This window comes from Indicator indicator, chromosome 6, assembly GCF_027791375.1.
Source record: "Indicator indicator isolate 239-I01 chromosome 6, UM_Iind_1.1, whole genome shotgun sequence".
Lineage (NCBI taxonomy): Eukaryota > Metazoa > Chordata > Aves > Piciformes > Indicatoridae > Indicator > Indicator indicator.
In genome coordinates, this window is record NC_072015.1 from 38,643,295 (window position 1) to 38,787,473 (window position 144,179).

The window sequence follows — 144,179 nt, forward strand, 5'->3', positions numbered from 1 at the left end:
GCTAACCTGATAGAGGTCTCATAGAGCTGCTACAGCTCAAATCCCAGCAAGTTTTACAGGTTAAATCTTGTATCTTGAACCCACCTGGGAAACAAAATCACAGCTACTTCATGCTACTAAACACATGGTTTATGGGCTGATGGCTCCCAGATACTTAATCCCTTGTGCAGTGGACTTTCAAAAAGCGAAGGTTAGAAGCAAGTGATGTTATCATTTACCTTAAAGTCATTCATCTGGAGGATCTAGATCTGTCCTGAGATAAAAAGTTGAAGGCTTTGTTGTTAAGCCTAGTTAAAAAATTATGCTAACAACTGCAGCTGTCACTTGACCTTTCAAAGAGCTCAGAATCTATCAGAACTCCTAGAGTAATAATAGATATTTTATTTGTATGCATAGTGATCTTAATTTTTATATTTACTTCAATTTCAGGGGTGGCAAGTTTGATAATTACCCAGTTCTAAAAGGTAGGATATCTCTTCCTTGCACATCTGGAGAAATGTTAAAATTGGCAATAGATTTCTGTAAAGCCTTACCTTGTTAGAGATCAAAACAGAGCCACCATTTTTGACCAGAGCAGCAGGCTTGGGGAGAAATCAACACCTCACCTGGAGTGGCTCATGAGCAAAAGTTTGCAGGACTCAGTCCTGCAAGGCACTAACATTATCTGCTACCACATTTTGCTGCTTGAGGGTGCAGTGGTCAGCCACTGCAAGGATACACCCAGGAGTTATGTCTGTATACACCTATATGCTTACAAGAGTGGACCATGCCATTTTGGGGTCTGCTGCTGATTGAGGAACTCTGGGTGGCTACCCGAGGATGAAATTTGCCTTGGGTTTGAGGGATCTGCTAGTTATTCAAATCCTAGCAAAGTATCTAGAAGCTTTGCTGCCTCAGTCTTCCTCACTTCTGAGGCAGGACATACATACATGCATGCTTATAGCCATAGCTAAACCTCTGGTTATGTCTTGGTATAATTTTCAGAAAACAGGCTGCAAGCTGCACTGAAACCTTTACCATTTCAGAGGTGATGATTTTGGTATGATCACATTTTCACCTGGGTAAATTTTCCCAGCCTGTTCTTTTCTCCTTCTCTGTTGTCCATGCATGCATGCCCATACCAACCTTTCCTCTCTCTACTAATTTTTTTCAAATGGCTTCCCTTTGATTTTTTTTCCCCAGGGTTTGAATATTATGAGCATTCCCTAAGCAAAAGAATATTTGCAAAGGTTGAGAAAACTGGTGAGGAAAGTGGTTTATATTTTAAGCAAAAGAAATAAGCAAACCTGAAAAAAATTATTAAAATATTAACACCACCAAATGATTCTGACAGCCTGGTACGTGTTACCACTCCTACAATGTTTCCTAGCTGCAATGACATGTTTTGGTAAACAATAATGATCTGTATTTTCACTGTTCTTTTTCTTCAAAACACAAAATGCTCCAGGAATAATATTTAAATCATTAAAGTAGCTGTTGAAATAAGCAGAACCAAATTCTGTTGGAATTATCAGGTTGGGAGGGATCTTTGGGACTCGTCTGGGCCCACTTGAGCAAGATCAGCTTTAAAGTCATATCCCAGTTCAAGGCTTTGTCATGGACTTGCACAGTCAGCTCTGTCATATCTCCAGGAATGAAGGTGCCACAGAATCTCTGGGTATCTGTGCCAGTATTTGGCCCCTCCTCAAGGCAGGAAAGATTTTTTTTTTTTTTGATACTCAGACAAAATTTCCCATGGTGTGTCTTATCTCTGCTGCCTCTTGTCCTATTATGGTGCACTGCCTAGAAGAGCCTAACTTCCATCAGGCTTCCCTGGACGTTGCCAGTGGGTAGTTTAAAACAATTAGGTTCCCCCTTTATTTTCATCTTCAGGCTGAACAAACACAGGTAGAGACTTCTAGAAGACTCAACTTCTCCTTGTGTATGCTGTGCTGTAGCCACTTGGTGCTCCGAGGGACTCCTTCATGTCAATGTCCATCTTGCACAGAGGAATGTGAAACAGGACACAGTCTTCCAGGTGGGATCTCAGAGGGCAGCATGAATCACTTCCCTCAGCTAAACCATTGTTAGCCTGAGAAGCCCTCCTTGCTCCTCTTCTTAAACACTAGAGACCAGGCTGGAGCACCCTGCCTGTCTGTTGTGCCTGTTGTGTCTGTTGTGCTCAGCCTGGTCTGTAGGCTGGGCTGAGCCCAGGTGTGGGGAGGTTGTTCTCAGACAGCAGCATCTTCTCTGGGTCCCATTTGCTTCAGGGCAGTCTCCCATGGAAACCCACAAAACAGTCCCAAGAATGAGCTGCTGAACTCTCTATTTTAAGTTCCTTTTATCATTCTGACAGCTTCCCAGTTTTACTCAAAGTATTTGTTAATTTCAGACAAAAGATCTGCAGAAAAGGAAGTTTAAGAATAAAACCCCTCCTTTTCCTCTATTAAAGTCAACTGAGATGCATCTGAACAAAAGTTCAGCCACAGTCACTAAATTGTATTCACTGACTAGGCTGAAATAAAAAGTAAAGGAGTAGGGATTCTTAATGATTATTGACTATAAATAAAGTATGTTATTTGTAATTTTAAGTGTTGATTTGTAAATAGTGATCCATGGCTAAGTCTGGTAATGTGGCTGGAAAATAAAACCAAGAGAGATTGCAAAAAAAATCCCACTCAGCTCAGCATCTCATAAATTTTCTTTGCTACCTGTCAACAGCTGTTTTACTTTTAAGCAACCTAGTTTCAGCTCCTTTACAACTCACAGTGCTGCCTAATTTAAACATTCCATAATATATATAATTTTTTTTAAGTCCTAAATCACGAGCCTGTGAGATCACAAGATCACAGGATCACAAGATGTCAGGAGCTGGAAGGGACCCAAATAGATCATCGAGTCCAACACCCCCCCTGCCAGAGCAGGACCATACAATCTAGCTCAGGTAACAGAGGATGTCCAATTACTTCTGGTTTTTCTTTTATTCACAAAAGAAAAACAAGAGGGAGAACACAGGTTTTGTTATTCCCACCTATTATGTTAAGAGAAACTGAGTGAGTGTTTGACAGGTAAAGATATCAAGGATGAACCCCCAAATTAAAACACTATTGGAATTAAATTCACATACATTTATGAGAGTTTGGGTGAACTCCAGAAACTGACAGCATTTTGCTTTCTCTTTGACATGTATAGTATGTTCACAAAGCCTCCATTAAAATGCCATGTAATTAGCTTAGGATACAAGGGATAAAATGGTGGAAAGAACAACAATTTGTCATCAGGATTTTAATTAAAACCCCCAGTGTTATAGGAATTCATTTCAGCAGTGCTTTGCCCTGATTACTGCCTGTCAGGTAGCATAGAAGGACCCAGAAGGATATTTGAGTGGGGAACCTTTGCAGTATCTCATCCTACATCAATATTATCAAGGTGAGCTATTTACCTACACTGACTGTAATTAATAATGTAAGTTATTAATAGAGTCATAGAATGGTGGTGGTTGGAAAGGACCTTAAATATCGTCTAGTTCAACACACCTCCCCTGCTATGGGCAAGGACACCTTCCACTGCACCAGGTCGCCTTGGACACCTCCAGGGAAGGGGCAATCACAACCTCCCCGGGCAACCTGTTCCAGTGGCTCCCCATGCTCACTCTAAAGACTTTTTTCCTAGTATCTAGTCTAAATCTACCCTCCTCAAGCCTAAAGCTGGTCCCTCTAGTCCTACCACTACAAGCCCTTGTAAAAAGTCCCTTCCCGTCTTTCTTGTAGGCCCCCTCCAGGTACTGGAAGGCTGCTATAAGGTCTCCCTGGAGCCTTCTTTTCTCCATGCTGAACAGCCCTAACTCTTGCAGTCTGTCACCACAGGGGAGGTTCTCCAGTCCTCTGATCACCTTTGTAGCCCTCCTCTGGACCCACTCCAGCAGTTCAGTGTCCCTCTTATGCTGGGAGCACCAGAACTGGACACAGTACTCCAGGTGGGGTCTCACAAGAGCAGCATAGAGGGGCAGAATCACCTCCCTCATCTTGCTGGTCACACTTCTTTTGATGCAGTCCAGGACACAACTGGCCTTTTGGGCTGCAAGCAACCATTGCTGGCTCCTGTGGAGTTTTTCTTCAGCTGACACCCCCAAGTCCTTCTCCTCAAGACTGCTCTTGAGCCATTCCTTGCTCAGCTTATATTTGTCCTTGCATTGCCCCAGCCTAGGTGTTTGACCTTGCACTTGGCCTTTCTCATAGAATCACAGAATCAAGCAGGTTGGAAGAGACCTCCAAGACCATCCAGTCCAACCTATCACCCAGCCCTATCCAATCAACTAGACCGTGGCACTGAGTGCCTCATCCAGGCTTCTCTTGAACATCTCCAGGGATGGTGACTCCACCACCTCCCTGGGCAGCACATTCCAATGGGCAATCTCTCTCTGTGAAGAACTTCCTCCTAACATCCAGCCTATACCTCCCCTGGCACAACTTGAGACTGTGTCCCCTCCTTCTGCCGCTGGTTGCCTGGGAGAAAAGACCAACCCCCACCTGGCTACAACCTCCCTTCAGGTAGTTGTAGACAGCAATGAGGTCTGCCCTGAGCCTCCTCTTCTCCAGGCTAAACACCCCCAGCTCCCTCAGCCTCTCCTCATAGGGTTTGTGTTCCAGGCCCCTCCCCAGCTTCGTTGCCCTTCTCTGGACACGTTCCAGTCCCTCAACATCTCTCTTGAATTGAGGAGCCCAGAACTGGACACAGGACTCAAGGTGTGGCCTGACCAGTGCTGAGTCCAGGGGAAGAATAACCTCCCTTGTCCTGCTGGCCACACTATTCCTGATCCAGGCCAGGATGCCATTGGCTCTCCTGGCCACCTGGGCACACTGCTGGCTCATGTTCAGAACTTCATGAGGTTGGAGAACCAACTCTGATCTTAGGTTCTGAATTATCTTACCACCTGTACAGCATCTAAGCAGTGTTTTTAATTTTAATTTTTTTAAAAACGCTTCCCCTGTTAAGGTTAAGACCCACTTCAGAGTCTGCAGCACATTTGAAAGTAATAACACCAATCCACTTCCAAGCTGAAGTGTCACTTGAGAATCTGACAGTATTGCTTTAATGTCTCTCTAAGTATCTTCTGTTTCCACACAGAGCTGGTGAATGAAATTCCTTGAACTAATCAATTCCTGTTCTTCACCCCACACAGTGATTTTTTTCATGAAAAACAAATGATGCAACATGTATGGAGTACAGAAAAGAAACCTCTGGAGCAAAAAATGAAAATTTCAGCTTCTATAAAGTTTTTTTATTTCCCCTTCAAGTTATCTAGAAGTATTTTTATAAACAATCTCACTTTAAATCTGAGAGTGCCACTGTGGACTGTATTACAGAAATGACTTTGGTCACTTTGGCCCAAAGCAATGCAGGAGTTTAATGTCACATATGGGGGCAGGGAGGGGATAGCAGATGGAGAAATCAAATTTACCTGTACAATAAATAGGAGATATGCAATATTACTGAGGAACAACAAGCTGCAACACTACTGAGGAACAACAACAAGCTGCAATATTACACAGTCCCTTAAAAAAATCCTGCTAAGTGAGCACAGAGGTAAGAGGATGTTGCTCTTTTCTTTCCTGCTCATTAGCTTGAATTTATGATTTATTCTCTGCAAAAACTTGACCAAATAATGTCTATGTTGCTCACAGCACATAGACAAACTATCTTTTATGTCTCATAAATTTTTGGGGAAGCAAGGTCTTTCTAGCTCTTTAAGCTGGATTAGGGCTAAGCCCAAAGTACTAAGCTGATCCTCCCTCTTTGAGTGGGGAAAATGAAGATGGGGCTTGTCCTGATCCTCAAGCAGGATTTCAAATTAAAAAAAAACAAACAATCATTGTGCTTTAAAAGTGTCGGTTCACTGATTTTCCATCAGTTCCCAGCTTTCCTAAGAGCTGTCTCAATATGCTACAGGTTCAAACATGCTTTGCTTGCATCTTCTGTCATAATCACTTTATGAGATGGCACATACATTCATTTGGCTGTATGGAAACATTCAGAGATTTCAAGTGAAGAAGATGACTTAGTTTCCTTATTTAGACAAAATATTCTGAGGACCTGGCACACAGAATCATAGAATCAGCTAGATTCTATGATCATCCAGTCCAACCTATCACCCAGCCCTATCCAATCAACTAGGCCATGGCACTAAGTGCCTCATCCAGGCTTCTCTTGAACACTTCCAGGGATGGTGACTCCACCACCTCCCTGGGCAGCCCATTCCAATGGGCAATCTCTCTCTCTGTGAAGAACTTCTTCTAACTATCCAGCCTATACCTCCCCTGGCACAACTTGAGACTTTGTCCCCTCATTCTGCTGCTGGTTGCCTGGGAGAAGAGACCAACCCCCTCCTGGCTACAACCTCCCTTCAGGCAGTTGTAGACAGCAATGAGGTCTCCCCTGAGCCTCCTCTTCTCCAGGCTAAACACCCCCAGCTCCCTCAGCCTCTCCTCATAGGGTTTGTGTTCCAAGCCCCTCACCAGCTTCGCTGCCCTTTTTTGGACACAAGAATCCATTTATTAGATAACAAAATGTGCCTTCTCCCTTTTCTTCTCTCTCTTGTCATTTTTGCATTCCCAGTTTCCTGATCCTTCTGTCATTGCATGCTGCTTTCTCACAGTCTGTTGATCTCTTTTATTTTCTTTGCTTCTCCTGTACTTGCTCTTCCACCCATGCTTCTTCATTCCTCTGTAAAGTCTCTGCTATCCTATTTCTACATAACACTACCAGTCATTCCCAGCTTCTTTTATTCACATCCAGCCTCCTTTCTATTTATGCTGTTTATTTTCCTGGGGCATACATACATGGCAGGAAACCAGCAGCTTTCTCATTTTCCAGTAGTTGATGTAGGGAAAAATCTGTGCTATTACGTAGAATCTCAAGCTAGTCTACAGCAGTGCCCAACTTACCAAGTGCCCCAGAAGCACAGGACCACCATTTCTTTTGAATGTCCTGCTGACTACAGAGCTATTCTAGGCAAGAGCAGTTCCTGTAAGTGATATGCTTGACAGTGGCTCCAAGACAAACTGTAGGTCTTGCTCCTCTTTGAATCTCTTCAAGACTGTTGGACGCATAAAACAAGTTACGTTGGGTCAAACTTCATGAAAAGTGATTTTCTCCTCCTCTTCCAGTGCTAGGTGTTCCTTTTAAAGTATTAAAGGTACTCATCAGAGCTAGTTCTCTGGGCAAGGCCTGGGGCTTCTGGATACAATGATAACACAGGCATAAAAGCGTTTCTTTTGTGCCACAATGGAGCCATATAATGGAACGTAAAATAAAAAAAAGTAGAAAATCTAGAGAGAGAACATTAGAATGTTTCTCTTTGATTTTTCTTCTTTAGATGTTAAACCCATTAAACAGGTCAGTATGTAGGCAACCTCTTATTGAAGTAGAATTATGGCAATTGTATCCACTCACACATGGAAACATAGTGAGTAGCAACAGCTAATTATTTAATTTGGCCTTTTATCTTTTTTTTTTTCTTTTTTTTTCCTCCCAATCAATCATTATAACTCCTAGATATTAATTATGACCCATATCTTTAAAAATATAATCAATGATTGCCAAAAGGCTGTGTAGCTGCTTATAGTAGAAAACATGCACATTAAGACAGAGGAATTATTCAAAATGACATGCATTATGCAACACATAAGATCTATTAGCACACACAAATTAACAATCTTCAAACACCTATGGGGCTTCCCATAGGTGGGATTATGGAACATTAGTTATCTACTGCCAGGTTTAGGTCTGTGAGCTTCTGGGAGCATCACCTAATCAACCCATACGTTTCTAACTGGTTTATTTAGAGACTATATTGTAGTCTAAAAGAAATGTTTGTCTCTCATGTAGCAAAGTTTTGGCACATTCTCATTGATCTCTGTTTGCTTAAATAAATTAACAACCACTTAATGTGAAGTAAATTGACTTCAAAATGCTAGCATAGGCCAGTTTTAGTCTTTAGAAGGGGAAAAAAGTGAATGAAAATTTAGATACCAGTGTGAGCAGCAACAAAAAAGCATAGGGGTTTGCATCATGCCTGAATGCCAGTCTGTTGGACACAACTCTGCCAGTCACTTCTGCTGCCTTCTCCCACATTCAGCGTGCTGAAAACTTGGAGTACAGCAAACACTCACTCTGCACACAGTGTTATGCTGGTCTGACAGCATTACCACTCTCTGTTTGCCAGAGTCTGCCCCAGAGCTGTGCCAGTGGAGAGAGTCATGTGAACTCCCTCTAAAACGCCCAAGGCGAAATGAGGCAGTTTATTTTCAGTGCTGGGAACCCTGGATCCCTGGGACTGGTTTGGCTGAGTTTGCAAGTGTCAGGGTAAGGAGCAATCACCCCAGCCACTCAGCTAGCAAAACTGCAGGGGCAGCACTGCCAGCTGGTGGGTGGCAACGACAGTGAGAAGCAGGAATGTCTTCAAGCAACAGCTAAGGACTGGAAGATGTCATCCCTTTGCAGTTATAGAACTCCTACCTCTCTGCTCTGCCCTGCTGAGGCCACACCTGGAATATTGCATCCAGTTTTGGGCTCCCCAGTTCAAGAGAGACAGAGAACTGCTGGAGAGAATCCAAGGGAGAGCCACGAGGATGCTTAGGGGACTTGAGCATCTCCCCTGTGAAGAGAGACTGAGAGCCCTGGGGCTGTTTAGTCTGGAGAAGAGAAGACTGAGAGGGATCTGATCAATGTCTATCAATATCTGAGGGGTGGGTGTCAAGTGGAGGGGGCCAGGCTCTTTTGGGTGGTTTCCAGTGATAAGACAAGGAACAATGGCTTCAAACTTGAACATAGAAGATTTCAGCTCAACAGGAGGAGAAACTTCTTTCCAGTGAGGATGACAGAGCACTGGAACAAGCTGCCAAGGGGGGTTGTGGAGTCTCCTTCTCTGGAGACTTTCCAAACCCACCTGGATGCATTCCTGTGCAGACTACCCTAAGTGATCCTGCTCTGGCAGGGGGGTTGGACCTGATGATCTCTTGAGGTCCCTTCCAGCCTCTGATATACTGTGAGACTGTGAACTTCTGCCTCAGTGTCCCTTAGGTGTGGAAAGACCAATCCCAAAAGGAAATAGACATGGCAGGGAAAGTTTCTGTTAGTATCTGGGGGAAAAAAGTTACAGTAAGCTACTTCTATCCACTTGTTATAGGCTATCCTTGAAAATAAATCAAAACCTGACTGGTAAATCAGCAAGCTCTTGTATGTAAAGGAAGTAAAACTTTTTTATACTTAAGCTGCAAATAAAACCCCAACAATTTCCTGTGGTATAAATAGACCTACTTAGACTTTTTCCTAGCTTCTGACATTGAAAGAATTCCAAACTCATAAAACCTTCAAATATCAAAAGCTAAATCTATCTGTAAGTGTCATAAGAAAAGATCAATAGGAAGCAAAAAAAAAAAAAAAAAAAGCTGAAAATCTCAGAAGTCTACTTTTGAAGGCCTGCCTCTGACCCCAGGCACAACCATGAGCAGAGAAACTGCACTTACCTTACATACACAGAATACAGACTGCAAACAGGGGCTGTTATTTTAACACATTTTAATACATATTTAATGAGGATAAAGTAACAGAGCACTGGAGAATATGAGGTAGCACACTTCTCAGGATTACTCATACAAGACATCATCCTTTTGTGTACACACACAAACATGCAGTGCCAGCCAAGAACCCTGATAATCTAACCTTGAATTAAAAGCACTTTAACTTCTGGACTTCATATCCTGTGCTGTGGGTGGGTCTCCCTCATCCCAGTGCTATGCCAGAGCTTGGAGCAGAGAGCCAGATTAGGAGCACTTGGAGTTTTCTAGTCTGCACCACAGCTGGGGTTTCTATATTAAAAGCATATTGCACCACTTCTGGGGGTATAGGTGGCATATTGGAGCATAAAGGTCAAGATACAAACTGGGAGTGATCACCCCAAGGGCCAGCTCCCCTCAAAGGTGGCACAGTGTGGTGAAAAATGATGTTCTAAAGAACAGTCTGGCTCACCATCAGCCTAATGCCTGCCATAGGGGTAGCAATTGTGAATGCTGTGCTTTAGATGTGATTGCAATGCTTTAGCTGTGATTGCTTAAAGACACCCAATCCTGACACCCAAGAACTTTCATGCTTGAAACTTGCCTGCTTTACCCAAATATTCTGGCCAGTACAAGAAAAGACAAACCAACCTTGCTCACCTCACAGGCATTTAAAATCAAAACCTACAGTTTGAAGCCAGGAATAATCTATTCATGTATCAAAGGAAAAATTACACACAAGCTTGTTCAAAACACTGAGTTATGAGTGACCAGGAGAAGACTATGAATTGTAGTTAAAATTGCATATATTAATATTTTCCAGAGTAAAACATAAATTAGTTGAAGGGCTATATACCATAGAATCATAGAATTGTTAGGGTTGGAAGGGACCTCAAGGATCATCTAGTTCCAAGCTCCCTGCCATGGAGGGACACCTCATACTAAATCAGGTTGCTCAGAGCCACATCCAACCTGGCCTTAAAAACCTCCAGGGATGAGGCTTCTACCACTTCCCTGGGCAACCTGTTCCAATGTCTCACTATCCTCACGGTGAAAAACTTCTTCCTAACATCCAATCTGAATCTACCAACTTCTAGTTTTGCTCCATTCCCCCTACTTCTATCCCTACCTGACATCCAAAAAGTCCCTCCCCAGCTTTCTTGTAGCTCCCTTCAGATACTGGCAGGCCACAAGAAAGTCTCCTTAGAGCCTTCTTTTCTCCAGACTGAACAGCCCCAACTCTCTCAGTCTGTCCTCATAGGAGAGGAGCTCCAGCCCTCTGATCATCCTGGTGGCCCTTCTCTGGACACCTTCCAGCACCTCCAGATCCTTCCTGTAATAGAGGCTCCAGAACTGGATGCAGTACTCCAGGTGGGGTCTCATCAGAGCAGATGGGGAGAATCATCTCCCTTGACTTGCTGGCTATGCTTCTGTTGATGCAGTCCAGGGTGTGATTGGCTCTCTGGGCTGCAAGCATATTGAGCTTCTCATTCCCCAGCACCCCCAAGTCCTTTTCCTCAGGGCTGTTTTCAAGCCAGTCACTGCCTAGCCTTTTAAGCAAAGCTGTAGGACTGTATCTCAGCTTTAATCAGTGAAACACTACATTCTGCAGGGGTTAAAAGGTACATGAAGTTGCTGTTATATTGCACAAATACTGATCTGGCTTGACTTTGTGAAGAAGTGATTGGAATACAGGTGCAAGAGGCTGAGATGCTGTCTTACACCACTCAGTGGGCAGTATTGAAGAATAATGCAGGAGATGGGGTGTGTTCCAATCATCTGTAGAAAAGCTTTTCTGCTCATTTTAGAGACATTTGGACAAAGAAGCAGTAACTGGAACAACAGCAGGCATTATTATCTGTGAGAATACGTTGTGGAAGTTTTTGTAGCTTTTGCTTTAGCAAAGAACAGTTTAACAAAGAAGCTTTGTAATTTTTTCTTTTCTTTTTTTCCCTCCCCCACAAATGTTTAATGAGAAGCACAACACCAGAAGATATCTCTTATCCTTCTGGATGCTGATTTCTCAGGTTGGATGAGTCTATTGAGGTTTCAATATTAAATAGTTTACTCACAGCACTTTCATTCAGATCCACATACTAGTTTTCCTCCATCATAAAAAAAGGTATTTTGGGATACATGGCTGAAGAGCCATTGCACAAAGTCTCCTTGCAAATGCAGCAGCTGAGTGTAAGACACAGATCCCAGTTATGCCTCTTGATATGGTCAGAGGAATACATAGGTAACACTCTGCACCTTGTTCTGAGCATAATGGGAAATGCCATCCAACCCAGCAAAGCTGGAAAAACCTTTTTTTTTTCCTGATTGGCTGCTTATCCCAAACTGCCTGGCAGAGGTTGGAAACATGCAATGCAAGGGAATGATTTCCTGTGGCATTCATTCAATTTACCTGCACTACACTCCAGGGAGCCATGCTATTAAACAACAGCTCCAGCGGGTCAATAAAGTTAACTTAATTAAATTGCCTTCCCTCCCACTCTTCCAACTAGCAAGATTTAGGGCACAGGGACACAACACTGCTTGTAAATAAAAGGATGATTTAGCTAATCATTTCCTGAAGAAAGACATTTCCCCCCCCCGCCCCCCCAATAATTCCTTATGCAAAGCAGAGAGAGAGTTTAAATTCAAACAGTCACGCAGGATAAGTGCAGAGACAAAACTGTGTTTAGGGTTTTTTTTTTGTTGTTTGGGTTTTCTTTTCTTTTCTTTTCTTTTCTTTTCTTTTCTTTTCTTTTCTTTTCTTTTCTTTTCTTTTCTTTTCTTTTCTTTTCTTTTCTTTTCTTTTCTTTTCTTTTCTTTTCTTTTCTTTTCTTTTCTTTTCTTTTCCTTTCTTTTCCTTTCTTTTCTCTTTTCTTTTCTTTTCTACAGTTCAAATTCATATGGCAGCATAATTCAGTATTGTAGTAATTATATTCACATATTTTCTTCTGCTTTTCCTCCCCAATTCCCCAAGCCTGATGAAGCTGACTGGTCAGGAGTCAGGTGCTCTGCACTTCTATTGTGGTATATAAATCTTGGTGATGACTAAGAAAATTGCAACCCTTAGACAAAGAAAACCAAACCAAACCAAAACCAAAAAACAAAAGAGAGAAAAAACCTGAGGAAGAGAGTTTTCCTAGGATAATTAAATGGTTTATTTCCTTCCTAATGAACTGTGCTTCTGGACCTTTACTCATTTATACCCTGACAAGACAGGCAAAGACTGTTTTGGTATCTGCCTAATTACAGAATCACAGAAACATTCAGGTTGGAAAAGACCCTCAGGATCACCAAGTCTAACCATTAACCCTGCTCTACAAGGGTCACCCCTAAACTATATCCCCACCACATCCAAACCACCTTTAAACACATCCAGGCTTGGGGACTCAACCACCTCCCTGGGCAGCACATCCCAATGCCTGACCACTCTTGCTGGGAAATTTTTTTCAACTCATATCCAGTCTAAACCTACTCAGTCACAGCTTGAGGCCATTCCCTCTTGTTCTATCACTAATTACCTGTGAGAAGAGACCAGCACCAACCTCTCCATAATGTCCTTTCAGGTGTTTGTAGAGAGCAATGAGGTCTCCTCTCAGCCTCCTCTTTTCCAAACTAACCATCCCAAGCTCCCCCAGTCACTCCTCATCAGATTTATTCCCCAGGCCCTTCCCCAGCTTTGTTGCTCTCCTCTGCACTGGCTCCAGCACCTCCACATCTCTCTTGCAATGAAGTGCCCAAAACAGGACACAACACTCGAGGTGTGGCCTTACCAGAGCTGAGTCCAAGGGGACAATCACCTCCTTACTCCTGCTGGACACAGCATTGCTGATACAGGCCAGGATGCCTTTGGCCACCTGGGCACACTGCTTGCTCATATTCAGCTGCTTGTCTATTAGAACCCTCAGGTCCCTTTCTGCCAGACAGCTTTCCAGCCACACTTCCCCAAGCCTGTAGGGTTGCTTGGGGTTGTTGTGACCCAAATGCAGGACCTGGCATTTGGCTTTGCTGAAGCTAACAAGCATTGTTATCTTTTAACTGGTTATTAGGACTACAATACTAAAATAATATTCATGTTGAGCTGCATAGGACTGCACTTAGCCAGACTTTCTCCTAAGCTGGACTGGGTCTGTCCCATCATATCAGGATGGGAGAGTCATGTTTGGAAGTGGCACTCCTTAAAAAGACACTAAACACATTGCTCCCTGACCCAAATTCTTTGGGTTGTCAGGAATTTGCAGCCCTTTGCCAGAGTCCCAGGAGGAGCTGCTGGAAGCAGGGTGTTACAGACATACACCACACCGCCATGGATCACAGCTGCAGTAACATCAGTTTATTCTATTTTTAATGGTTTGGGTGATGCAGCACCAGCCTGGTCTGCAGCCAGAGGGTCAAGATAGGGCGTGATGACCCCGCAGACTCTCCCAGGCCAGGCTCCTTTACTCACTCCAAGGAGTGCTGCTGATCATCCATGATTTGTGCCTGTGGAAGGAGACTGGAGGGACCCAAATCTCAAAGACTCAGGTCCCTTTGCTGCTGGAGAGCAGGAGTGGAGCAGCAGGAGCAGCAGCCTGTCTGTGCACTGTAAGGAGCAGAGACCATTTTCTTCACTTACAGGAACGAGGATGGAAGATCACAGTGATCCTGCTTGCCTTTAGGCACTTAGGCAAAGCTCTTAATTCAGGGGAACAGTTGCCTTTGGCTGACAATGGATAGAAACAAACACTTCTGAAAGCCCACTCAGGCCTTAAATGCAGCAGGGTTCTTCAAGGTCTTGCCTTGGCAGTATTCCTTCTCTGTGTTACCTGGAAGAGCCTGAGGAGATGGTACCTCTAAACTTAGCATCCTCACTTGGATGCCAGCAATTAGATAGTAGTGAGTCCCTGAGATCTTTGAGGAACAAGAGAGACTGTGAGGATGAGAGCAGTGACTATGGCACCTGACACCCCAGCAGGACCTGCCCACTCATCTCTTCCCTGAGCACCCCTACAAAGGGTTCCCTTTTCAAGGAACATTGTTGTATCTGCAGCTAAGGCTTTTCACTTGCCTCTGCTACCAGGTACAGGAAGCACTTGATCCTCTGCACCCACGTTCTACCTGGCCACAGCAGAAATGCTGTCGGCCTGGGGCCACAGGCTTTTCTGGAGAGGAAGGCAGAGATGTGAAGAGCTTTCCTCTATTGCAGGGGGGGTGGTGCTGCCTGGGGTTCAGCATTGAGCAGAGAGGCAGGCAGGCAGTACCCACTCCAGCTCAAAGACTCTGAGGGGAAAAGCAACCCTTGAATACAATTTTAACAGACCAGAACTGGGATGGATTTCTGTCTTTTTTTTTTTGTGCCCAATGACCCTGGCATTTCTTGCCTGATTAGAGGTTTCCTAGGACTGGATTCCTCATTCAGCAGTCCCCTCTCCCTGCCCCCAGTCAGATGACTGTGACCCTTCATTTTCACTCATTCATTCACCTGAAAAAACTCTGAATTAACAGAGACAGGTGTCATAGCTGCTCAGCATCTCCAGGGGCAAAGATCTTTATTTGTTATCCCTGTCAGCCCCGTCAGTGAGTGCTCCTTCACACCATGGGCAAGGATCTTACTTCCTGACAATGTCAAAATCATATCTGGCTATTCACAGACTCATCACAGAATTTCAGGGGCTTCAAGAGACCTTGAAAGATCATCCAGTCCAACCTCTCCTGCCAGAGCAGGATCACCTACACCAGATAACACAGGAATGCATCCAGGTGTGTTTGGAAAGTCTCCAGAGAAGGAGACTCCACAACCCTCCTGGGCAGCCTGTTCCAGTGCTCTGTCACCCTCACTGGAAAGAAGTTTCTCCTCCTGTTGAGCTGAAATCTTCTATGTTCAAGTTTGAACCTATTGTTCCTTGTCTTATCACTGGGAACCACCCAAAAGAGCCTGGCCCCTCCACTTGACACCCACCCCTCAGATACTTATAGACATTGATCAGATCCTGTGATGGTTTTAAGACTGTCTTTTTAATTTTTCTTCACAAAGTTCGAGCAGAGAAAGCAAAAGAATGTAAATAAGTCACTATTGGGTGTAAGAAAGCAAAATGATGATTATTCTAAACACTTCCATTGGAGAGAGAGAAATGGTTAAGAATCTCTACTCAAAACAAAGTTGGGGAGTTGGGGCAGTCTCAGCTTGCTCAGCTTCTGTCTGCTGCTTCTTTTCTGGCTGAAGATAACAGATTGACCTTGACAAGCTAAGTCTAACAGCCTCTCTGCTTCTTGACTCTCTGCCTTCTGCCAGGGGAGTCTGGGGGGAGTCTTTCTGGCTGGAGGGGGAGACCCCTTGGGGAAGGCCCCTTGGGGGAAGCAAAGGGAGCTTGGTTGTGCTTTTCTGTTGGTTGTACCTATTTGTAAATGTTGTGAATAGTGTCTGTTTGTACATATTCATTGCATTTCATCATAGATTGTAGGTTTGCTTGTAAATACAGCTTTCATTTGCTTCCAGACTGAGCTAGCCTGGTCATTGTTGGTGTGGGATGAGGATTTCAGCTCTCACACTGTTTAGTCTTGAGAAGAGAAGACTGGAAGGGGATCTGATCAATGTGTATAAATATCTGAGGGGTGGGTGTCAAGTGGAGGGGGCCAGGCTCTTTTCAGTGGTTCACAGTGATAAGACAAGGAACAATGGGTTCAGATCCCCTTCCAGTCTTCTCAAGACTAAACAGCCCCAGGGATCTCAGTCTTCACAGGGGAGTAGATCCCAAGCAATGCTTTGCTGGTGGAGCACAGTACAGCCACATTTCTGAGTCATTTAGGAAAGCTCTCCCAGTATGGGTGTGACCACAACAGCCTACAGTGACTCAATTGCTTTTATAGGATTTTACCACTTTGTATCCCAGGGCACATGTGAAGGACTGAACATAACAGTGTAGAAAAGATTCCAAGTCCACTCGAACCCCTGTGGAGACAATGAAGCAATTCAAGGTTACCTGCAAACTATATCTTTAGTCTACCTGCCGTGCTAGCCTCTCCCCATGTTAATCTCACTCACCAGCCTACACCTAACCTCAGCAAGAAAGTAACTCTCTGCTGTAGTTTGCACCAGATCTACAGATGATAAAAGCCATAGTAAGCCTCCAGGGCTTCCCCTGCTGGCACAAGAATTGACATTAAACCTTCTGCTAGCTCAGTAGCACTGCAACAAGAACACCTCAGACAATGTTGTGCTAACAGCACGTTTTATAGTCCTGGCCTTATTTTTCAATGGGAAAGAGGAGTTATCAAAGCAACAGTGAAATAAATAGGAATAAGTAAAAGGGACTTTTATTTTTATCCCTAATAGGGTGACTATTTGCATTGGGTGTAAGTGTCGAGGTGTTGGCAGTGGAGGGGCTGCAGAAGTGACCTCTTTGAGAAGCTGCTGGCATCTCTGGGAAACATATTTAAGAAACAGCAGCAAATGCCAGAAAGAGCAGAGTAGGGAAAAAAATGAGTGAGCAACTGCAGAGGGAGCACCAAAGTCAGAGGTAGAGGAGGTGCTTCAGGCATTGAAGGAGATATCCTGGAGGACCCCAGGCCAGAGCAAACAGATATTTCCTGAAGGACTGTGGCCCACACCACTGCAGCAGGAAAGGAGTTGTGTGAAAGAACGAGAAAGGGGAGAAGAAAAGTGTTGTTTCATTTAATGTCTGCTTTCTTGTTTCTCACTTCCTGAATCTACTTTAATTGGCACTAAATTAAATTAATTTTTCACATGTTGAGTCTGGTTTGCCCATGAAAGCAACTTTCAGGTGATCTTCTTGTCTTTGTTGTGATTCATGAGCTTTTTCATCCTGTTTTATCCCTTTGTCCTTCTGAGAAGGACAATTGAGAGAGTAACTAGATGCCTAGCCACTGGCCAAGATCAACTCATTACATCCTTGGAGCAGCCAACATATTTATGCCATGAAATTGTCCATACTGGGTTTATTTCACCTCAGTTACATGTATGAAACCCATGTCTTCAGTTAACATGATCTGAACTGCTCTGAGCAATCCTTAAAGAATCATAGAATCAACCAGGTTGGAAGAGACCTCCAAGATCATCAAGTCCAACCGATCACTCAGCCCTAACTAATCAACTAGAACATGGCACTAAGTGCCTCATCCACTCTCTTCCTAAACACTTCCAGGGATGTTGACCCCACCACCACCCTGGGCAGCCCATTCCAAAGGGCAATCTTTCTTTCTGTAAAGAACTTTTTTCTAAGAGCAAGCCTAAACTTCCCCCTGCACAGCTTGAGACTGTGTTCTCTTGTTCTGTTGCTGGTTGCCTGAGAGAAGAGACCAACTCCCACATGGCAATACTGCTGTCTCCCCTGAGCCTCCTCTTCTCCAGGCTAAACACACCCCCAGCTCCCTCAGCCTTTCCTCATAGGGCTTGTGCTCCAGAACCCCTCACCAACCTCATTGCCCTTCTTATGCGTATTAGAAGTGGTATTGTGTACACTGCACAAAGAAGCTGAGATCAGGCCTTGAAATGAAAATGGTAGAACTGGAAGTAAAATGAATGTTGGCTATTCTAGATGCTGTGCAAGTTCCATCACTGCAGCCTTACACAGATGACACATCCTTAACAGATAAGGGCAAAGAAACAACAGGAATTTCCCCATGTCACATACTTGATGCTTACTTAACCTTCATGGTGTTGTATTACCTGCAAAACTGCTCTACCTCTGAAATCAGCTGTGGCTAATGAAATCATGATGATGTTCAACATGAGCCAGCAGTGCACCCAGGTAGACAAGAAGGCCAATGGCATCCTGGCCTGGATCAGGAATAGCGTGGCCAGCAGGACTAGGGAAGTCATTCTTTCCCTATACTCAGCACTGGTTAGACCACACCTTGAGTGCTGTTCTGGGCTCCTCAATATAAGAAGGATATTGAGATATATGAATGTGTCCAGAGAAGGGCAACAAAGCTGGGGCGGGGTCTGTAGCACAAGGAGTGGCTATGGGAGCTGGGGGTGTTTAGACTGGAGAAGAGGAGGCTCAGGAGAGACCTCATTGCTGTCTACAACTCCCTGAAAGAAGGGTGTAGCCAGGTGGGGGTTTGGTCTCTTCTCCCAGGCAACCAGCAGCAGAAGGAGAAGACACCGTCTCAAGCTGTGCCAGGGGAAGTTTAGGCTTGAGGTGAGGAGAAAGTTCTTCCCAGAAAGAGTAATTGGCCATTGGAATGTGCTGCCCAGGGAGGTGGTGGAGTCACCATCCCTGGAGGTGTTCAAAAAAAGCTTGGATGTGGCACTTGGAGCCATGTTTTAGTTGTCAGGAGGTGTTAGGTCTTAGGTAATAGGTTGGACTTGATGATCTCTGAGATCTTTTCCAGTCTGATTGATTCTGTGATTCTGTGATCTTGTGTCTCAGAAGGCAACTGAGAAGAAAAATTTCACCCTGAATTGCTGAAAGTTGTTCCTTACATCACAAAAATGACACCCATTTGAATACCACTCCAGCACAGAGAAACCAACCAACCATTACACAACAATTTGTAGAGAGAACTAACTGTGCAGGGAAATAGAAGTGTGCTAGGAAGAAAACTTGTTATCACAGTATCAATTTAATCAACTCTTTTATTCCAGGACTAAAATCCTGGGACACACTCCATATTATAAGAATCCATGGGCACAATCCGATTTCACTTATCTATGTGAAATCAGTGGCCTTACATTAAAGAATCTCATTCAGAGACATCCTTGAAACCATTCATGGTTAAGATGGGCAGGTTTTCACTTGATATGCTCAGCTGACATCCCTGATATATATCACACATCACCAATCACACTGTTAAGTTATTCTTACTCAGTGCTGCAATACTTGAAGTGTCATTTCATCCATTCAAGCATCAATATTGATCTCTGGCCACATTAAGTATTTCCAGTTAAATGGTGTGAAAAATCCCACCTTTTCAGCTGTGATTTTAGTTAAATAACTCAGCTGGAAAACTATAAGATTCATTCTTATGAAGTTTCCTCATTCCACCTATGAGAACAATTGGCATGCATTTACTTCATTCAAAGGGTGATCTCCAACACTTTTCCAACAAGATATAAATGGAAACAAATAATTTTGATCAGTCTACAGCTTATGCACACAATAAATAGCATATTGCAATCAGTAAGCAAATCTGTAAGGGTACAATTTAGAGCAGCAGGTCATTTGCTAAGACTGCAATTTAGGTTTCAGTTTTCTCACATCTGCTTAACAATTTTACCTGCTATGTTTCCAAGAAAACTCTGCTGTATCCTATTGTTGTAGGCAGCTCAGCCATGGAGAAGCACAGTGATGCTCCCAAGAAGTCTGCTTTACCCTTCCTCATGCCAAAGGCAAATCCCAGGTTCTTTCCACTGGTTACAGATCACCTTCTTATGCAAATATCAGTGAGTCCTCTTTGATCACTAAGTGTGACCTTGCACAGAATATGTGGTGCAGAATCCCACTTGGCTTGTAAGTGTCTGGCTATAAGTCTAAACTACTTCCTTCCCATCTGTATCCCACCTTTCAATAACTAAGCTGTTGTTATGGTGTTGATGGACAAAAATGGAATTCCTTTTAAAAATTATGCTCCACTCCCCTTCCATAGCTGTCTCTAACTCCTCTAAAGAGAAATGAGATGATAAAGAAAAAGTGACAGACAGAAAAATCGCTCTGCAGAAGGAAAGGTGGTCAGAGGTAGCAAACTGTGGTATTACTGCTGGTCAACTCCTGCCAGGGAAGGTTTGTCTGTAAGACAAGGAATCACGGAATCACAGAGTCACAGAATCACAGAATCACAGACTGTTAGGGGCTGGAAGGGACCTCGACAGATCATCCAGTCCAACCTCCCTGCCAAAGCAGGATCATCTATACCAGGTCACACAGGAATCCATCCAGGTGGGTCTTAAATATCTCCAGAGAGGGAGACTCCACAACCCCCCTGGGCAGCCTGTTCCAGTGTTCTGTCACCCTCACAGTGAAATAAATCTTCCTCCTGTTTCCATGGAACTTCCTATGCCCCTTGTCTTGTCATTGGGCATCATCGAGCAGAGCCTGGCTCCATCCTTCTGGCACTCACCCTTTACATATTTATAAACATGAATGAGGTCACCCCTTAGTTTCTTCCTCTCCAAGCTGAAGAGCCCCAGCTCCTTCACTCACTCCTCATAAGGAGATGTTCCACTCCCTTAATCATTTTTGTGGCTCTGTGTTGGACTCTTTCAAGCAGTTCCCTGAGGTCCTTCTTGAACTGAGGGGCCCAGAACTGGACACAATACTCCAGATGTCGCCTCACCAGAGAAGAGTAGAGAGAGAAGAGAACCTCTCTCAACCTACTGACCACAGATTCAGTCTATTCCACCAGCCAGGTCACTACCAAACCCACTCAATAGTCCTGCTGATTTCAAGCACTGGCCCTCCCAGGAGAATCTGCAAGACAGGCAGGGCTACAGCAGAAGGACAGCAGCCTCCATGAGGCACAAGAACCAAGAAACTCTATCCCTTGGTGGAAGCATAATCCTTCAGGAGAGCAGTGTGTGACTCTGGCACAACACATGCTGATGCAGGCAGAAGGTTAAGCCCATGGATCAAATATTTCTTTGTTCCCTTAGCTGTGCAGTTTGCATCAACTGAAGTTAGCAGGACCTTGCTTATGTTGAGCAGACATAGCAATAGTTTGCTTGTTCTACTTTTCAAGGAGAGACAATGAGGCCTAAGGGAAATCTGACCCTTTCTGCTCAGATCTGCTACCATGAAGGCTGACATCCTTGTACTTAGAGATGCAATAGCATCAGCATCTCTGGACTGAGACAGATGCTGAACATTTTTTATGGGCAATTACAGTACAAGCAAAAACTCTTCAGAAACACAAAAGTTCTTTGAATCACTGCAGTATTTATACTGAAAAGAGAAATCACTCCAAATATTTTAAGTGTCTTAAATAATGATTGAGAGTTAGGCAAGGAAGCTGCTTTTTCTTTTTAAACAATACATTTTTTAGTTGTGAAGTATGCTTTAGTAACAAATTGAGGCTTAATGGAGATTTAAAAAGCGAAATCTGAAGATCAGGGATAAAGAGATGCCTGCATATACCTCTGCACCTTGAACATTGTATTATTCCTGAACTAATAATGCAAAAATTATCAAAGATATTATTTGAATAAAAGGGTGAGATCTGTTAAAGCACATACTGTTAATTTTATTGGCATGGATTTGTGTTCATATGCAAGAGTATCCCTTAAAATAATATAAATTGCAAATATCTACTTCTATTTTTTTTTCCTGTGGCCAACATATCTTTGATTAGGAAAGCAGGGACCAAACAGAAAGAGGCCACTTGGAAATGATGAAAACATTAAATTTGAACTACATGGAAGAAGTTAGATTTATAGAGAATGAACATAAGCTTCAGTTTTCCAGTGAACAGGTAATAAATAACATTATCAGTCATAAATAACATTATCAGTCATATGAAGACAGATGCAGGTATTTCACCTGTGATGTCATGGCCTGTTTTAAGGTGTTCCCTACTTATTTGAAGAGAAATGTAATTCCTCTCTGTTTGTTTAGGAGAAACAGAAACCAGAAAGGCATCACAAGTTCAATTATTCTCTGCTACACAGAGAACCTGGAAAAAATGGCTTTGGAATGCATGGTCAAGGCATATATCAGTTTTGTTTTACCATAGCACCTTGGCTTGTTGATTCACACATCCCCTGATGATTTATTTATTTATGAAAGTGCACACCTAGAACTTCACATGTAAGTTAGGATGCTGCTCTCCATCCAGGTTCACAATGCTCAGTCTTGAGCAGTAGGTATTAAACTGAAAAAGTAGCACTTTATAGACACCAGGCATCAAATGGGAGTTAATTCCTGCAATATTAGTTTCATAAAGGCAATTCTGAGATGCAATTTTATAATTGGATAAGCAGAATTGTAAGAAAAAAAATGTAATCAAACTTCTAGAAGAATCTTATCTCAGCTGAAACCTCTTGATACAAAAGACATGGATCAGGCTGAAACCATGCAGTCTCCCTTCTTAAAAGTGTGGTCTCCTAGCACACATAGATGAAGTATCTTCCCTACATTCTTGCTTGCCCTTTGCACATTCAGAGCTAAGAACATAGAAAAATAAAGGGCCAGAGAAAACATCATAGAGTTTCCCTCAGTTACTCTCCTGGTGGGATGTTCAGCAGAAAAGAGGCTTCTTAATTTATTCTCCATTGATTGTATTTCCTAGGTGCCAGCTTCCAAACCTATCTCAGGCCACCTGCAGTAGGAGATTACTACGATTTTTGGGTACCAACCAGCCTCCACTACCTCTTTCTGTATTTACAGTGGTGCTCTGCCTGCTTGACTTTCAGCCACATGTTGGCAAGCTGAAACTGAGCAATGAACATGAGCAAGGGTGACAGGTTTTGGTTTTGGCAGCTTTTCAGTCTCATTTAAACTGCAAATGTCTTATTATTTTGGGGACTGAAGTTTTTAACCAGAAACACAGCAACAGCAGAGAATATTTATTTTCCTGGTATTAGCAGAGCAGAAACCATTACAGTTAGTATAAACTGTTAACTTTCCACAGTGCATTTGTGTCAGCTTCCCTTTTCCCCATGCACCCAAGCACTGGTATTTCTTATGCTAAAAACAGAATATTAGGAATATCCTCTATTCCCTACTATCCCATGGCTGTGGGAGGAACCAGCCTCCTTCTCTGCAGACATAAAAAATTCCTAGTGAACTCTAAAGCAGATTATTGAGGTGATGCACTGAAGTGAGAGTCAAACCCATAAAAAACTGGGGAGTTAAGCAGAAGAGATTTTTGAACTGCATTCTCAAGACATATCTGAACACACTGGGTCACATCCTCAATTAGTGTAAATAACCTCAAGACTATTAACCTCAGAGCTACATTGGTTCTCCCTTTCCTAGTGAGATAGCACAAGTCAAAAATAATCCAGTGCTGGACTCTCACCCTGCTAAGATTTGGTGGTTTGCATATTGTATAAAACAAGTTCAGAAAGCAACCACGAGGGGTTGCCAGCGTTTTGCAAGCTGTCCCTGTAGGCACCCGGAGAAACTGAACTGGCTCGAAGCCTCGGAGCTGCTCTGCCTTTCCACAGGGTGGCCTAAGCATGCTGGCAGGACAATCACGGGTGTCCACAACATAGAATTGCTAGGGTTGGAAGGGACCTCAAGGATCATATCTAGTTCCAACCCCACTGCCATGGGCAGGGACACCTCACACTACAGCAGGTTGCTCACAGCCACATCCAGCCTGGCTGCAAAAACCTCCAAGGATGAGGCTTCCACCACCTCCCTGGGCAACCTGTTCCAGTGTCTCACCACCCTCATGGGGAAGAATTCTCCCTAATGTCCAATCTGAATTTCCCCATTTCTAGTTTTTTTTCCATTCTCCCTAGTCCTGTCACTCCATGACACCCTAAAAAGTCCCTCCCCAGCTTTTTTGTAGTCCCCCTTCAGATACTGGAAGGCCACAAGAAGGTCTCCTCAGAGCTTTCTCTTCTCCAGACTGATTAGCCCCAGCTCTCCCAGTTGTTTGTATGCTGTGAATCAAAACATGCCTTGAGTCTCATTATTTACTGAAATGGCTTTCTGAACATCAAAGGACAGCCTTCCCTGATGAAAACAGAAAATCTCAATATTTCTAGGCAATATAGAGAAATACAGGAGAAAACCAGAATTTTATTTTTTTTAACAAATCTGAGTACTGGTTGTATATATACTCATAGGTATATATCAGTCTATGATGTATATATACTCATAGGTATATAACAGTCTGGAGAAAAGAAGGCTTCAAGGTGACCTTCTTGTGGCCTTCCAGTACCTGAAGGGGGCTACAAGAAAGCTGGGGAGGGACTTTTTAGGGTGTCAGGTAGTGACAGGACTAGGGGGAATGGAACAAAGCTGGAAGTGGGGAGATTCAGGCTGGCCGTGAGGAAGAAGTTCTTCCCCATGAGAGTGGTGAGAGCCTGGAATGGGTTGTCCAGGGAGGTGGTTGTGGCCCCATCCCTGGAAGTGTTTAAGGCCAGGCTGGATGAGGCTCTGGCCAGCCTGATGTAGTGTGAGGTGTCCCTGGCCATGGCAGGGGGGTTGGAACTGGATGATCCTTGTGGTCCCTTCCAACCCTGACTGATTCTATGGTTCTATGATAATGAGGAGCAAACATTTTCAAGTGCTTCTTCACCTGTAATGACCTTTCCTTTAAACCTTGTCAATTTAAAAAGTTCATGTTCTGTGATTAGGGCTACCTCTCACCATCTAGAAATTGGCTTACACACAGCATAGGCTGTATGGTCTTGGAATGGACCAAAGAGAAACAAATCCAATTGAGTTTGACATCGTTTGTGAAATGAAGTTCTAGTTTACTGTGATCATTTTACTTCACTCTCATATATCTCTGTGTTGGTTTTTGTTTTTTTTTTTTTTTCATAACTAGCATTTGAAGAAGCTTACTTTCCTCAGTATTGTGTAGGTGTGAGTTTTTGCTAGAAATTATATTTTAGGGATGCTTAATACAATGAGAAATTAGTATTAGTGGCACTGGTAATTGGATCAAAATATTTATTGATTATAATAAGAGTGTACTCTGTTTAGCTTGATCAAGATCAAGAAAGAGGGATCAGAAATGCATTTACACCACACCAGCTTCAGAAATACGTGCCAGTGGTGGCAAATAAAACCACAACACATTTCAACATTATCCACAAACTTTGTTTTGTTTTTACCTACTAGAGTGATTTCATACTGTCATAACTTCATTTATTGCAAAAGATCTATAAATTATGGGCTATAAATATCTATAAACATATATTATACATTTTTACATATATATTTATGTATAGAAATTATTTTCTACTGAGGATTCCCTACAAAAATCCATAATTATGTAAAATCATATCAGTCCAGATGAATGCATAACTGGGTCCCACACATGTTTTGACCACAGCTGTGGTATTCCCCTTGCCCCCACAAGCCCTAGTCACTAACTGACATTTCCAGGGATGTCAATTAGTGATCCAATCTGGCTAATAGATATCCAACTTTTCACTTGTGATTTGGCTATAGCACAAATGAAACAAGCATGTCCCTTATAATTCATCTTTTCCTATCATTTGAACAATTAATGTCTCAAAGTACTGCTGTAAACAGAGTGAGAATGCTACTGCTGTGCAACAGAAGTAAAACAAATAAGACAAGGCAGTGAAAAAAAAAGCTGTTTTCTTGCTGAAACAGACCAAATCACAGCATGGAACTTCATTACAGAATCTGACAGCAAAGCACTAATTTGCTTCTTTGAGTGATGCAGATTCAATCAATAAATTTCCAGCTATCAGAGTAAACCTTCAGGAAGATAAACCAAACCAGAAAATCAGAATTCACCCAATTTCCCACAGAACACTTGAAATATTTAACTTTTTCTCTGCAGTACCTTATCTCTAAAGTATTGAGTCCATACCAAACTCATCCTTTATTTTTACTCTATATAAATGCTCTCATGCTTACACTCCTTCTAAGAAAACTTTACTAAAATCCAAAGATAAGAAAGCTTCAGGGAAACAGGGAACTATTTCTGCACAGCTGTCATTCTGTCAGATACTTCAGTATGTGTCTTGTTCATTAAAGTCAAATCTGAGCTGAATATATATGCTAAAAACTGGACAGCAAGTTCTCCATGGAACAACAATGTGCTCTTGTGGCCAAGAGAGCCAATGGGATCCTGGGATGCAGCAAGAAAGGTGTGTCCAGCAGGGCTAGGGAAGTTCTTCTACCTCTCTACTCTGCCCTGCTGAGACCACACCTGCAATCCTGTGTCCAGTTTGGGGCTCCCCAGTTCAAGAGAGACAGAGACCTGCTGGAGGGAATCCAAGGGAGAGCCACAAGGATGCTTAGGGGACTTGAGCATCTCCCCTGTGAAGAGAGACTGAGAGCCCTGGGGCTGTTTAGTCTGGAGAAGAGAAGACTGAGAAGGGATCTGATCAATGTCTATAAATATGTGAGGGGTGGGTGTCAAGTGGAGGGGGCCAGGCTCTTTTCAGTGGTTCACAGTGATAAGACAAGGAACAATGGCTTCAAACTTGAACATAGAAGATTTCAGCTCAACATGAGGAGGAACTTCTTTCCAGTGAGGGTGACAGAGCACTGGAACAAGGAGGGTTGTGGAGTCTCCTTCTCTGGAGACTTTCCAACCCCACCTGGATGCCTTCCTGTGCAGACTCCCCTAAGTGATCCTACTCTGACAAGGGGGTTGGACCTGATGATCTCTTGAGGTCCTTTCCAGCCTCTGATATACTGTGAGTCTGTGAAAACTGTGGGAAATCAGGGATCAAAGTCTGTATCCTCTATTCACAGCCCTACTCATTCTGTGGCTTGTGTAATATAAATTTTCTGAGGTCTCTTATTTTATTGGAAGAGAAATGCAGCTATGTTCTACTCTCTGGAACTTTGACATTTTCTTGGTAGCTGAAGATGCCTCTAAACTCAAAGGTTGTTATATAATTGTCAATTTAATAAAGGAACACCAGCAGAAAGACCTTACAGGTCTTCTTTCTTTTGAGAGGGGATTCAGGCTTCATGTTCCATGTTCTCAGTATGTTCAATATTGAGAGGATGGATGCCACTAAGAAAAAGGAACAGAAGAATGAGTAAAAAATGAATTTAAAAAGCAGTATTCTATCATGGCAGTGAGAAACAGAGTACCCCTAAGGAGATACCCAGTCACCTCCATTTTCTGAAGCTCCTACTCTGCACAGCACTCTGAATCACTAGCTGTAGCCCATGGCAGGGGGGTTGCAACTGGATAATCCTTGAGGTCCCTTCCAACCCTAACAATTCTATGATTCTATGATCATGAAAACATGGCAAGCATGCTTTCCATTCTGTTATGTACATCACTGGTGAAAATATTGGGCAACAAGTGAATACAGGATCCCTGGATAATCATCGTTGGATATTTCAGTAAATCTAGTGCTTTGTTAAGTAATCTGATAAACTCAGTCATATTTATATCTATTGTATGAACATTTCATTCGTCTCTTGTTTTTCTCACATTACTTGTAAGACTAGTTTATGAGACAGTGTCAAAATCTAAGCAGCTAACACTTCTCTTCTGAAAAACCTGTTATCATGTTGTAGAAGGAGATTAGATTGGTTTTGCAATATTCTTGGCAAACCCAAGATGTCTGCTAACCATTTGCTTAACCCATATCCATTATATTTATTATTCTCTGAAATAATTAGTAGAAGTTTATGGTTTTCTCATCTTTTAATAAATATAATATTTTATTTTTTTCCTCATAGATCTACCTCTATCTCTATCGATCTCTATCTCTATCTCTATCTCTATCTCTATCTCTATCTCTATCTCTATCTCTATCTCTATCTCTATCTCTATCTCTATCATCTCTATCTCTATCTCATCTCTCTCATCTCTCTCTCTCTCTCTCTCTCTCTCTATCTCTATCTCTCCCTCTGTCTCATCTCTCTCTCTATCTCTCTCTCTCCCTCTCTCTCTCTCTCTCTTTTATCTCCCTTGCCTGTTTTCTCATATTTTACTTAGGCAGTAAACACTTAATGCTAGTGACCAACCTTTTGCTCTGGGTATGCCTAGATGGTGGTATCTTTACACATATTTAAGGATATTGAGTTGCTTGAATGTGTCCAGAGAAGGGCAATGAAGCTGGGGAGGGGGCTGGAGCACAGCCCTATGAGGAGAGGCTGAGGGAGCTGGGGATGTTTAGACTGGAGAAGAGGAGGCTCAGGGGTGACCTCATTGCTGTCTACAACTACCTGAAGGGAGGTTGTAGCCAGGAGGGGGTTGGTCTCTTCTCCCAGGCAACCAGTAACAGAACAAGAGGACACAGTCTCAAGCTGTGCAGGGGGAAGTTTAGGCTTGATCTTAGAAGTTCTTCACAGAAAGAGAGATTGCCCACTGGAATGTGCTGCCCAGGGAGGTGGTGGGGTCAACATCCCTGGAGGTGTTTAAGAAGAGACTGGAGGAGGCACTCCTCTTGGTGGTTCCTCCAGCAGAATTTTGCATAGTTAAGACGTCTGCAAATAATCAACACAGATTGTTCCTGCAGAAATGGGCACATAGGACAGTCTCTTATGTACAGTTATGATAATCAAGAGATATTATGCATGTAGTTAAGATACATAAATAGCAATAAATTACTAAAGTGCTGCCTGATGACTCTGGAACATGGCCTGCTGGATTATAAGGAGAGGGCAGAGCAGTGCTTCAAGTCACCATTCCACCTATCTGAAGATTCTTGCTGCAAAAGCCCTTATAGTGGAGACTCCTGCCAGCATCTGACAGAAACCAGACATTCTGTTCAGGAGGTGTGATCCCCTCTGTGTGTATTACCCAATGCTAAGATCTTGACAATTTATATTTTCCTTAACCAAATACTCTTCTTAGTGCTTATGCAACAGCAGGATGGGAGAAAAAGCATCTGTGCAACAGTATTATGGAAAAAGGATTTAAGAACCACAGAGGATTACTGTGTGATTTTCACTGGTCTGTAAGAAAGGAAAATTCTTCTTGGGGATGCTTAACAGAAGCACAACCAGCAAGAGAAATGAAATGAGCCTTGTGCTGCTCCCAATACAGGAACACTCAGATGAGGTCTAAAACTGAATCTATTCATATCCTCAACAGTCAGGACAGGAAATAACGAAGCATACACCACAGCAGGAAGGATTCAGTGAAATGAAGAAAAACTTTCTTTGCAGGAAAGAACCTGAAGCTCTTGGAAAGACTGTTGTGGTAACAACATTTCTCTTGCTGCCTAAACTGTCCTTAAAGTTTTCAACCCTCTGCTAAGGACAAGCCTGCCACAGGATGAGGAAATTGTCCAGGTAACTTCTTGTGGTCCTTTTCTGTGCATGACTATAACATAATGTAGAAAGTGAAGGAAAAAAAAACCCACCCTATGTTTATTTGATACAATTAGTTTAGAATTGGATAAATACAGCACAGTGGATTAGTCTATCAAAAAATATCACCAAATAATCTACAATAAACATGTGCTCCTTGATAATCTGAGTACCTTTACCTGGTGAAAAATCTCTGTTCAGTCTTAGCCCCAATTAATTCAATGATACATAAAAGGAAACAAGGATTTAACCTGGGTGTTTCTGTGTTACTAGTAGATTCTGTAAGTGAAACAGTAGTAGAATTATACTAGTAGATTCCATTAAGTTCATTCTGACTGAAATATGCTGTTACAGGGACTTTACTACCTCAAGTCATCATCTAAGTAAACAGCCATTTTAGCTTCTAGACACATTAGCAGATGAATAACCACCTCATAAAAGTGTAATGAATAAATAACTCATTCCAGTCCCTGGAGGTAACACACAGACTAGATACTGTAATTTTCTGCTGAAGAATTGCCTGTTTCAAGGACAAGTCTATGAATTTCTTGTATTATGAACTGGTACTATCACAGTGTGCTTGGGTCTGATTGCAGCAGGAATCCCCCCCTCCCCCCCCCCCCCCCCCCCTTTTTTGTTTAAACTGAGAGACCTGCCAGATATTATGTCTCTCATACAACATTCAAACAGCCTGCATTCCAACCACACTGTGGTGAGTTGAAAATTTCCCCCCAACATTAAATTTGCCAGGCCAGCTCAGTTGGAAGCAAATGAAAGCTGTATTTACAAGCAAAACTACAATCTACAACGGAATGCAATGAAGATGTACAAAATGTGCAATATTTACAATATTTACAGGCATTTACAATTAATAAACAGCACAAGGACTCCTCTGGCCAAAGACCAGGGGAGCTGCAACAGCTTCTCCCTTCCTTGCCTCCCCCTTACCCCCCTGTACACAAAGGGACAAGTGGAAGAGCAGAGAGCTGTTAGAACTTAGCCAAAACAATGCAGCCAAGGTCAAGCAGAAGCCAGCAGAAGCACAAAGTTAGTCTTTCCCAGAGTGAAGAGAAGAGAGTGAGATTGTTTTGGTACAACTAGTTTAAGTCCCTTATCTCTCCAATAGGATTGTTTAGAACTATCATTGCTTTCCTTTTTACACCCAGTAGTGATTTATTTGCATTCCACTACTTTCTGAGATCTGTGAAAAATTCTAAAGGCATAGCCTAAAAGTAGTACACACACAGAAGAAGCTGAAATAAATTTCTTACTGCATGGCCCCTAATCTGGCAATAAGGAACTATCTCTATCCTGTCCTCTTGCCTCCAGCTCATGGGGGTACACTCTGCTAGAAAAGAGATGTGGGTCAAAGCTGACTTCCTTGGCTCTGTTCCCAAGGGAAACAGGAGCAGAAGAAAAATAGTTGCCAAAAGGAGAATAATTTGTCAGCAGAGAAGATGACAGACAAGTGCAGTATTCCCTATTCCCAGGAAGGCTATAGCAAAACAGAAGGTGAAATGGTACCTTTAAACATACCCTTTAATCAACACAGCCTGCTTGCCAATGACACAGTAGTTGCTGTCATTAATAAAGACAGAGGAACACAAGCCTCTAAATGAGACACACCATGAAGGTGAAGGTCCAGAGAAGGTCTGTGAAGTATAGGCTGCTGCCTGTGGAGCCACAGACTTACTGCTTTTCATGCCTGAGAAATTCTATGGCCCTAATTGCACTGGCTGCACAGCCTGAGTCTCAGAAACCATCTCATACCACTGTGAGCTCTCTCCCCTTGAAAATTAGTCCCTGTTGAGCTCTTCTTTACCCTTCAGTTTACTGTAAGAAGATTCAACAACATCTCTGGCAACATGTTCCCTTTCACCTGCACCACATATTTTACTATGTCCAGTATCTCCCTCCTTCAGACTTCTCCAAACTCATGTGAACAACATTTAAGTCCCTTCCTAGAGGTAAGCCTCAACTTTTCCCACACTGTTTGGAGGAATATTGCAAGCAGTTTATCTTTCTGAACACAGATTAAGCTACTGAATTCTTGCTGAACAATTAACACTAAAAGATACACATGACTTGTAGAAACCTAAATGAGAGAAATTAATTGAATCTTGGGAAGCTACAATAATTTTGAGGGGCTTGGTGCTCATTTGTTTCTAAGAAGAGACTTTCATATATATTAAGATGCAACATGTAGAACTGTCAGGTTTTGAGAAAAATCCCAGCATTGAATAAAGAAAAAGAGAACTACATCTTCAGCAACTGTAACTACAAACCAATTAGTAGAACTTCAGAAACATTTTACTAACAGCAGTTCTAATTTATTTATGACTTAAATGCTTTTGCTGATGAGAAACATTGCACCTACTATATAAACACAATAGAAAATAACACCCATCAGCTGCTGCATTTTCTGTAGTGGTGTCTGCCCACTTTGCTGAGGGAAATCACAGATGAACCTCTGAGAGAAGGAAAGTGCTGTGTGTGTGTGTATTGACACAGAGCCCAGTGGAGTCAGTGCTCTAATGGCACATGAGAGACTGAACATTCAGAATCATAGAATCATTTTGGTTGCAAAAGACCTTTAAGATCACTGAGTCCAGCCATTAACTACCTAACTGAATCAAGTCTGGTGCTAAGCTGTGTCCTGTAGTACCACATCTATGTGCAGAGATCATGTTGGGGGAGGAAATGGTGTTGGCTTGTTTTTGCAGGGTTTTGTGAGCTTCCTTTTTTTGCCTCTTGATCCTTCTGTGTTTTCTCCAATCAAAAGAGATCACTTTTCTGAAAGCAGAATTTTTCATAAAAGAAAAGGGAAAGGAAAAAGGGAAAGGGAAAGGGAAAAGGGGAAGGGAAAGGGAAAAGGGGAAGGGAAAGGGAAAAGGGGAAGGGAAAAGGGAAGGGAAAAGGCAAAGGGAAAGGGGAAGGGCAAAGGGAAAGGCAAAGGGAAAGGGAAAGGGAGAGGGGAGAGGGGAAGGGGAGAGGGAGAGGGGAGAGGGGAGAGGGGAAGGGGAGAGGGGAAGGGAGAGGGGAGAGGGAGAGGGGAGAGGGGAGAGGGGAGAGGGGAGAGGGGAGAGGGGAAGGGAGAGGGAGAGGGAGAGGGAAAGGGAAAGGGAAGGGAGAGGGAAGGGGAAGGGAGAGGGAGAGGGAAGGGAAGGGAAAGGGAGAGGGAGAGGGAAGAGGGAAGGGAGAGGAAAGGGAAGGGAGAGGAGAGGGAAGGGAGAGGAGAGGGAGAGGAGAGGAGAGGAGAGGGGAAGGGAAGGAGAGGAGAGGAGAGGAGAGGAGAGGAGAGGAGAGGGAGAGGAGAGGAGAGGAGAGGGAGAGGAGAGGGAGAGAGGAGAGGGAGAGGGAGAGGGAGAGGAGAGGAGAGGAGAGGGAGAGGGAGAGGGAGAGGGAGAGGGAGAGGGAGAGGGAGAGGGAGAGGAGAGGAGAGGAGAGGAGAGGAGAGGAGAGGAGAGGAGAGGAGAGGAGAGGAGAGGAGAGGAGAGGAGAGGAGAGGAGAGGAGAGGAAAAAGAAAAGAAAAGGGAAGAAAAAAAGAAAAAGAAAAGGGAAAGGAAAGGAAAAGAGGAAAAGGAAAAGGAAAAGGAAAAGGACATGGAAAAGGAAAAGGAAAAGGAAAAGGAAAAGGAAAAGGAAAAGGAAAAGGAAAAGGAAAAGGAAAAGGAAAAGGAAAAGGAAAAGGAAAAGGAAAAGGAAAAGGAAAAAGGAATGCTTTGTTGTCCATTTCTTCACTGACCCGTGTCACTCACTACTTGTTTTGTCAGAGCACAGCATCAACATCAATTTCTGATTCAGCATGGCCACATTCCTATCACTCAATCTTGTCTTCTTAGGAGAAAAATACATTTATCTAGTGTAACTGCTACCTACACTGGTTCTTCTTATTACAGGCAGATGACAAAACACAGCAGCTGGGTCTGTGTGATGTAATCTGACTGACCTACATTTCACTACGCATCAGCTTCCACAGGCTTAAAGTGCATTGCAGCATTCAAACTAATTATTTCCAAAAGTCTCTCTACTTCATTTAATAATCTCTGCAGTCAGATAGAGCCATGGCTTCCTAGGCATATTTACAGTATGTTATCTATTTGAATCAAATGTCAACTAGCAACTGGAACACATCCCCTTTTCTACACTTAAATCCCAAAAAAACTACCCCAAACAACACACACACCACACATGCAATTAGCTTCCTGTGACTAGATCCTGTTGAAGGGGATGAAGTTACTCATGTTTGGTATTTTACAGGCCTGAGGGAATGAAATGGATCAAATATAACAAAGATCCACTATTTCTGATCAGTCTTGTAATCAAATATTATTGTCCCATATCTGCATTGCTGAAGTGCATTCAAAAACATTAAATGAAATGCCATCCAGAGTGGAATTCCATTCATCTTACATTACAGTACCTGAGGCACAAATAAATTATTATACAACAGCTACTTTGGTTAGAGGATAGGCAGATAGGTGTACATATGCACAAGCCAACATAGTAATGGTTCTAAGGCTACTCAATTAAACTCTTTTCAGTACAATAATTTTTTATAAGGATCTGCTAAAAAGGTTGTAACAGTGCACTAGCTACAAGGACACTACTTAGTTGATGTTTCTATCTACTGATCTACCTTTGTAATAGCTTGCTGTTAAGATAGAAAAATATTTCACTCCTCTGCTAAGAGGGCTGTCCAGATTGCAGGAGACAAAAAAACACCTCGTGGAGTCTGGCTTTTTTATTCACAGAAGGATAATATTAGAAGAGTTCACAGAGAACTTTAGGCACATCTAGTGTATTTGCAATTTACAAGGTCACTGGAAAATATGACAACAGTGGTGCTAGAGAGTATGTGCCTTGGTTACAAAACAAGTCTGGCTGACCTGATTCAAAGTGAGAGAGGTATGATGGCATCTTTTATAGAATAGTAGCCAGCAACGAAGTCTTTGCTGGTGTGCTAACTCCACAGCTACCAATAGTAAGACAAAAGTGGAGGAAATTTGAATTTTTTCCAATTTTCCTTCTTGTAAGGATATCACAGGTAATGCAGAGTAGAAAGATAACCTCACACGCACACTGGAAGTGGAATGGATCATCACCCAAAGGTTAAGCAACGTTTCATAGCTCAAATTGTACTCCCAGCAAAGCAATGTGCTGATTGGTGCTAAATCAGATCTGCACCTGTACAGCTGACAAAAGCTCAGCTCTGAATATGTAAGACCAGCATAGAATCATAGAATCAACCAGGTTGGTAGAGACCTCCAAGATCATCCAGTCCAACCTATCACCCAGCCCTATCCAATCAACTAGACCATGGCACTAAGTGCCTCATCCAGGCTTCTCTTGAACATCTCCAGTGATGGTGACTCCACCACCTCCCTGGGCAGCCCATTCCAAGGTGCAATCTCTCTCTCTGTGAAGAACTTCTTCCTAACATCCAGCCTATACCTCCCCTGGCACAACTTGAGACTGTGTCCTCTTGTTCTGGTGCTGGTTGCCTGGGAGAAGAGACCAACCCCCACCTGGCTACAACCTCCCTTCAGGTAGTTGTAGACAGCAATGAGGTCACCCCTGAGCCTCCCCTTTCCAGGCTAAACAACCCCTCCGGATTCTCCTCCAGACTACACAGTGGGCTGTTTGGTGGGTTGAAAATTCCCCCCCAACATTAAATTTGCCAGACCAGCTCAGCTGGAAGCAAATGAAGCTGTATTTACAAGCAAAGCTACAATCTACAATGAAATGCAAGGAATACGTACAAAATACACAATATTTACAAATATTTGCAGGTATTTACAGTTGATAAACAGCACAAGAACCTCTTGTGGCAAAAGACCAGGGGAGCTGCAACAGCTTCTCCCTTTCCTACCTGCCCTGTGCACAAAAGGGACAAGAGAAAATAGCAGAGAAGTTGTTGTTAACACCAGCCACAACAAAAGCAATGCAGTCAAGGTCAGCAAAGCCAGTCAGTCTCTCCCAAACAGAAGAAGCAAAAAGAGAGAAAGATTGTTTCCATTACTAGCTTAAATGCCTTATCTTTCCAATGGGACTGTTTAGAATTATCATTATTTTCCTTCTTTTTTACACCCAATAGTGATTTATTTACATTCTACCACCTTCTGATCAAGATCTGTGAAAATTTTTAAAGGCATAGCCTAAAACTAGCACAGCTGGCATGAAGGTGCTCCCCTAGCACTGTGGGCATCTGGGTGCAAGCCTTGGATTACCAGCTTGTGGCATGGACCCACAGCCAAGAACTGCATTCCCCATCCTCTTGTCAGATGCATTTATGCACCTGCATTTTAATTTGCTCATGGACACTGTAAATGTTAAAGCTTAGGGAAACCCAGGCCACTAAGCACACACCTCTAGCAGTCTTCTGTACTGACTCTCATCATTGCTTCTCTTTGTAATTGAAATGCTGTTCTCCAGTGATGTTTGGGGTTTTTTTTTAAGCAGTATATTTTTATAGCTCCTTAAAACAGATTATTTTCACGAACCCTCTATATCAGAAATTGACTTTCTTTCTTTTGTATGCAGGTAACAATAATGTAGATTTACCACACTCTTAATTCAAAAAAAGGAAAAAAAAAACAACCAACCAAATCATGCTACACAGTACTGTTACCTTTCTTTAAATTGGACCTGCTCTTATTTTAACTGATAACATTACTACTGTAGTGAAGTGATGCAGTTCTGTATGTGAAAGCATCTTAGTCTGGAAAATATTTATGTATATACTTGATAATAAACACAAAAATCTCTGTCTTCTCAAAAATAGTTATTCTTTCTCAGAACTTGGGTGCCCACAATGCTGTTCCAGAGCTGCTTCTGTGGGCATGTATCAAGGTAAGAAAGCAAAATCAGAAGATGACATTACTACTGTGCCAATTACTCTTGCCACCATGCAAGGCTGCAGAAGAGGAGAATAACATGCTGAAAATCCTCAGAAGGCATCACCTGTCCACTTGATCCAAACAGCTGATGAAAACACACTTTATGAGCATTAATTGATAACAATACATTTCATCCTTCTGGTTATAACTCTATACAATACTGCCATCCAGGCAGGCTGTCTGAGACTGAGAGCCCTGGGGCTTTTGAGTCTTGAGAAGACTGAGAGGGGATCTGATCAATGTCTATCAATATGTGAGGGGTGGATGTCAAGTGGAGGGGGCCAGGCTCTTTTGGGTGGTTCCCAGTGATAAGACAAGGAACAATGGGTTCATAGTTGAACATAGAAGATTTCAGCTCAACAGGAGGAGAAACTTCTTTCCAGTGAGGGTGACAGAGCACTGGAACAGGCTGCCCAGGGGGGTTGTGGAGTCTCCTTCTCTGGAGATTTTCCAAACCCACCTGGATGCATTCCTGTGCAGAGTACCCTAAGTGATCCTGCTTTGGCAAGGGGGTTGGACCTGATGATCTCTTGAGGTCCCTTTCAACCTCTGATATACTGTGAGACTGTGAACTTACACAATGGGAGTAAAAATCAGCTTCTGGAATAATTTTGTTAGTGAACCCCTCCTGCCCTCATGGCTTGTGCTATGACACATCTTTTTGTAGGTATTGCCAGCCCAAGGCCCCTTCTGCTGCTCTTGCATTCTTCTTCTGTGTAGGCTAAATTCTGCTATTCATCAAGCCTTATTTTTTCACCTTGCCTTTGACAAGCCAAATGGTAATATTCATTTGGTCTGCCCTGCCACCACAATCTGATTTGTAACCTAACTGCTCAGCTGTCAGCTCCACTGCAGGTTGTGCTTTATTTTAATAAAGCTGTGGGAGTGAGACAACTTCTTGTAAAGCACAGCAAAAGCCTAAGTAAATCCATTAAGGCTTTATTACTAACTGATCTGCTACTAGAAAGGGCCTTTACCCATTACTGATGGCAGAAGATGTTACAAATATAACATACCATCACTCAGGACTAAACCCCAACCTCTTGAAAACATTTATTAAAACCTAAGCCTTGTGAAGCACTTAATTCAAACAGCTGAAGTATAATCATAGAATCATAGAATTGGTAGGGTTAGGAGGGACCTCAAGGATCAGTCAGTTCCAACCCCCCTGCCATGGGCAGGGACACCTCACACTACAGCAGGTTTCTCACAGCCACATCCAACCTGGCTGCAAAAACCTCCAGGGGTGAGGCTTCTACCACCTCCCTGGGCAACCTGTTCCAGTCTCTCACCACCCTCATAAGGAAGAATTTCTTCCTAACATCCAATCTGAATCTACCCATTTCTAATTTTTTTCCCACTCCCCCTAGTCCTATCATTACCTGACACCCTAAAAAGTCCCTCCCCAGCTTTCTTGTAGTCCTCCTTCACATACTGGAAGGCCACAATAAGGTCTCCTCAGAGCCTTCTCTTCTCCAGACTCCTAACTCTCTCAGTCTGTCCTCATAGGAAAGCAGCTCCAGCCCTCTGCTCATCCTTGTGGCCCTTCTCTGGACACCTTCCAGCACCTCCAGATCCTTCTTGAATTAGGGGCTCCAGACCTGGACACAGTACTCCAGGTGGGGTCTCACCAGAGCAGAGCAGAGGGGGAGAATCACCTCCCTTGACCTGCTGGCTATGCTTCTCTTGGCGCTGCCCAGGATGTGACTGAGGAGCAGGACACTGACAACAGCTAACCCTCAGTGAATCTTACAATTGGTGTACAAACCCTGAATGTTTTAACATAGCTTGCACACCAGAAAACACCAGGCACCTGGGTTTGTCACTCCTAGAACTATGCTAACCTCCCATCAGCCCTTTTACTTCCATTTCTCAAATGGAAACCACAAATTCCTCATTTAAAATATATAGGGTTTACTCAAACCGAAGGAATAAAGAATCCTTGCAGAATTCAATTCATACTGTAAAGTAAAATCAAATAAAACAAATAGAACTAAACATGAGACAACTAGAATTAGATTCCCAGGTTATTGACATTACTGGTTCTGACAAAGTGGATTTATCCAGGCTTTTTGCAAATAGGATGTCCAATTTACCTCTGAACATGTTTATATTTTTCTGTTCTATCTCTTCTGTCTGATGACATTTCATAGACTGCTGCACCATCAGCAAATAGGTTCTGCATTTGAAAAATGGCTTTTCCAAGCTCAGAATTTAACAGAGAAATACAGTTTGGATTCTATGGCACCTGTGTTTCAAAATTCACTATCAGGTTAATTATTGCTCTAATAAAATCCAAAGTTAGACATACGCCAAATCCCAAAACACACTGAACCATCTTTTTTACTTTTTCATGCCCTCCTCTTCCTCACTGACAGAATTAAGTTGCAAGGAGTAAGAACAAGGTTGTAAGAAATAGCTTTGTGCACTGAAACTTTATTTGCAGGTCTTGTTTAGTTCCATTGATGTCCCTGAATGAAATTTTGTTCTGATGGACATTTTCTGTTGACTTAGATAAAGCTGCAAATCGCTGCCTGCTCCTTGTAGCAGGATATACATAAGTGTGTCATTAATTTCATTTACCTGCAAGAATATTGCAATTTTTCATGCAATTGTTTTGTAAAAGGTAAAAAGCAAACTACAGGTCTGATTCTGCAGCCCTGGACTTGTATTTCATTACCTTAGACACACTTAATACATATGACAAATGCTGAGGGATGATACACCATCATGAAAATCTTTTAAGAAAGGTTTTTACCTTTTTAACATTATCTTGCAAATTGCACATTGACCAATAAAACAAGAACATTTACTCAACTTAAAATTAATTTCATCTGCTTCAACTCCTATGATAAACAATCACAAAGACAAACTGAAATAAACATGGTTCAAACCTCGCTACGAAGGAACTGCTTCCTCTCCTGGGAGGATTGCTTTCTGAGTCCTGCACTGCCCCTTGCTGGAGTGTCTTACAAATGTGACAGGGTAAATTATAATAGCAATGTTAATTAATAGGTGTATCAGCTTTTGAACTGCAAAATAATCTCAACACATAAAGACTGTACAATTTAATAATCAATCACTTAGTCAACAGTTCATTAGCACACATGGGAACTTCTTTTCTGTAAAACTACTGCCCACTCCCATTTGCAAAGGCTGTCAATCCACACACAGAGTTGATGAACACTGTTAGTTTTTTTTCCTGATTGCTTTCTCATAAGAGATTACTCTTGAAAGAAGAAAAACAGAAAATTAAACAACTGCTACTGGAGTGCCAATGAAGAATGGTAAGAAAACCAAGGCAAGCAGATGCTTCCCTAAAAATTATAAAATGTCCAAGATGTAAATGCTAATGTGATCCATACACAGAAATAAGAGAAAAAAAAAATATGGCACTTAGCAATCAGTCTTACCTCTGAAACTCCCTAGCACTTCCTGTTATCTGCCAAAAATGCACCTGAAAAACTGCTGTCTGTTCCCTTTTTGTGTGTTATTGGTCTTAGATTCATTGATCCATCCATTCATCCATCCATCCATCCATCCATCCATCCATTCTCTAAGTCTTTGCAGGCTTGACAAAGTGAATACACTTGAGTAACTGTGTCTGCAACTCTGTATTTTTCAACTTTCTGATTCTGGTGATTGTTTGGTTCCTTTTAAGTTTTCCATCATGGGTGCTATTCAACCTTGAAGTGAAAATATATTTTCACAAAACACTGAAAGTTTTTTTGTACAATTGTATATGTAGAAAAAAAAACAACTTAATTGTTAGAAGCCTAATATGAGCCCTTCCCTGCTTTAAAGTGAATCTTACCAAAATACATCTTCTGACCAAACTATTTGTCATATGCCTCAGTTAGTCATAATTTATCAACTTGTGCTGGTATTTTTAGTTGCATCCTACATGCATGTATTAACTTCAGAGTAGTTATTCTATATATATCAGATTTATGTAAGCCCAGTGCAGGGTAGCATCACTGTCTTCTCCAGTGGGAACAATCCTTTGTTAGTGAATGAACCCAAGGACTGACCTTTCTTGAGTTCTCATGAAACCACACAATCTTATTTGCCAGCAAATAGTAAAGCACTCTATGGTACACTTGGTCTTTGCATTAAACTGAATAACATCATTCCCCTGAAAGCTGAGAGCAATCTAAGGGTCAAAACAAATAGTCTGCTTTTGAAATATTACTGCCAATTTAAAAATGCACAGGAGAAAAAACAGAGAGAGGCATAGGCAGCTAGTTACTTAAATGCCTTTCTTTTCAGAGCTTACAGCAAGTGCCTAAGGGAAGAGACTAGCCTTGGCCATACTGACAGCAGAGCATCTTCTGACTTTGTCAAAGCCTTGATTTCACTCTGAGATTTCAAAACTGACCTAAGAATTTGGCCCAGAATATAATAAGGTTAAGTTTCAAGAATGGGAACTGAACCATATGGTTTAAGCAATTATCCACAGTAAGAAATCTGTGGGTGGTAAGAACACTAAGGGGACAGAAAAGACTGAAAAAATATGAGGTGATAATAGAAAAGAGCACCATAAAGCACCAAGAGATCTTTAAGAACTGAGAAAAAAAATAAAATTGCCAAGTCTGGGGGGTTGGCTGACTCCTGTCAGGCTGTGCAGACATCCAATGTGACCTGGACAGGCTGAGAGCTGGGTGCAGGCAAACCTCATGGAGTTTAATAAGGACAAGTGCAGGGTCCTGCATCTGGGGAGGAATAACAACAGGCACCAGGACAGGTTAGAGGCTGCCCTGCTGGAAAGCAGCTCCACAGAGAAAGACCTTGGAGTGCTGGTGGATGACAAGTTCTCTATGGAACAACAATGTGCTCTTGTGGCCAAGAGAGCCAATGGGATCCTGGGGTGCATCAAGAAAGGTGTGTCCAGCAGGGCTAGGGAAGTTCTTCTACCTCTCTACTCTGCCCTGGGGAGACCACACCTGCAATCCTGTGTCCAGTTTTGGGCTCCCCAGTTCAAGAGAGACAGAGACCTGCTGGAGAGAATCCAAGGGAGAGCCAGGAGGATGCTTAGGGGACTTGAGCATCTCCCCTGTGAAGAGAGACTGAGAGCCCTGGGGCTGTTTAGTCTGGAGAAGAGAAGACTGAGAGGGGATCTGATCAATGTCTATCAATATGTGAGGGGTGGGTGTCAAGTGGAGGGGGCGAGGCTCTTTTGGGTGGTTCACAGTGATAAGCCAAGGAACAATGGCTTGAAACTAGAACATAGAAGATTTCAGCTCAACAGGAGGAGAAACTTCTTTCCAGTGAGGGTGACAGAGCCCTGGAACAGGCTGCCCAGGGGGATTGTGGAGTCTCCTTCTCTGGAGACTTTCCAAACCCACCTGGATGCCTTCCTGTGCAGACTCCCCTAAGTGATCCTGCTCTGGCAGGGGGGTTGGACCTGATGATCTTTTGAGCTCCCTTCCAACTTCTAATGTACTGTGATACTGTGAAGTCCACCACTAAACCATGTCAATAAGCACCACGTCCCAAGTATTCATTCAGTTAATCTTCCACCTTGGGATGAGAGACTGTCAGAGGCCCAACACTCAGTTGTTCTATTTTCCTACTGTCCTGATCCAGGAACACATAGAGATGCATGCAAACAGCTTAGAGTGCTGCCTTTTCTTAGCTCACACATATTCTGCTGCTAGAGGGAAGATCAGCATGGCCTTTTCAAACATCATGTCACTGCCATAGCAAATTATATATCTGCTCTAGAATGCAGCATCCTCAAAGAAAAAAAAATCCTGTGCATTGTACAGAGTGGGAAGCTCTATGGGAAAGCTAAATTGAAGCCTGCCAAACCCACCAAGCCTCTTTCCAGGAAGTCTGAAGAAAAGCAGCACTGTAGATCAAAATCAGGATGCTACCACAGATGATGCATGGAAAAAAAGGTGACAGTTAAGTCTCAAGGGTAAAGTAGTGTTTCTGTGTTTCATCTATATAAAACAATGTAGGCCAGCTGTGGATTTACTCCTAAGATTGATTGAGTGGGACAGAACTACACTCTATTACTTCTGTGTTTGGAATCAGTGTAACTGTGGCTGGAACACTGTGCCTATTTCAAGCCTCCAAATTTCAAGAAGCATGCTGAGAAATTGGACAAGGTTCATAAAAGAGCCTAGGGAATGATTAAAGGATTAGAATACATGCCTTCTAGTGATAGACTTCAGAAGGTTAATCTACTTAGCTCATCAAAGAGAAGGTTAAGGGGTTGGGACTTAATCATAGTCTCACATCTAATGAGAGAAGCGGAAGTTTGACAGTAAAAGAATTTATCTTCTGCCGAATTACCAAAGGTCCAGTGGTTGAAAGCTGAATATAAATAAATTCAGAATGGGCAGAAAGCAGGTTTGTTGACTAAGGTATTTCCCTTTGTACCAAGGAGGGTAATTAACTACTAGGAGAAAAAGAAGTGCTGCATTTTGGCAGTGATGTCAAATCCAGATTGATGCTTTCCTATCTTGCAGTTTAAATACAGCTATGAAATACAGATTGTAATCTTTACTGAAAGGTATAACTAACACAGAATGAACTTGCAGAAACAAAGCCATTATCATATTGTACTGAGAAGTGCCACAACTTCTAAATATAGCAAGTGCTTTAGTTCAAAACCATTTCTTCATAAGCCTGACTTGAAAAAGATGCCCATGGAAATCTGAATTATGAAAAAAGACATGCAGCTAGAATTACACAGGTGAATTTATCCCACTTCAAAAACCATACACAACACCCACTTCATTAAGGGCTATGCTCTGAGAGAATGTTGTGCCACAATGTCCTCTGAATCATTCTCAGTTATTGATTAGCAATGTCCAGGTAGATGAATATGACCCTGATAAAGATGAATGCTTCAGAGTTGAATGGTTCACCACAGCTGTCTGAGAGAAAAGCTTCTGCATATCACAGTATCAGAGTACATTAGAGGTTGGAAGGGACCACCAGAGATCATTGGGTCCAACCCTCCTGCCAAAGCAGGTTCACCCAGACTAGTCTGCACAGGAATGCATCCAGGTGGGTTTGGAAAGTCTCCAGAGAAGAAGACTCCACAACCTCTCTGGGCAGCCTGTTCCAGGGCTCTGTCACCCTCACTGTAAGGAAGTTTCTCTTCATCTTTCTCCTCCTGTCTGGAATTACTGCAAAATACAATACAGAAACTGAGCAGGGATTGCTTCCCTGCACTGCTGTGCTTTTGGTAATAGTAGGTGATACTTACAACCTCAGTAGTATTTTTTTACCTACAAATGAAGCAGTTATGTCAGGAACCAGTTTTTCCACAACAAAAGTCACTTCACTTTGTTCTGGTAAAACAGGTCTGCTGATGAAGAACCTCTTGCATTTATTCATATGAGCAGTCTATGCTGGTAGCATGAATTTTGAAAGGATATTAGGGTATATATGATTGAGATTCTTGGGTGATTTAAAAATAGAGACAGAGAGAATATACAGTGACATATATCTCAACCTTCAAACTACAACTTTTTTGTATATGCCTCCACCCTCACCAGTAGCCCACAGGACTGAATTTCACAAAGGAAAACATGTATTCTTTAAATTATATTAGCTAACCCAAGGAAGGCAACTTGTTTTGACGGACCAAAGGAGATATGAGAGCAAACTGATAGTCCTTACCTTAACTTGGATGCATGCTAAAGTCTGCCTAGTTTTCATTCAGATTAGCTTTTATTATCTGCTTGTGAGATCCTGAAACAATTATGTTCAGATTGCAGAAATGTCCATTCCTTTCGTGTGTCAAGCTTGGAAAAATATTTGTCATCTAGAAATCAGACCAATGCTGTTACCTCAACACACAAAAAGCGGATTTTATTAGAGGCAGCCTAGCACATTCTTCATTTGCTTTTTCGTTAAGCTTTTCCATGTCGGGTAATGATAGGGCTGGGGGGAATGGAACAAAAATGGAAATGGGGAGATTCAGATTGGATGTTAAGAATAAATTCTTCCCCATGAGGGTGGTGAAACACTGGAACAGGTTGCCCAGGGAGGTGGTGGAAGCCTCATCCCTGGAGGTTTTTAAGGTCAGGCTGGATGAGGCTCTGAGCAACCTTGATTTAGTGTGAGGTGTCCCTGCCTGTGGCAGGGGGTTTGGAACTAGGTGAACCTTGAGGTCCCTTCCAACCCTGACAATTCTATGATTCACAATATTTTGCACTGGGAAAAATATGTCAGAAACACATTATTACTCATTAAGGCATGTATATGCTCTGAAATGCTTGCAGGATGTTTTGATATCCTCTTATCATAGAATCATAGAATCAACAAGATTGGAAATGACCTCGGACATCATCAAGTCCAACCTATCACCCAGCACCTCATGACTAACTAAACCAGGGCTTCAAGTGCCACATTCAAGCTTTTCTTGAACACCTCCAGCAACAGTGACTCCACCACCTCCCTGGGCAGCACATTCCAATGGCAAATCACTCTCTCTGGGAAGAACTTTCTCCTCACCTCCAGCCTAAACTTTCCCTGGCACAGCTTGAGACTGTGTCCTCTTGTTCTGGTGCTGGTTGCCTGGGAGAAGAGACCAACCCCCACCTGGCTACAACCTCCCTTCAGGTAGTTGTAGAGAGCAATGAGGTCTCCCCTGAGCTTCCTCTTCTCCAGGCTAAACACCCCCAGCTCCCTCAACCCTTAAAGTTAACAGTGAGAGAAAGATTATTTTCTCCTATTTGCTGCGATATTAACAAGGAGAAAGGTATCATGAGCCCTGCACTGCCTAAGGCTGATGTCCCATTTGAGTCTCTTGAGTCTTTCAAAAGGAAATGGAATTGCTCTAAGACTCAGAAGAGGTTCATGGTGGAGGTCTACATGCCAGGTAAACTCACAGAGATAGGTATAACTGCATGCAATGTAATCAAGCAAAGCACAATGCCTAAAACATTTAGCCAGCTGCATATCTAAAATGTGTTCAAGTTCTGGAGAAAATCCTTCTTTCTTTTCAACATACTGTGGGGTGGGTTTTTTTGTTTGTTTTTTTTGTTTTTTTTTTTTTGCTATTGCTGTTTATTAATCTGATCTTTTTTTAAAGTTTACTACTAAATCACTCTATTTCCCCACACACTAACAGGTAGCCTTATCAAGAGAGACATTAAAGCAGATGGTACTTTATGAGCAATCTGCATCACTCCAGGTTAGTCAAAAAATACAGCAGTTACAACAGAGCTTAGGAAATTAAACATTGATTTGAGGCAGTAGCACTGAGAGCTTTAGCAGTTTGATTTTTTACAGCTGTGGAGGTGTATTTTTCTGTATTTCTAAACTGCTTAAATCAGTGGGATGCAATATTCTAAGCCTTGAGGATCAAACTTATTTTTAAAACTTCAGGGGACAATAACAAATGCTGAGACAGGTTCTCTGTGGTATTATGAGATATATATGTGAAAGGGGAAGGTGAATTCAGAATATTTTCTACATTAGATAGTTACACTATCACACTTCCCCCCCCCCCTTCCATATGAACTTGCAAGAAATATTTATATCTTCCTGTTTTATCATATTTTGCCATTTTTGTTTTCCTCAATCCCTGTGTGCACAGATTACCTTCACAGAATCATGGCAGGGATGTAAAAGACAACTCACCAGCAGTCAGAAGCCCTTTTTGGATGTGTTATTCACAGAGGGATGCATGAAGTGTGTAAAGCATGACTTTACCAAGCAGATTTTACCAAGTTAGTTTTGTGCCATTTCAATGAACTGAATGTCATGGTAGGGTCATGACATGGCCCAGTACAAACCCAGACAGGCCTTAAGATGTCTAGACAAGGTCCCTTTCTCTCCCCTCCTTCCTGAAGAAAGGCAGGGCAATGCAGGAAAAAGGACAAAGAGGACAGGACTCCTGCCTGTCTGGTAAACAAGCTGTTTACCTGGGTGAGAGCACGTAAGCTGACCACTGCTCCCCCAGATACAATGCCTTTGTTTCTGCCTTTGATGGTTATAGCCTGGCAGAATGCCTTTCCATTGGGAGGATACACCTTAGCTTCAGTGCCCCATTGGACCAACCGATCACTGGCCAGGTTATCTATCTATCTATCTATCTATCTATCTATCTATCTATCTATCTATCTATCTATCTATCTATCTATCTATCTATCTATCTATCTATCTAGGTTGACCTGGTAGTTGCCTTTGCCTTGTGCCAAACTTTGCTTTAAGCCTTGCTTAAGCCTGGCCTTGCTTTCAAGCCTACTTGGACCTGTCTTGTAGAAGCTGCCTTGAGTTGCCTTATCCTGCCTCGAGTGCCTGGTCCAGAGCCTGGGATAAAGCCATGAGCCATACACAGCAAGCTGAGAAGCTATGAGGCTAGAAGTCAGATCCACTTAGCCTGCTTCCCCTTGCACTAGAGTCGTGCCATGCCTCAGTTTCCCCAGGAACCAAGCAAGTGCCCATTGTGAAGAGCGTTGTTAACTGCCTGCCATTTGCTGCAGCCAGACCAGCTTGGGACCTTGTGGTAACCTCTCCTTGCCAGCAATCTGCAGTGCCCGTGCCCTACGAGAGCACCCCAAATGTAACACAGCAGCAGCAGCATCCCCCATGAGGGTAAAACCAGCTGTGAGTAATCAATTCATTGCCCTTTGAGTTTAAAGGTTCTTAACGAGCCTCCCTCCACTGTAATTGAGCACTGTCTGCTCTCAGGGACCTTCTCTTTCCAGGTTATTGTCTCCCAGTTTGCATATAATTGTTTGTATTTTGCCCTAAGACTGCACATTCCCATTGTAAATATGTATTCCAACCATCCTATTCAACAAGTTTTGGCAATTTTCATTAATAAAGGGTTACTAATATTTTTATTAATACCTATTTGCCATATTGTTTATTATTGTAAGGGTAACTACTTAATAATCCCCTTCGCAACATTGAACTGGCTTTCTGTGGATGGCACTCAAGTTGGCACAAGGTGGGTGGTATGAACAACTGGTTAGGAGGCAGGCTTCAAGAGGCAGGAATTACAGAATCACAGAATCAGTAAGGTTGGAAAAGACCTCAAGGATCATCCAAGTCCAACCTGTCACCCAAGACCTCATGACTACTAAACCATGGCACCAAGTGCCACGTCCAATCCCCTCTTGAACACCTCCAGGGATGGTGACTCCACCACCTCCCTGGGCAGCACATTCCAATGGCTAACAACTCTCTCCATGAAGAACTTTCTCCTCACCTCCAGCCTAAACTTCCCCTGGCACAGCTTGAGACTGTGTCCTCTTGTTCTGGTGCTGGGTGCCTGGGAGAAGAGACCAACCCCCACTGAACACATTACTCTTTTTGGAAGCTTTAACTCTATAGAAATCAGGTGCTGCTTTCTGTTTGCACATTTTTCTAATTCTATTCATATCAACTTTTGTATAGTACATTTCCTTCTCTTAAGGTCTAGTTCAGAGACAAAATGTTCCCTACCATAAACACCTGTACTGCAAGCAAGGAGCAATGAGCACATCTAACAGCATTCATTCAAAGACCTCTTGATTCATTAGTGTCATATAACTGTGTGCTGTGCACTGAAAAATGATGCACAGGACCATCTTTTTGAAAGAAAGAAGCAAAGAGAAGATTGTGTTACAGACTTCATCTTGATCTAAAAACCAAATGCTATTTAAATTCTCTATCCTTTCAGGTAGTTGTAGACAGCAATGAGGTCTGCCCTGAGCCTCCTCTTCTCCAGGCTAAACACCCCCAGCTCCCCTCAACCTCTCCTCACAGGGCTGTGCTCCCGACCTCTCCCCAGCCTCACTGCCCTTCTCTGGACATGTTCAAGTATCTCAATGTCCTTCTTAAACTGAGGAACCCAGAACTGGACACAGTTTATGCTCAAATATTAGTTTTCAATATCTTAATTTTTGCTTGATATACTTTTTTTTGGCATAAAAATGAGTTAATTTTAAAAATAAAAAATAGCATGATAATATGTTTCCTATTAATTCAAAAGGAGATATTTTGTCATTCTCAGAGATCTTATATTTGAATTGTTGATTCACAGTAAAAGCTCCTTCAGTTCCTCATGTCATAATTCAACAGAAGACTTGAGGACCTTCAGAGGTCCCTTCTAACCCCTAAAATCCTGTGATCTCTGCTCCAGAATGGGAGAAGGAACATTCTGCAAAATCAAGACAATATTACAGTGCTAATGAAGCAGGAAGGTTGAGTTTCTTTGTGGGAAGTTAGGTTTGGTCCCAGTTGTGTTGTTTAAGGTGAAGGTTGTAAAACAAATGAAAGCATTCCTATACAAACTATAAATCTTATGATTTACCACTAAGCCTAAAACTATTAATGGATAAATTTCCAATGGCCAGGAATTACGGGAAACCACCTAAGCATTACCTGTTGTGCAACCTCTTCTGGTATTTAATCCTTTCCTCTGTTTCCCTGCAGTGGCTGTAGGTTACAATATTAACAATCATTTAATGAAGCTTGTCTATGTGACTTAAATTACACTTGAGTTCTGAAGGGTTCAGATGTATTATTTTTTCCTTTTGTATTTCCCCCCCTTCCCCCTCCATCTTACTTACTTTTCCTGAGAAAAAAAAAACATCATCATGAAGGTGCTGCCCCTAGCTTTCAGTTGCATGAAAAAAAGCTTCCAGTTGCATGAAAAAAAAGCTTTCAGAGCAGCTCTTGGAGCAATCAATTTAGATAAGGATAAGTTCTACTTGGAAAATTTTGGAGAATGTTAGGATAAGAGGGTTATCTGCTGACCAGCTGAACAACAGTCAGGAAAATGTAAGCACCCTCAGCAAAGGATGGTTATAACAGAGAGAGAGTGCAGTAACAACATAAATAAGAAGCCTCCTATTCAGTTATAGCACCAGATAAGAAAAAAGTTGGAGTTCAGGAGTATATCTCTTATAACACATTATTAGATTCCTTAATCTTAGAAGTGATGAATACTTGCTCTTGAGCTCTTAAATGTGTCTGAAGATTTACATACATTTATTCCAACAATTCAATGTTTGACAAAATACTGATACAGCTTGTAAGATTTCTCTGGTGGAGGCACAGCTGAGCTGGCAAAGCTGCCTTCTGCCAGTACAACTGATAGTCAATATATCAAGTCACAGAAAAGAAATGAACAAAACTTTTTTTCTTTTTTCTTCTGGTAGTATCACTGCTGTACACCAGGGTTTCTGCTACAATGAAGAAGGTATCAAGTAGAAGCCTCCTTCTCTGCATCTCATCTTTCTGCTGAGCAGTCTTTGTAAAAGCCCTGACACATAGATGAGACCTCAGCACAAGGGGAAATGAGCAAAAAAATTAGGACACCGGTAGTTTCTGGAGGACCTGGGGCAATGGAACTGACTTGCTAAATAGGTGTGAATTCCCATAGAAACTTCTCCTTTTGGGGGCTGGCACTGACAAGGCCACCCTCTTTGAGGGAAATCTCTGCTCCTCACAGGGCTATCAGGAAACTGTGTAAATAGCCAAAAGAGTGGAAAAGTTATCTGCTATACTAAACCCAGAAAAAAAAATTAAAGAAACTAAACTTATCGGCAATCCCAATATCCATCCCATGCAGAATGTAGTAGTACATACAAATTCCTGCTGATAAAACTATCTTTTTTTCTTTACTTTGATGATTATAGTTGCTGGAATATATTTATATAATATTACAAAAGAGCATACAATATCTAATTTGCAGAGAGGAATGAAAAAACAAAAGCAATTCTTTAACTTAAAGTTACCTTCATTGCTCTTATTCCAAACTGGGCCACATTACCAGACCATATTGTTTATGACTTAGATCCTCTTTGAGGAGGAAACACAGGATTGCGACAACAGATGTCCAACTACACTGCAGAGATGGGCCAGTTCTTCTAGAGCTCTATAACCAAATGGGTCAGTAACTTGGCAGTTTTAGGGTCTATGAAATAAGGAAAACATGAGCTTGATTAGAAAACCAGAGACATCCCGTCATCTGTGTCTCTACTTCTGAAGAACTCATTTCCATGCAAGCAGTGGAGCTTTTTCTTTTTTCTCTAAATACTATTTTCTTTCCCCCCCCCAATATGTTATTGCACTGGAGTTTTCTGCCTCCTTATCACAGATCTTGCTGCAACACTTCAGAAGGTGTGAATGCAAATCTGTAGGCACAAGAAGTGCTAACGCTTCAGTATCTACACTTTAGCAAAAGTTGCCTTCAATAAACATGCCTCCTTGGAGACAGCCAGAGTATGTTTGTGTGAAATTAATCTTCTGGAAAAAAATAAATAGAGCCATTTTGCTAATTCCCATCTAATACTAGATATCTACAGTGCAGATGCCTACAGCCAAGCCAAAGTCTTGCACTTGCTTTAGAGTCGATGGAGAGAAATAAAAACTTGTAAGGTATGATTTAAGAGACCATTTTAAAACACGTAATTTAGAATGAAACTTTAAATCTTACAAGTGTTTATTACTGTCTATGAACTGAAAAGGTGCTAACTGATAAGCTTGTCTTCATTAATTTATAAAGATTTATAGAGATTTATAAATATTTATTTTTTGGCATTGTGAATCTCACCTTCTGTACAAGAGAACAAATAGGGGAAAAAAAAGTAGCTCATGAAGCAAGTCTGACTGGCACAGCAGTGCCTTGAAAAGCTGGAGAGGTGGATAAAACCCTTTCATTAGTGTGGCAGCACTGCAGAAAATAATTTGAATCTTCCTTCCATCTACAACTGAATGCTGTTGATTTGATTTCACATGGATGCTAATTCATTAAAAGATCAATTTAATCAACTAGGAAAAAAAATCAGTGTGACTCCAGCTGCAAATTCGATTTGTTGATTGTGCTAGTCTCTTGTAATAATTTTTGTAGAAGAAAAAAGTTTGGATGTTAATTGATTTTTACTCTACTACCTTGCTAAATTTCCATAAAATGATAAAAAGAACACAGAGAGCTCTTGCCCCCCAAATGAAACACAAATGAAGCCCTTCAAACCCAGGTAACAAAGCAACTGAACCTTTTGCCACGTAGGTGCTCATCCAAATTACAACAGTCATCTGCTGAAGATCAGTGATTAACATAGGGAACTTTGTGATAATGAGATTCTTCCACCAGCCAGTGGAACAGCTGAAATGTGATTATTTGGCTCACAAAAAGAAGAAGAAGAAAAAGAACAGTCTAGCTCAGAAATCCATGTTATGTTTCAGCTAGTAAACATGCTTGAAAAAACATAGGCTGACAGAAAATTTACTGGAGTCCTTCCTCCTTCCAAACTAGAAAATGATACTGGAGAATTATTTGTCCTAGAGTTCCACGCTCTCAGTTGCCACTACTCCAAATTACAGGAGTTGTCTTCCTTCCTTGACAGTAACTCATGAGAATGGGAAGTTCTTAAAGGGACAACAGTCAACAGGGCAAGGAGATACTGACATCTTTTGTCTGTGATTGTCAGATTAAGGTCATCTAGTTTCATGTGCCCTGAAGTACAGAAAGAAATAAAAAAAACTAGGTTCCTTAAAAAATTAGGAGACATTTGACCTTTCCAGAGGAGCAATAGATGATACTAAAGGATACTGAAAACAAGTGAGATGAGGCCTGACATCTCCAGGGCTGTTCCATCTATGTTTAATGTTCCCTCAGTATCGAGATATTCTAGGTAAGAGACATAACAACTGCACTCTTGGGCAATGGTTGTAGTACCAGCTTCTTGCTGGTATTGATTCTGCATGTTTTAGTGCAAAATCATCAGCAGGGAAGGTTGGCAGCTGTACCCACTATGCATAAAGGACTTCAAAATATATTGAAGTTGTCATACAATCCTATCTGGGCATTCAGATGTAATTTTCACAGTATTTCCTGTGCAGTGGGGATAGAAAACTGTGAAACTGGTTACCATAACAGTGCCAAAAAGGTAGCAGATGTTTTTGTAGAACTCATCAAGCAAAATGCATTTTTTATCCTCTAAAACAAGAGTCTAACACTGATGAAATCATTACACTGCCTAACGAAGCACTAACTAGAAGAATTAAATTACAAAGTAGCCAGCAACGAAGTCTTTGCTGGTGTGCTAACTCCACAGCTACCAATAGTAAGACAAAAGTGGAGGAAATTTTTTTTTTTCCAGTTTTCCTTCTTGTAAGGATATCACAGGTAATGCAGAGTAGAAAGATAACCTCATACACACTGGAAGTGGAATGGATCATCACCCAAAGATTAAGCAACATTTTGTAGTTCAAATTGTATTCCCAGCAAAGCAAGGTGCAAGTGGAAACATTTATCTTGTGCTAACTGGTGTTAAATCAGATCTGCACCTGTAAAGCTGACAAAAGCTCAGCTCTGAATATGTAAGACCAGCATAGAATCATAGAATCAAGCAGGTTGGAAGAGACCTCCAAGATCATCCAGTCCAACCTATCACCCAGCCCTATCCAATCAATTAGACCATGGCACTAAGTGCCTCATCCAGTCTCCTCTTGAACATCTTCAGGGACAGAGACTCCACCACCTCCCTGGGCAGCACATTCCAATGGGCAATCTCTCTCTCTGTGAAGAACTTCCTCCTAACATCCAGCCTATACCTCCCCTCGCACAGCTTGAGACTGTGTCCCCTCCTTCTACTGCTTATTGCCTGGGAGAAGAGATCAACCCCCTCCTGGCTACAACCTCCTTTCAGGTAGTTGTAGACAGCAATGAGGTCACCCCCGAGCCTCCTCCTCTCCAGGCATGTCAGGTGTTTATGCATATAATTGATGGTTGTACCTATTAAGGTAGATCAGTCAGTGGTCCAGATTATATCAACATGACATTGCCCAAGCTAACAGCATTGCAACTGAACGGGATGAGGACCACACTGCGTTGGGTACAATGAACTTCTGTATCAGTCTATTAGAATTTTCCAAATAAAAATATTTTGATGAAAGAAAATAATTCTCCCATAACAAGCAAAATGTCCTTGAGCTCCAAATAGTGAACCCCCTCTCCCTCCAGACAACAACAACAATGATAACAACAGACCCCAACCGAAGAATATCCCCAAAACCTAGCAACAAAGTGTCAGACCTTAGTGATTAGCTTTGGTTGTAGTTTTTTGATCTGAGATTATCTACACTCACACAAAACTGTGTCAGTTTTAGAGAGGATATAAAATACAATTGTGGTTGCTGAATTTTTGAAGGCATACAAAAGAAAAGAGAGAACAGGGAAATGGAAGCCCAAATCACTATTTTCAGTACAGCAAGCTGTGGTTTCCATGTTGTCCTGAGCACAGACATAGCTCCTGGGTATTTCAGAAAGAAGGTAATTACCTTCTGACCCTGCACATGAAATAACCAGGATATCTAGTCATTATGAAAAGAAGCTTATGAACCTCTGATCTGAACTGATGTGGAAATTTGGCCTGGCTTGTATTAAGCTGAACATGGAATATTCAAAAAGGGAGGGTCCCTTCTGTCCATTTTAAATATAATGTATAAAGCAGTGGCCTCAATCTGCTTGTAAACTTGATTTTAATGGTCCGATATCAGTGGTTCTTGAAGAAAATGATAAACATTTCAAACAACTGCCTAACTGGGTATTTACTCTAAAGACATAAGTGCATTCAGATAAAGTATTCCACCTCCACAGGCAAACATTTTTCAACTTATATTATTTCTTAAATTATTGTTAAAGGGGATTTAAATATTCCTCAATTACTGCTCCCCAGTAGCCACAAAACACTGGCAGAAAAAGAAATGCGAAGTAACGTTCTGTCCTTCAGTGCCTCAGTAGTGCCCTTGTTTGGTAATTTTACAGCAGTATCTAACAGCTTACCAGCTTGCTAGTGAAGCAGGAGCAGAGAAGTTTTCTGCCCCTGTACTCAGCTCTGGTTAGGTCACACCTTGAGTACTGTGTCCAGTTCTGGGCTCCTCAATTTAAGAAGGATATTGAGACACTTGAATGTGTCCAGAGAAGGGCAACAAAGCTGGGGAGAGGTCTGGAGCACAGCCCTATGAGGAGAGGCTGAGGGAGCTGGGGGTGTTTAGCCTGGAGAAGAGGAGGCTGAAGGGAGACCTCATTGATGTCTACAACTACCTGAAAGGAGGTTGTAGCCAGGTGGGGGTTGGTCTCTTCTCCCAGGCAACCAGCAGCAGAACAAGAGGACACAGTCTCAAGCTGTGCCAGGGGAAGTTTAGGCTTGAAGTGAAGAGAAAGTTCTTCACAGAAAGAGAGATTGGCCATTGGGATGTGCTGCCCAGGGAGGTGGTGGAGTCACCATCCCTGGAGGTGTTAAAAAAAGAATTGGACATGGCACTTGAAGCCATGGTTTAGTTAGTCATGAGGTGCTGGGTGATAGGTTGGAGTTGATGATCTCTGAGGTCTTTTCCAACCTTGTTGATTCTATGATTCCTCCCTTGTGTCATACACCTGACCATTTTTTGTCACTTCTGTGACAGCCATTCTGTTATTTAAGCCTATCTCTGCCTTGTATCTGATATAAAAGCACAAGCCCACCTGTAAAACTGAAGCTGTGCCTTCGTATTTTCCCTTGAGCAAATCCCCTGTAAACTTCACTAAGAGTATTAAGTCCTGTTTGCTCAATCTCCTAGCAAAAAGAGACCCTCAGCAAAAGGAAGAAACATAAAGCAAAAACATGATGCTTTTCCTAAATCAACTCATTACCATGCTTCAGCAACTGTGGAAATGATTTGAGAAGTTTAGTGGAAACCTGAACAGGCAGTTGTTTATACACAGAATGATTTGTAGACACAGTTATATGTCTATCTATACTGAAATAAATGTAAGACTGGTCAAGCATATGTGCCTTTAAGTGATGTGAAAACACTTGGCCACATCCAGAATGTAGGTAATTTTTTTTTTTTTCTGGGAGAATCTTTTCTTTTAAAGAGAAAAAAATGCCTTTGTATTACAGGCCAAAGCTTTGTAAGTCGTTCTTCCTTTCAACAGCCCAAGATGACAATAGACTCCCAAGAATCATATAATCATAGAATACATTGGGTTGGAAAGGATCTTCTAAGGTCATCTAGTCCAACACCCCTGCAGTAAGTAGGGACATCTCCAACTAGAGCAGGTTGCTCAGAGGCCCATCCAGCCTGATCTTGAATGTCTCTACTCAATGCTTCCACCACCTCCCTGGGCAATCTGTTACAGTGTTCCAGCACCTGATTGTAAAGAACTTCTTCCTGAGGTTCAGTCTAAATCTACCCTTCTCTAGTTTAAAACCATTGCCCCTTGACCTAGTGCTACCCACCTTGCAGGCAGTCCCTCTGCAGAGGAAGCTGTATGTCACATAAGACTTACATGGCATAATATTCTGCTGAGACAAGGCCAAACAATAGGAGGGACCTGTGTCAGTTAAAGTCTGTGGTAAAAGCTGCTACTGACGGGAGCTGTTCAGGCAGCCTAATTCCCCAATTGGTCAATCTCTTGACCTGGAATCATAGAATCAAGCAGGTTGGCAGAGACCTCCAAGATCATCCAGTCCAACCCATCACCCAGCCCTATCCAATCCACTAGACCATGGCACTAAGTGCCTCATCCAGTGGAAGTATTGGGTGTGGACAAACTGTCATGTCTCCAGATACACATGGCAACTGCACACCATTGTTTGGCCTTGCTTATACTGATGAACTAGTAGACTGTCCGTGCACTGAAAGCAAGTCACTCCATCCAGCACCAGCATGCACAAAGTCATACTTCTGCTATTTTTTCCAAGTTTTCTTAGTAGCAATGCCTGAAAAATGCCAAACATTTTCACTTCCAGTTGAATATTTTCAGCAGCTGTAATGCTCACATTTTCCTAGCACAGCACATCCAACCTTATTGTCTCTGTCCTGGAAAACATTTATGTGCAAATGTTCTGCAGTGCACATCACCAGCTGGAGAGTCAGCAGTGGTGGCACCATCAGGTGACACTGTCTGCTTTCTTGTGAATAAAGTCAGAACTTTAGTCCAAAGGTCTTGTATTATGATTTTAAAGCACGGCCAGTGGGGACATCTGACTACTGGTAATATGACTCACTGCATATTTCTGCTAATTTTATTACAATACAAAGTTTCTACACATTGGACATGTCTGACAAAAAACAGATTTTGCTTTTGAGATGTGCTTTCTGTTCATAAAAAGTAAACAAAGCAGATGAAGGGAGGAATAGACTAATAGATTTACATGCTTGGCATACAGATCCTGAGTAAATGGCAGTAAATTACATGCAGTGTCTGAGAATCAGTACTGCACATCAAAGTAAATATAAGATGGAAGCTATCATTCCCTGTGGTCCCTTCCAACCCTGACTGATTCTATGATTCTATCATTTTGTGATTCAGATTAGATAGCATCTGCTGTGGGTATTGGGCATCTGAAAGGGAAACTGAATCAGGGGATGTGGGGATATTATGCTGATGAACATGAAAAATATAAAGGCTGAAGCAACCTTGGTTTTCCAGAGCAGTTGCTTCTTCCCACTGGCTCTGAACACTGGGCAGTGGTCAATGGTATGGAAAGTTAGATGCTCAAGGACAGCTACTCTCTCAGCTATGATTAAAACATGTAGTGCTTTCCGTTTCTGACAGCTGATCTCATACTGAAGGCCATGTATCGTCCTCTTGAGGCAGTATGCCCTTGAGTAAGATTTGAAACTTGATTTCATGTTTGTTTAGGTGAAAGCAGTGGACCACAAACACATCTGTCCTTTCCTTCAGGAAAGGAACAGCAAAATCTTCATTAATCAAATACAATGAATATCAAGCACTGAGTCTATTAACTCAGAGTAAATAAGCTACATCGTTACATTCATCTTGGTGGTCAAGACCAAGGGGATTTTTCAGAGACCACTTGATAACAGGCCACCCTTCTGCCCTGCTTCACCCCTTTCCCTCTGCAAATTAAGCACAGTACAGTCCACGTGGTGTCCATACTGCACATCTGCACCACAGCAGAAAGGTGAGAGAAGGAAATCAGGATATTTTCAAGTATCTGGGCTGGACTATTTTACAACAATAAAGTTCCTTGTGAGGATGAGCAAAGCCTTTTTATCCATATGAAGCTGCAAGGAGAAAATTTTTGTTTTCTCTCCCGGCCTGGACAATGCCAGAAGCAGAAGAGCAGAGAAGATGCCCAAGACTCCCCTTTGATGAAGTATCTGCACAGTGGGTGGTGCAGGAGACCCTGAGATGATTCAGTGCCCCTCCCTGCTGCCACATGTAGCATGGGTGGGAGGAAGGGCTGCGCAAGTCAACAGACCAAAGAAGAACCAAGGTATCAAACATAAGAGGATTTAATCTGATTTTGGTGAACTCCCTTTGCAATATGCTTTTAGATGGAAGCTTGAGGGAGTAGCAGAATTTTTCCTCATATGAATGAATGATTTATTCCACATCTGTATAATGCATTAACACACCCTTATAGAACAAGAAACACAAGAACACAGTAAAAATAACTGTATGCTTTCCAAAACATGATTATATACTTAATGATATAAACTCCTTTAATACATTTGCAAGCGACTTCATAGGAAGTGCTAAGCATGTTCACAGATGCATTTCTTATACTTATCATTGCAGAATTTCTGCACTCTCTGATAATTTTTCTGTGAAAATTACCTTATAGATTTTGCAGCTGATATGAAGGCATTACAGTAAAAACCAGCCAGTATAAAATATGAACTAATTACATAATGAGCCCTGAGAAATCAGGTTCTCACTTGTTACGTCACTGGTGGTATATCAGATATCTACATTTTATGCTCTATAAACATTGGTGATTAACCTTAATGACTAGGTCTTAATTCTACTGAACTGACTGCCCAGGATTAGGTGTCTACAGACACCCCCAGAGCTTGCAGTAATTCATCTATGTGGAACCAGGACAGGCAGCTCCCTACAACATGTATTTGTGTTTTAAAAATGAACATTGAACTGCCCTTATTGTAAATCTTCCTTTCTCTTCCTTATCACAGAATCACAGAATCAACAAGGTTGGAAAAGACCTCAGAGATCATCAAGTCCAACCTATTACCTAATACCTAACAACCCCTGACAACTAAACCATGGCTCCAAGTGCCACATCCAAGCTTTTCTTGAACGCCTCCAGGGATGGTGACTCCACCACCTCCCTGGGCAGCACATTCCAAGTGCCAGTTACTCTTTCTGTGAAGAACTTTCTCCTCACCTCCAGCCTAAACTTCCCCTGGTGCAGCTTGAGACTGTGTCCTCTTGCTCTGTTGCTGTTTGCCTGGGAGAAGAGACCAACCCCCACCTGACTGCAACCTCCTTTCAGGTAGTTGTAGACAGCAATAAAGTCTCCCCTCAGCCTCCTCTTCTGCAGGCTAAACAACCCCAGCTCCCTCAGCCTCTCCTCACAGGGCTGTGCTCCAGACCCCTCACCAGCCTTGTTGTCCTTCTCTGGACATGGTCAAGTATTTCAATGTCCTTCTTAAATTGAGGAGCCCAGAACTGGACACAGTACTCAAGGTGTGACCTAACCAGTGCTGAGTATAGGGCAGAATGATTTCCCTGCCCCTGCTGGCCACATTATTTCTGATGCAGGCCAGGATGCCATTGGCCTTCTTGGCCACCTGGGCACACTGCTGGCTCATGTTCAGCTGCTGTCACCCAGGTCCCTTTCAGTGGCTCTCCAGCCACTCTGACCCCAGCCTGTAATACCTGTCTTTTAATGCTGTGCCCTTTGTCTTAGCATACACTGTGTTGTGGGTTCAGCAAATGGAATCTGCTGATGTGTATTCAAAACCAAGCTGACATCATGCCAGCTTCAAAACAAAGATGCTGGCTGGAGCAAAGTATCATGGGGCTCGGATTGCAACATGAGAGGCTTCCTGTTCCAGTTGCTGCTTCTGGTTTCAGGGTTTGGGGTTTTAGTCTTTTCCACTGGGCTGACTGCAGACTTAGGATCTAAGGGGGTGTCATTTTATCCCTGGCTTCTGCTGCTGCTTCTGCTTTTCCTGAGTTTTTCTGCAAAACAGGCTAAAGCAATTGTACCTGTATCATTTCATTAAACATTCCTTATCTCAACTCAGGTTCCTAGACTGTATAGCTGTTCCAGCCTTTAGCTGCTTCTTGAGTATTCAAATGATTATAGGTTTCCTTCTATAGCTACTTGCCAGTAATGCACCCACAAACATACCAATAAAAGAGAACTCTAAGACACTGAATAGAGAACTTACAGCAGAAGAAAATTAAGAAAAATTCAGAGGCTGATCTAAGGAATTTCAATGTATGTATCTATCTCTATCTCTCTCTCTATCTCTCTCTCTCTCTCTCTCTCTAGCTCTAGCTCTAGCTCTAGCTCTAGCTCTATCTCTAGCTCTATCCCTATCATCTCTATATCTCTCTATCTCCTCTATCTACCTCTCCATCTCTGTCTATGTCTATATCTATATATCTAGATCTATATATCCAGATCTGTCTATATCTGTATCTCCATCAATATATGTATATGTATATGTATTTACTTCCTTCTTCTTCACCATCTGTAATGCCTCCTTACAATATTCTTCATTCAGACCCTAAACAAATTCTAAAGAAATCACGTGCATGGTTCTCAAGAAGATTTACTAAGCACATGCTTGAAGTTTGGGAAGCAGAGTGACGACAGTATGCTGTCTCAGAATTTTCTCTCTGCTGCTGATACTGATAATAAACAGATCTACAGAAAACTGGATGCCCAGGAGTCATGAAATGAAGGGCTTGAGCCTGTAGTAGATGCTTCTGACACTGATCTATCAGATTTGGACATCAAAAAGAAAAAGCCTGGAGTAAGGTTAATAAGAGTGCATGTTCCATAACATTTTCCCAGGAATTCTTGGAGAAAATATTGGCTTTGAGACTCTCACCAGAAATGAGAAGACTGATGATGTATTTGGTCTTAAGTTTATCTCTTTCTTTGGAGGTTTTTCTTTCTGTCACCTTTCACATTGATTAATGGTGTGTCAGTCAGACTCTTGTTGATTATTGCCACCTGCTAAGATTAAGTTAAACTCTTAAAGTATGCTTTATTATTTTGAAGTATTTTCTTCCTACCTTTTTTTCTTTCCACTATCTCTCAAATAGGCAGTTTGTCCTTTAGGCATGCCTACTATGCTCTTTAAAAACAGTTTTAATTCCCATTCTAGCAGTCAGTGTAGTGTCACCACTGTTCAAAGTGGTTAAGCCATCAGGATGATCTGTAGCATGGTCCATTCTTGAAGGATTTTTGCCACTGTTCATGCTGCTTTATAAAATAGAGGGATATGTATGGAAGCAAACTCTTCTAGGTGAACAACATTTAGAGGAAAATCAAAGCCCGACAAGCCTTAATGCATTGGCCAGAGGTGATTGACATAACCTAGGTCTCTAACCAGATTCTACAGCAATGCATAAGCATCTATTTCAGAAGTACAACAATACATTTCTGAACTCTACCTTATTCTTTCATTTCACCCCAATAAAGTCTAAAAGCCAATGTCAAATGAGATGAAATAGAACAAGATGGGAGTGTGTTATTGAGTGCAGATTCTTTCTCTGAATGCAAATTCTCCATGGACTCACAGCCTTCAGCTAGAGAGCTGCTGTTATTTTCAAAAATTAGTATCTTTTAATGAGAAAGAGCCAAAGCACTGCAGCCATTAAATGGGAGAACCCATTGTGGCAGGTGTTTATAAACTAAAAGACCATGCTTGCATTAAAGGCTTTGTGATTGTTCCCATTATTCTAATTCGTTGAACAGTTAAACTTTACTGTGCTGCTAGTTTTATAGAACTTCTGACTCAACATCACTCTTTTTATTTCTTGACAATTATTGAAAGTGTAAAGTTCTGGGAAAACAAAGACCTGCAATGGAGTGCCTGAGAATGTTGTGTTACTGGAAGTTCAGAGACACAATCAAGTGAGGCCCCAGCAGAAAAAAGCAGCAGGCACTATTAGAACTACCTACAGAGAGAAGTCCAAGGACACAGTTAAGGGCTGATGAGTAGTGGCAGGAACAGAAGACAACACTTTCAGCTGATAGAATCATAGAATCATAAAATCAAGCAGGTTGGAAGAGACCTCCAAGATCATCCAGTCCAACCTATCACCGAGCCCTAGCCAATCAACTAGACCATGGCACTAAGTGCCTCATCCAGGCTTCTCCTGAACATCTCCAGCGATGGTGACTCCACCACCTCCCTGGGCAGCCCATTCCAATGGGCAATCACTCTGTGAAGAACTTCCTCCTAATATCTGAGGGGTGGCTGTCAAGTGGATGGGGCCAGGCTTTTTTCGATGGTGCACAGGATTGAGACAAGGAACAACAGGTTCAAGCTTGAACATAGAAGATTGCAGCTCAACATGAGGGGAAACTTCTTTACAGGGAGGTTGTGGAGTCTCCTTCTCTGGAGACTTTCCAAACCCACCTGGATGTGTTCCTGTGCAGACTACCCTCAGTGATCCTGCTCTGGCAGGAGGGTTGGTCCTGATGATCTCTTGAGGTCCCTTCCAACCTCTAATGTACTGTGATATTGTAACAGATTATACAATTTCTTTTAATGTACTTAACCAAAGTAAAGCCTGACAACACTGCCCTGCCAGAATAGATGAAAATCTATCATGGCAATTAAATAATACTTGCAGCTTCATGCAGAGCAATAAAGTGACTATCATCAGAATCTGATATTGACAACGAGGGAAAAAAAGAAGTAATGGTTCCCATTTATTCCTAGTAAAATTTTATTATCTGCAGTAAAATAATACCTTGAAGTATTAGTCTGGAGGCTTGGGCATGTCAGATTTATGCTGACTTCTGATTTTCAAACTATCTGGGCTCTGATTCAATAACCCATTGTAATTTCATGTGCTTGAAAGGAGGGCCTAATAGGTCTTGAGGTCCAATGGTTTGTAAAGTTTAAAGTAACTTTGAGGACTACCAAGTCAGAAGGATCTGTATATTTGGCTTGGTTATCCACATAACACAGCATTATCCTCTGTATTAGGTCAGGGAGTTCAGTTTAACCTTATTCACAGAAAATTTTCACAAAAGTTGAGTGGGGAGACTCACCTCTGAAGGAAAATTCATCTCTGAATAAAATATTCTGTGGGAAAAAAAATTAAAAACACAACCTTCTAACTTATTAAGCTAAGTGCCCTGCACAGAGTAACAAAATTATAGTAAGTGTGTGCCTAAAAAAGTTGTTAGATATTTCACTAGGTACTTGAAGACTACCAGGCATTCTTGTCTTTCAAAGAAATACTGAAAAGCTTATAAAAGGGAGAATTTCCTGTAGAAGTTTGTCTTCCTTTCTTACTGAGTGGGGGTTTAATTGGTTGTGGTTGGCTTGGGTGGTTTTGGTGAGGGGGAGGAAGGGGTTTGTTTGTGTTTTTTTGGTTTGGTTGGTTTGTTGGGTGTTTTGGGGTATGGCTTAATAATTATTCTCCGTGCCACTCCAGCTCCATGGAGTGCTTGGTATCACTGGGGAGAATTCAGACAAAAAAGATGTATGCCAAGAATAGAGTCTATAAGGATGACAAACACTGGCAGAATTTTCTAAGGGGGATAAAAGAAGATGATCTTGATTTCCTTCCTGGTGTGAAGATAAAATTAGAAATCTCTACTTTCCAACAAGTAGTTAAGGAAAAACAATCACAGCATCTTACATACACACTGCTGGTGTTCAGCTGACTCTAAAAGAATGAGATGTACTGCAGCCAGGATTTGCAAGCGCATGGCCATAGATTCCCATTCTGATTTGTCCAGTAAGCAGAGGCAATATCAAGTGGTATCACCAGGATGACACACAGTGCTGAACCAAGATTTCTTTGGACAACAGCTGTGCTACCCAGCTCCTTCTCCAAGTCTGACAGCAGTTGTAAATGCATTTGAATGCAGAAGGATGTCTTAATTCAAGGTTTGGCTCCTCTCCATCTCTGATCTAATGTTTGGTATAACCATGTACTTTCATGGATTATTTCACCTTGTAACCATCAAAAGATATATATCAACAATGGAATCAGTGGAGTCAAACTCTTTGTTCCATGAAACTAAACAAAGACTGACCTTACAGCTATGAAAGGATCACGCTGAAAGACAGCTAAGTCCTGTATCATCACATGCAACACACCTGAGGAACTTTAAAACTCTGTTACAGCTTAGCAGGTGAAGCACCATTACACAGATTGGTTGGTTCACATTTGCCCCCAGGGTAATGTAGTTAAAATAAACGATGGAACTAAAGAAATAACTTTGGTTTGTTATGTAGTAAACTGTTTTTATAGCTTTGCTGAGTGAATAAATGATGATGGATAGGTTCTGTTCTCTACTACAGGACCTATTTTCTGCGTTGCACATTTGTATTCGTAGCAAACACACTGAAGGGGTTTTGAGAGGAAAGCCACTGTAAAGAACAGCACAGTAAGTTCCATCTCCAGTCTTAAAACTAAGACAACAACAAACATACCACAACAACCCCAAGCAGTGCTACAGGCTGGGGACAGAGTGGCTGGAGAGCAGCCAGGCAGAAAGGGACCTGGAGGTGCTGGTTGATAGTAGCTGAACATGAGCCAGCAGTGTGCCCAGGTGGCCAGGAGAGCCAATGGCATCCTGGCCTGGATCAGGAATAGTGTAGCCAGCAGGACAAGGGAGGTTATTCTTCCCTTGTACTCAGCACTGGTCAGGCAACACCTTGAGTCCTGTGTCCAGTTCTGGGCTCATCAATTCAAGAGAGATGTTGAAGTACTGGAACGTGTCCAGAGAAAGGCAATGAAGCTGGGGAGGGGTCTGGAACACAAACCCTATGAGGAGAGGCTGAGGGAGCTGGGGGTGTTTAGCCTGGAGAAGAGGAGGCTCAGGGGTGACCTCATTGCTGTCTACAACTACCTGAAGGGAGGTTGTAGCCAGGTGGGGGTTGGTCTCTTCTCCCAGGCAACCAGCAGCAGAAGGAGGGGACACAGTCTCAAGTTGTGCCAGGGGAGGTATAGGCTGGATGTTAGGAGGAAGTTCTTCACAGAGAGAGAGATTGCCCATTGGAATGGGCTGCCCAGGGAGGTGGTGGAGTCTCTGTCCCTGGAGATGTTCAAGAAAAGCCTGGATGAGGCACTAAGTGCCATGGTCTGGTTGATTGGATAGGGCTGGGTGATAGGTTGGACTGGATGATCTTGGAGGTCTCTTCCAACCTGCTTGATTCTATGTTTCTATGATTCTGTACCCAGAAGGAAAGTATATATTTAGTCATGATCTTAGGAGCAGAAAAAAGCAAGCCTACCAAAGTTTCTGAACTGTGGATCTGATCTCCTGCAGTGTTCCCACAGACTTGTTCTGTGGGATTAAAATGCTGAAACCTAAGATATTACATTCTTGACATCCACCCTCTTAGCAATTACTGTCTCCACAGCAAGGAAAACAGAAGCAATTTACAAAAAAAAAAAAAAAAAAAAAAAAAAAAAAAAAGCAATGGCTCTCTGGACACTGAAGGTCACAAGTTTGTTACATCAGTTTAAAGTACCCTCAGTCTGCTGGAATTAGCTGCAGGGTTCTACCAGTCCTCAGCAGGATGCTGAAGAGAACAGCATTACCTTCTGCCTCTCCACAACATACTTGCTGGTCTCTCATGGATCAGCATATGGCCACCTGGAAGCAGTAATGTCCTTGCTGCTGAAGTTGGGGCTGTTTAGTCTTGAGAAGACTGAGAGGGGATCTGATCAATGTCTATCAATATCTGAGGGGTGGGTGTCAAGTGGAGGGGGCCAGGCTCTTTTTGGTGGTTCACAGTGATAAGACAAGGAACAATGGGTTCAAACTTGGAACACAGAAGATTTCAGCTCAACATGAGGAGAAACTTCTTTCCAGTGAGGGTGACAGAGCCTTGGAACAGGCTGCCCAGGGGGGTTGTGGAGTCTTCTTCTCTGGAGACTTTCCAAACCCACCTGGATGCATTCCTGTGCAGACTCCCCTAAGTGATCCTGCTTTGGCATGGGGGTTGGACCTGATGATCTCTTGAGGTCCCTTCCACCTTCTAATGTACTGTGAGACTGTGATACTGTGATGTTTAACCTAGCACAGCCCATCATTCTCAACCCTAAGATATATGAAAACTTAAAGATTGCCTTACAACACATAGATATTGTTTGGTTGCACAATGCATACCTGATGCATTTTAATAGTCTCAGACATGCTAAAAGCTTAAGCATTCATATTTAGAGAGCTCATGGAGGTTAGGAAAGGTGTGAGACACCCTGAAGCTTCCCTTGGAAAATAATATTTTGGAAAGATTTAATAAGCAATCTCAGGACAGCTCTGCTTTCTTTACCTAGGAATAAATCTTACTCCCAAGACACTAGTGGCAAAAGCTTCTTTTATCTTAGGTCACTGGGATCTCACTCTAGCATGTGAGCAGAAACTACGTATACTTGGATTTAAAACTAAATGTTATGTACAAAGAAAGTAGTCTGGCCCACCAATTTGCTCCGCCATACAGAAGCCTGCTCCCTGTGGCTCCACAAAGAGCTGAAGGAGACAGCAGAACAGTCCCTTTCACTTCTACAGGAGGAAATGCATAGGCACAGCTATGGTATGCTCACTGATGTAGCTTCCTGCAGGGTGCCCTACCTTATTGTGCACTCCTGTGGCTTTTATTGCACAGGACAGCCAAATGCTAGCTGTTAAAATATGATTTCAAAAAGTATTAGTAATTAAGAAGGCAATGAAAATTAACTCAGAGCAATTCTCCTCTACCATTCAACCCCCTCCTGTTTTCAGTCCGAGAGTGTGTGGGAGGAATAATTTTTTTTTTTGTTTTAAAGTGAATTTAATGGCTGATTGCAGGTAATTAACACAAACAGACAATGTTATTAGCAGCACTGTATTTTCATATATAAAGCCCTTGGCCTCAGATAACCTCACACACTTCTAATAGCACTGCTCCTTAACAAGTCATACTGTACCCTCAGATAACTTAAAGAAAATAAGAGGAAGGGAAGGTGAAGGAGGATTTATTGAAAGAGAGGGAACAGGCAATGGAGGGGTCTCAGGAATTTTGTTTTTTTTTTTTTTTTACTTACACACATACACAACCCTACTGCTGAACAAGTTTCTATTTTGCAAGAAGGTAACCTACAAATTACACACACAGAAATACAGGTTATTATTGTTTCAGCTGCAGTATACTTGGAGATGGACTTGTACTCTACTGTGTGGAGTGTATTACAAATAGAATTAAAAAAAAAAAAATGTTTCTGTAACAGAAGACCTTCACAGTCCCATAAAATTACAGAAAGGTCAAATCTTGATGGTAAACTCAACATAACTCTTTTTTTTTTGTTTGTTTGTTTATTTCAAGTCAGTCAGAGTGTTTTATATTATACCTTTGGGATCTCTTTAGTTTCTTTCAGTCACAAAAGCATTTGGCAATCACATTATAAGCAGTTCAGAAAAAATCAAAATTCAGGAGCATAAATTACTTTAAACACTCTCAACCTTTAGAGAGAGAAGGGAGGAGGGAGAAGCACTGTGAATGTGAAATGAGGGACAAATAAAAAGTAGTAGCAACATTTTACTTCTACAATTTTGTCTGACATCCAAGTAAGAAAGGAAGTATCAAGTGGAATTGCCAAGGAAGTTCAGTCTCCAAGATATCAAATGGTAGCCATGATAGGGAAGGAAAATATCTCAGGCAAAATTTGCTACCTTATCTACAGGTGCAAAGTGTAAGTCCAAGCTATGTTTGGATGTTGCACATAAGCCAAATTCTTTCCTGATTCCTGGTGAATGGGAGTATGCTAAGCATGACACCTAGGTATGCTTTCCATGCAACATATTCCTGAGACTTAAACAAGGAAGGGGGACAGAGAAAGTTCTCAACAGGAGGACTGAGATGCAGAGGAAGAGCTCATGAAAAACAGCACTTCATTCCAAGGAAGAAAACTCCAACCAGCTCCAAAAGATAGCAACAATTACCACCAGTTCCAGTCCTTAGGACTATATGTGTCAAGGAAAGCAATCCCTCAAGGTTTTTTTTCAAATGTGTACCTGAGCATTCAGATTCTCTACATCTTCAATACAGCTGAGATGAGTCTGCTGAAATTCCACCAGCCTTCACATTCATCCTCCATAAGACTGATTTTTATTAGCCCTATCTGTTATTTAAAAAGCAGTCTCACTAAGAGGCCATTTTTGAATTAGGAGTCCTGTTTTGGGAGAAATGGCAAAAATATTCAGTAACAGATAGCTGTCAGTGAGAGAATTTGTAACCCAAATAGGCAGACAAATGAAGAATAATTGCTCCCATAGGCACAGAGTAGTGAAGGTTCGACTGTAATTGGAAAAAAAGGGTTTGGAAAGAGATGGATGAGCTCCACAATCAACAAAATATATCTTATTTTTCTTTTAAGCAAGGAAGGAAGCCTATTTTAAGCCATTTCTTTCCCCCTAGGTAAAAGCTCACCCAGAAGTTGCCACCTTATTCCATCCCCCAAGGCCACGTTCTCTCCTCACCTCTCTCTTTCTCATTTATCTTACAATATCATACAGGTATATTCCTCTAAAGAGAAGTTCTTCACCATGAGAGTGGTGAGAGCCTGGAATGGGTTGCCCAGGGAGGTGGTTGAGACCCCATGTCTGAAGGTGGTTAAGGTCAGGCTGGATGAGGCTCTGGCCAGCCTGATCTAGTGTGGGGTGCCCCTGGCCATGGCAGAGGGCTTGGAACTAGATGATCCTTGTGGTTCCTTCCAACCCTGACTGATTCTGTGAATGTTTAACAACATATTTTGTCTCTCTTAAAAGTAGTAAAGTGATATATTTTTATTATAAGAAGCAATAGAATTACAAGCAACATTGTCCATCATTAACAGAGAAGAAAGGAAAGTGTGAATGTTGTCCTGTCTTGGCTAATTTTAATATCTGAATGATGAACATGGTGGCAGAAGTGAATCAACTCACCAGTGTCAGTGGAACAGAAATAGCCTTGAACCCAGAAAAGGAAAGCAATCCAACAGCTGTGTCACTGAACTAGAGTCCTCCTCCTGTTGTATTAAATATGGCTGGAGCAGGAGTTGGTCCTTTACTGTGTCATAGAACCACTTTTGTTGGAAAAAACGTTGAGCCCAACCATTATTTAACTTTACCAAGTCTGCTACTAAGCTAGCACCACATCCACATCTACATGTGTTTTAATCACCTCCAGGGATGGGGATTCAACCTCCTCCATGGGGAGCCTATTCCAGTGTTTAATTACCCTTTCAGTGAAGAGGCTTCTTTTACTATCCAGTCTAAACTTCCCCTGCTACAGCTGGAGGCTCTTCTCATTTTCTCCATGCATAACCTCAGAACAGCTTTGTGTCTGCTCCTTCTTCCAAAGACCATGAACTCCTTTCCCCACCGAGTTGCAAGCACATCTCTCTATTCAGCCAGGCCAGCCTTCTTCCCTGCTGACTCATCTTTTGGCACATGGGTACAGCCTGTTCCTGTGCCTTTAAGACTTCCTTCTTGAAGAATGCCCAGCCTTCCTGGATTCCTTGGCCCTCCAGGACTGCTTCCCAAGGAAGCCTGTCAAGCAGACTCTGCAACAGGCCAAACTCTGCCTGCTGGGAGTTCAAGGTTGCAGTTCTGTTGACGCACCTCTTCTCCAGCAACAGAGAACTCTGTCATTTTGTTTGCTGTGCTCAAGATGTCTTCCAAGTATTAAAATCCCCCCACAAGTCCTTCTCTATTCATAAACAGCAGGTACATCAGCTGTTTTTGTCACCAGCTGTGTCAGGAAGTTATCCTCCACGCTCTGGGAAGCCTCAGGACCTCTCCAACTCTGCTGTATTGCATTTGTGTAGATGTCAGAGAAGTTGAAGTTCCCCATGAGAACATGAGGTAGGGATCATGAGACTTCTTCCAGATGCCTAAATACTCTGTCTCTTCATCCTGGCTGAATGGTTGATAACAGACTACCACCATGATACATGCCTTTTTTTTTTTTTTCATCATAACTGCTCTTATTTTGCATCATAGGAAGAAAGTCTTCTGAGGAGGATCACTAATGAAGGATAATTTTTGTTTTTAATAACAGTAAACCAGATTCTAAAGAAATATCACAACAGTACTTTGCTAAACTGTTCAGAATGCTTGATTTGCACACAAAAAGGAAGTCTGAGGTTAGCAACCTCCCCCTGGATTAGTTACGGAGATCAAAGAGATTTGAATAGCAGGTCAGCATATGTGATGATATATGATGCCAAAAGCAGGTCAGGGGCCTCAGATTTGGCTCACTTGATCTGCAGCTACATGTGTCTTCTCTTATGGTGGTGGTATGAGATCCTCTACAGCCAAATAGCAAAGGCAGAGTCTGGACACAGCAGAATAGATGTTTGGACAGTAATTAACAGATGACTGATGAGTGGTATTCATACTGTTACAAAGCCACTTAGTGATCACTACACTAGCTGCTTTGGGTGCTTCACCTGACAGAGCACCAGCTGAGTTAAAGAGGAGCAGAAATTATTCAGCCAGCAGCAGGGAACAAGTGGAAAGGCAAGAAAGAGCAATGCAGCTACTTTACTAAGGATAATAAGAGCTTGGACAGGGGACTTTGGGATTATCTCATGCTGGCCTTTTCAAGGACTACTGACAGTTCTGTGTGTCACCAGTTTTCCTAATAGCAATATAACAACCTCTCACCAATATTTGCCCACTTACAGAGTAGGACAGGCCTGGCTATGGGCTAGCAATCAGCACCAGCCTATACAGATGTTGCCACTTGAATGCAGCAATCAACAGTTAATTTGTCAAATGGAAGCTCAGTTAGTGAGGTCCACCTGACAATAAGGATACCCAAACCAAGCCACTGATTCAAGTGCAGTGTCTCACTTCCTATTTCTCCTCTCTTTCCCTCCCATTCACTATCCTACACAGCCTATAACTCTTCTTTTCTTGTACTGGATCTATCTACTCTTTGCTGAGTGGGTTTCCTATCAGGTCAAGGGGAATGAAGCATTTCAAGGGGAGGCTTGACAGGCACAAGAGCTGGCCCAAGGTACTGAACAGAACTGTGTGACCAGGATAAACAGGGAAGATGATGGAAAGAAGCACAATATTGTCCCTTCTTGGTGGCTGTAGGAAACTGTTGGATTACCTCAAGCTGTATTTCCTTTCACCCTTCAAATACACTCCCATAGCAATGCAAAGGTGTGACTTGCCTTTCTGTGCTGACCCTGGAAGGTGTGGCTTGTGCTGAGCCCTGCTGGAGGTCTCCTGAACAGGTGGTGCCCACGCATATGCAGCAGGGTTTTAAGCAGATGCAAAGAGCAGGAAAAGGATAGTAATCCATGTATCCAGACATGGATTTAGCATAATGAAAGGCACCCTAAATCTAGCAGGGGCCAGAGATATGTTAGGACCTAATGCGGTAAATTCAGTGCCGGATGCATGGCACAGTCTGACGTGCAGGGAAAAGATGAAAGTATAAAGGGAAAGCACAATGAGAACTGTGGACCAAAGGACACTGTCTCCCTTCACGTAAAACACAGCTTCAGCATCTGGCTTCTGATGGAAGCTCATTTGCAGAGCAGCAGCTCTGGTGTCGTAATTATAACATTAGCAGGTAGCAAGCTGTTAAAACATGGAATTAAGAAGAAGGTGGTTGATACTCAAGGATTACTTCTCAGATTAAAAACAAGGGAGAAACATCCATGTTTCAGTAATTATGATGACATTGTATGAATAGCTCCCCACAATTAATGACATACATTTTGTGCCAAATAAATCCTTAATGTGGCTGATGACAGCAAAGCTGAACATGATCTTCCTTGCCTAAGCAATAATGGTTCTGTTCACATAGTTGGCACTGCTGAGAGGAAGATGAATTCTGGTAACCAGAATTTCCCTATTTCCCTTAACAGATGTTTCAAAATGTGGTAATGAGGTATGGGTTTCCTAGGCTGTCAGCTGGAATTCACTAACCAGGAAAGAAAACAGAATGGATCTGACACAATCCATCTTTTTTTCCTTTAAATATTTAAAGACTGCATTAGGTTTTATATTAATTTTACAAAACACTATCACAGTATGGCCCAGTACAAACCAAGACAGGCCTTAAGATGTCTAGACAAGGTCCCTTTCTCTTCCCTCTTTTCCTCAGTGAGACAGGGCAATGTGGGAAAAATAACAAAGGGGACAGGACTCCTGCCTGTCTGGTAAACAAGCTGTGTATCTGGAGTGAGAGCACGTAAGCTGACCACTGCTCCCCCAGATACAAGGTCCTTGTTTCTGCCTTTGATGGTTACAGCCTGGCAGACACCTTTCCATTGGGCAGCTACACCTTAGCTTCAGTGCCCCATTGGACCAACTGATCACTGGCAATTTGTACATGTACAAGTGACTTGGTAGTCACCTTTGCCTTGCTTCAAGCCTTGCTTCAAACCTTGCTCAAGCCCTGCTCTTGAACCTACTTGTAGAACCATCTTGTAGAAGCTGCCTCAAGTTGTCTTGCCCTGCCTCGAAGTGCCTGGTCCAGAGCCTGGGATAAAGCCATGAGCCATACACAGCAAGCTGGAGAAGCCATAAGCCTAGAAGCCAGATCCGCTGAGCCTGGTTCTCCTTGCACTAGAGTTGTGCCATGCCTCAGTTTCCCCAGGAACCAAGCAAGTGCCTGTCATGAGAAGTGTCGTTAACTGCCTGCCATCTGCTGAAGCCAGATCAGCCTGGGACCTCATGATAAACTCTTCTTGCCACCAATCTGCCGTGCCCACAGCTAACACAGCAGCAGCAGCATCCCCCATGGGGGTAAAACCAGCTGTGAGTAATCAATTCATTGCCCTTTGAGTTTAAAGGTTCTTAACGAGCCTCCCTCCACTGTAATTGAGCACTGTCTGCTCTCAGGGACCTTCTCTTTCCAAGATATTGCCTTCTAGTTTGCATAAAATTGTTTGTATTTTGCCCCAAGACTGCATATTCCCATTGTAAATATATATTCCAACTGTACAATCATCCTAATCAACAAGTTTTGGCAATTCTCATTAATAAAGGGTTACTATTTTTATTAATACCCATTTGCCATATCATTTATTATTGTTGTGAGGGTAATTAATAATACATCCTTTCATGACAAACACTGCTTACAATAAATTATGTAACATTACCTTTGCTAACAGTATTTACTCTCAACCTTTTCCTTCCCTAATTCACAAGTGTGTGTGCTAGACATCGTGTCCATCTTAAGGGTTTCAGAGTGGCTCTGGCATCCAGAACACTGTCACATCCCTTCCCCCCCCAAAAAAAAAAAAAAAAAGAGAATATAAAAAGAAAAAAATATCAAAAGAAACACTTTTTTTTTTTTTTGGTGTTATGCTCAAGCAAACTCCATAATTTGAAAAATACAACACATTTGCACATAGCAAACAAAATTCATACTGAACTCAAATCTTAAGTAATTTCTTAAACACAGCTTTATCTTCACACTGATGAAAGCTGTGCTAATGAAGGACCAGCTAGAATTACATGTCTAGCACAGAGATGAAAGAGAGTGACTCTCTTAATTAAAAGCTGAATCTCATTTAAATTTTCCACTTACAGTAGTTGCCAAAATCATATTTACTGTATTTTTCTAGAACAACTCTCATGTACATCTCAGCATAAAGGAGTAGACTATATCATAGCCATGTACTGTGCTAGATGTTCATACACCCACAAAGAGTAAACAGTTGATAAACACATCAAAAGCTTCAACATCCAGCATTGCCACTCATTAAAGGGACATATTTATGTGCCTGGTGTGGTATGTTTGGCATCATTAAGATTGGTCTTTGGTTAGCAGGTAAAAAAACCCTACATGAAGGAAGAGCACGAGTCATTTTCAGCCAACATGCACTGATAGAAAGCCAACGACCTTGGTAGTGGTATCATAACATTATCACTGGCAGAAATCACAGCTTTGCCAGTTATTAGGGCTACCTGCCAATTTTTTTTTCTGAAACTCTGAAGAGAAGGGAAAATAAACAACTGGGCTGATGTTTTTTGACAGTCTGCAGCTGGATTTCCCATACACAATCACACAATTCCTTTTCAGACACAACTCTTTAGGTATTTCAAGAGAACCATAGCCAGCAGGTCGAGGGAGGTGATTCTCCCCCTCTGTGCCACTCTGGTGAGACCCCACCTGGAGTACTGCATCCAGTTCTGGAGCCCTTATTACAAGAGGGATATGGACATGCTGGAAGGTGTCCAGAGAAGGGCCACCAGGATGATCAGAGGGCTGGAGCACCTCTCCTGTGAGGAAAGACTGAGAGAGTTGGGGCTATACAATCTGGAGAAGAGAAGGCTCTGAGGAGACCTTCTTGTGGCCTTCCGGTATCTGAAGGGGGCTACAAGAAAGCTGGGGAGGGACTTTTTAGGGTGTCAGGTAGTGACAGGACTAGGGGGAATGGAACAAAACTAGAAATGGGGAGATTCAGATTGGATGTTAGGAAGAAATTCTTTCCCATGAGAGTGGTGAGACACTGGAACAGGTTGTCCAGGGGAGGTGGTAGAAGCCTCATCCCTGGAGGTTTTTGCAGCCAGGCTGGATGTGGCTCTGAGCAACCTGATGTAGTGTGAGGTGTCCCTGCCTGTGGCAGGCGGGGTTGGAACTAGATGATCCTTGTGGTCCCTTCCAACCCTAACAATTCTATGATCCTATGATTTCAGACAATTCAGGTGATAATTCCCTGAGAAGCTGTAGCATCTCACACCCTGGAATAGTAAGTCGAAATTTGGAAGATTGGCAGGCAAGTTTCACGTCAGAAATATGCTCCTCTCTCTCGTGCAAATTCTCCCAAAGATGTCCAAAGAATGAGCGTGTGAACTACAGCTATGAAAAACACCTATGCACTTATGAGAGATTTCTAAGGATTGGCTAAAATGCTTGGACCTTCTGTTCTCACTGAGGAAGCTCTATCCTTGCTCTGTCCTTGTCTGTAAGTGAAGTTAACACCTGGCATATCATCTGCTCTGCATGACTCCAACAGGCAGTGAGCAGGATAAACCTCCATCCCAACTGAGCTGCAGCAGCACAGGACAGTGTGATGCAAGATACCAAGTTTGCCTTCTCTTCACCATCACCCAGCACAGAGAAAGAGATAAAATACAGAGAAAGAATCAATTTAAGATGGTTACAGGTTTAATTGGGTGGTGCTTTGTTAGGAAGAACTAGAAATGGGTAGATTCAGATTGGATGTTAAGAAGAAATTCTTCCTCATGAGGTGAAACACTGGAACAGGTTGCCCAGGGAGGTGGTAGAAGCCTTATCTCTGGAGATTTTTAAGGCCAGGCTGGATGTGAATCTGAGCAACCTGATCTGGTGTGAGGTGTCCCTGCCCATGGCAGGGGGTTTGGAACTGGATGATCCTTGCGGTCCCTTCCAACCCTAACAATTTGATGATTCTATGATTCTACTGTAAAAGCTACTTGTGCTCTTCATCATAATCTCTCAGGTTCTTTTTTGCATTCTTATGAGTGCTTAGTAAGTGTTACTACTGCTATATTGCAAAGAAAATAGTGAGTATTGGGAGATTGAAAGCAGTGCTCCCAAAATGCCAGTTCAGTGTTGCTGAGGAGAAACTGAATCAGCTCTTCTGATTTTTCTTCTTTTCTGCTAGCCTGGGGAGAGTTTGGTGCAGAACAACAGTGACTTGGGTTTGGAAAAGGACTAGAACTAATATCTCTGATAGTTTTTGTGTATTTAATTCCCACCTGTAAAGTGGATATGTATGTTCTTCATCATCTTTTGGGACTATTGTGAAGGCAAATGGGTTGAAGATTTTGAAGTGACCAAATGGAAACTAAAACAGTGACTTCTAATAATCATCTTAATTCTACAGTGAATATGACTGCAGAGTAGTAGACTTTATTTAGTTAATAATAAAGAAGCATTTCAGATTTATTTTGCCTTTTAAGTGGCATTATAAAAGCAAGTGTATGTGCACATGCTGGCCTGGGTTTGGCTAGGACAGGGCTCATTTTCACAGGAAACTGGGAGGGTCTACAGCTGGGATAGCTGAACTGAACCATCCAATGGGATATTCGATACCATATGATACCAAGGGTGGGGGTGGAGTGGTGGGGAGCTGGCCAGGGGAGTGGACCTGGCAGCTGGGCCAGGTTATGTGGTGGGGCAGTGAGGGTCCCAGATGGTGAGCAGCTGTGTTGTAGGTCACTTGCTTTATATATTACTTCATTGATAGTATTGTTATTACTGTTTCTCCTCTCTTTGTGTTGTCCTATGAAATTACCCATGGGATTTTTCTTTCTCTCCTCCCCATCTTGCTATGAGGGAAGACAGGGAGGAGTGACCAAGTGTCTGTATGGTGCTTAGCTGCCAGCTGTGACCTTAAACCATGACATCTCCCCCCAGAGTCAGAGTTGCCCTTCTTATGGGGAATTTGAAAGACAGTGGCAAGACAGGTAATACTTTTTTTCCTCTGCAGCTTGTACAAAAGATGATAAAATGCAGTTTCACTATCACAAGCAGAACACTATGGCCATTTTTTGCTCAGGCATTTCTGCACTGACCTGGAAAAAATGAATAGCCAAGTTTATGCCTTAAGTTTGATTCATTGTGCCTAATGAATAATGGTTATCTGTAAAATACATTGATAAATGCATCATAAGCAGGACTTCATATTTATTTTCTCTGAGCAGTGCAAAATCTATTACGTTAGTCCTATTGCTAATGGCAGAGCTTATGCAGAGTAAGAGTTTTTACATCAGCCTTTGCCAAGTGTTCATACCTAGCAGCCATTCTCTTCCCCAGACTAGGCAAAGTTGTTCTAGTTTTATACTGATGATTTTACACTCAAGCTCACCAACAAGCACAAGACATTATCCACAGTGCCACCAAAGCAGAGCACTGGGAGGCTCAACCAACACACATTTAATGTATAGCAGTGGTCCTTCTGAAATAAAAAAAGTTCTTAGAGAAAGTGTCTCACATTTCTGCTGATACCATAGAATCATAGAATCTGTCAGGGTTGGAAGGGACCTCAAGGATCATCCAGTTCCAACCCCCCTGCCATGGCCAGGGACACCTCACACCGGATCAGGCTGGCCAGAGCCTCATCCAGCCTGGCCTTAAACACCTCCAGGGATGGGGCCTCAACCACCTCCCTGGACAACCCATTCCAGGGTCTCACCACTCTCATGGGGAAGAACTTCTTCCTTACTCTCTTTGGACATATTAGTCCACTGCCTCCTACAACCACTGTTATATTTCTGTCAAGAAGAACTTCAAATGCTCCTGAAGAAACCATAAGAAAACTGGGTTTTCATCACCTCCTTAAACAATAGCCCACTCACTAATAAAACTTGCTTGCTTCACAGTTACCTAAAGTTAAAGAAAAGAGCAAAATACAAGAAGAACTTCTGGCACTTTCAATAGTTACCATCACAAAACAATCCCCAGCAGAATTTGTTTGAGCTCTGAAATCAAGAAACGTTGAAGGCATCAATAATTTACACCGGTATCATCTTTCATTTGCTATCCACATCCATATCTTACACTTTCATCAACACTGTTTCACTTCAGTGGCAACTGCACACTCATGAAAACGTTGGAATGAGCTGACACTGTGGCTCAGAGGCACTCCTTTGTACAGGTGTTTTACTATACTTGTAGTAATGAGCTGATACTGTGGCTCAGAGGCACTCCTTTTTACAGGTGTTTTACTATACTTGTAGTAATGAGCTGATACTGTGGCTCAGAGGCACTCCTTTGTACAGGTGTTTTACTATACTTGTAGTAATGAGCTGATACTGTGGCTCAGAGGCACTCCTTTGTACAGGTGTTTTACTATACTTGTAGTAATGAGCTGATACTGTGGCTCAGAGGCACTCCTTTGTACAGGTGTTTTACTATACTTGTAGTAATGAGCTGAGACTGTAGCTCAGAGGCACTCCTTTTTACAGGTGTTTTACTATACCTGTAGTAATGAGCTGAGACTGTAGCTCAGAGGCACTCCTTTTTACAGGTGTTTTACTATACTTGTAGTAATGAGCTGAGACTGTAGCTCAGAGGCACTCCTTTTTACAGGTGTTTTACTATACCTGTAGTAATGAGCTGACACTGTGGCTCAGAGGCACTCCTTTGTACAGGTGTTTTACTATACCTGTAGTAATGAGCTGACACTGTGGCTCAGAGGCACTCCTTTGTACAGGTGTTTTACTATACCTGTAGTAATGAGCTGACATTGTAGCTCAGAGGCACTCCTTTTTACAAGTGTTTTACTATACCTGTAGTAAAACATTTTAATTTTTAACCATGCACTCATCTCCTTTGCACTTCAAGGCTTCCAGTCAAAGCTTTTATTTTCAGATTTATTCTCCTCTATCTTTCTGAGCCACACCCCTTACCTGCCTGTTTTACCAACAGCTCATTCAAAAACACCTCTGGAGTTTCTTGCAGGTCTGTGATATTTGAAAGACCATATTGATGGTTTGTGGTATTTTAATGACTACTGTCAACTTACTTCATGTGACTGTAGCTATCACAGAGCTGCCTCCTGTTGTCTAGCTCAGTGTAGAGTGCAAAGGAAATCTAGCTTATTTATAGAAGAAAGTTTGATTGCCATAACTAGCATCACATTAGAAAAAAAGAAGATCAAATTCAGTTTACAGAATCACAGAATCAACAAGGTGGGAAAAGACCTTAGAGATCATCAAGGCCAACCTATCACCCAGCACCTCATGACTATCTAAACCATGGCTCCAAGTGCCACGTCCAATGCTTTTCTGAACACCTCCAGGGACGGTGACTCCACCACCTCCCTGGGCAGCACATTCCAATGGGAAATCACTCTTTCTTGATTTTGATTTAAGTACATGGAATCATAAAACTGTCACTACCTTGGGCTTGATTTTAGACAAAGGATCTGTCTGCCTCTGCATGTCCTTAGCCTTCCTTGTGTCTCCTTAGCCTTCCTTGTGTGTCCTTAGCCTTCCTTGTGTGGTCCCTGCTGCATAAAGCAGTGCTCTGCAGTTCCCTGTCCCTTGAGGGCTTCCAGAGAGTTGCAGTTTTTGTCACTCTTTCTTCAGCTGAAAGTGAGATGCTACCCCTTTATTAGAATACTATCATTGCAGACAGGCATCCTGCACAGCCAAAAGCACTGGCTTGTGCTCTGACAACACTTGCCAGAGGCAGTGACATGTTATTGGGAATTTCCAGATACCTGCGAGGGACCAGCTGCAACACCAGAATTTCTATGCCATCATATAAAAAATGTAGGAACAACCACAGCAGTCAGCATCTGGACTGCAGGGTTATCTACTCAGTGCTTTATTATGTAATGCAGCACTATGATTCTCATTGTCCTGATAAAGGATGAACCTCCTGACGCCAAGCTCTACCAAGCTTCTAAAAATTCATTCTCTTCTCCCAGGTGAATTTTGATTTTCCTGGCAGTCCTAGGTGACATGTTTCACATTTTCATTCTGCACTAGGCACCATCTAGCATTGCTTGCCTTGCATACAGCACCATGGAAGTGCACCTATCCACATTTTAATACCACAAGGCAAAGAAGCATAATTCTCAGGTTGATATACTCATTATTTCCTACAGCAAGGAAAACTGGGGGGGAGGGGTTGGCTGACACCCCGTCAGACTGCGCAGCCATCCAACGTGACCTGGACAGGCTGAGAGCTGGCTGCAGGCAAACCTCATGAAATTCAATAAGGACAAGTCCAGGGTCCTGCATCTGGGGAGAGATAACAACAGGCACCAGGACAGGTTAGGGGCTGCCCTGCTGGAAAGCAGCTCCACAGAGAAAGACCTTGGAGTGCTGGTGGACAGCAAGATCTCCATGGAACAACAATGTGCTCTTGTGGCCAAGAGAGCCAATGGGATCCTGGGATGCATCAAGAAAGGTGTGTCCAGCAGGGCTAGGGAAGTTCTTCTACCTCTCTACTCTGCCCTGCTGAGACCACACCTGCAATCCTGTGTCCAGTTTGGGGCTCCCCAGTTCAAGAGAGACAGAGACCTGCTGGAGAGAATCCAAGGGAGAGCCAGGAGGATGCTTAGGGGACTTGAGCATCTCCCCTCTGAAGAGAGACTGAGAGCCCTGGGGCTGTTTAGTCTGGAGAAGAGAAGACTGAGAGGGGATCTGATCAATGTCTATCAATATGTGAGGGGTGGGTGTCAAGTGGAGGGGGCCAGGCTCTTTTTGGTGGTTCAGAGTGATAAGCCAAGGAACAATGGCTTCAAACTTGAATATTTCTGCTCAACAGGAGAAGAAACTGGAACAGGCTGCCCAGGGGGGTTGTGGAGTCTCCTTCTCTGGAGACTTTCCAAACCCACCTGGATGCATTCCTGTGCAGACTCCCCTAAGTGATCCTGCTCTGGCAGGGGGGTTGGACCTGATGATCTCTTGGGGTCCCTTCCAACCTCTGATATACTGTGAGACTGTGAAATAGACACCATCCCTATGCCACAGATGAAATCTGGCAATGGATTTAACCATAGCAGCACAGTCGATATGGAAACTTCTTATTGACTCTTCCTGACAGCTAAAGTGTAAAACACATTTGAAAATTACGTATTTTGTTGCTCTTATTCACAACTCGGTTAAAGACTTTCTGGTAAATATTAAACAGGATTCAGTCAGCACATTCATTTCTGATTTCATCTGTGGATTGTAATAACCAGCTTTCCAGGCAGAAATAATAGGGTTTGCATGCATGTGTTTTATTTAAATTGCAACATTTTTCTGCTCACAGAACATAAGGAGAAAATTGGAAGTTCTGTTTCTTATAGGTCAAGGGAAAACTGAGATACAAAGAGAAATTATTTCAGTCTTTCTTTTGCATTATGATTCTTGTTCACTCAGATTAAGAACTGGATGAGGGATGACCCACTCAAAATTTTCAATGTGAAGTTAATCTGTATTTAAAAAAAAAAAGGCAAAACAAAATAAAAAAGTCAGTAAATATTTAGTTCCAAATAACTTGAGTGAAAAGTAAGGAAATAAATAAAAATCATAAATTGTGCTACTAGCACTTTCCAACCGTTAATTAGATAACATGATTAATAATTGACACATGCTTTTCATTAGCTTTTCTTTCTCCCTGTGCAGGGGGGTGCCCAGTCTAGGAACAGTTTTTCTCTCTTTTGATTATTTTATATATATATAATATATATAAATATATATATAATATATATAATAAGAATAGACTATACTATTTATTCATTAGAAAAAGCAGTGCTGAAGACACGTGCCCTTATCTAGAGGCAAGTTGTGATTGTTCTCACTTCCTAAGAAAGCTCATCTGAAAACAATTTTCTCTCAAACTCTGTCTGATCTAGCTATGCTTTATCCATATGACAGAACAATGTTAGTCAAGTAGTGACTCAGGAGACTTTGGACTTTGTTCCAAGAAGTAATCAGGGAACCTTTTGGTTTTAATGAAAGATTTTTAAGAATGGTGTGCCTATTTCCAGTCATTACAAGTAGAAAAACCAAGAAAGAATAAAATAAAAATAATGTAAAGGAACTTCAATAAACTTTTGATTTCCTGCAATTTGTAACTTAAATGGTTGTACGTTAAATTCAATATGGCAACTAATACTTTGCCTGTCTGTTGTTTTCAAAAAACATTTGTGTGGCCCTTGGGTTTGCTTGAGTAAAGGCAGGGGTTTACTTTGATTTAAACATCACAGAAAGAACATAGAAAGAACAGAAGAGAGAGGTTCTAACCCTGGGACTGAGCATCCTAAGTATCTCTAAGGGATTGCCAATGGGATCCTGGGATGCATCAAGAAAGGTGTGTCCAGCAGGGCTAGGGAAGTTCTTCTACCTCTCTACTCTGCCCTGCTGAGACCACACCTGCAATCCTGTGTCCAGTTTTGGGCTCCCCAGTTCAAGAGAGACAGAGACCTGCTGGAGAGAATCCAAGGGAGAGCCAGGAGGATGATTAGGGGACTTGAGCATCTCCCCTGTGAAGAGAGACTGAGAGCCCTGGGGCTGTTTAGTCTGGAGAAGACTGAGAGGGAATTTGATCAATGTCTATCAATATGTGAGGGGTGGGTGTCAAGTGGAGGGGGCCAGGCTCTTTTGGGTGGTTCACAGTGATAAGCCAAGGAACAATGGGTTCAAACTAGAACATAGAAGATTTCAGCTCAACAGGAAGAGAAACTTCTTTACAGTGAAGGTGACATTGCACTGGAACAGGCTGCCCAGGGAAGTTGTGGAGTCTCCTTCTCTGGAGACTTTCCAAAGCCACCTGGATGCCTTCCTGTGCAGACTACCCTAAGTGATCCTGCTCTGACCTGATGATCTCTTGAGGTCCCTTCCAACCTCTGATACACTGTGAGACTGTGATACTCTGAAGCAAGACTTGGCTGGTTTTTTGATTTGCACTGACTAGTACACAGAATTTCTGTTCATCAGTAACTCACAGTTTTGAGATCAAAGGCAAACCCAGACAATTTTAATGGAAAAAAGAGCTGCAATATCTTGCTTCAGAAACACCGAGGCACTGCCTGAACCTGGAGGGAAACATGCAAATAACACCAGGAGCAAGGGAGGTGACATCATTAAAACTCTTGGAAGTTTCAGAACTCTCTGATCTGAAATGCATGTGAAGTTTCATGGATACAGGCATGAGAGGGCACTTTAAATCGTTTTAGCTGACCTATCCCTAATAGAAAACTGAGACCTGGAGATAAGTATTCTCTGAATATGCAGTTAAGCTGAGTTTCAGAACTGAGAAAGAAATCTGTTTGACCTTATGTCTTTCACCACTAGTATATTTACAAGCTGCTTTTGCTTGCTTATAAGCCATGGAAAATATACAGTTTTAGAAAGAAGGAAGTTTGTTCTGTGTTTAAGTATTTTCATTAAGTCAGACCAAAGTCTTTACACAAGTTGTCTCACACTGATGCAATACTCCATTGCTTTTAAGACTATTCTCAGAAGGAGATGGATGGATATATTTACTAAGACAAAATTCCTTAGCAAAGGCATTATATCTGCAATTTTTCTAAGGACAGGGGAAAACAGTAATATCTCAATGATTCATCACTTCGAGTGAGATACATTAAAATTCCCTCAAATATTTAAAGAATTAAAAGGAACAATAATGCATATGAAGTCCTGCAACCATTTAGGCCAAATCATTTAAGTCAGGTGTGTGGTACAGTTCCCTCAATAGCACTGCTCATACAAGTTGCTACTGCTGAATCTGGATTCCCAAAGGCATTTATTTCACAAGAACAACTTTCTTGCAGGTCATAATTAGGTTCTGCAGGGCTATGGGGAAAAAAAAAATCTTTGATTTTTACTTCTATAAAAAGCAAAATAACTGCCAGCATTGATGATGCCAAAGTTCTTCACAAGCAGCTATGTTTTAACACCTTCAGAGTGTTTGGGATTCTCACACTGCAGCAGTTGAAAGCATCCAGGCCTCACAGAACCAGTGCTGCTTCCAGATCAGAGCCAGGGTGAGACTTGCCCCTGGCCCTGCTGACTTCCTCAGCTAGAGGTGGGCTTCTCCCAGAGCTCATTCCTCAAGCTCTGCCTCTGCTTAAGTCACAGGTTAAGAAATTCGTGGGACAATGCTACATGGTGTTGGAAATCACCATGGCTCATTTATCTTACCCCTGTAAACACACCTGCTATGTTTTTCTCTTTCTATTTCACATATTTTTCACTAGGGTGCAACCAGTTTGAGTCTTGAATCCTTAGACTCTCTCACAACTCTACCAGGAGAGGGGACTTCCCCATCAGCCCACTCATAACACCTTCCACTCATCTAGAAAACATGATGTGATGGTTTAAATGATGATGTGATGGTGTATCAGCTCACACTGATACACATGAAATGTCTGCTCCTGCATGTAGGAAAACCAGAAATTTAGGAGGCACCTCACAATCCCTGTGCAATACATCCCAAAGGGAAAGCTGGGAGTGGTTTGCAAAATCCTTAGCAGTAAAGATGGTCCTGGTATGAGGAGCCTCAAGTACAGCCTGCAGTTCTGATCTCTCAGCCAGACCTACAATAGTCTACAAATATCTCCCCTGTAATGAAAATGTCCATCACATCAGCTGTCATGTGCTTCAAAGGAACTCCGGGGCAACGTTTTTGTCTAAATGGGAGTAACATTACTAAAAACAGGTGGGAAACCATATCTTGGATTATACATTTGTCCACCAGCATTAAGCTTTGCAGTCAGTTGGCACAGAGCGTTAGAAAGCAATACAGAAACTGATGATGAGGAAGGGAGAGGAAGCAGCTGACGTTCACTTTATATTTCCTGTGAAAAATCGGTGGTAAAGCCCAGGGCTATTAAACTCCACAGAGAGATGCATAGCTTTATGAAGTATAAGTAACAGCTGAGTCTTTAAGGCAGGAAGGATGTGAACTGAACTCCTGGGTAATATTACTGGCATTACTTTTGCTCATTCTAGAGGCCCAGTGAATCTCACAGAAACCTCTACAGCTCCCTCATTTTCTTCCATTCTTACACTGTCCCTTTTACTTCCATAAAGGTATCAACTATCACCACGCAGAGCTTGAAAGAGGATGCTCAAGAGGCTACAAATACTATCTTCCATCTGGAAAATAAAGGATGTGGGGTATTGGAAGGACACTTCTAGAGAAACTGGAACTTGAGTAAGACTAAAGTGTGCTAAAGATATTACTTTCCAATTAGGATGCAATTCTTTTCCTCCAAAATTCAGACGTTTTGTTGACGAAAACATGCAAACAGATGTTAAATTATCTGTGATATGATACAAAGATCCTACTGTTTTCTATTTCAGAAGTGAAGCTACAGGGTCCCCTTTTAAATCTGTCACCATGCAATTTGAGCAACTGAAAAAAAAAAAAGAAAATAAAAAAGGATTTTAGGGAAAACAATAACAATTAATAATGGGGAACTGTCATTCGACTGAAAACCTCGTGACAAATAAACCATGGCTCCAAGTGCCACATCCAAGCTTTTCCTGGACACCTCCAGGGTCAGTGACTCCACCACCTCCCTGGGCAGAACATTCCAATGGCCAATTACTCTTTCTGGGAAGAACTTTCTCCTCACCTCAATCCTAAACTTCCCCTGGCGCAGCTTGAGACTATGTCCTCTTGCTCTGCTGCTGGTTGCCTGGGAGAAGAGACCAACCCCCACCTGGCTACAACCTCCCTTCAGGTAGTTGTAGAGAGCAATGAGGTCTCCCCTGAGCCTCCCCTTCTCCAGACCAAACACCCCCAGCTCCCTCAGCCTCTCCTCACAGGGCTCCAGACCTCTCCCCAGCCTCGTTGCCCTTCTCTGGCCATGTTCAAGTATCTCAATGTCCTTCTTAAATTGAGGTGAAGATGATGTTTGCCTATGTGCTCCAAATGGATCCACTTCTGAAGCCTGGGGTCATGGTGTCAAGTCATGCCAAGGCAAGGCCACTACCTAAATAAACACTTTCTTTCTCCATGTATAGAGAGATGCACAATATCTTGCAGCTGCAACTTTTGAGCTTCATCTACATTATTCTGCTTGCAGAAATTGCAAGTTCTGTTCAACCAAATGGAAATTATCATCAATTACAAATATTGTCATAAGAGACTTTTTTTTTAAAAGTAGCTTTAGTGATTTGGAGTGGTGTGTGATGAAGAAATGGATCTGCTACACATCCACATTTTCATCCTTCTTGCACAGTTGCATTTCAGTACCTTTAAAATTAATTTTAAATGAAAAATTCCCAGTCATATCTACTAGGTATTGTGGCTGGGAAACTAAAATGCATAAAGACAACACCATCCACTCAAGTTGGTGTCTCTTAAGTACAGAAAGGGTATGTGAAGCTGCTTTTATCACTTATTTGTTTTGTTATTTATGAGGCCATCTGTAGCCAGTCAGTTCACCTAAGCCTGGTCACAGCTGAAAGCTCTTTTTGTTGTTGCTATTTCTGGTGTTTCTGACATGGAACCTGCCTCTTAAGAAGGCATGATAAGAAATGCACTACTTTCTCACAGCTGTCCCCTCTTTTCTCTGGTAGCTGTGTGATTGTTTGGTGTAAATATGATCAAGGTCTGTAGGATGTTGCTTGTAACTACCCTTATAAAGAGTATCTCATGTACAGGTAATTGGCTGACAACCCCAAGTAGCATATATATACTCATTTTATTCACTTAGTGCAATTTTCCTGGGTCTTTTTTTTTCCATTGAAATATCTTTCAATAACAGGAAGTCCTGCTGAATAAAATACCTAAGAAACTTAGATTGGAGGCACATTAAAGTTCAAACAGAGCACATTTTTCTAAGTCAAGATACAATTCAGAATCTTCCACATGTGCTCATCAATGCATAATCTCCATTGTAACAGTGTGAGAGCTGAAATCCCCTTCCCACGCTGACAATGACCAGGCTAGCTCAGTCTGGAAGCAAATGAAAGCTGTGTTTACAAGCAAAACTACAATCTATGATGAAATGCAATGAATATGTACAAATAGACACTACTCACAACATTTACAAATAGGTACAATCAACAGAAAAGCACAACCAAGCTCCCTTTGCTTCCCCCAAGGGGCCTCCCCCTGCAGCCAGAAGGACTCTCCTCAGAATCCCCTGGCAGAAGGCAGAGAGTCAAGAAGCAGAGAGGCTGTTAGACTTAGCTTGTCAAGATCAGTGTCTTGTCTTCAGCCAGAAAAGAAGCAGGCAAAGAGAAGCCAAGCAAGTTGATACTGCCCAACTCCCCAACCTTGTTTTGAGTAGAGATTCTTAAGCATTTCTCTCTCTCCAATGGAAGTGTTTAGAACAATCATTATTTTGCTTTCTTACACCCAATAGTGATTTATTTACATTCTTTCACTTTCTCTGCTTGAACTTTGTGAAGAAAAATTAAAAAGGCAGTCTTAAAACCATCACATCCGTGCTTGAGCGTTCAGTTTGTGCCATTCCCCAAAGAGTGGAAGGAATTCTGAGCACCCACTTTGTGAGAAGTCACCCTTGAAAAACATGGAAAGAAGGGTGATTGTTGGACCATGATAGTCACAACAGGTAATTCACTTTAAAGGTTTTGAGGATACAATGTTACAACTTATGTAGCTACTATTGCTTAGCTTAAAGTTGCATTTACAAACACCAACCTGCAGCTGAGGATTAAATTTCTGCCACCTGCTTCAAACAGGACAACAACTATTTAGCCAAAGACAAGCTGGCTAGTAACAAAATTAGAAGTTCTATATGTGACTTTGAACCTTCTAAATGCATCAGACCCTGTTTTCATACTTTCCTCAGCAATCTTGAAGACCGTAAATTTCTGCCATTGGCTTCTCCCAAGAACTGTGGATTTAAGGAAAATGTATCACAGTATATTAGAGGTTGGAAGGGACCTCGAGAGATCATCAGGTTCAACCCCCCTGCTAAAGTATGTTTAAACACATGTTTTGTGTTAACACTACCTGAATTATTAGCACTGTGTTGTGCCATTTAATCATTAGAAATTTGGGTATGAGAGATGAGCAAGACATACTGTGTGACTGTGGCCATCTGGTTATAAACAGATGACAAACTGTTCAATGTTCTAAACTGTGTCTCAAGAGTTATGGTTGAGCCCACAAGCTAAATGTTCCAAAGGCTGCATTAGGCCCAGAATTATGCCCCAAATATTGCCAAAACACGTCTCTACACGTTTTGTTCAAATCCCCCTTCCTCCTTCTTTCTGGAGTGGGTACTCTGTCTACAACTACCTGAAGGGAGGTTGTAGCCAGGTGGGGGTTGGTCTCTTCTCCCAGGCAACCAGCAACAGAACAAGGGGACACAGTCTCAAGTTGTGCCAGGGGAGGTATAGGCTGGATGTGAGGAGAAAGTTCTTCACAGAGAGAGTGATTGCCCATTGGAATGTGCTGCCCAGGGAGGTGGTGGAGTCACCATCACTGGAGATGTTCAAGAGAAGACTGGATGAAGCACTTAGTGCCATGGTCTAGTTGATTGGATAGGGCTGGGTGATAGGTTGGGCTGGGTGATAGGTTGGACTGGATGATCTTGGAGGTCTCTTCCAACCTGATTGATTCTGTGATCCAGCCCAGAGCTGAGAAAATAAAGGGCCAGGTGTCAAGAAGTCAGGGTAAACAACCCAGACTACCTTGCTGGGTTAAACAAGAGCACATGTCCACCTTGTAGAACATTTGTGCTATGCTTGTGCTTCTTCCAAGTGTGGGTATATTCTGCCTATATGCTCTGTCATAGGCTAATGGTGTGTTGACCAAGTTTGACTACTAGCTAAATCCAAGCCTCAAATTATAAATATTATCCTTTCAGTCACAACTATAAGCACCTAGTTTTGAAATTTGAAGCCAGATTCTGCCAAATTTGCACCAAGTGACAGCTGAGGAGAAAATTCACAAATTGCTGTTGTCTTCAAGTACTCCTTTGTGGATCTGGCACCTATTTCAGAAATTGTCCTCAGCTAAACCAGCAAGCATCTTGGGAAACACAATCTGGGAAAAAAAATCCTGCATCTCATACATAAAAATGGAAAAATCTGGTTCTGTGCTTGCATCCATGCATGTTTCCTTCCTATACAATCCAAGTATTAATAAAAGCCTATCTAGGTAGGCAATAAACACATGGAAATGCTAAAATTCTGTACCTTCCTTGCTAAGCAGGGCCATGTGCACTCCAGAGGAAAGGGGACTGTATTTTGTTGCACAATCATCATATTTAAGACTGACAGAAATTAAAGATAGAGGTTAGTCAATGAATAATGACATGATCCTCAAGAGTACCATCAGTGTTTGCTTCTTACCCTCTTTCACAGCTGTGCAAGATCCATATCATCTCTTGCATCTGATAGATGAGTCTCCTACCTTGCAAATGCCTCTGCTAGAACATATGGGAGGCAAAAAAGCAAACAACTACCCTCCAGGACCTGAAGACTCAACACAACCAAAGGGATGAGCTGAGGCATTTGTATTTTCTGAAGTCTGTAACACAACAAAGTGTACATGAATAATATCAGCTTTATACTTCAGCTTAAGTTTTGGCTGCCCTACCATTAATATGTATTCTGCAGTCACTGTGCAGTATTCCTGTACTGCACAAATTTCACAAGCCCTCTTTTTTTCAACACAGATCCTGTAATAGCCACTAATTTTGAAAAATATTTGGCCTTGTTATCTTGCAGCTTTCTTCTTTAAAAACATCACTCCTCTGCAATTTCCACCTGCACCTGGAAGTGGTAAGTTTTCTTCAATACCAGACAAATAAATTTAGGCATTAATCCCAAAGGATGGACCATAAAATTTGATTCGTCCTGCTTTTAAATTTCCTTACTCTTTACCTCAGCTAAAATCCATGAACCAATTTCCAGCTTTGCAGCTTTGCTTCCTGAACTCATCTGTTAATGATATGTCAAAATCCAAAGCTCCCTGAAGAAAAGAGGTTGCCACGGGATACTGAGCGCTTTGGAGCCTTTCTTAGCAGGATACATCTTGCTATATTTTGCTCCTAAGACCTTGCTGTGTCAGCCAGTATTGCTTTTTATCTCTTTAGATGAAACAAAATCACTGTTCTGGGAGTTACTGGACATCTGTCAGCCCTGATTGCTCCATCATACTGACCATTTGAACAGGACTATAGGAATCCATTAGCAGAATGGGAATTCCTCCGGTTCTGCAAAAGCTCCAACTGGTATCAGGGCTGCTCTCGTGCAACTTATGTAGACAAATACTTTTTCTTCACTGTTACCTGTCTGTAATGAAGAGAGACTGACATCCCTGGGGCTGTTTAGTCTTGAGAAGAGAAGACTGAGTGGGGATCTGATCAATGTCTATAAATATCTGAGGGGTGGGTGTCAAGTGGATTGGGCCAAGCTCTTCTTGGTGGTGCACAATAAGACAAGAAACAACAGGTCCAAACTTCAACGTAGATGATTTTAGCTCAACAGGTGGAGAAACTTCTTTCCAGTGAGGGTGACAGAGCACTGGAACAGGCTGCCCAGGGGGGTTGTGGAGTCTCCTTCTCTGGAGACTTTCCAAACCCACCTGGATGCATTTCTGTGCAGACTCCCCTAAGTGATCCTTCTCAGACAGGGGGGTTGGACCTGATGATCTCTTGAGGTCCCTTCCAACCTTCAAGATACTATGAAACTGTAATAATTTTCTTCCCTCCTTATTTTTGAAACATCTCCAAACCCATATACAGAGGAGTCATGTGCTACAGATCAGTGATACATATGAGGGAGAAAAGGAGAATAAAGCATGAATGCTTTAGGAAGGGTTAGCTAACCAGATAGACAACATTTCCTCTTGGAAAAGAAAAGAGGAAAAGAAGAGATGAAGACTAGAAGATGTGTCTGCTGAAGAATAATTTCCAAGGCAGAGCATAGATTGTGCCAGAAGTGTGTGTTTGGTGAGAAAAACGGAAGGCTATAGAAGACTGAATTGCCTGAAGGGCTAATGAAAGAGAAAGCATTTGTGACAAGTTTGTTGTGTGCATCAAAGAGCTTGGTCACTCATGTACCTAGAAGCATTTATATATTCCCACAGTGAAGCAGTCACATTAAAATCTTTAAAATTTCACTTTTTCTGTACACAAATGGCTGCCACAGAGCTGCAATGCATAAACAAAAGTGGCTTCTTCCACAATCCTAAGCAACAGATAATTTTACTGAAATTCAGTTCTGCCTGAAAATGAGTCACACAAGGAAAAAAAAAAAAAAGGCTTCATCTGAGTAAAAATTGGAACCTGTTTTTTTCCATGTCTTGTAGCAATCTTACTCTTTGTAAGGCTAGCTGTAAAGATTTGATTGCAGATGTGCGCAGCAAATTCGTTGTTACAAAAAACTACCTAGGAGCACAAACCTCAACTGGTAAAACAAATTATGTGTTTACATGACTGATGTCTCTAATTAATTTCCTTGAGGGAGAACATATTGAATTTTTTCTTCTGGATCAGCAGTAACATTCAACTGAAACATAGGTGATATGATGATTTCCATGCACATTTATCTAAAGATACAATGACTACAGCTATCTAAACATACAATTAACTTGCTGGCTCTAGTCTTCCTCTTTTGCAGTCATTTGTACATATAGAAGTGAGTAAAAAGTCATAGAATCATGGAATCAACCAGGCTGGAAGAGACCTCCAAGATCATCCAGTCCACCTATCACCCTAAGTGCCTCAGCCAGTCTTCTCTTGAACATCTCCAGGGATGGCAACTCCACCACTTCCCTGGGCAGCCCATTCCAATGAGCAATCTCTCTCTGTGAAGAACTTCCTCCTAATCTCCAGCCTATACCTCCCCTGGCACAACTTGATGCACAGGGGACAGTGTGCTCTCCAAGAGCAAGTGTAGTGTGTCTGCTTCACTAGTCATTGACCAGTGGAGGTAAGGGAAGTTCCTCTATCATAATGGTTTCCAGCTGAAGACCATACTGGACTGTCATCAGGACCTATTTTACATCATGAGTATCCAATGCTAAAAAGAAAACAAGAAACCCAACAGACATTTTAGCTGTGTTGCAGGGTGCTCCAAATCCCCCCCACCTTCCCTCATTGTCTATCAGCAGAGGTCTGAACAGGTCAGACAAAGGTGTGAAAGGCTCTTCCCCTGCCATGATGACAGTAATAGCCACCTATTGTCCCTGCCCGGTGGAGGCCCCACGGGTATTTACCAGTGTGGGGAGAAGCCTGCTAGGATTTGGAAACTAGATTGGTTGGAACTAGATGATCCTCGTGGTCCCTTCCAACCCTGACTGATTCTATGGTTCTATGATTCTATGATTTGTGAAACGTGATAAGGGAGATAGTTCACATTTTGGCCTGAACAGATTGTCTAGGAATATACAAAATGGTGAGCAGGGAGCAGTGGGGGCTCTCACTTTCTGCTACTCTCAATTTCACACTGCTCACCCGTGTTTTTTGGGGCCGCTCATTTCGGCTCTGCCGTTTTGGACGCTCATCTCTCGCCGCTCTTGCTCACTTCTCCCTGGACAGCCCACCAGCCGTGGGACCTGCCTGCCACCGCCAGCCTGGGACCGATCCCGCTCAGGAGTCTGCCTGCCTGGGACCTGCCTGCCACCGCCAGCCCGGGACCGATCCTGCTCCGGAGCCTGCCAGCAAAGCCGTGACCCTGCCTGGGACCTGCCTGCCACCGCCAGCCTGGGACCGATCCTGCTCGGGAGCCTGCCAGCAAAGCCGTGACCCTGCCTGCCTGGGACCTGTCTGCTGTTTCGCTTCTCCCTGGGACGGATCCTGTAAAGCCTGACCCTCGAATCAGATCACAACTCGACAGTTTCTGGAGCCTGTCAGCAGAGAGAGCGAGCTAGGGACCATCTCCAACTTCCTACTTCGATTTTCATAAGTAAACCCCGGCTGCTCATAGCTACCTAAGGGTTATTGGTCAGCCTTTGATTTATAAGTGGGTGAAGCTATTAGTGGTTTAGCCTTTTCCAGTCTCTGAACTCTCTAAACTGTGTCAAAAATTGCCATAAGCATCCTGGAAGGATTCACACCCTGTAAATAATTTTTATCAGTTTTGTACATAGTTTTGGGGTGGGGGGTTGGGAAAATAAAAATAACTAGATTTTTATAATTCCCACTTTGTTAATCTAACCCCAAACTATTACAAGCTATACAAGACTGATAACATTTTATGGCATTATTTAACTCCAGCACAATATAAGAAAGATGTGAGGTGTCCCTGGCCATGGCAGGGGAGGTGGAACTGGATGATCCTTGTGGTCCCTTCCAACCCTGACTGATTCTATGATTCTATGATCTCATTGAATCTAGCAATGGGATGACATCTAATGCTTTGTGCTCCTGCATCTGAAAAGCAGGGGGGAATTTAAAGAAAAGGAGAATGAATTCAAGAACAGGACACTGTGATTTATGTGTAAAGATCAAAGGTTAATGCCTGCTTAAATTAAGGCTCTGGTGAAAGGGTGTATATATGCAATATTGGAACTGTAGAATTGTTTTGGTTAGAAAAGACCTCTAAGGCCATTGAGCCCAAGCATTGATATAACACCATCATGGCTGTTAAACCATGTCCCAAAGTGCCATGTCCATAAGTTTTTTTTAACACCTCCAGGGAACACCTTTCTGGGCAGCCTGGTCCAATGCCTGACCACTCTGTCAATGAAAAAGGTTTTCCTAATATCCAACCTAAACTTTTCCTGGTGCAATTTCAGGTCATTTCCTCGTGTTCTCTCACGTAATACTAGGAAGAAGAGACTGATCCTCACCTCACTACAACTTCATTTCAGATAGCTGTAGAGAGCAATGAGGTCTCCCTTCAGATTCCTCTCCTCTAGACTAAACAATCCCAGTTCCCTCCACTGCTCCTCATAAGACTTGTTCTCCAGACCCTTCATAAGCTCTCATTGCTCATCTGTGGACATTCTCCAGCAGCTCAATGTCCTTCTTGGCATGAGGGGCCCAAAACTGAGCACAGTATTGAAGATGTGGCCTCACCAGTGCTGAGTACAGGGGTGTGATCACTTCTTTAACCCTGCTGGCCACACTGTACATGCCAGAATGTTGTTGGCCTTCTTGGCCACCTGGGCAAACTTGATGGCTCACATTCAGCTGGCTGTCAGCCAGCAGGTAGTCATAAGCAATGAAATGGGAGAGAAATAACAGCCACTTAATGGACAAAAAATAGTGATAATTGAATGATCACAACAAAAAGCAAACCTGAGGTAATAATAGACAAGGAAACATCTCTTGACAGTGGTTTTACTGCACTGCACAGGTTTGCTTCAGAAAATGTTGTGGCTCACACCTCTTGATGTGAATGCACAGTCTAACTCACCGAGTAACTCATGTGTGAAAGACCAGTTTGACAGCACTATCTGCCAACTTTCTCCTATGAACATGCAAGACCAAATTAAAAACTAAGAAGCAAAAATTATCTTCAGCTCAGAACAACCTGTGAGAGCAGATTCTAAAAAAATGAGTTAAAAATTACAGTCCTTGTTTTTATTTGTAGTTTGTGATGGTTTTGAGACTGTCTTTAATTTTTCTTCTCACAAAGTACTTGAAAATCACCAAGCCTCTTTAAACACCAAGACAGTAAAATAATAAAATAAAATAACAAAATAAAATTGCCTTTGGTGAAATATTTCTCCTTGAAAAATATTTTTAGCTCTACAGTACCTCAAGGATAAGAAATCTCTTACAAACTGTAGATTGCTTCAAATCAGACTTTTTTTTTTTGTTTTGAAAGCAACCACAGTGATTTTCTGTTCACCATATTTCTTAATCAATATAAAATCCTCATTCATTTTTGACTGTTACCATTAAACTACTGATTAATTTATTTTTCATTTTAAAAGATTTAAAAAGGCAGCAAAATCGATAGGAAATAAAAATTATTGAAACAAGTGAAAAAAAATTGTCCAAACTGCAATTAATACCAAGAGCCCATAGCAGGCTTTTGAAAAGTTTATCCTCCCTGTTGGACTGGAAGCACAATAATACAAGTGGCTGTAGATTGAACTGGTGGTCTGGATAACCTGCACAGCTAACTGCAGCATCAGTTCCCACCCACAGACAAATCCTACACAATGAATACTTCCTTTGGGCAGACAATAGCATTCTGTCACTAATGAAGGATGAATTGCACCCTCAATATCTTTGAATTTCACTTTCTGATGTAAGGCATCACTTTTAGGTAGAAGTTAGAGTTCTTGGGAGTGGGGTTTGGAAAACCTCTTGATGTAAGTCAGTGGCAAAACTTCCACTGGCTTCTGTGAAATGTTGCAAGCCCTTCTGAAAAAAATACATCAGCAGTCTGAGAAACTGAACACTGAAACTGCCACAAAGCACAGCACCATGGTCAGTCACTCAGAGTAGTAAAATGCCATCTGTATACAGTTCGCTTGGAGAGCACTATATGCTTGGGCCATGGGATGTGAACCAACAAATATCACAGAATCACAGAATCAACCAGGTCAGAAAAGATCTCGGAGATCATCAAGTCCAACCTATTACCTAAGAACTAACACCTCACAACAACTAAACCATGGCTCCAAGTGCCACATCCAAGCTTTTCTTGAACACCTCCAGGGACGGTGACTCCACCACCTCCCTGGGCAGCACATTCCAATGGCCAATTACTCTTTCTGTGAAGAACTTTCTCCTCACCTCAAGCCTAAACTTCCCCTGGCACAGCTTGAGACTGTGTCCTCTTGTTCTGTTGCTGGTTGCCTGGGAGAAGAGACCAAGCCCCACCTGGCTACAACCTCCCTTTAGGCAGTTGTAAACAGCAATAAGGTCTCCCCTCAGCCTCCTCTTCTCCAGGCTAAAATATAGACAGCCAGTTTTCCTAGAATCCTTCCATAGTGAAGTAGTAGTGGTAAGTGGCACTTTGCTATGTCCTATTGCTCTCACATTTAGCAAAATTCAGTCTGAAATTCAATATAATGAGGTGCAGCCCTGGTTCTCTGCTGCTTCTACCTAAAAGGGCTACTGAGAATGAGATCAAATTCCCCTAACATGTAACACTACAGAGAGATGTAGTGTTGAAATACACTTCTGAAACATGCACAGGTTCCCTTGCACTGCATACAGAGCAAAAAGCAATGCTAAAATCCAATCCTGATTGCTATTCATTTACCTAAATACAGGCATCTTCAACCACATGCAGTCCTTTTCAATTTGAGACTGACCCTTGGAAGTACAAAACTCACCCTTTGAGCCTGCACTGAAAGAGAGATCATTACTTATTATAATGTAACCTGTATTGAACACAGAAAGTCAAAGCAGCTGGAGTTTTAATTCCTGGCTATAAGGTTGTACTCAGCTTGCCAGTGCACAACAGGTTCAGGCTTGACCTCCCATGGATACAGGCAAATCATTGCCATTTTGCATTTAAATAAATAACCCAGAATGGCCATTAAATCTCTTTCCTTTGAAACCCCCACTTAAAGAAATTATTGAACTTCACCACGGCTGGCTTTGTATTTCAGCATAAGGATAACCTCAGATTACCTGTGACCAAACTAGAGCTATGTCACTCTTGTCACTACTGCCATCTCAACACATTTAATGCACTGTAAAGACATCCCTTTTTTTTTTTTTTTTCCAGTGAAGACAGGACCTAAGGCTGCTGCTTTTCCTTTCTGTGTGTTGGAGCATGGATGTCTTCTGAATTTCCTGAAGTCAGTAGGATTCTCTAGGTATTATCATGTTTGTTTTGGAAAAAGACTGATTGTTCTGGAAACCAAGACCGTTTCTGAGGCTATTTTGCAACTGCTCTTTCAAAATGTTTATTGTTCTAACCTTCAGTTTTAGGGACAGCAGAGAAAAAGTGATTAAAGATTAATTTCCCCCCACAGAGACACTATTTTTCTTCATTTTGATGCCCTATTTGGCTGTTCGTTGCCCTTATTGTTCCTTTTGATGGTTGCTAGGGAGAAGGAGATTAAAACCCAATGTGCAGTACAGCTCAGTCTAGGGTATAATTTTTCTGGTATTTAAAATAATATATGCTAGATAATAGATAAAAATTACTGTGTTGAGCTTAAAAGGGGATATTACTGTGCCATATTGAGCTTTAGTTTTTTTCCTAGTCTTCAAAAAACTGTTTCCTAAGGGATGCACAGGAAGAAGACAGATGTGATAAATGCATACACAAAGGAAATCTGTTTGTAAGAGGAGAAACATAAACCCCAGAACAACTGGCTGTTTTCCATCACAGAAGAAAGAAAAAGTTCCTCTCTAGATAGGACTAATTTACTTTAATTAATATTTTAATTTTTTTTCTCTTTTTCTGAAATCTGTGTCATCATACATTATCTGTAGCACATGGCAAAATGCTGTGACTAAAAATAACTTCTTCATATGGCTATATTCATGATATGCCCATAAAAATGGGCAAATATTCCCTGCTACATGAACTACTGCATTGGGTAAGGTAAAACCAAAGGCCTCTCTTGGAAAAAGCAGAAAACCAGTCAGCTCTGGGCTTCTAGTTTCTTCCAGAGGCTCTTGATTTGTTTTGGAAGGTTAGGCTTTCCAAACACAATCAGCAGTGAAGTGACAGAATCTGAGCAGACAACATGAAGCACCAGCCTGACTGAAAAGCCTCTTTTCATTACATGGAAACAGGTTATGGGCAGGTGACAGACTTCCAGAGAAGCACTTCTAATCTAGAGATGGTGTCCAGAGAAGGACTAACAATTTGCCAACTTCTGAGCCTGCCTAGACCAGAGGAAGGAAACTCTCATAGGGGAGAACTGCTCTGGGCAGAAGAGCTGCACAGACAAATCCAGGACTGTAGGAACAACTGTCTCATTCACAATGCACTACTTGGCTTGTGTTCTTTTTTTTCAGTAGAATTAAAACAAGAAGCAACATGTTTTGTCAAATAGCAAAGCTGTTTTATGGTGACTGACTGATTTCTAAAGCTCTTAAACCTGAGAATGAGTACAGACTTGAGAGTGAATTTGAACAAAGCATTTACATGCTTTCAGCAACAGTATCTGAAACCAGGTAGAAGATTCCCGTGGCTGACATCTGTCAGGAAGAATTCCGAGAGGAATTTCTCTGCTGTATTAAAAGAGAAATTATGCCTGTGGTCACAACCTCTTGTTACTTCCTCAGGCTCAGTTTCTACAACTGACTGCCTTTAGGCACATGCCTGTGTGCTGCTTGCATCCTTTTAACAGCATCCCACAAGAACTTTGAGAAAGGGACTTTTGATTCCCAGTCCCACCAAAAGGTTTCTTTTGAGTCCTTCAGCATGGCATTTCATCTACACAGTTCACTTCTTCATTCAAAAATGAAAATATAGTAGCATTTCCCTATTTTACCTTATGTTACAAAAGTATTCATGCACTTGTATCACTCAAAGGTTGCACTGAGAAGCATCATATAGAAGCTTCCCTAAATATTCATGGTGAACAACAGGTTGTTAGATGAAAGTGTTTGGCTATCTCACATGAACTTCAGGTCTGTCTCTCAATGAGATTACAGCATGCCTTAGACCAGAACATGTAAAAGTTACCAGTGTCACTGATACAGGACAAAAACCCACAAACAATACTGAAAGCTCTGAAAGACTCCACTTTGGATTTCACAACTCAGCCTGGGATGGTTACACAGTTTGGGACTGTTGCAGCAGATATCTTGTTTCCCAGAACTCTTATGTTGTCTGCATTTGCAAACATTGCAAGCACCTGGCAAGCTAATATTGCAATAGAATCTTAATCTGCCACGGTATGTCAAGATCAATGAACACATGACATCAAGGATTACAGCTATTTTAAACAAGAAATTACAAGACTCAGTGGTAATGGCTGCAAGCCGGACTCGTGTAAAATACTGACTCGGGTGCTTTCCTCTTGGATCCTTTAAAGTCTGTGATCCCTGGAATGAAGTATTGCTAAGGAGTATAAAGTGTGTCGTTTATTACAGCAGTCCATATACTCTGTCACACTCAGAATAAAAGACCTACAGAGACCATAAACTTGCCAGATGCAAGGCCTATTATGCTTTTCTTCTGACTCTCAGGTTCTGAAGAACTTTCATTTATGAGAATTATTTTTGTTTTTTTGCACAGCCTTCTAGCTGCTCTTGTGACTGCTACTCTGACTACATGGGGTCATATAAAGCCTAAGAAATGACACAAGGAACAGAAATTTCAGCTGAAGCACAGAACTGGAGTACTGAAGATGAGTACTTTGAGGCAGTTTTAGTTTTTTAAGCATAAAGACTAGAAACCAGAAGCAGGTGTAAAGAGCCCACTGAAAATAATGATCACATAGAGGTCAGCTAACAGAGAAGCTGACAATATGACTGACTGCACAGCACTAAGAAAGAATTCAAGATACCACCCCCCCCCAAAAACCCCAAACCAACCAACCAAAAAACCCCACAACCCCACCCTCCCCAAAAACCCACCAAAAAACCCCAGAAAAAAAAAAAACCTAGAGAGACATAGCCACCTGGAGAGTCAAAATTTAAATGAAAACAAAAAAGTGTTGTAGGAGGCAGGTGAACAGAGCTGAGATTTTAGGGTATTAAAATCTAAAAACGGAAGTAGAGAATTGAAAGGGTGATGTAAAAAATAGAGCTTGAAAATAGTTTTCTGGAAGATAGAGAAGGAAATACATAAGCTGAACTTTTACTAGGTTTGAAGATCAACTGTCAGAGGAAAAATGAAACTATTTAAAAATACTAACATCTAAGGAGATGATGAAGGCTACAGAAAATTACTTCAAAAGAATATGGGCAGATGAAAAGGACTTCCCTGAAGATGTGAGATGAAAATATCACTACACTTCTGTAGCATCTGAAGTAAACAGACACTTAAGGTTGAGTACAGTGACAGAACCAGCTACACCATTTGCAGATGAATAATTTTGCTGGCTACATATTACCCTAAGCTGGGACAAAACACAAATTGCCTGTGCAGCCCTGATTAGTTTGTTACTGTCTGTGCCCAGAAGGAAGACTTAGGGAAATATTTGCAACTAAACTTTCCCTCACAAGTAAGGAATTATAAACATATATATAACATACAAACACACTCACATATATATATATATATATATGCATATATAGTAGAGCCCTTGGCTAACAACAGTAGTTTCATTCACAGAAATAGCACAGAGCTTTCTTTTTTGGAGCCTAAGATATTCAATCACCTCTTTGATGTCAGGTATGTTCAGTTAACAGCTGTCTTTTCTACCACATAAAAACATAAAATACCAGTGTGACACCATACTGAATGCCTTTTTCTGTTCCAAAACTGTGTTTCCCCCTGATTTACATTTTGGCAAACGTATTCCGACTTCAAGGAGACTAACATCAATTCTCCTGAAGTGCTTCAGTTTAATTTAGAAGAAAATAAAGCAATATAATAATTGTAAGCTTAAGCAGATTGAAACAACAGCTTCCTCTGAAGGAGAAACTCATTTCTAAATTGTCTGCACTGGATATTTGCCACAATTTTGTTCAGTCTTGATGTAATAGCTTCAATCAGTGTGGCTTCAAAGCATGTCCCTAATGAGATCTTATAATCAGCCATTCAGCCCATCATCTTATCTAAAATCCTAAACCCAGTTCAGCGATTTCTAAATGGAACCAGTCCTTCTTTTTTTTTTGGGTTTTTTTTTTTTTTGTTTTGCTTTTTTTTAAATCAGATACACATATTGAACTTTTCAGTGGGAAAGAATCAAGTCACAGCAAGAATAATTAAGAAACATAAAAATTAACTCTTGATGTCTTTTAAAATAACAGACTCTCAAAATGAGCAAACCTAATCCTATTTTAGTGTAAAGCTAGGGTAGACTCAGATGTTGGCTGTTTTTTCTTTTTAAATCTGCTAGCTTCACATCATTTAGACAGCAAAATGGATCTCTTAAAACATTGGAGTAACTTCGGCTCCTTCCTTCACCTCAGTGTATTTCCTTCTTTCTCATTTTGGCTGGTAGAGTATGTAAACATGCAAGCATTCACAGAATCAACCAGGTTGGAAAAGATCTCGGAGATCATCAAGTCCAACCTATTACCTAATACCTAACACCTCACAGCACCTAAACCATGGCTCCAAGTGCCACATCCAATCATTTTTTGAACACCTCCAGGGATGGTGACTCCACCACCTCCCTGGGCAGCACATTCCAATGGCCAATTACTCTTTCTGTGAAGAACTTTCTCCTCACCTCAAGCCTAAACTTCCCCTGGCACAGCTTGAGACTGTGTCCTCTTGTTCTGTTGCTGCTTGTCTGGGAGAAGAGACCAACCCCCATCTGGCTACAACCTCCCTTCAGGTAGTTGTAGACAGCAATGAGGTCTCCCCTGAGCCTCCTCTTCTCCAGGCTCAACACCCCCAGCTCCCTCAGCCTCTCCTCACAGGCCTTGTGCTCCAGACCCCTTCCCAGCTTCATTGCCCTTCTCTGGACACATTCAAGTATCTCAATATCCTTCTTGAATTGAGGAGCCCAGAACTGGACACAGCACTCAAGGTGTGGCCTAACCAGTGCTGAGTACAGGGCAGGATGACTTCCCTGCTCCTGCTGGCCACACTATTCCTGATCCAGGCCAGGATGCCATTGGCCTTCTTGGCCACCTGGGCACACTGCTGGCTCATGGTCAGCCTACCTGGGGGTATTGACCAGTACCCCCAGGTTCCTTTCAGCCTGGCTGCTCTCCAGCCACTCTGACCTCAGCCAATGATATCAAGTGGACTTTTATAGGAAAAAGTACATAATGAATTACCATGACATTTTCTAATATAAAGTCTTACTGACAAAAACAGAAGACTAGATGAAGACAAAGAGAGGAAAACATAGAAACCTAATTAGAAGGTAAATTCTAGATACAAAAGCAGTTAGAAACCTCAGATTTTGGGAAGCTATTTTCATCATGATGACAACAAAAAGAAGTCATAATTTCAGCTCCTCTCTGGGACCTGCTTCATATCTTCCCTAACATCCTAAGTGGTGTCTCTGCATGCTGCATGGTGAGAAACAGGCCAAAACTGAAAATCTCAGATCTGTAACTAGTGCTGAACTTGTTTAACCTCAAAGTGCAAGAGAAATGTTTGGGTGCAAAATAAACTGTACTTCATTACAGTTGTCTCTTCGTTTTTTCATAATCTGAACCCAGACAACAAGCTCAGAAGTATTCACAGTTTGGAAACTCAGGTTCATCTCTAATTTGCAACCCAAATTAAGCTCAAATCTATGTTGGATTTAGCTTATTACTGTAATCAACTAATGATGTGAATGACTACTATATAGACATGAGACCAGTACTGAGGCTACTTTAATTCCTGTTTGAAGTCTCATGACGACTGTGATAAAACAATAATCACCAGAGATTTCCATACCCTTAAGTGATAATCTGCAAAGCTTGACAAATTTTGCATGCAGCATAAAATTCAGAGAGATAAGCCACATCATTTACATTTTTTTATTTAAACCAGTAAGACAAAACCACAAGTTTATGATTATGTGCATTTAGCTCAATGTAGTAAATAATAGGTGAAGAATGTTAATAATGTCTAATGGAAAATTTTTTTTGGTGTGATTTTTCAGTTATATTTGTGAGAAAGTATTGTTGGGAATGCCAAACAAGCCAAAAAAAGATATTAATTAGCCAAATATGACTACATACCAAGATAAACAAAGAAGAAACTACAAGCATTCTAAACTTAATTTAGGCATAACAAATAATCATTCTGAAACAGTTTTAAGAGTCACTTTTCAATTGACATGTCATGTGCTCCACTCACATTCAGAAGTTCTCTTGTCTACCTAAGCTACCCACAGCTGCAAGAGGTTAAATTTTCCAATTATAGCTCATAGATATTTTACTGTAAGTAAAAAAATATATATATATACAGTACAAAAGCAGCTGATGACCAGGTTTGTTGAGGTGTATGCAAGCAATGACAAGACTTGAAAAAAGGAAGAGCAACTCTTGCTTCAAATAAGGGAAATCATTGCATAGACAATGGAAGGGACAGATCCTGGCAGCTGCAGGTGAATGTCAGGTGTGTGTGTTCCGGATGGACATCTAAACAAAGGTATGAAATAAGATGAACTATAGAACCATAGAATGGGTTGGATTGGAAGGGACCTTAAGGATCATCCAGTTCCAACCCCCTGCCAGGGGCAGGGACATCTCCCATTAGCCCAGGTTGCTCAAGGTCACATCCAGCCTGGCCTTGAACACCTCCAGGGAGGGAACATCCACAGCCTCCCTGGGCAACCTGTTCCAGTGTCTCACCTCCTTCACTGTCAAGAATTTCTTCCTACTCTGCAGTCTAAATCTGCCCTCTTCAAGCCTCAATCCATTTCCTCTCATCCTGTCACTGCCAGTCCTTGTAAAAAGGCCCTCCACAGCCTTCCTGTAGGTCCCCTTCAGGTACTGGAAGGCAGCTCTATGGTCTCCCTGGCTCCTTCTCTTCTCCAGATGAGAATCATTCACCACTTGGCCGCAGCTAAGGCGGTGACATTTCACTGCTGTTCTTTCTGCTTGTACCTGACTCTGTAGAGGCACTGAAGCCAGAGACACTGTGGCAAGGTGAAGAATGACCACACGACCATATATTGATTTTCCACACTTAAAATGTGTCTACTTAGGGCAGCAGTCAAGTGCACCTGTTAAGGTTATATGAGCTTTTTTTGGAGGACTGCCTTTCAAACCGTATGAAGAGGGAAAATCAAGAAAGTATTAAAATATATCTTTACCCACATCATTTTCAGTAACAATATGAGTGTTATTTCAGCTCTTCTACAGCATTACAAGAGTTCTTCAAATAGCTTTGCCTGTCAAGAGGCCTAATCGAGTAGTTAGGAGGAGTCAGGTCACTTCATCTGCCTGGTGTTGCAGACATATTTCTGGTTGATGCTCCTTTTCCAGTCCCAGGCACCTTTAATCTCTTGGAACCCTCCCTTACACCATTCATCCCTATCCTCCTGTCTCATGCTGAAGCTTCAAAGACATATTCTGCCCAGAAATGCAGAAAGAAATGGGGATGTGGAGAAGTCCATGAGGGATCTCATCCTACACTAGGGGCAGTTGCTACCACCTGAGAAGTATGCAGAGACATCTAGAAGGAAAAAGCCCACTGCACACAGATTTACAGCATGGTGCAGAAAGGCCAGGCAGGATTTGCACCTGCAAAACCAGTTTGCACTGTTCTGTGGCAGGAATTCACTATGGGAGAGAAATGCATTGAATTCTCCCAGGTGATGTCTTTTCAGTTTTTCCTAATAGGACATATGTTACTAGCTGCATTAATTATGTTCTGCACTACCTTACAGGGAAAACATATCCAGGGAATAGCTTAGAAACAGTTAATGGGAGAAAAGAAATTTTTTTCCTGCTGCTGCTATTGTTCAGAGGTGCAAGTGCAGAATCTCTAGACCAGCAAGAGAGGGAAGGATGGGGTTTGAAGTGCATCTGGGTTTATTTTGTGGCACTATGTACACAGTAAAACAGCTCCTTTTGTAAGGGTGGAGAATAAAGGTGAGATGTGAAAAGGATTGTGAAAAAGCTAGGTTTTAGCCTGTACAGTTTATACAATCAGCCACTGGCATGATAAAAATTAAAAAGGGAGAAACATCAGCAACAGAGGTAAAACTGGAAACACAGGAGGGAAAGAAAGGGTAAGTAGGAAGAAATCAGGGCTAGATATAGCACCAGATCTTATTATGGTACTAGCTTTTAACATAAAGGTTTCCACTATCTGTTTCAACAAGACTGTCTTATGAAGCCTAAGAAAATGTTAACCCAAAAGGGCTTAAGGGCAAAAGTGGAATATTGACACTGGCAGAAATAAACTCTTTTGTGAAAGAAGTGAAAAGCTTTCCTTCGTTGTTTTATTCTAAGAGAACTTTGCAAAAATCACATTTTCATGTGTATTCATCATTTCCTGTGTGGCCTGTCAAGTGTTTTTCCCAGCTTTTCACATCTGAATGAAGGTGTAGATAGAGTACAAGGTCATTCAGCCTATTATTTCATGAGATTTATAACTGTTGTTAGCTAAATTATATTTTTGTGTAATACAGCTTGTGATGGAAAGAAAAAGTTTCCAGTAGTTCTTCTTCACATCAACTCTGATAGGAAGGGAAAGGAAACCTTCAGGCTGATATTGATGATGGAACAGAGAAGTGATGAGGCCAAGATTAAAGGGGGGATGATTTCAGTGTATAGTCTGAAGAGCTGACAAGGAATCCCTTCTTGCAGATGTCAACACAAAAGGCATCCTGACAGGAGGCACTTGGCACTTTTGCAATGCTGTTCACTCTGCCTAACTGGGACAGATTCCAATGCTTAGGATTTTCCCAGGCTCTGTGAGGGCTGACACCACACAAGGCTATACATATTGATGGCATTGCTGATTCAGCTCCAGCTGCAGAAATTTCCATTGCCTTAAGATGTCCTTCCTTCCCTTCCCTGGACAGCATTATGAAATCCTACAGTTGTCTCTTAAGCAACTCGGAGGAGCTAAAAATAGTCCAGTCCATTGGCAAAGACAACTCCAGGGAACAGCTTCTTACCAGTGGCCAAATAATGCCACAAAGAAAGATGCAAATACCAAGAAAATTACTTTGAAAAACTTGCCAAAGCTTTGCATATTGGATTTGTAGAGTTTTTTTTAATTACTGGTGTGGTGGGTTGGAAACTCCCCCCAACATAAAATTGCCAGAGCAGCTCACTTAGAAGCAAATGAAAGCTGTATTTACAAGCAAAACTACAATCTAAAATGAAATGCAATGAGTATGCACAAAATATACAATATTTACATATATTTACAGGTATTTACAGTTTATAAACAGCAAAAGAACTCCCCTGGACAAAACCAGGGGAGCTGCAACAGCTTCTTCTCCCTGCTGCTTTCCTTACCCCCTTGTACACGAGACAAGAGAAAGAGTAGAGAGTTAATTGTTAGGATACTCAGCCTTAACAAAGAACACAACCAAGGTCAGCAAAGCCAAGCAGAAACACAAGTTAGTGTCTCCCAGAATGAGGAAGCCAAAAGGAGAGAAAGGTTACCAAACTGATTCTTATGGTAGATATCGATCCAATGGGATTGTTTAGAACTTAACATTATTTTCCTTTTTACACCCAATAGTAATTTATTTACCTTCTATAACTTTCTGCTCAAGATCTGTGGAAAATTTTCTAGGCCCAGCCTGAAAGTACCATGACTGGATTCATTGGAAAGATGTTTATAACCACATGTAGAGTGAATGTACTTAGGTGTGCATACGGATCCCACTTATCACTCTATGTGCCTGTCTAATTACACCTATGTTGTACACATATTTATAGGAAATAACATGTGGGAGGTTTTGTTGGGTTTTTTTTTTTTTTTTTTTTTTTTTTTTTTTTTTTTGCTGAGATACCTTGACAGAGCTCTAGGATGTATTTTAGAGAACAAATGACAGGAATTCACCAAACTACTATCATATTTGCAGCCCTCAGCTTGTCTACTTCAACCAAGACTGACAAAATACCAAAGCACATTTCAAGCTGTGTTGGCTTTCACCCTGACCATTCATTTCATATATTTCCATTTAAAGACATCTCCCAGCTACATGGGGTATAACTAACACACACTATTGAATGAAAAGACCACTGTGGAACACCTCAGGAAAGCCACCCAGCCCTTGTTGTAGTTAATAAACACATCAGAATATCCCATTCAATTTTACTAATGCCCCATCTCCAAACTCTTGAATGCATAAAACGTTTTGAAACTACTGCTGCATGCTAGGGGAAAAAAGTATTTCGAAAAGCCAGTTTCAGGCTGTCGTTATAACTGAATTTTAATTGGTTCCATGCTTAGCTTAGTTACCTAAAGTGAAATGAAGGCTAGAGACAAAAGCAGTGGCTAGTGCAACATAGTGGAGGAGAGGAGGTAGACACAGAGCACAGGAGTGCACTGAAGGCAAACAGGGGCAGGTGGGCAAGTGATCCTGAGACCTGTTGAGAAATGGCCTAAACTGCAGTTTAAGATTCTGGGTAAGATAAATCAAATGCACTTAAATAAAGCTACACTATCTCACCCAATGTATTTCAATTAATAGCACTGATAAGTTGAGAAGTAGATTTAAATTGCTACTTGCAGTATATGAATCAGTAATAATGAAAATGCAACCACTGGGGAAAATATCCCTTCAAATGAGCACTTTACAAGGCTGACATTATGTTGCACACGTTATTAAAGAACAGTCTAACAGGTTGATTAGCCCTTTCTAATGCTGCCCATCCATTATTAATAACATAATCATAGTTTTAAGGTCTGATTCGCAATTATTTCATTAGCTGAATGAAAAATTAAACAAACATGAAGAGAGAAACATGTTAGCTTCCTTAGGAGCCCTGGAGAGGAAAACCTTTTCTCCCAAAGTGTTTTTACTGTTTAATTGGACAAGTGGAGTAACCACCCTTAATCACTGGGGATTTTTGCTGGTGAATGTATGCCAATAAACCCACCAGATTTGTTCATTAAGTCTGGCTCATGAAAAATAGGAAAGAATACAACATCCCAGCAGCAGGAAAATGCACAAAGACTTGGATGTTTTGCTTGACCTTTGTTTATGAATTGGCTTCATCTAGAAACAGAGCTGAAAGTCTCTTTCAAAAATCCTCCATGTTCTGAAAGAGGGGGGAAAAAAGGAGCCTTCCTGACATACAAGCTCAGTAATATGTATGCACTCACAATTCTCTTTTCCTCATTCAGCAAATCACTTAGAAACAAAAAGTGCTATTCAGACCAACCACCTGGGATGAAATTCATGAACAGAACAGCAGAACTTCTAACAAGATGCTCCCCCATTCCTCTGCACATCTTCTCCACTCATACAACATTATCAGTCACCGTGTTTCCATTTTCTGACAGATTAATACCCACTACCTTATGTGGGAGCAAGAGATTCAGCTAATGACATACCATACAGCAAGAGATGCATACTACTTTTTGCAGACCAGATTAGCTCAGCCTATTGAACTCATTTTCCACACACAGGAAGGAAGTGATGCCAGCCTCTAGGCTGATATGCGAAGCACAGTTTTGCAACCACCGTGTGTCCCTGAATTATAGCCAAAGGGAGATGAAGCCATGTTGTTTGAACCTCTTATTTTTTTTTTCTGCTTCTTCCTGAATACTTTCTGAAAGCCACCATATACACTGCAGACCTAAGAGTTACTCTGAAGCCAAAACTGCCAGCACAACGTTGCCTATCAAAGACCAGTTTCAAAAGACGCAGGGACAGGACTGAAGGGGAGACAATTTACAGTTGTACCATGCAAGAGCTGAAGCAGGGAGAAATGAAAGACAGATTTCCCCAGTGACTCCACGAGACATAAGCAGATAATGGCAGCTGCTCTTGCTTCATCCTCTCAGCTGATGTGTTGTATCTGTAATGCTCTTTTGGAGAATGGACTTTGGTGCCACTTCCCTACTGCATTTCTTGGAATGTCTCCAAGCCCTAGGAGCAGAAATGATCAGCAAGGCATGCTTGCTCATCAGAAATGTCACCTTACTTTTTTTCTCACTTCTTAAAAGCTGTCACCTAAAGCAGAACACTTGAAAAAAACATTTATTTATTTTTATTTTTCATGCACAGAGAAAGCAGAGCAGGCTTTCAAGAAACACGAGTGTAGGAATGTTCAGCAAAGTGCTTATTTGTTTTGGTAGTCCAAATGTCCTATATTTTTTTTCTTTATTTTTTTTCTTTGATTTAAATACACCTTCAGAATATTAACGTTCTCTTTAAATTGATGGCTGATGCAACAACCAGGCTGTCAAACCAAGACAATTGTGTAAGATACCTTGAAAAAAGGCATCTTTTGATTAATGTTCCTCTTACTATTTCCTGCTAATAAAATTTACTGGACTATATGAGACATCATTGCCACTTCACCCCTGCAAGCTTTTTAAGTCCAAAACTTATATACAGCTTGTTTCCAATACTGATCATAAAGGAGTCCTTTCTGGGTCTCTGTTGTGATGACCCAGGCCTACTAAATGACTGCCAATTGACCAAGATATTAAAGGCATAGGAAGGGAGGAAAGGTTTGCTTCTATTAGCATTCTACTGATGTGCTTCATGTTGCTAACCCTTGACCTCAATCTGCTAATATTACATTTTCAGATTTGAAGTGCCAGGATAATTTTTCAGTTCATCCATTCTGGTGTAGGAAATTTAATTTGGGCTTGCAGTAAGCAACAGAACTGAAAACTGACAAGGAAACAGTACAGCGTATTATAGAGTATCTGATTTTTTATTTAGTTTTTACAGTGCTATAGAAATGGTCAAATGTGTAGAGATTAGAGGTTTGAAAGGTAAGGGAAGACAATATCCATATCTAGCAAATTACATGCTTAGTGCAAGAAATACCCACAGATTACCTGGTATAAAAAAAAAAAACCAAAAAAACAAAAATGCATTCATAGTGACAGGTAATGTTGCAAAAGAGGAAGTACAGTATAACAAACTTTGATAACCCTGTGAAAGACCAAGAGTTGCAAATGTATTTCTGAAGAATGCCACTTGTGGTTCTTCATAGTCATTTTATGAAATAAGTGATGTATTTGTCATTTCAATATCTCAGAAAATACTGAATGAACTCCCTCTCTCTCTGGTGTTATGGAAGAGCTCTAATCATAACTCCCAAACCATTACATTATCAGAGAACTAAATTACAAATCCTAGTCTTTCCAGGTGACAAGAACAGTTTTGTCATCAGATTTTGCAAACCAGAATAAACCCAAGCATTCAAAGTCAGTATTTCAGCATGAAAAAAAACAGCCTTTGTGTAAAAGTTGACAAGTAGAAAGCATTCCTGCTCCTGCATCTTCAAACAAAAAGTGGATGAATAACATTACAGAATCTGTTGACTTGTGGAAAAAAAATGAAGTTACTCATAATCCTGTGTTCCTCATTTACCTGGGTTATGATACGTAATCAATATCTTTAAATACATCTGCTATCTTCTCAGTACTTATTAGAACTAACTCACTAACTAGACTGATGAAAATGCAGGGGTCTTCAATAAACATTTGACTTAGAGCAATTATCTCTGTTTCAGGAAGTCCATAGAACTTCTTTTCCCATCTGTATCAGCACCTTTCAGGGGCAGTAAGGTAAACTACGTATTTCCTCCACTTACCTTATGGTTTTCTAGCGACCCTTAATTACCCAAAGTTTCTAAGTCATTCACAGAATCACAGAATCAATAAGGTTGGAAAAGACCTCAAGGATCATCAAAGTCCAACCTGTCACCCAAGACCTCATGACTATCTAAACCATGGCACCAAGTGCCACGTTCAATCCCCTCTTGAACACCTCCAGGGATGGTGACTCCACCACCTCCCTGGGCAGCACATTCCAATGGCCAATTACTCTTTCTGTGAAGAACTTTCTCCTCATCTCCAGCCTAAACTTCCCCTGGCACAGCTTGAGACTGTGTCCCCTTGTTCTGTTGGTGATTGCCTGGCAGAAGAGACCAACCCCCACCTGGCTACAACCTCCCTTCAGGTAGTTGTAGACAGCAATGAGGTCACCTCTGAGCCTCCTCTTCTCCAGGCTAAACACCCCCAGCTCCCTCAGCCTCTTCTTGTAGGATTTGTGTTCAAGGCCCCTCACCAGCCTTGTTGCCCTTCTCTGGACATGTTCAAGTATCTCAATGTCCTTCTTAAATTAAGGAGCCCAGAACTGGACACAGTACTCAAGGTGTGGTCTAACCAGTGCTGAGCACAGGGCACAATGACCTCTCTGCTCCTGCTGGCCACACTATTCCTGATGCAGGCCAGGATGCCATTGACCTTCTTGGCCACCTGGGCACACTGCTGGCTCATGTTCAGCCTACTGTCAACCAGTACCCCCAGGTCCCTTTCTGCCTGGCTGCTCTCAGCCACTCTGACCCCAGCCTGTAGCTCTGCATGGGGTTGTTGTAGCCAAAGTGCAGCACCCAGCACTTGGACTTGTTCAATGCCATCCTGTTAGACTCTGCCCATCTGTCCAGCTGGTCAAGGTCCCTCTGCAGAGCCCTTTTACCCTCTAACTGATCAACACCTGCTCCCAACTTGGTGTCATCTGCAAATTTACTGATGACTGACTCAATCCCCTCATCCAGATCATGAAATCATCATTCAGATAACATTTACAGAAAAAAAATGTACTCTTTTAACAGTGTACCAGAAAAGAATGAGACAGGTTTTATTATCTTTTATTTGGGTTGTGATCTTTTTTTGTATTCAGCTCCCTAAAGCTGAGAATACTGGTTTAAAATTTTTTTTTAATCACATTGAGGCGTTTGGGAACCAGACTATGGCTGAAATTTTGAAGTAAACAAAAAACTCTGAGGCAGTAGAATGACTCCCAGCTTTGTGAAACCTTTGTGAACTCCCTTGCAAAGATTAGGCTTCAAACCAATTATTCAAGCACCTTTTGTTAGTTTGATGTTTATGTCCACAGGCTTAATAGGTAAAGTAACTTTTTTTTCACACAGGAGGATTGTTTCATTGGTTTCTTGTTTTCAGCTAAAGTGTTCAGCATGAGGGATGGATTCTAGACGAGCTTCACTAGTTTTCACTGTTGGGACTATCAGGAAGTCAAAACCTGATTCTTGCTCTGAATAGGTACTTCACTGTCTAATAACTAATTAATAATTTAAGCTTCTCCTCCCTTTTAAATAATGCATTGAGAGTTCTTTGTAGATGAATCTAGGTTTTGAGTTCCTGTAATTGCTTTAAGAACTTCTCCACGCAACCACCAGGGCTACAGACCAAGAGGACATTAATTACCACACCCCAAAAGGAATCTGCAGGATGCTGGTGAAAAAAACACCAGCAGAGTGGGGGAAACTAAATTTTTCTTTTAAGTCATCACCTCTTTCCCACCAGAAGGATCCTGACACTTCACACTTTTTTCTTCTTCCCCTCTTTCCACAGCCCTTTTAAAAATTTAGTTACAGAAATTTTAACTAAAGATAAAGAAGTAACCTTTACATATGACAGTCTAAGCAACTGTAAATGGCACATGACTTGGTAGGGTTGTAGATAGACACCTTCCTTAGCATACCAGGTAAAGAAGAACATTTATGAATAAGGACCAACTTAAAAAATCCTTCCCTCACCCCATTTTAACTTCCACAAAGACATTTTTCCCTTTCAGAATAGGACACTCTATCTTTCTTATCCTCCCACACTGTAGTACTCTGTTCCTCTAATCTTTATTATTAAACTTTGCTTAGATATAAAAATGCCACAGAGAGAAACATTAGAAAAAATGCTCCTGGGAACTACAGGCCTCCTAAGACATGGATATGAGAAAACAGAAATTTAGATCTTTGAAAAGCAAGAGGACTTTGAGGAAAAGCACATGAATAACTAAGGAGAATCAAGGCAAAACCCCAAGAAAGACTGTGTGGTGAACTTGCAGAAATAAAAGTTACATTCTTCCTAAATGGATTTGTTCACTATGACTTCTAAGTGTTGTGAAGACACATCTTTGCTTTCACACATACACACACAAATCCCACAACCCTGAAATGAAACCCTACATGGTGGCTCTCAAGTGACTATATCTTTATAACATAGCAGTCCCAGTTTCTCTCTCACCATGGCTGGTTTAGCATGAGGTTCTTTTCAAAGAGTTATTGTTATTAAAGCTTTCTCTGTCATGCTCATACCCATAAAAAAACCCCAACACTGTGAATTCCCAAATCAGTGGCAACATTATTATTATTATTAAATATTTCATAATTAAATTTCATAATCATGACAAACAGCCAACCAGGGGATAGGAATCTTGCTGTAGGTGTAAGTAAAAGCTACTTGTGACAGCAGACTACTGAGCTGGCCATGGCTAGAGAAGGGATCCAGCAAAATCAGCATCCCATGCAGCTTCTCTCCCTTGAACAGCCCTCCAGTCTTGCTGCTACCACAGAGGGTGAGGCTGAGCTGCAGAACATGGCAGCTACTGCAGGGAAGAAGTGGTCCTCCTAACCAACTGTGCCTGATGCCTTGCCCTGGAGAGCCTCAGGAGTGGCAAGCTCTGTCTATGCTGTCATAAAGACCTGAGCTGACTCAAGAGATAAGAGTTGATGTATTCCTCACTGGTTTAAGATCATTGTGTCTTCTTTCCATACCTGTACTCATTTTGTACTCAACCTTCCAGCAGGTTGAATGAAGCATCATTCTGAGTAGAAGTGCATCTTTAAAACATTGCTCCTAAGCGTAATTTGCCAGTGGTTAGACAAAGAAAACTTCTGATTTACCACCTGCTTTTAATTCCTTTCTGAGTGAAGATTAGGAGTAAATGAGTCTCCATGTTTCTTCAGGCAGTTGACTTAGATTCATTAAATCTACCTACACACAGCTGAAAGCACTGCATACCAAAACCATACTTTCTGAGTTTGCTGAGTGGTTTCTCTTCCAATTGTCCTGCAAGATAGATACATTAATACCTCCTTGTACTGGTTTTAGGGCTATGCCTTTAAAATTTCTCACAGATCTGGAGCAGAAAGTAGTAACCCACCACACTCCAGCAAATACCTGTGCAGTATGGTCAGAGGGAATCTTTCTCCATCACTTGCATTTTTATATCCTGCTAGCACTGAATCGTAGCTGCCTGAGGATGCTGAAAAGTATTACTCAGTTGAAGATTATTTTTTCTCTGTTAAGATGCATTAAAAAGGAAACACAATCTCTCACATTCAAACCTTCCACATCACTCTGTGCAAGAGCAAGGTTATTAAACAGCTGCTTGTTTTGACCCTTTGAAATGACCACAATTTAGTAATGGAATTACAGTTCTTCACCGGTCACTGCACACTGGTTTGTTAGAAGCTTTGGAACGAGTTTCTGTGCAAATGAAAATGATTATCACCATTGTTACTGGTCATGAAGAATGAGTTCAAAGTGTTTCCTAATAGGATGCAAATGCTGTGAGTTGTTTCTGATAAATTACTTCAGTCCTAAAAAAAAAAAAAAATAGTTTTAAAAGGCAAATGTGAAGACAGTCAGCGAGGAAGCAAATGTCAGAGGAAGACATAGCTTTAAGTGTGGGCACAGAAGAATGCCAAGGTTACAGAGACCTCTGAAAAATGCACATCTGGGGTATGGAGTATTTTCTAATAAGCATTAGGTTTTTCTGAAACAGCCTTCCAAGGTAGCATAGGAATTTCTGTAGAGACAGAGTGGAAGTCAGTGAATTGCTTCTTCACTAACATTTAACCTCATGGTGTAACTCAGATGTTCCCATTTTAGCTTACAATGCATTTCTTTGTTACTAACCCACTGGAGAAGTGTGGTCCCAAACCTGACACCTGCTGTGTTTTAATCACACTCCTCATATTTCAAAACTGCACACATGCCAAAAGTCCTCAGCCTTCTGAGGACGTCTTTAGGTCACATCAATCAGGTCACTGTGAGGACTAGCCCATCAGTGTGCTATCCTACTGCATCACTGATATATAGAACCATAGAATCATAGAATCAGTCAGTGTTGGAAGGCACCACAAGGATCATTTAGTTCCAACCCCCTGCCTTGGCCAGGGACACCTCACACTACATCAGGCTGGCCAGAGCCTCATCCAGCCTGGCCTTAAACACCTCCAGGGATGGGGCCTCAACCACCTCCCTGGACAACCCATTCCAGGCTCTCGCCACTCTCATGGGGAAGAACTTCCTCCTCATGTCCAGTCTGAATCTCCCCACTTCCAGCTTTATTCCATTCCCCCTAGTCCTGTCACTACCTGATAGCCTAAAAAGTCCCTCCCCAGCTTTCTTGTAGCCCCCTTCAGATACTGGAAGGACATAATAAGGTCTCCTCGGAGCCTTCTCTTCTCCAGACTGAACAGCCCCAACTCTTTCAGTCTGTCCTCATAGGAGAGGTGCTCCAGCCCTCTGATCATCCTGGTGGCCCTTCTCTGGACACCTTCCAGCATGTCCATATCCCTCTTGTAGCAGGGGCTCCAGAACTGGATGCAGTACTCCAGGTGGGGTCTCACCAGAGCTGAGCAGAGGGGGAGAATCACCTCCCTTGTCCTGCTGGCCACACTTCTCCTTATGCAGCCCAGGCTCTGGTTGGCTTTCTGGGCTGCAAGTGCACACTGACAGCTCATGTTAAGCTTCTCATCCACCAGCACCCCCAAGTCCCTCTCCTCAGGGCTGCTCTCCAGCCAGTCACTGCCCAGCCTGGATTTGTGCTTGGGATTGCCTCAATCCTGATGCGGGACCTTGCACTTGGTTTTGTTGAACCTCATGAGATTGGCTTGTGCCCACCTCTGTGCCCTCCAGCCTGTCTGCTGCACCACACAGCTTGGTGTCATCAGCAAACTTGCTGAGGGTGCACTCAATGCCAGTAGCAAGCAAGTCCACAAGTGCCACAAGTACTGTGCCTAGTCCCTTTCTGGCTCAAAAGCAAGGAAGATAAATTAGACCCAAACTTTGTCCACTTCTGCCTAAACTGCCTTCAGGAAGCAGCCATAAAACACAGGTCTTGGTTCTTCTATCATGTCCAGTTCCAAGGTCTGACAGGCCACCTTGGAGACAGGCTTGTGTTCAAGTGTACATTTTAAACACCAGTTTAACTGTCTGCACTTTTTGTCTGTGTTAAACATGGCAATAATAGAATACTGACAGGAGAAATCACATTGCCAGGGCCACCAGGATGATCAGAGGGCTGGAGCATCTCTCCTATGAGGACAGACTGAAAGAGTTGGGGCTGTTCAGTCTGGAGAAAAGAAGGCTCCAAGGTGACCTTCTTGTGGCCTTCCAGTTTCTGAAGGGGGCTACAAGAAAGCTGGGGAGGGACTTTTTAGGGTGTCAGGTAGTGATAGGACTAGGGGGAATGGAATAAAGCTGGAAGTGGGGAGATTCAGGCTGGAAGCGAGGAAGAAGTTCTTGCCCATGAGAGTGGTGAGAGCCTGGAATGGGTTGTCCAGGGAGGTGGTTGAGGCCCCATCCCTGGAGGTGTTTAAGGCCAGGCTGGATGAGGCTCTGGCCAGCCTGATGTAGTGTGAGGTGTCCCTGGCCATGGCAGGGGGGTTGGAACTAGATGATCCTTGTGGTCCCTTCCAACCCTGACTGATTCTATGATTCTATGAAATGGTTCACAGGACATTTTAAAACCACCAACAAAACTCTCTTTTACAGACTCATAGCACCAGTCAAGTTGGAAGGTCTTTGGTACAACCTCCTGCTCAAACCTGGGTCACCCATGAAGTCAAACCAAGTTGCTGAGGGCTTTATCCAAGCAGGTCTTGAAATACTCCTGTGATGGAGACTGCCCATCAGTTTTATCTGTTAAACCAGCAGGTTTATCACTGTTCTTAAGGTGAAAAAGTTTACATCTAGCAGTCTGAATCTTAAAGGCCTTTTCCCTTTTTGGTTTACAACTGTTGTCTTTCATTCTCCTACCATGCACCTTGGTGAAGAGCCTGCCTCCAACTTGCTAAACTCACAGTTGTTGGCAAACTGCTGTTAGCTTTCCAGTCTTCCCCAAGCTGAACAGGCCCTGTTCTCTCAACTTCCTGTCACAGGGCAAATACACCAGCTCTCCAAACAGCTTGGTGACTCTTTCCTGAGCATGCTCCAGTTTATAATTTTTCTTTTACTGGCAGCCCAAAACCAGACAAAATATTCAAGAAGTGGCCTGGAAAGTTAAAGCAAAAATGAATAATCAGTTCTTTTCATCTAAACGCAGTCTCCTTATGGCATCACAGAATCAGCCAGATCAGAAAATACCTCAGAGATCATCAGGTCCAACCTATCACCCAACACCACCTGACAACATGGCTCCAAGTGCCACATCCAATCTTTTTTTAAAAACCTCCAGGGACAGTGACTCCACCACCTCCCTGGGCAGCACATTCCAATGGCCAGTCTCTCTTTCAGTCTCTCTCACCTCCAGCCTAAACCTCCCCTGGCACAGCTTGAGACTGTGTCCTCTCCTTCTGTCACTGGTTGCCTGGGAGAAGAGATCAACCCTCACCTGTCGACATCCTCCTTTCAGGTAATTGTAGAGAGCAATAAGGTCTCCCCTGAGCCTCCTCTTCTCCAGGCTAAACACCCCCAGCTCCCTCAGCCTCTCCTCATAGGGTTTGTGCTCCAGACCTCTCCACCAGCCTCGCTGCCCTTCTCTGGTCGTGTTCAAGTACCTCAATGTCCTTCTTAGATTGATTCATGCATTCCAGTATATTGCCAGCCTTCCTTGTTGCCAGGGAACACTGCTGACTCATAAGCAGCTTCCTCTTCACCAAAAGTTAACTCAAATCATATGCTGCTTAGTCCTCTCCTATCCCTTTGAATGCTAATAATTTCTTCCAAGCATGCAGTCTGCAAGTATTTGGTGCTTCTGAAAGCAAGATCAAGAAATAAATTATTATTGCAAAACAAGAGATTTCCTAAAGAGGATCAGAAATAGCTTAAATGCAATAACCCACATATCTTTACTATGGCCATTCAAATCCTGTGCTTAAACAATGACAGCATACCCAGTTCCAGGCAGGTTAAAAAAGGATATAAATGATAGATTAGTTTGATCTACACTTGTAATGGAAAAGATGTATAAAAAGTGCATGCTAATAAAAATAAAGTCCACATTCAGCTCTAAGAAAAATTAACTACACTAACTAGCAAGGAGAAGAATAAGATAAATACTTCCTTCCTCCTCAGGCAGTTTTTAATCTTTGTATTGCTGAACTCTTTCGACTCACAATTACTCCTAAGACCTTACAGGAAATAGTAGTTAAATATTTCAACTGTTCTAACAGGACAAGGGAAGAAAAGAACATATTCACTCAACATGCCACAGATTACCAGGCTTATTATTCTGCTGAAAATAGGATCTATTGGATTTATTTTTCCTCCTTTTTTTTTTTTTTTTTTTTTTTTTGGTGACTGCTAGATAGAAACAAGAGACACTGAGGAGGAAATGGTAATCAAAATGCTTAACATCACTAAATCAGAGGCTTTTCTGATTCCCTGCCCTGAGTCATCCTTAATAGGAATGTAATGTTAAGAATCTGTACCTTCAGGTTCATCACAAGCAACCCTACACAAGATTAGATATTTTATATTTGCCTTAGGATTTCATCTTTGGACCATATTAAAATGCTTTGTAGGATGTGAGGGTTTAACTTTGATTTTATCATACCATAAGGCACTGCTTATTACTTAGATCTTTTAGGACTTCTAAGAGCTGAGTGATCTTCACAAAGACAGTGCCGCATGTTCCATTTCTGTTAGGTTAAAGCTAAGATAAACCCAAAGTGGGTTGATGGTATCAAAGTATTATCTGGAAGGTCCTTCTTTACAGCAGTATCTTGTGTGCTTCTCCTTACTCATACTAAACTTGAAATATCTTCTTGATTGTAGACATTTTTTTCAGGGACTTCCACATTCTCCCCAGGGCTCTGTGTGCTCCCTTAAAAGCATGCCCATTCATGGGTTACCTCTAGCCCTGGAATTAGATTAACTTCTGCAAGAGGTTCAGCAAAAGCAAATGAATGCCAAATATTTTCACCTTCAGTGCACATGGCATATAAGCTGCACCTTACTGTTCTTTGTTTCAGACTTCTCTCACTTCAGAGACCTTCTTGGATTTTCTGGTTTTGTTGTTGTTGTTTGGCTACCTCTCTCAGTTTGTGATCATTAGTGAACTTGATGAGGGTACACTCTATCCCCTCATCCAGACTGCTGATGTAGATATTGAACAAAAGTGATCATAGAATCTTAGAATTGTCAGGGTTGGAAGGGACCTCAAGGATCATCCAGTTCCAACCCCCTGCCATGGGCAGGGACACCTCACACTACATCAGGTTGCTCACAGCCACATCCAGCCTGGCCTTAAACACCTCCAGGGGTGAGGCTTTCACCACCTCCCTGGGGAACCTGTTCCAGTGTCTCACCACCCCCATGGTGAAAAACTTCTTCCTAACCTCCAATCTCAATCTACCCATTTCTATTTTTTTCCTTTCCCCCCAGTTCTATCATTACATGACACCCTAAAAAGTGCCTCCCCAGTTTTCTTGTAGGTCTCCTTCAGATATTGGAAGGCCACAAGAAGGTCACCTCAGAGCCTTTTCTTCTCCAGACTGAACAGCCCCAACTCTCTCAGTCTGTCCTCATAGGAGAGGTGCTCCAGCCCTCTGATCATCCACGTGGTCCTTCTCTGGGCACGTTCCAGCATGTCCATGTCCCTCTTGTAATAGGGGCTCCAGAAGTGGATGCAGTACTCCAGGTGGGGTCTCACCAGAGTGAAGTAGAGGGGGAAGAATGGAGCAGAGGGGATAGTTTTGTTGTTGTTTTTGGTGTTGGCTTGGTTTTGGTTTTGTTTGTTTTTTCCTATTTATTACTTTTTTTGGTTTCCTAGAGAATCAATTGTTAATGGCTTTGGTATACAGGGGCATTAATTTGTTGTTTTTCTGTTTAATGTTTCTAATAAAGTGCATTGTGAATCATCAGACCACACTGCACATGAATGAAGAAAGAAATGAGCAGCATGAATCCTCCTGTCTCCCTGTGTGATTGGATGGATGGAAGCTGCAGTGCTATTTAAAGTGAAAGGATAAGACTCAGTTACGATGAACATAATGAAGATTCTTTATTCAGGACATTGGAGACTGTCAAATTCTCTGCTTCTTCCTCAGTCTTACTAAACAAACTGTCCTCTCTGCTGCTACCCTCCCAAGGACTCTTTGTGCCTGTGCATGTTCTGCAAAGCTCCAGAACAGATCGTTGTTGATAGCAAGTATGGCATCTCTTTTGATGACTTCACTTGTTCCTGATTAATGCCTCTAAATCCTGAGCATCAGTGAAAACTCTTCATTTTCATTCATAATCTCATATGTCTCAAGTGTTTTCAAAAGCTCACAAAATAGCCTCTATCACTGCTTTAGACACTGCTCTTCTAGCATTAACTTTACTGTCAATACAAGCTTTGCCAGCAACTGACATTTTGAATGTCAGCACTCCTAATTTTGAATGTTTAAAAGCTCTCTTATTTATATTTGCTTGATTCAAAACTAATTAAAAAAATATTTTTTTCATCCTCATGATGTATGCCCTGCTTTGAAGGTATGGATGTGTTATTGTTTACAGAGTTCTAGTAAAATCTATAAATAACCCAAAATGTAAACAGGACCTGTAAACACCACCTTTCTTCAGACTCTGTGTCACTCAGATGTGAAATTCTAACTTGAGTTGCATTACAGTTATTGCTGTATATTTGATTAAAGTGGCTGGAGTCAGATCTCAGTCATGTGATCTGTGGAGAGCAATTATAAGGAAATCCAGAGTTATTTCACTTAAATATGTCAGTGGGATCAGAGCCTTACTTGCACTACAGCTAGCAGTGCTGCTTGTCCTAGTTATTGTGGTTTGTTAAAAGCTTTTATGGTAAGATAACCAAGTTAGGTTAAACCTACTGGCTGGCTGGAAGCTGTACAAACATAAGTTAATAGCAGTAACTTTGCAAATGCTAGCAAGAATCATGACTTCATCCACGACAGCATTCAAAGCTGCTTAGCTGAAAATGCCATTAGGTAAATGTCGTAAGTACTGCAGCCTGCGTGTAATACTAGAGGTGGGCTGACATAATCATGGATTATTCATGCACAGTCAATGGCACTGCACAAAATCAGATTCCTCTTCTGAGAGGCTGACTATTCATTTGGGAATATCAGCTGAACAGCTTACTGCCTGTGAAGATAAAAGCCTTTCAACAAATACAAAAATATAAACCCCTCTAATGATGTCGATATCTGTGCAGCTTAGGTCCATGTCTATAGGCACAAGACATGAATTATGGATAGTGAAATAAGTGCAGAGTGCCTAGCCTTGAGGAAAAAAAAGAGTACCATATGGATTCCTTAAGGTACCAAGGTGTAATGTGTCCTAGAGCTCTCCCAATCAAGTTTACAGGACCCATGTAACCAGAGACATGTGCCCATGAAATTAATTATTTTATTAAAAACAAACAAACCAAACAACACCTCATGCTATCCAATTAGATACCAGTATAAAAATATGTTGTTAACTACAACAAAGAGGACCTAACAGCTGTTTTAAAAGGTACAAAGTCCTAGCAGACTGTAAAAGCTTATATGCAGAAGTAAGTGCAGACAGCTGGCATATTTAGGCAACATCATGTCCTCAAGATCCATACCTTTATCACTGCAAAGGGTCCTACCAGTTCTGCTGTGCAGCATACCACAACAGTACTGACAATCAAAGCAAGAAGCTACTTAATGTTTTCATGTTCAGGTACAACTTGGAGGTCATTCTGCCCCTGGACTCCGCACTGGTTAGACCACACCTTGAGTACTGCGTCCAGTTCTGGGCTCCTCAATTCAAGAAAGATGCTGAGTCACTCGGATGTGTCCAGAGAAGGGCAACAAAGCTGGGGAGGGGTCTGGAGCACAGCCCTGTGAGGAGAGGCTGAGAGCTGGGGGTGTTTAGCCTGGAGAAGAGGAGGCTCAGGGGAGACCTCATTGCTGTCTGCAACTACCTGAAGGGAGGTTGTAGCCAGGTGGGGGTTGGGCTCTTCTCCCAGGCAGCCAGAAACAGAACAAGATACAGTCTCAGGATGTATAGGGGGAAGTTTAGGCATGATCTTAGAAAGAAGTTCTTCACAGAAAGAGAGATTGGCCATTGGAATGGGCTGCCCAGGAAGGTGCTGGGGTCACCATCCCTGGAAGTGTTTAAGAAAAGCCTGGATGAGGCACTTAGTGCCATGCTCTAGTTGATTAGTGAGGGTTGGGTGATCGGTTGGACTGGATGATCTTGGAGGTCTCTTCCAAGCTGGTTGATTCTGTGTGATTCTGATTCTGTAACTTTAATGAATAGATGCCATGGCATTTCATGGTATAAAGAAAAACTAATAAAATATTATAAATCTATTAATATGCCAAAACCAAGTCTGTCACCTTGTAACATGGCACAAAGTACCTCAAGTAACTTTCTCCTTGTATTGATTTGAAGTCAAGAACTGGATAGTACTAAGTAATTCTCGAAGGGGTTCATGTCCAGCAGTTTGTCTGAGCAGATGCTAATAGAGAATTTGCCATCCCCAGTAACTTGTTCTGTAGACAGAAAATATTTTTGGTTCCTGTCTAGTAGTTTCTCGGCATTCCACTTGAGAGAACAAGTAATGTCTGTTACCCCAAGATAAAAATCTACTTCATATTACTTTGCCCTTATCAGTCTCTTTACCAGTTGAAGGAAAAGAAAACAAAACAAAACAAAAAAAAAAAAAAAAAAAAAAAACCAAACAAAACTAAACAAACCCCAAAACGGTAACAACAGCCAACAAACAAAAGTGGTTTTTTATTTCCCTTATTGCATTCTAAGAAGTAAGGAAAGATCTATTTTACCTGTCATAAAAAGAAGAAGAAAAAGCAAAGGAAAAAAATTCACTATCAAAACCGTAGCAATGAATTTCAAAATAAAACCAAAGAGAAGAGGAGGCTCAGGGCAGACCTCATTGCTGTCTACAACTACCTGAAGGGAGGTTGTAGCCAGGTGGGGGTTGGTCTCTTTTCCCAGGCAACCAGCACCAGAACAAGAGGACACAGTCTCAAGCTGTGCCAGGGGAAGTTTAGGCTCGAGGTGAGGAGAAAGTTCTTCACAGAGAGAGTGGTTGGCCATTGGAATGTGCTGCCCAGGGAGGTGGTGGAGTCACCATCCCTGGAGGTGTTCAAGAGGGGATTGGACGTGGCACTTGGTGCCATGGTTTAGTAGTCATGAGGTCTTGGGTGACAGGTTGGACTTGGATGATCCTTGAGGTCTTTTCCAACCTTACTGATTCTGTGATTCTATGATTCAAAGGCCAAGACAAAAGCCTTCCAGCTCCTCTATAGCACTCACTCATGTTAGTTTTCAAAACCAGAGGGAAGTCATCATCTTTGTGAGGCTTGGTTGATTAAAATTAGGAACCCAGCAAACTACTGCAGTCATCATACAGTGAGGCCAACATACTACCATAAAACCCAAATACAGATCCCAGGATCTTTTGTACTTGCTTAGCACACATTTAATTTCTTTTCATTCTGCTCATGAGCATGTCCCTGTTTTCCTAGGCAAACTCAGAGGTGCCTAGCATAGCAGAGGTCACACTGTGCTCAAAGCCACAGAAACTCATTCTTCAACTCAGCAGAGTAATATTTTTGCTTTCATATTTAAGCTTTGCCACAAACAAAGGGTATGCTGAATAAATCTACTGTGACCTTGGATAGAACTCACTGCAGAGGTTTCCAGAACTTGAATAGAAGTCTCTGAAATGGCTATAAGAATTACCCCATCTTAACTACTGAAATGAAAGGCATCTGCCTATATGTAATTGCATGTAACATTCCAAAGATTGGACAAGAGACAGTGACTCATTCTTTAACCAGGGGCAGTGGGGGAAATATTGCCCCTGGTTTTCTCACAGCATCACCCTGAACCTTTGCTGTGTTACATGAAGTGAAATACTGAGTCAGACAGAGCAACACATCCAACTCAGAACAACGTCTTTGGCCAGTGCTGGGTGCTTCAGTAGAAGTGTGGTATTGTGGAGCAGATTGATAAGAGAAAGAGAGGACACTCTCCCTGGAATAAAAATCCAAACAAGTACATTCCTACAATGAGAAGTTCACTATGAGGAGCCTCACAGCAAAAAAAAAGAGAAGTAATAGCAAGGAAATGATTTTGCTAATACATTTTCTAGAACTCTTAACAAGAGTAATCCAGTTAGATGAGAGATCAGGTTTAAGGCTAAAGAGATATTTTATGTCCACAAACTTGTACTTCTAAAGTGTCTGTTGGAAACAACTTCATCCTCAGGCAGCTTGTGGGGAAGATCTGTATCAAAAAGCCTGCTGCAGTATTCTAGAACCACGGTCACAGCTTCCTAATTGGCAAATGTGACTTCCACAGCCCTGCTACTCCCAAAGATTTGCTCTTGCATCCTGCTGGGGAATTCAGGCCCATCCATTGCTCCAGAATCCCAGGTCCACTCCCCACAGTCTGAGGAATTCCTGTTCCCCACTATTCTTTCAACATACTCAGAAGCATGTAAATTTCCTCAGCTGCCTTTATATCAAAAGGGCAGCTCCTGGGCTAAACCTGAGGTGTGACACTCCAACTGCTCTTTAAATCAGGAGTAACTAGAAGTGGCAGAAAGAGGCAATGGGATAATGACAGAAATGAACTTTATAAAATTTAGATAGGGTGGAAAATTACCAAACCTTCTTGCGAGTTTCTAATCTGAATCTTGAAATGAAAAGTGGTTTTCAGGTGGCTATGATATAACTTGGTATTTCCAAAAGCAGTAGCTGAAAACAGGTTTGAAACCATCTGAGATAATTAGGCTTCAGTTTATTTAGACATAGATTGGTACTATTCTTGATTCTTATGTAAAAAAGGAGTACCTCCAATAGCAGCTCAAAACCATGCTGCCTTTTGATCTTCCCTGTTGACAAATTATTTAAAGTACAGTGAACAGGGAGTGCCACAGTTACAGAACCTATGGAGTGGCATATTTAGGAAGTGATTTACTTCCTCTCCTGTCAGAACAGCTGTGTCAGCCTGATGCATACAGTCTAGCAGACAGCTGGCCCAAAGGCACAGAGGCTGTACATTACCTGACAAGATGGAAACTTTAATTGGAGAGCAAACATCAAGCCTTTGTCTTGCATAAATTAAGGCATCAGATCTATTGAGAGGACAGAGCCATTGTCTTTGTGTTGTTTAACATTCCCTCAGCAGCTGATTTTTTTCCACTGGAATTTGCATCAGCTTTACAGGGCACTGTTCACCTGCTCTTCTAGTTTATAAGTGCAAGTGTCAAGTACGGTACCAGCTGCTTCCTGCACGCAGAAAAGGAAGAAATGAGCCAGAGAGAGAATTAAGATGATCTTTCTTCAGACACAAAAAAACCCCAACAAACAAACACACGAAACACAAAACCCCAAACCAAACAAAAATACCAAACCAAACCAAAAAATCAAAACAACAACAAAAAAAACCCACAAGGAAAATTCTATAGGTGGAGATCAAGACTAAGTCCTCTTCTGAAAGTACATTCAGAAGACTAATGATTGTCTACTATTAATTTGAAACATGAGTTTGAAATCAGTATCACTAAGGTCATGTAATGGTTTATGAATCTGTACTGCATCGACAAAGGACATGAGTTTATTTAAAAGCCCCCAGCAGTTTTCTGAGACTTTGAAATTTCTGGTTTTGCAAGAATTTAGCCAAACCTATGCAAAATTATACTCTCCCTTGCTCCTCACATACTGGTTAGCCCTGAGGAAGGGTGCAATCCCAGAGGAGCAATGCCTGTGTAGGTAGCAGATACAACATGTGCAGTCAAACCTTTTAATTTCTACGTGGGTGCAGTGCTGATGGGAGTCACCCTCAGAAATCTTATAAAGCAGCTCCACCACTCATTAATGCAAGAGCACTGACTTCATTATAAATGTCACCTTCTTGCTCAGCCCAAAACTTGAGAAGGGGTTAAAAAAATTAAATCTAATCTTCTATTGTTAGTTAATTACTAATTAGAGGGACACATGACTGCACTACTTTGTTTACTGTACCAGAGGTTACCATGCCCGTTGATGCCTTTTTCATGTTCTTCTATGAAACAAACCACATAACATAATCCCAGCTGCTCCATGTTTTGACAAGAATTGAATATACCCCTATAAGATTGGAGCTTTTCTTCCAGCTGGTAAAATTTTGCCTCACATATAAGATTTTCTCTTTTTTTTTGGAATACTTTTACATAGTGGTTGAAGTCCCATCTAAGGCAACTGTCCAACTGAAATTGTTACTTAGGTGGGAGAACTATGAGGTAAGTTGAGAGAACTAAATTCAGTGCTTAAAGCAGGCCAAATCCTAACCATTTTCCATACCTCTCACACAGTCTTCTCAATTATAATAACTTTAAGCTTGAGCTTGCATTTAGTCAAGCTGTTTAGAGGTGACAAGGCCATGAAATGTTTCAGGAGCACACACAAATCACTAGAGTTTTACCTTTGCTTGTAAAACCCAAACCAATATCCAAAGCACAGATTGTTTAATGCATGTGTGATCCCATCCTTGCTTTATTTGCTTGGAAAAACCTCTGCTTTGAATCAGTTACAAACCAGAGATGCAATAATACTGGCAAAAGAAAGGCTTTCAAAGACATTTGCAGTGTTACAACCTGCTGATTTTTCCACAAGAGCATTAAAGTTTGGGTTGGCTTACTTCATTAAGAAAACAAACAAGAAAATAACCTGTGTGCATGCACACACACAAAAGTCTTCTTAAATACACAGGAAAAAGAAGAAAGAATTAAAAAAAAGGAGCTCTTAAGCTTTTTTTGCCTACCAATCAGCCAAATAATTTGAAGGTCTATCACATCTCATTTTTCTCCACAAAAATGACTCAATGTACATCATTGATTAACATCAATATATATACATAAAAAAATAAAAAAGGCAAATTTGAACTCCTTCTTCCAGAACTCTTTTTTTCTGCTGCACTTGTGCACTGTCTTCACCCTCTTCAGTGACAGTCACAGTCAGAGGTTGGAAGGGACATCAAGAGATCATCAGGTCCAACCCCCCTACAAAGTAGGATCATTTAAGGTAGTCTGCACAGGAAGGCATCCAGGTGGGTTTGGAAAGTCTCCAGAGAAGGAGACTCCACAACCCCCCTGGGCAGCCTGTGTCAGGTGCTCCATTACCCTCACTGTAAAGAAGTTTCTCCTCATGTTGAGATGAAATCTTCTGTGTTCAAGTTTGAACCTATTGTTCCTTGTCTTATCACTGTGAACCACCAAAAGAGCCTGGGCCCCTCCACTTGACACCCACCCCTCAGATATTGATAGACATTGATCAGATCCCCTCTCAGTCTTCTCTTCTCCAGACTAAACAGCCCCAGGGCTCTCAGTCTCTCTTCACAGGGGAGATGCTCAAGTCCCCTAAGCATCCTCGTGGCTCTCCCTTGGATTCTCTCCAGCAGGTCTCTGTCTCTCTTGAACTGGGGAGCCCCAAACTGCCTGCACTGATCTCCAGGGCTGCTGCCTTGTAGTGCCATCGTGGGAAGAGGCATCGGTGAACCACACTCCCACAGTGTCAGACTCCGTGGTCACCTCTGGCTTGTATGGCTGCACAATAAGGTTGTGTCTGGATTTACCAGTTGCTGGAGCTTAAGCACTTTAGTGGGACCCTCTTTTAGAAGCATGAACACTGAGTGATTCCCTCTAAGGTGGCATACCACTTCTCACAGTGGCTTTCTGAGCCAACCCCGCAGGTGGAGGAGTTCCCTTGAGTATTGTCTTGAGTAAAGGCAAAGGGTCTTGCACTGCAGTGTACTGGGTGGTACAAAGCTTTTCTGCTTCCTTAACAGCCCTTGTAAGGGAAAGGAGTCCCTTTTCCCATTCTGAATACCTCTTTTCAGTGTCCTTGAATTCTATAGAGGAAAACAAGAGGGATCTATTGGGGCCTTTAGGTCCCTTCTGGTAAATGCCACAGGATTTTGAGGCTCTCACTGTGTTTTGGGGTCCAAGCCCAAGCCTTGTGCTTTTTAAGCAGGTCATACAATGGCTTAGCAATCATGGGGAAGCTTCCTCCAGTATCCCAGGCTTCCTAGTAACTTTTTCAGCTCCTTTTGTTCTCAGGGTCTTGGCCCTTTTCAATTTCCTCCAGTGTATCAGCTGGCGCTGCCAGTGCACCAGCTGCCCACCAGGCATGGAGAAATTTAATTTCTTGTCCTGGGCCTTGGCACTTGGCATCCTGGCAATCTGCACAAACAAGTCCATACTGCTTTTGGAAGCCTTGGTCCTGAGGATACTACATCTGGGAGTATCACAACTTTGGATAAACTAGTTCAGAGGCAAAGAAATTATAGCAGCTTATAATCAGCTGGGAATTTAAATCATAGTGATTTCAGAAAAGACATCAGAGAACATTGTGCAGTATAGCACTGCTACTGCTGAAACCCAGCCCACTCTGGTCTGTTTCTGCTCTGTGTCCTGAGATGTGTTTGTAGACCATACAGGGGGCAGGTACCACACCTGGGATGCATCCAGTCTCAGTCTAATGTGTGGTTTCTTGTACGCAGAGGATGTGCATGTGATTCTCCCCTGTCCACTATTTCCCAACAGTGCATTATACATCTGCATGTCTTGCACTGGGTTTTCCACTTGGCCTGACTGCCAGCCTCTATTCCATTTCAAGCATCTCTCCTTTACACTGCAAATGCTTCCTGGCACCCTTTCTCTTTCACTAGCCAGAAATGTTAAGAGCAGAACCCAACCATGTCTAATTCTCTTTATCCTAATATATACCACAATAGTTGATAGATATCCAGCCATTGAACTGCTAGCACAGTTTCTCACCCTTTTCAGTTCATGGCAGGACATGGAGCTGTAGCTCTCAAGAGTGTCATTAGCATGCCAGCTTCAGAGGTTATCCACACTGTGCATGAGCAGTTTGAATATGTACACGCCAGTGAGAGGATGAACAGTGTTCAGTAATAAGAGAGTAGAAAACAGAAACTGACTGTTTTCAAATGTTTGCCCTCTCAGAGGCTGGGATTCAATCCAGAATTGGAAAGCTAACAGGAAGGAATGCAGCTTGATGTGTTAGCATGTGCAAACCTCCCCTTCAACATCAAGAAAGTCTTGTGGTCTCTCTCAGAGGGTCCTTTTCCAGAACAGTGACTCCACTGCGTTGCTACAAATGCAAATAATAAATGGGGGGAAAAAAAACCTGTTCCAAAACATGCACTATTCCTGACAGGCTACAACAGAAGTGGTTTCATCTGACAGGTTTAACAGAGCTCAGGCATATTCTAAGGGATTATTACTTTTTAACCTCCACCACCAAACATAGTATGGAGTTAAATCTCCCAGAAATGCAATATAGGTTGACACACAGCCTGGCTGTACAATCTTTCTACAGTCACAGGGAATGCCCCCACTTTACTTGTGCCTTGGTTCTCCCTTTATGTAAAAATTACACTTCCACACTCTGAAGGATAATAGGATGGTAAACTCCCATTAAGGATTGTAAACTCTTCAGACATTAGAGATATAAAACCATACACAATGACCAGGCATTCAGAAAGTAGCTATGTTGCTGTAAATCAGAAGCAAATTACATACCCACGTTAACTGTGTTTTAGAGGCCACAATTCCTTCATTTCTGAAAGGATTCAAATTTGCCCAAGGCTTAAGGATGCTCTTTCTCTTGAATTTACTACTTCTGCACAGCATTACTCATTGTCTCCATTTCCAGCTGCCTTTTCACCATCTAACTGGCAGCATTATGATTGCTTCGTTCCTTTTTTTACACCGAGCTCCTCAGGGAATATTAGGCAATGTGTATCATTTAACAAATATGAAATATGTTTTAGTCTTGGGTTTATTTTATTTTCCTGCTGCTTCTCGCAGGAGAAAAAAAAATCCTCGATTTTTAAGTGCTCAGTAAGAAAAAGATATTCTAGGCAGGGTTTCTTTTTAATGTATCCATACAGTGCTTTCTTTACTGAGAAATTAGACACCTTCTGTTCTTACACCACATTCTCCCAGGCAACCAGCAACAGACACAGTCTCAAGTTGTGCCAGGGGAGGTATAGGCTGGATGTTAGGAGGAAGTTCTTCACAGAGAGAGAGATTGGCCATTGGAATGGGCTGCCCAGGGAGCTGGTGGAGTCGCCATCACTGGAGATGTTCAAGAGAAGCCTGGATGAGGCACTTAGTGCCATGGTCTAGCTGATTGCTTAGGGCTGGGTGATAGGTTGGACTGGATGATCTTGGAGGTCTCTTCCAACCTGCTTGATTCTATGAGCTGTAATGCCAAATTCAGTGCAAAACTAAAAATGGATATGGTAGTTAATGCAATTCTTTGAAAAAGCTTAATACCCTTGCATAGGGTTATTATGAGGACTCACAAGTCAGTGCCCCAAAAGACAATGAATATATTAATATTTTGTAAGAAGCAGCTTATTGCATTGATTTTGGGGAAGCTACTTGTATGAATGCTGCCACTGAAAGTCGTCACCTGAGTTACTGTGTCAGAGCCACGAGGATGCTTAGGGGACTTGAGCATCTCCCCTGTGAAGAGAGACTGAGAGCCCTGGGGCTGTTTAGTCTGGAGAAGAGAAGACTGAGAGGGGATCTGATCAATGTCTATCAATATCTGAGGGGTGGGTGTCAAGTGGATGGGGCCAGGCTCTTTTGGGTGGTTCCCAGTGATAAGACAAGGAACACTGGGTTCAAACTTGAACATAGAAGATTTCAGCTCAACATGAGGAGAAACTTCTTTCCAGTGAGGGTGACAGAGCCCTGGCACAGGCTGCCCAGGGAGGTTGTGGAGTCTCCTTCTCTGGAGACTTTCCAAACCCATCTGGATGCCTTCCTGTGCAGACTACCTTAAATGATCCTGCTCTGGCAGGGGGGTTGGACCTGATGATCTCTTGAGGTCCCTTCTAACCTCTGGTATACTGTGAGACTGTGAAGAGCCCTCAGAAAACATCAAACCTTTTGTTTGCAACATAAGGAATAGGTGATTTTTAAAGTAAGCTTTTATATAACGATGTAATCAGGGAAAGACAGTGCGTGCATGTGTCCAAACTGATTAGCACTCAGTAAGTAATTCAGTATTTTATCACTAACAGCTCACACCTTCAGAAACATGTATGCATTTAAATTTTATTTCACTTTGTTAACTATTAAAATCTCCAGTTGCTTATGAAGCCTATTTTCTTTCACTATCAGTGTGGAGACTATTTTATGCATTGAAGGCAGGATATTCACTTGCATCTTTACACCTCTCAGACTCTGAGATGAATGAATTAATGTCTCAAATATCGTGCAAGGCAGTAGCCTTGCACTAAGGACAAGTATGTGCTTTGTGGTTAAGACAAGAAACAAAATATGACAGCTCAGTAGGGATGGGAATGCACTAGAGGATGGATGTCCTTGTCCCATTGCCAAGTTTGCATAAATTCCACTGAGATAAGGAAGTTTGTTGCATATGTTGGAAAGGCTAATAAAACACAGGGTCCCCACAACCCCCAGCTCAATTGGTAGAAAGAGTTAATGCTGCCCTTCACCTTTTATGCATGCACACCTTGGCAGGCATCACCTTCCAGCACTTTCTATGCAAATTAAGGGATTCTTCAGGAAGCAGCAAAGCAACAGTCTTCTTGGGAGGGAATAAAAAGGATCTGAACACACTGGTAGGTTTGTGTCCACCTCCAAAGACCCAAGGAATGGACCAGGCAGGATGTCACTAGAATCCTGGGCAGTGTTCTGGATCTTTGCATATTCTCTCTCCCTCTCTCTTAACACATCATACACAGACATACACATAACTGTAGTCAGGCACTTAGCAATTAAGTCTCTTTGTATAGACCTATGACATGTCTCCTTAATATGACCCAAGGAAATCACTGAACCTGAGTCATTCCCTTTCCCTTCCACCCTCTTAGGTCAAGTGGGATGTGACAACACCTAAAGGAAGCAGCACATTCTCTGTTCAGGCAAAGAATGAGTTTTGTGAGAGTAAACTAATTTACTCTCAGAAAGAAACTAATTAGTCTTCTGAGAGTGTACTAATATTGACTATAGCTACATATCTTGGTGCCATGGGCTGGACCTGTGCACTGTTTTCTTACTCAGCAGTAGAAGCATGTCAGGCACAGTCACATCATGTCCCTGTGCTGAAATTCACCAAGGCATACTGCACACTGTAGATGTGTTTATGCTGGCTGGGGAAGAGCGGATGATGTGCAATGAGGCATGAAGCCTGCTGGAACAAAGCTCCTGTCAGTGTTTTGTGAGCTTATCTAAGTGAGTTTAGAAAAGATGTCATACGATTGCAGTGGCTTGATCTGGCAGAAGCCTGAAAGTTAGGTTTTCTACATGACAATTTCATTGAGCATTTCTGGCACAGCTTCTTTCATTTTAATTCCAGCTAACACTTTGACAGACTTACTATGAAGAATTGTTTGCTTCACCTGCTTTATTTAGAACAAAAGCTCAGGTTTCCCATAGTTCTATTCTGTCATAACAGAAAACCCCAAAAAGCTTACTTCTGATGTCATGCCAAAGTAACTCCAAGGAACCACACCTTCTATGTATTACCTTTGTTCATCTCATGGCCAGTTGTAAGATTACTTCACAGGCAATCATTTAAGGACCCTTCAAGTGTATCTGTTAAATGCCTAAGAATGTGTCTAGAACAGTGCCTTAGTCTGGATCAGTAGGGCAACTTTTGAAATAGATTTCCCAGATGTCCTCACTTTGCACTTTGGTTCACATCACAGAAGAATCTTGGAGATAAACTGGATTCCTCCTGGATGAAGCTAAACTTAGAAAAAACTTTCTTCACCAAAAGGGTGGTGAGGCACTCTGACAGGTTGCCCAAAGAAGTTGTCATTCCTGGAGGTACTTGAAAGCCAGGTAGATGTGACACTCAGGGACATGGTTTTAGTGGTGAACTTGGTAGTATTAGGTCAATGTTGGGACTCAGTCTGAAGGGTCTTTTCCAACCTCAATGATTCTGTAATTCTAACAAACCAAAAGATGTGCTTCATGAGTGCACCTAGTGCATCCTGATTCTAAGGAGGATTCAGACCAAAGGATAGCACTGGAACAAAACCTGAGTAAACCTACAAACAGCTGCTGTGACTGCTATCCATTACCTTCTTCTGATTCTCCTGAACCACCATCTTCCTGCTGGGTTAAGTGTGTTAAAATGAGACAGCCATTTCAACACCTCATAACTGAGCCATTGTCTAAGTAAAGCTGCAACACACTATTAAAGAGACTGTGTAAGAAGAATCTCAGATTTGGCAGAGTGATTAACTGTCAGATAAAAAAAATGGATGTGAAGCATGATAATTTTCACCAAATCCATATTTTGTGTACAGGCAAAACAAGTGTAAAATACTTAATGCAGAAGAGGCATTAGAGCTAACCAGGATAAGGGAATATTCATAGCCTGTGGATTTCCTATGCAAGTGATAAGCAAAAGGGTCTCAAGTGGTCTGTTTGGTTTGGTTTTTTTTTTCATGTTTTGTTTCATTTTCTCCCCTGAGGGATAGAACATAAACATTGAATATTATTGCAACTTGAGCTACTAAATTCTGCTTTTGATGGCACCATAGTAAACCAATACCATAACTGGAATTAATACACCTGACAGTTTTCCTCCTTCCACATTTAGCCAACTCAAATGTCTAAGCAGTAACAGGAACTGAAAAGGTTTACCTTGAACATGTTCAGTGTAGAAAGCTAACATACACTGTAGGTACTGTAGTTTGAGAAGAGTGTTATCATGTTTGGGGACAGAGTGGCTGGAGAGCAGCCAGGCAGAAAGGGACCTGGGGGTGCTGGGTGACAGTAGGCTGAACATGAGCCAGCAGTGTGCCCAGGTGGCCAGGAGAGCCAACGGCATCCTGGCCTGCATCAGGAATAGTGTGGCCAGCAGGACAAGGGAGGTTATTCTTCCCTTGTACTCAGCACTGGTCAGGCAACACCTTGAGTCCTGTGTCCAGTTCTGGGCTCCTCAATTCAAGAGAGATGTTGAGGTACTGGAATGTGTCCAGAGAAGGGCAATGAGGCTGGTGAGGGGTCTGGAACACAAACCCTATGAGGAGAGGCTGAGGGAGCTGGGGGTGTTTAGCCTGAAGAAGAGGAGGCTCAGGGGTGACCTCATTGCTGTCTACAACTTCCTGAAGGGAGGTTGGAGCCAGGTGGGGGTTGGTCTCTTCTCCCAGGCAACCAGCAACAGAACAAGAAGACACAGTCTCAAGTTGTGCCAGGGGAGGTCTAGGCTGGATGTGAGGAGGAAGTTCTTCACAGAGAGAGAGAGTGCCCATTGGAATGGGCTGCCCAGGGAGGTGGTGGAGTCTCTGTCCCTGGAGATGTTCAAGAGAAGCCTGGATGAGGCACTTAGTGCCATGGTCTGGTTGATTGGACAGGGCTGGGTGATAGGTTGGACTGGATGATCTTGGAGGTCTCTTCCAACCTAGCTGATTCTATGATTCTATATTCCAGAAATAAACACAGGTTGCTCCAGGTTGAGATAGTGGAAACAAATTTAGGGCTCAATTTAAACTAAATATAAATTATGTCTGTGTGAGAGAGCTATAAATTCAGGCAGGAAGGGAAAAGAGTAGGTACCTGAATTCAAATTTTCAGTGAAGCAGAGCTCTTTAGATAATTGCTGAAGCTGAGTTTTTAATTTACAGTTGAGGTGATTATTTAATTTGCATTTTAGTATGAACTGTGTGTGGTAGCAACATCCTCTTGCAGTTTACAGATACCAGCTGAGCAACACAGGCACGAAAAACTAGGATGAAACACTCCACTAAAAATGTAGCACATTTAATTAGTCACTGAAAGGACTGATTAACTAACTTTGGGGGAGTCCTTCCTGAAAATGTGCAGATACTCTGATAAGCTCAATGAGAAGGAAAGCTGCTATTACTACTGTTCCCAAGCTTACAGAGATAATATTTCTGAGCTTGGGAAATCCTTTGCTAGATGCTACACACCACAGTGAAACACTGGAATTATAGGCCTGAGAGGCATTCACTCTCCAGTTTCAAATACCAGGCATCCTCTAGGGATTGCTCCTCTGCATCCAACTAGAAGATGCAATTAAAAATCAGTCTTGTAAAACATTATTGTTTCTCACAGGCAGATAGAACAGCACTTGCAGTCTAGTGCAACCTGAATGTGAATGAGCTCCTGCTGTATCTCATACAACTTGGCCATGTTCCTCAGAACTGCAGGTCTTTGTGTGCTTAAAAGGTAAAAAAGGGGATAGTGAAGCTACTAACAAAGAAAATCAGGACTTAAAGTAACAGAAAAAAAAACAATAGTAAATAACTTCTATTTCACAGAATCATAGAACCAGTCAGGGTTGGAAGGCACCACAAGGATCATCTAGTTCCAACCCCCCTGCCATGGCCAGGGACACCTCACACTACAGCAGGCTGGCCAGAGCCTCATCCAGCCTGGCCTTAAACACCTCCAGGGATGGGGCCTCAACCACCTCCCTGCACAACCCATTCCAGGCTCTCACCACTCTCATGGGGAAGAACTTCTTCCTCACATCCAGCCTGAATCTCCCCACTTCCAGCTTTATTCCATTCCCCCTAGTCCTATCACTACCTGATAGCCTAAAAAGTCCCTCCCCAGCTTTCTTGTAGCCCCTTTCAGATACTGGAAGGCCACAAGAAGGTCACCTCAGAGCCTTCTCTTCTCCAGACTGAACAGCCCCAACTCTCTCAGTCTGTCCTCATAGCAGAGATGCTCCAGCCCTCTGATCATCCTGGTGGCCCTTCTCTGGACACTTTCCAGCACCTCCAGATCCCTCTTGTAATAGAGGCTCCAGAACTGGATGCAGTACTCCAGGTGGTGTCTCACCAGAGCTGAGTAGAGGAGGAGAATCACCTCCCTTGACCTGCTGGCCACACTTCTCTTGATGCAGCCCAGGCTCTGGTTGGCTTTCTGGGCTGCAAGTGCACATTGGGCATACACTTTCAGTATATTTCTGAATTTAAGACCTTTTGTATGAAACATAGACTGATGCTAAATTTTAAACAAAATCAGCTCCCTACATCTACTAAATCAAGCACTTAAGCACTGTAACCAACCCTTATCACATATTTGTATTTAAAAGACTTATATGTGCATGGTGTATGGCCATAGTAGGAAAAAACAAACCAACCAACCCTCAGACACCTCCAATCCCCCTGGAAAAACCAGACAGATGCAATGCCTGCTATTCACTATTCTGCCTTTGCCTACCATCAGCAATGAGATGAGATCTCCACATACATGGAAGTTGTCTCGTTTTCCTGATTACTGGCTTTTTTTTTTTATTCTTTTCTGATTTACCTGATTCACTTCCAAGAAAGAAATCCAGCTCAACATGAAAATGTTTTGGTCTGGTCACTATTCTTGGTTACCAGTGCCTAATTTTGACTGTTGCTGAGTTTGAGGAAACGTTTTCAAGGAGCATTCCTTCAAGACCTACTGCTTAAATGCTAATATCTAATTTCAAGATCATCAATGCAATATGTATACTGTAGACTGTTTCCAAATACAAATTACTTGCACTATTTGAATATGAAGTTTCATCTGCTCTTTTACTGAAAAACCAATCTATAAACTAAATTTTCCTATAACCTTTTGTAATAAGAATTAGTTCTCATTGGCCTTATTAATTAGGTTTTGTTGGCCAAGCTATCCACTTCTGAGTCACCCCATTGTGAAGTATTCATTTCAGTAATTCACAGAACATTGTGAAAAAAAAAAAGAAAAGCTTGAAGATCAAAAGGAATTAATACACTAAACATTTTGATAGCAAACATATGGGAGAATGATTTATCTTTCACAGAATCACAGCATCAACCAGGGTGGAAAAGACCTCAGAGCTCATCAAGTCCAACCTATCACCTAATACCTAACTACTCCTGACAACTAAACCATGGCTCCAAGTGCCACATCCAAGTCTTTGTTGTTTTGTTTTGGTTTGGGTTTTATTTGACATGGAAAACATCTGATTTCTGCTGATCAAACTATAGAGCAAGAAATCAGGTTGGACTCGATGACCTTTGAGGTCTCTTCCAGCCTTCTTGATTCTTGATTCTATGATTCTGAATCTTGACACATTTCATTAGGATTACAGTAAGCAAGTGAAACAGAAAAAAAAAAAAAACAAACAAACAACTATATTTCCAATAATTTCTTTGGATTTAAGGTAAATAAGTATTTAATTCTGTATGTGTAAGTATGCAGAAGGTAAGAAAAAATGCTATTATTTGTAATGCTCAGGAAGTTATATTAAGTCAAGTGAACATTGTACCATTATACTGTAGGATCATGTATACATTCATAAAAAAATAATGTACAATTTGAGTGCTTTATGGGTTAAGAAGCATCTTAAAGAACTGATTCTTTGATGAGCTTTTCCTATAAGATACCCTGAAATCTGGCTTTCATCTTGTTTCTGTTATTGCTATGTTTCCAACATGACCTGGACAGGCTGAAAGCTGGCTGCAGGCAAACCTCATGAAGTTTAATAAGGACAAGTGCAGGGTCCTGCATCTGGGGAGAAATAACAACAACAGGCACCAGGACAGGTTAGAGGCTGCCCTGCTGGAAAGCAGCTCCACAGAGAAAGACCTTGGAGTGGACAGCAAGTTCTGCATGGAACAACAATGTGCTCTTGTGGCCAAGAGAGCCAATGGGATCCTGGGGTGCATCAAGAAAGGTGTGTCCAGCAGGGCTAGGGAAGTTCTTCTACCTCTCTTCTCTGCCCTGCTGAGACCACACCTGCAATCCTGTGTCCAGTTTTGGGCTCCCCAGTTCAAGAGAGACAGAGACCTGCTGGAGAGAATCCAAGGGAGAAGCACGAGGATGCTTAGGGGACTTGAGCATCTCCCCTGTGAAGAGAGACTGAGAGCCCTGGGGCTGTTTAGTCTGGAGAAGAGAAGACTGAGAGGGGATCTGATCAATGTCTATCAATATCTGAGGGGTGGGTGTCAAGTGGAGGGGGCCAGGCTCTTTTCAGTGGTTCAGAGTGATAAGACAAGGAACGATGGCTTCAAACTTGAACACAGAAGATTTCAGCTCAACATGAGGAGAAACTTCTTTCCAGTGAGGGTGACAGAGCACTGGAAGAGGCTGCCCAGGGGGGTTGTGGAGTCTCCTTCTCCAGAGACTTTCCAAAGCCACCTGGATGCATTCCTGTGCAGACTACCCTAAGTGATCCTGCTCTGGCAGGGGGGGGTTGGACCTGATGATCTCTTGAGGTCCCTTCCAACCTCTCATATACTGTGATACTTACTAGGGCAGGGAAAGTAATTTATGCACATAGTAAATGGCCATCAGCTTGCAGGAGGGACCCCAATTGATTTTGCCATTTGTTTTTCCATGAATAACTCTAGAGAAAGCCCCACACTTATCTGTCAAGCAAATGCCAGGGAAGGATCAGGCTAAAACACTACTTGGTACTCTTGGTGAAGACAGGAACGGTGCTGCTGCTCAGATCACAGTATGCAATCACCCTGGGAGATGTTGGAACTCTCAGTAATAATGCCTTGCTACAGTTAATTTAAAAGCCAGAAAGCAGTGCAGGTTTGTGAGGTGAAGACTTGTGGTTATGGTCCAGATCTGTAAATGTATTTAATCAATTCACTGTTATTTAACACTTTGAATATGAGATTGGCTTAGAAATGCTTTTGTTGGAAACAAGGTCTCAGTGCTTACAGCTTCCAATACCCACTGCTGGCTGATGGTTCCTGTGCAGCTGGGCAGTTTCATTCTACTTAGCTAATTAAAAGCTTATGTAGTCCTTTGGAAGGCAAGGAAAGATGAGTAATAAACCTTTCCACCACTTCAACCTAAAATGCTCAGATACAGTCTCTGCTAACAATTTCATAGTAAACCAAGCCATGCTGATTGCAGAATTCAGGCTTTAAAAATAAGCCAGGAACTTCAATATCCTCAGCCTTTGAAAAGTATATGGGAGAGACAACTCCAGGTAAGAGAAATGTTCCTGGAAAATGGATTTAACTACATTTAACTACAGTTAGGCTGCAATACATCCCTTTGTCAGAGAAGCAGCTGTTGTTTTCCCTATCACCAACCATTCCCAGCTGCAGGGATTTTGCAAGTGATCTCCTACAGATCCCCCAAGTCAGAACAAAAGACATGGATGTTCACTGCAACTGATGACTTCTGGCCCTAAAAGTGAAAGAGATGGGGTTTAATTTAATTCATTTCACTAAGGAGAAAAAAGGAAAAAAAAGAAAAAAAATAAGAAGACAAGATAAAAAAAAAACAAACAAAAAAGATAAGGGGAAATAAAAAGGAAGATAAGAAAAAAAAAGAAGATAAGGGAAAAAAGAAAATAAGTAAAAAAAAAAAAGTTTTCTAGGTCTTCTCCTTCCCCAACTCTATTAATCTTCTGTGAATGCTACAAGTAATTAGCCCTGACTTGTGCTTCCATCACTGTCCTTATAGTGAGGAGTTGAAGACTTCATTAAGGAAATCACATAACTGCTGTCACTCACACCATTTTATCAAGCTTTACTCCTATATATATATATTTTTTAACCTAGAAAACAAATTTAGCACTGCATTCACCCTTCTTCAAAACCCCAAACTGCTACTTTGCCAGTCACTAGAAAAAAGAAGGTTCTTTAAAACTGCTGTTGTGCTCCCAAACCAGCTAGTCAATGGGGGACACTACAGGGAGGTAAAAGGATCTAGGTCTTGTCTAAATGCTTAGTCATCTGGAGAGGTATATATGGAAAACAGAGCTGTCACAATCTAGACATTCTACAAGGCAAATATTTCTAATTCCTGACTCACAGCTCTGCAGTGTGATGGCAGGGAAGAATACTACATTACAAGTTCAAGAGAATGACAAACTGTAAACTCCTGACAACTGTGGTGGGTTGAAAATTCCACCCCCAACATTAAATTTGCCAGACCAGCTCAGTTGGAAGCCAATTGAAGCTGTATTTACAAGCAAAACTACAACCTACAATGGAATGCAATTAATATGTACAAAATATACAATATTTACAGATATTTACAATCAATGAACAGCACAAGGACCCCCCCTGGCCAAAGACCAGGGGAGCTGCAACAGCTTCTCCCTTCCCTGCCTCTTCTCCTGCTCCCCTGTACACAAGGGACAAGAGACAGAAGCAGAGAAGTTAATAGCAGTCAAAACAATGCAGCCAAGGTCAAGCAGAAGCAAGTTTGTATCTCCCAGCCTGAGGAAGTGAGAAGAGAGAGAGAGATTGTTTTGGGAACCAAATCTTGTGGTAGATGTCTCTCCCATAGAATTGTTTAGAATAATCTTTATTGATGTCTCTCCCATAGAATTGTTTAGAATAATCTTTATTTTCCTTTTTACACCCAATAGTGATTTATTTACATTTTTACTACTTCCTGTTCAAGATCTATGAAAAATTTTAAAGGCATAGTCTAAAACTGCCATAATAACTAAGAAACAGTTCTTATCTTCTTATTTGCTTTACAAAAGATAAATCCCTGTTTGTGAGTTCTTTGTTTTCTAAAGCACAGGAAGCATTTTTGAAGGGAAGTAGCTCATTAATATACTGACGCCAATCCTAAATATTTCAAGATTCAAAAGGGAAAACTGAAAGCAATCAACAAATTTTCCACCCTGGAAACACTTCTTTTCATGCAGAAGAAAACATCTTCAGAAAATGAAGGCTTCTAGGGTGTTTGAGACTCCAGTCATAAAGCAGGGAATAACATAATTTGCATCAGAAAAAAAAAGACATCTGACAGAGTATCTTTTGTAGATTAAAAAAAAATGCTGGAGAATGTTTCTTTTTGATTTTCCACATTTTGCCTTCAATAATGTGAAAAGTGGGAGGGGAAAATGTCTATCTTGAACAAGATCTGATTTTGACTTTGTGGTCATGTTTATTCTCTACAGAAAGAAAGAAATTAGTAAGTTTTTTTTAATGAGCATCTAATTCTTGTTGGGCATGAAACACCACAGAAAAGTACCAAATGCTTAATAAGGAAATCTCTCAAAAGCTTTTTCAGTTTCATGCTGAGCCAGTATCTTTTTTTCTTATGTGAACATCCTGTCTGTACATTTCAGAAAGTTTACTAACTGTTATAATTCTCCCAGACTGATATCTCCCAGCAGGACCAGGTAGCAACAGGGCCTCATGTGCCAACCACAACACAAAGCACAATGGCAGATGTTTTATCTGCCCCAAATTGCTTACAATCCCTTGGATGTGTCACACAGCTGAGAGAATCACAGAATCACAGAGTTAACCAGGTTGGAAAAGACCTCAGAGATCATCAGGTCCAACCTTTCACCCAACACCATCTAATCAACTAAACCATGGCACTAAGTGCCTCATCCAGTCTTCTCTTAAACACTTCCAGGGACAGTGACTCCACCACCTCCCTGGACAGCACATTCCAATGGCCAAACTCTCTTTCTGGGAAGAATTTCTTCCTAACATCCAGTCTAAACCATCCCTGGCACAGCTTGAGACTGTGTCCTCTCCTTCTGTCACTGGTTGTCAGGGAGAAGAGACCAACCCCCACCTGGCTACAACCTCCTTTCAGGTAGTTGTAGACAACAATGAGGTCTCCCCTGAGCCTCCTCTTCTTCAGTCTAAACACCCCCAGCTCCCTCAGCCTCTCCTCACAGGGCTGTGCTCCAGACCCCTCCCCAGCTTTGTTGCCCTTCTCTGGACACGTTCCAGCATCTCAACATCTTTCTTGAATTGAGGGGCCCAGAACTGGACACAGTACTCAAGGTGTGGTCTAACCAGTGCTGAGCACAGGGCAGGATGACTTCCCTTGTCCTGCTGGCCACACTATTGCTGATGCAGGCCAGGATGCCATTGGCTTCTTGGCCACCTGGGCACACTGCTGGCTCATGTTCAGCCTACTGCCAACCAGTACCCCCAGGTCCCTCTCTGCCTGGCTGCTCTCCAGCCACTCTGTCCCCAGCCTGTAGCACTGCATGGGGTTGTTGTGGCCAATGTGTACAACCCAGCACTTAGATGTGTTAAATCTCATGCCCTCGGACTCTGCCCATCTCTCCAGCCTGTCAAGGTCCCTCTGCAGAACCTTCCTACCCTCTAAACTGTTGCTAAAAGTGAAATCACACCTGGGAAACAATCCCTTCCCCAGTAACATTTCCACTATTTTACACAAAGAGTTAATGTTTATCACTCCTGTGCAGAAAGGTTTCACGTGGAAGAGAGTCAAGCATTTGAAATCCATCCAGCCTACTGACTACTTAGGGAACCAACCTGCTAACACAGGCTCCAGGCTCTCCTTTCACTGGCACAGCTTGCACAGAGCCAGCATGTTCTACAGCCCTCTGGAACCTACCTAGGCAGAGTCCTTTCAGGCACAGTTATTTCGCTGGCAAAGCAGCTGAGGCTTTTCATTCTCTGTGCAGTACTATTTCTGCTCCCAAATTGCAAGTGATCATAATTTCATGAGAAGCTGTTAAACTCCAGGCTGGCTACTTTCTCCATGTAGGAAATTGCAAGCTTGTTACAGAAATTACTTGCTGAATACCTGAATTTACTGCAACACTAAAATAAACGCCCTGATTTTGTCTCCATTGTCCATTTTTTTAAATGGAATCAGAATTTTTGCACACTGGTTCATCTGTAAAGTTGAAACCTCACAATAATCTTTAGATTCAATAATTGCAGTGTCTGGTCACCACTTCTTAATTACAGGAGGACCAATTTTGTCTTGTAGGCACAACTGAAAACAGAACTTAAATGACACTGATACTGTTTCCATCCATACCATGCACACAGATAAGGTTTTTGCCTCTTCAGGGTTAATTTGGATTCAGCTGAACAATGTAAACAGCACTGCCTAACAAGGAAGAAGCAGATCTTTAAACTGACTTGCTTTAGAGGAAACTTCTGCTTTTAGAATATTTGCCACCCATCATTCAACCCTACCCTTCAACAGATAGATCTGGTGGTTGGTTAAGTCTCTCTTCAAGCAGCAATAAAAACATAAAAATTATCTTAACAAAAACCTAATGCATTAATAATGAGCTACTGCTTAACACCTGCTTAATTGTTACATCCAGGCTATATCTTTTCTACAGGCATTTTTAATTGGTCTCTAAGAGGATTTTTGGGAAAGCAATACTATCTGAAAAACAGATGATGAGGTCAGTGCAGCCCCAGGTATTTCATTTCAGCTTTTACAATTAGCAGACAAACTGGAAGTGCTAGAAAGATCTCAGAAGAGCACTGGATTTATCAAGCACTCTCCTCTCCCACATCCATTTGCAAGAGGAAGTCATGGAAGCCCAACAGCAAGTACTCTGATATTGTACAAATTAGAAAGCCACAGATGAACAGCTCTGAGATAATGGTACAGACATACCACAGAGAAACATCAGGTACATACATGTCTATTTCTTGCAGTAAGTTTCATACATGAGAAATAGTCTGAGCATAGTTTTGGTAAAGACAACTTGTTCAGAATTAAGCAAGCTTCACTCTTCACAGTGAACTTTTGACTGTCTCACTTTGATGGCAGAATTCTCCATGGGACAACAATGTGCCCTTGTGGCCAAGAGAACCAATGGGATCCTGGGGTGCATGAAGAAGGATGTGTCCAGCAGGGCTAGGGAAGTTCTTCTACCTCTCTACTCTGCCCTGCTGAGACCACACCTGAATACTGCATCCAGTTTTGGGCTCCCCAGTTCAAGAGAAACAGAGACCTGCTGGAGAGAATCCAAGGGAGATTCACAAGGATGCTTAGGGGACTTGAGCATCTCCCTTATGAAGAGAGACTGAGAGCCCTGGGGCTGTTTAGTCTTGAGAAGGGAAGACTGAGAGAAGTTCTCATCAATATCTATAAATATCTGAGGTGTGGGTGTCAGGTGGACAGGGCTGAGTGCTGTTCAGTGGTGCACAGTAATAAGCCAAGGAACAATGGGTTCAAACTTGAACACAGAAGATTTCAGCTCAACACGAGGAGAAACTTCTTTCCAGTGAGGGTGACAGAGCACTGGAAGAGGCTGCCCAGGGGGGTTGTGGAGTCTCCTTCTCTGGAGACTTTCCAAACCCACCTGGATGCAGTCCTGTGCAGACTACCCTCAGTGATCCTGCTCTGGCAGGGGGGTTGGACCTGATGATCTCTTGAGGTCCCTTCCAACCTCTGATATACTGTGAGACTGTGACTTTTGTCTGTTTTAAAAATATTACACTTTATCCAGTATTTTATTTCTATCTGCCTTCATAAACACAAAATGAGCAGTTCAGATGTTATGTTATTACAGATAGGGCTGCAGAAGATAAAGAAGGAAAATTCGAGGACATTCTATTAAACATAAATGCAAGGTGTAGGGCTGACATGAATCTGGGGCAATGCTGTTGGACCCAGCACTCTCCAAGGAATCCACTGCTCTTTTGAACTCAAGCTTGAAAACAAGTTTCTAAGGATTTGCACAGATCTGCTAATACATGTATAAGCTGTGTCCTGATGGAAAAGCAGAATTATATAACTATTGTTAAAACAAAGCAGCACTGAAGGGAGTTGGGGGAAGGAAGAGAAGGAAAAAGAAAGAAAAGAAATCAAAAAAGGAGAGACCCAGGAGATGAATTTGTAGAAAAGAGAGTCAGTGATTTAATTTTCACTTGGCTTCCCAGACCTTGGTAAAGTCTGTAGTTCAGCTTATTATATTTAGAAATGGATGTGTTTCTGCAGGTTTATTTGGTAATTTGAATTAAAAAAATATACTCTTCCTGGGGTAAAAGAAAAGGAGAGGCAGAACACCCTCCTGCTCCATTAAGACTGAAGTTATATATCAGGTTCAACTAAATCTGTACCAAATTAAAAGACACTCAATCAGAAATCAGAGCTAAATACACTTAATTTCAATGTTAGTGGGTGGCTATGAAAAAAGCAGGGTTTTTATTTCCTGGTTTATTAGGAGCTCCAATTTCTGAAAACTAACTCAGATTCCCAGGTACAGGTGACAAGAAGGTTGAATTTTAAGTCTTTGAGCTACCATTATTTTCCTTCCCACCCTCCATGTCCATCACATCTATACATCAGAAACAAACCAAGACTTTGTATGATATCAATAAAAGGGAAAGGCCAAGATATATTTAATTCCAGAAAGAATCAGAATAGATTTTTCTGACACAAAATACTCTCCTTTATTTGTCTGTGCCATCTTTCTGCTGGCTGCATGAAAGAAAATTGAGGTCACATTAAGAGGTGCTCTCAGCTACTTGATGCCAGTTCAAAGGTAAAGCATGGCTAAAATGGACAACTGCCTATTAAGGATAAACATATTCTGAGGGGGAAAGGAAAAGCTTACTACTTGACAACATTAAAGCTGTGTGGTCTGCTGGGAACTTTCACTGGGAGAGCCCTGAACAGCAAGGGCTGTCCAAAATGGATATAAATACATTGCCAAGCCACAGTGACAGATGATGAGGTCAGTGCAGCCCCAGGTATTTCATTTCAGCTTTTACAATTAGCAGACAAACTGGAAGTGCTAGAAAGATCTCAGAAGAGCACTGGATTTATCAAGCACTCTCTTCTCCCACATCCATTTGCAAGAGGAAGTCATGGAAGCCCAACAGCAAGTGCTCTGATATTGTACAAATTAGAAAGCCACAGATGAATAGCCCTGAGATAATGGTACAAACATACCACAGAGGAGTATCAGGTACATACATGTTTATTTCTTGCAGTAAGTTTCATACATGAGAAATAAAGTCTGAGCATAGTTTTGGTAAAGACAACTTGTTCAGAATGAAGCAAGCTTCACTCTTCACAGTGAACTTTTGACTGTCTCACTTTGATGGCAGAATACATAGGACTTCTCCATGGAACAACAATGTGCCCTTGTGGCCAAGAGAGCCAATGGGATCCTGGGGTGCATGAAGAAGGATGTGTCCAGCAGGGCTAGGGAAGTTCTTCTACCTCTCTACTCCACCCTGCTGAGACCACACCTGAATACTGCATC